This window comes from Ammodytes marinus (assembly GCF_949987685.1).
Source record: "Ammodytes marinus genome assembly, chromosome: 15".
Lineage (NCBI taxonomy): Eukaryota > Metazoa > Chordata > Actinopteri > Uranoscopiformes > Ammodytidae > Ammodytes > Ammodytes marinus.
In genome coordinates, this window is record NC_137219.1 from 20,147,289 (window position 1) to 20,291,467 (window position 144,179).

Here is a 144,179-nt window from a genome sequence, read left to right on the forward strand (position 1 = left end):
TGTTGGTTATAGTATTATATTCAATGTACTGTATGAGAACATTATTTCATATAAACACGTCCACGGTTTCATATATCACTTTTATATTCACATGCCCACTTCATCACTATATCACCGTCATATTGACACCCCACTATATAAGTACATCACTTTCGTTTATCATAAATCCACTGTGTCATAGAAAAGAAACATTTATTTTTTAGCTGATATGTGGGCATTTTTGTTGTTGACTCTCATATGTTGTTGATCTGGGCCGTTTTCAAATCATTTTCATGTTGACCCGTCGAGGGCCACTCGTTTCTGTGGCCTCTGCTGCTGCCCCGTTGGACTTGCGAGGGACATACTCAATGTCAAAGTTGCTCTTGTGGCGTCCTTTCCCCCTGCTCCAGATAAACAGCAGCAGGAAGCAGAAGATTACCACACCTAGAAAGGACAGGCAGCCCATGGCTGTGGATATAATGATAGTCTTAAGGTCTATAGGGGTAGTCATGTTGTACAGTACTGTTCCATTCCTCCATGTGCTATTAGAGTCTGACAGATAGTTGGAGCTCCTGTTGCTATAGTGAGATCTGTCCCCAGTGGCCATGCTCTTCACAGCTAAAGAGGCTGAAAGGCTAGCGTTGCCAGCAGGGTTACTGGCGATGCACCAATACACCCCACTGTCGTGCAGCTCCGCCATCTTGATATCCAGGGTCCCATCTGACTGGACCTCCACCCTACCACTGCTCTTGGTTGTCACGTAGCGTCTGTGAGGTGTAATCCAGACCACTGAGGGCCGCGGTGCTCCCTCTGCCACACAGGTCAAGCGGGCGGGCTGACCCTCATCAGCCATCAGAAGCTGTGTCGTGTTGGGTCCAATCCTTGGTTTGGTGCAGGTCATGTAGGTGGAGGCCAGAGGCTCCTTGAGGTCGCGGAGAGTTTTACCCAAGAGTCGGTCAGGGGCGCTGCACTCGGGCTGGATATCCAGGATCTGCAGAGAGGGCGGCTTCTGGCTATTGAGCAGCCAAAGCAATCGGCAGTCGCACACTAATGGGTTCCCACCCAGACAGAGCCTCTGGAGACCATCCGGCGAGGCAAACACTCCCCTCTCCAGGGAGTCAAGGCGGTTCTGTGACACATCCAGTAGTTGCAAGGATTTGAGGCCTGCGAATGCAAGAGGCTCGATGGAGAGCAGATGAGCCCCTTGGAGGCGCAACTCCACTAGGTGCGGGAGAGGGCCCAGCTCTCCTCGATGGATGTGCTTGATGTGGCAGTAGGACAAATTGAGATGTGTGAGGTAGGGCAGGTTGCGCAGGGCCGCGCCGGGGAAGGCAGACAGGTTAGTGTTGGTTATGAACAATGTTGTGAGGTTGAGGCCGTGCAGAGAGAGGGGAGGCAGTGTGTCCAGCCAGGGCCAGTAATCAATCTCCAGTCGGTGGAGACGCGACAACCTCTTAAAGGAGAAAGGCTTGAGAAAGCCAATGCTCAGGTAGCGCATGCGCAGTTCCAGCAGGCTGTGCAGATGTCCCAGAGCGTCAGTGGGGACCACGGTCAGATTGGATCGTTCCAGGGACAGACTTTGGAGTCCTAGTAATCCCGTAAAGGCCCGCTGAGAGACGAAAACCAGTTCGTTGTCACCCACCTCCAAGGACGTCAACCTGCGCAGATCTTGGAAGGCATGGTCCAGGAGAACCACCAGGCGGTTGTGGCTGAGGTCAAGGCGGGTGAGGTTGGTCAGGCCCGACAGCACGCCGGCGGGAACCAACTGAAGCAAGTTACTGCGAAAGTTGAGCGAGCGGAGGGCGAGCTGAGAGCGGAAGGAGCCAGGCTCCAGCACGGTGATGAGGTTGTCGCTGAGGTCCAGGTCCTCCAGCTGCAGGAAGGAGGAGAAGTTGTCCGGCGTGATGAGGCGGAGCTTGTTCTTGCTGAGGTCCAGTACGCGCGTCTCAATGGGAATGCCTTCAGGGATGGTGGGCAGGCGCTTGCGGTGGCAGCTGACCGACTTGCTGTAGGCGTTGCACTCGCATCGGGCAGGGCAGCTCAGAGCCGGGCTGGCCAGGAGAAGCAGCAGCAAGGCCCCGCCCAGAAAGAGGTGGCAGTGGTGCTGGGCTGGGTTTCGCATGTCTCTTTTACCCACGTTGCCCTCTGTCATGGCACGGCAGCTTCTCGTCCATACAGAGCACCATCACGAACAAGCCCTGCAAGACACGATACAAGGACAGAGAAATGGGTTACTTTATAGTCCACACTCTACTCACACTGTCTCACACCCATTTTACATTTTCATCCTTTTACACTTTATGTCTCATCTGCCAAGTCTTTTCTCCCCTAATGAACTGTCTCTTTTCCTGGCAAGGTGGATATAATGGAATTAAACTCACAGTAGGGCAAGAGAAATATCACCTGCGGAAGAAAATGTGAATGTTCATCACTGTGTTAGCACAAAAGGTTGCAGGCTAACTGGGGGCTGTTTCATGAGGATGGAAGAGGTTTTTTTCTGCTCGATGGCGAGAAATTACCCTCATTAGAGTGCAGTGAGGCTAAATGCTCATGTGGATTGGTTTGTCCTGCTTGTGTGCGACTATGCATATTGCATGGCCTGTACAATATATGCATGTCTGTGTCCGAGGTAAGGGGGGGGGGGGATGGTTGCAGTGAATGCCTTATATGTGGCGAGTGTTCAAAGGAAAATACAAGCTAAATAGGCAATGAAGTAGCAGCATGGCTTTGCTTCTATACGGGAATCCACAGGGTTTACAGCAGGGTTCGCCCAGCACACATGTAACCCCGGTGGGATGAATGCAAACAAATGACACGTGACAGCATATTAAGTCATCAACATACTGACTCATCTCACTGGCTCATTGTTGCAGTTTACACGTCACACACTGAGTTTCTATATTTTTCATGTTAGATGTTGTGTTTAGACAGTTGGCATTATTATACAGAGGAGGAATTCATTTTGTATTTAGTTATCATACAAAAAAATACAAGCAATCAGCACGAGAGCTGTGAAAAACACCAGATGCATACATTTACATAATCGCCACAACAGTTTCCCTTTGCTTCATTGCCCTGTTAGTGTCTTTTTACTGCTTGTTACCACAAATCAATGTTTCATTATGCTTTTTATATATTTAACACTGTGCTGCATTAATGTTTTTTTCCTGAGATGACCAGGCTTTTCCGATACAATCAGCGTTGCTTTATCTCATGATTTGACGTTTAGTGTTTACACATCACTTGAAGTCCATACAGCACGGCAGGGTTCCATTGCTGAAAGTCTTAGCTGCTTGTCTCACAGAGTAAAACACAGTCAGAGCTCAAGATGATAGAAAGCTTACTGGTATGGCAGCATTGTGCTTTGCTCTTAACAATACCTGGAATGATGATAACTTTGAGGCAGACATTTGTGAGTCTTGTGTAACTGGTAATTTTCACTTTGTAAAAATGCTCAAATTCCCAGCCAATTGGTTTTAAGTTGATGGAAGATATATGGCAAGGTAATGAGGGGAAGGAGTTCAACAGTAAAACATAATGTTTTTTACCAAGAGCCATGCCTCTGCACAGCCTGGGAAGACAACGGCCTCGATAGAAAAAAGAAAAGAAAAACACTTTCCAGCCGCCACAGGTTGTTGCATTGACAGATGGCCAAGTAGACAGAGAAACGGTTCTTAATTGTCTCATTACCACTAGTATCTAAATTCTGCTCATGGCTATCTTTGCCAATTAGGCGTGCAACACCTAAGATGCATCTGTGAGCGGTGGACATTTGAATGCACTCTCATATACATAGGTAAAAAAAAAACGCAGGAAGAATTGTGCACCCTTTAGAATGCTCTCGACTGCTTTGCAGAGCTCTTGTCAATCACCGCAAAAGCACACTCCTTCTCAAGCAGATGATGAGCACACAGACACATTCTACCTCACTTTGATCGCCAAGTGAGTGACATTCGGAAAATAGCAGAGATGAGGCGCGAGGAGCCGAAGAGCACACACACACACACGCGCACACACACAAACACACACACACACACACACACACACTCTCTCTCTCTTTCTCTCTCAAACGGCACTCACCCCTCCGCCCGGCTCAGCAGCTGCACAGATCGCATCTCCATATCGCTCCTCCTTCCCTTTCCTATCTATCGCTGTTTTATCTCCCCATCCTCCTGTTCACACCTTTTCCAACCTAACCCCTTCTATCTCTCTCCCAGGTCCTCTCCGGTCTGGCAAAAAAAAAGCCCCCAGTCCGCTCATCAGTCCCCGCAGGGCAGGCTGGGTTGTTCTATCGATCGCGCGCAGAAACATCAGATGCCAGGAATGTAGCCTTTAACAAAGAGCAAGCCGTTGCCACAGCAACTACAAACCCTGACTCCCCATCCTCTCTGTGGAGTCTGCCAATCAAATTAATGAAAAAAAGGGGGAAGAGAGGGTAGATAGAGTAAGGAGGGTGACATTATTTCATATCCTTTTTAGAACGCACATATTGAATACATTCCTTGGGAAAATAGCGGCTTCATTGCTACAGCGGAGCCTATAGTTTTAAGATGTTTGCAATCTGTCATTCCGGCCGCCTTTGCTATTTGTCGACCTGTCTTGTTGCTCATCCATCTGGTGCTCTGGTAACTATCTCCATGTCTCTCTACCTTATTATCCGTCCACCAAGCCCCGCTCTCTCTGTCTCTGTGTATTTATCAGTCTGCCTCTGCCCATCAGCCTGTGTTCACTCTCTGCCTCTCAATTTAATAATTACAGTCCAGTTGTCTGTTGCTGCAGCAAGGAGCAGGTCCGGTGATCTGTTGAGTGTCTAGTTGTGCGTCAGGCAGCCCGCACAGGGTCTTAAGCGCGTTAAGAGAGTTGGTGCAAGCACACGCCGAAAAAACAACAGCCTTTTAAGTTATATAAGTGCAGTACTACATACATACCAGATAAAGGATGTGATAAAATGGCTATTGTTATGCTGGGCTTCTAATGTGTATTATGTACCTTAATCTTGCCCCTGTAAAGCACTTTGAATGGCCTTGTGTCTGAATTGTGCTATATAAATGAACTTGCCTAGCCTTGCCTTGGGCCTAAGATCTCAGATGTGGACCTGTCTTAAAGGCGGAGTCAGTGATTCAGGAGGATGGTTGTTGTCAAGATCACTTTTTGGTCAAAATAAGCAAATGTATCCTCACAATCCACTACCTGTCCGTAGGCGTGTGCGCGGAAAAAGTGGATTGTGAGGAGATATTCACTGATTTTGACAAAAAAAAGTTATTTTCATAACAAACATTCTCTAGAATTGCCGACTTCACCTTTCAGACAAACCGGTTCTCTGACAGAAAAGCTAACCTGTTCTGTAAACGTATTCAATTTGAAAGCGAATGAATTCTTGCTTTTTTACAGCAGTAATCCTCCAAAGAAATCCAACACTTTTACAGTTAATATCACAAATCAAAATCTGCCCACATCCAGTTTTCACAGCTCATGCATCGATAAGATAAAGCTGATTCCCTAAAGACTGTTAAGCATGTCTTTGGATTAAGATACTATTTCAGCACTCGCACAAGTGTATAACCTTGAAATATAACAGAGCTTTGATGACACTGAAGACAACTCGTCTGTCCACATCTGGCATCCCTGTCCTCAAAGTGCTTTTCTGTTCTCAAGTAGCCTATTTGCCTTGAAGACACAATTCTCCCACCACAGTATGACTGAATGGAAAGTTTAATCAACGTTGACAGTAGGCCTATGTAATATAATGCAATATGGATATCTATATGGCAGAATGTGTTTTTCCCCCCCAGTATTACATAAGGAAAACTAGTTTATGGAGAAAAAAATATCCAAGAAAAAGTATTGGCCTCTGCATATTATAGCCTAGTGTATTTCCCATTGTATTGCGTGGCACTTGTTCAGAATTAGCCATGGATGTAGTAGTAGCCTGAAGCTTTTCAGACTTATCTGTCTCCATGGCAGACGTTGGAAGCAGTGAAAGGCAGATGGGGATGAAAAATCTCTCCCACGATGTCAAGGAGTAAGAACAGGATGAGTAAGAACAGGGAAATATATAATATAACTTATGAACTATTAAATGAATGTTGTGAAAGGTCTTGCCACCTCACTACAAACAGTGTAGCGTCTTCCAGCATATAGTTTTGGTTTCACGGCTACAAACTTTACAGTTTTGGTTATAGTATAGCTATAATTATTTATGTTAGGGATAACATTTTTTTACAGAATGCACACACTTGAAATGCCTAGCCTGCTATTGTCTGACCCAGACTGACCAAGTTGGCTCACACACAGTACTACAGTGGCCATCCTTATTCCCTAGAAGCACAGCCATATATATATATATATTTTTAGAAATGCTTGGTGTCGACTGTGTCATGGGCAAGTATAGAAAGTGTGCAAGATCCAACTGAATTCTGGGTAGATGGTAATGGTGATGGCGTGGGGGTCATTGAGAAGGGCAGCCTACAGGGTTGGGCATTTTGGGATTTGCTTCTGAATTGGATTAGAGTCAGTGAAACCGCAGAAAATCTGACAAGCCGAAAACGGAGCTGTAGGGTTGATGCATGAGTCACTGAGAGAGAGTGAGAGCGAAGGAGAGACACGTTGGGGGGCGGGGGGGGGGGGGGGGGATGAGTGGGGGGGGGGGGTGGAGGGGGGAAGAGAGAGAAAATAAAGAGAGCCCAGTGTTGGATAAAGCAGGAACACATGGGGGAAGTGAGGAAAAGCCACGCACACCAGATTAGATGAAGGCCCCTTGTTTGCTCGCCTCCAATGGGATTTCCAGCGCAATGCTAACCGAGTAAAGCCAGAGAAAGTGATTAAAGCGCCTCCGTAATACTACAGCAATGCTCGGTTGGTGTGCCATGTTGATTTGAATCCGGAGGCCTATCCGTCAAGAAGGAGCATCATTAAATCCCTGTTCATTATCACACCACTTTCCAAATCTCTGGCCTTTGACAGGGCGCGGAGCAAATCCATTTTAGACTTGAGGAGGACTTAATTGGACTGTACCGATGAATATTTTAAAACGGCTCTAAAGTACAGTATCGATCGGCACAAAATTATCTATGAATTAATAATGAATGTCATTGACAGAGTGTGTGGGCCTGACATTTTTCTTTTTGCCTTTGGGTGTCCATTAAAATCAATGCGTATAGTTGTGTCTTTGTAAAGGGAAGCGCCCTGTGCAACAATGCAACTTTTATGTTAATAGCGAATGGTTTCCCCAAATGTGTTTTTTTTTGTGGTTTCACTGCGTAATAATCTCAACAATAAATTGCATCTTTTCCTCCTCCTACAGCCTTGCAAAAAACTAAAAATGATGCTAATGAACTCATTTACATGGAAATAAGCCATTTTTATATTCCTTCCTACATACATCTTATTCAGTTTACTCCCACCGCAACCTCCGCAAGGAAGTTGAATCCACATATTTACACTTATTTGCTCATATAACAAAAAAAAGAAAGAAGAAGAAGAAGCTCGGGAGATCAATTGAGGGGTGGCCCTCATTTGCAATGGCGTCGAGTATATATGGATATATGGATTGTATAAATATAAAAAAATATATATATATATAAAAAATTATTATAAAGTTATTGAGCTGTGGAAAAGGGGTAGGATCAAATAAGTTTATACTTCTTCCTACTCCTTTTCAGGCATATCAATTCAATATGTTATTTGTTTATTTTTTGTTTATTTTTATTTGTGAAATCATTTGAACATATTTTTTTATTGTATTTTCATGGTTTTAGTTTTTCTTTTTTGATATGTCTGAAATAAAATTGAATCAATCAATCAATCAATCAATCAAAGCTTGTATTTGCTGAGTTCTAATTTGTCACTTTGGATCACTGTAGTGGTAGAAAGAGCCGACTGTATTCATTCCTCCTATGCAATATTAAACATACTGTAGTTACCAGACTGTTCTGCTTTGCTCATTTCCAGTTAAATAATAGTGACATGGATAATGGAATTAGTTCACATGAGAGATTTCACATGTTGGCAATTATTGCCGCAGTGTGAGCACATGGCATAAACATACAACAGCATGATAATTGACCTATAAGGACGCACCGTTAAGCACATCATCCTTTTTGTGCGTCTTGGTTGTTGACGCACAAACAAATGTGCGTGCGGTTCAAAGAGGGGACCTCGTCGTGAAATAACTACACACAAGGGACACGCATGGTATTTGCCAAGGTGTTTGATGATTGATTGCCCTTTTTCAAGTCAGTACCATTAGGATGTATACAGAGAGAGAGAGACACACACACATACACACGCACGCACGCACGCACATACACACACACACCCACACACACACACACACACACACACGCAGAGGAGCAACAGGATGTTTAAGCTTTAAGACAGCTGAGATGTAGGATTGTGTAAAAGCAACCACAAAAAGCCTCCCTATAATGTGTTGTTCTTTCAGTGTTGCCCCCTCGCTCAGTTTAATGATAATTCGCTGTGCATGCACCGCAAATACTAACAAGCCAAATGCCTTTTCTATTCTGGGGAATTGTGGCACTTTGCACACACAAGCACACACACACAACACACACACACACACACACACACACACACACACACACACACACACACACACACACACACACACACACACACACACACACACACACAGACCCACTGACTGACCACCCTGCAGAGTGCAAAATGTCAGCCGAGTCTTCAGGAGGCTGTTGGGATTTGGGAGGTTGAACCGTGGCTCTTCTTCGGTTAATTAGTGCCTGTGCATTGCAAACTCTGCCAATTAAACAGCTCCTTTCTGCACCACTGGCCATGTTCCCTTCTGAAGCGCTGCCTTGTTGAGCCATCAACAGCATATCCCTGTCTGCCTTCTGCCACCATGCGGCTCATAGCCAACGTCTGCTATGCTGTGGGCTCTTGCTGCTTTAGCCCTGCATTTGCTGGAATTATAAAAAAAGTCCAGTTAATTCTTATGCAGTGTTTGATCATGCTGTCAGACAGACAGACAGACAGAGGGAAGTCACAGCGCCTTTTTAACTACACAGCCTTCCGGAACGGAAACCAAATAGCACACAGACACTGTGTAACAGAGCCCGCACACCCTCCTGCTGTGCACATGAATAATTTGAACATTAAGTTTTGTCGGCGGGCGAATGACGTCACGACAGCGTGTGGCATTTTTTTGCCTGTTTGTCACACTAAAACTGTAACGTTCAAATGGAAGACCCCTTTCAGATAGTGCTCCTGGTTACAAGGATATGACGGGGGAATTGGACATGTCTGACTGAATGAGGCCCCTGAGTCACCATTAAATAAAGGTCACGACGGCCATCTTACTAGATACTAAAACATTTCTGTGTCACTTTCCACATGACACCTTCATGTCTGAAATAAATGTCAACAGATTAACTTAAAGGTTGCATACAGACAGACAGAGAGGGAGGAATGAAATGTACTTCATATAATAATAATAATAATCAATTAATATAACAATTAAAACAGCAATGACATTTTTGCTTACATTTTCAGCTTACATACGGCTTCAGATAGCTAATACAACTCCCAGCTTAAAGATGCACTAATTTTGTTAATGTTAACAATGGATCAAATGACTTGTATAATATGAAAAGTGTTCCTCATTGTGACAAACCCCTTGGAGAATGATCATCTTACTCCAATCAGCTCTACTGAGCATTTTAGTCTCTTTGTTCATTGTTTGGCCGTTATATGGCCCTCTAATTTAACAATGTGATTAAGTTTCACCACTCTCAGGAGTGCAATATAGGCAAAATAAAGCTCTTCAAAATCTAGCTAGGGATCATAGTGGAGCATTTTGTAGAGAAGGAGCCAGATATTTCCCTAAGGAGTTGGTGGTGGAGACCAAAAACAGAGCAAAAACAAAAGGGATGTGGATATTGGATCTATTTATATGTCCGGTATAGATGCAGTCAAGACTCCATTATTGACGAGGTGATAATATGTCAATGTTGTGTTGACAGCTTGTCGAAAGTGGATGAAAAATAAATTATTCATTAAAGCAGGTAACGTCTGGTCATTTCATGCTCACAATGGTCATTAACTTAAGCTTCAACAGCAAAATATGTTTTAAAAGGCTTTTAACTGATGCAGCCTTTGAGAGTAAGAAGAAAACACCCACTGGAAAAACCAAATGTCGCACTAGCTTCCCTAACGAGTAAAGCCTTGATGAACTTTTAAGCAATTGGACACCTATGTCTGGATCACAAAAAAGCAATTACGTGATAATTTCTGCTTCTTTTTTTTCTCTTTCTTATCTTAAAAATGTTATTTACCAAAGGACCTAAAAAGTCCATAAAGATTGTTCCTCATTAATTAGTTAAAGTAAGTAGTTTAGTCGCCAGTCTGTGCACTGCTTGCCAAACGATTCCCCCCTTTTAAAACATTAACGTGCACATACACAATTCTTTATCTAATGGCACTGAAAAATCGTGTCTCAGTATCCCTACTAAATTGTACATGATCCTCTGTGATGCTTTATATTCTAACTCGGCACAGTTGTCATTGAAGGACATGCCACGAAGTAATCGTATAGCGTGCAACGATTTCTTAAAGAGAGATGCCATCGCTTCATTTCGATGGCTGCTTAGGTTTCATGCACAATAGGAATAATCATATTTTCCACGCTGTGTCTAATGACATTGCACATTCTCCACCAATCTTGGCGAGTGTGCTGGAGAATAGCAGCATTGTTCCTCACCCTGTGTCTCTTGTTGTTGCATGTAAATCACAGTGTTACTTGAAGGACACTCTCCATATTAGGTTCCTGTCTAATTTTAGTCTCGGGAGGTAGAACTCATCCATTTTTCATGGTATATGCATACCAACCACTGACTCATAGCCCCCCCCTCCCCCCGTCCCCCATTCACTCAAATAAGATTTGTCTTAGCATATTACACCACATTTTCCACGAACTTGATCATTTTACTGCAATAACATTATCTTTTCGGCAAACAAGTTCCTCGTAAAGTGTTTCAAAGCAATATTATAATTTAGTTCAGCAGTTTTTTTTTTAGGGAGTACCGACTCAAGGCTTACTGCGGCTGTTGGGGTAGGGGGTGAGGATTATCTTCTATTAAGCTTGTGTGAAATCCTTAAAAACATATTAAAAAACTGAAATAACCCTCATACAAGGCTTTACTTGACCACAGAAAATCCACATAAATGTAAAAAATTATTTTGTGGAACTCCCGGCGGGGTCCACCTTAAAATACTTTGTCCCTTTCAAACTCAGACTGACGCACATAACCACAACGACAAGGAGGCGTGGCCACTTCAGAAGGTCAAGTGTTAACTTACAGCTACTTCCTTATCATTGAAATAAAAAATGGGAAACAAAGGAGTATACGCTGATGTCCAACAGCCTCTTGTTGTCATGATTTTTATTTATGCCACAAAACTCAGGGGAGGCATTTGTACTGTCCTAGAAGGGGCCTGTTGCAATTATATGGTGCCTGTATCGACCCTCAAATATTGATTGAAGTCTGTCCGTGATTTTAAGATGCAACAGACGCCCCTCTGGATTTCAGAGGAAATGAGAACGATTGGAAAGTAGGCTACTTTCATTCGAAAACAGCAAGGGAACTCATCAATAATGCATTTGTATTTACCTTAAGGAAAACATGATTGACAAGGTATACATCCTATATATGTGTTAAAAAACATCATAAGATCTGAAGTTCTAAAAAGAGTCATTTAACATAGACCAGATGGCTTCAATTATTGAGAGATAAAAGCAACACGTCTTGCTCACTCTATTCAGGTGTCTGCACAATGCCAGTTTTTAACAACCAAAACACTAATTACTTTTCACAGTAATTGAAGGACTATTAAACAGTATTTACTTTCTCACTGACCAGTGAAATGAGAACATCAATACTACTCTCGTCTGTCAGATTGAAATAAGGCTGGAGAGCCAGGAGATGGTTAGCTTATCTTAGTTTAGCTTTGCTTGGCTCAATCAAAAAGTAAAACAAGCTGCTTAGTAGCATCTCTAAAGGCTTGCCCTTCATTTTTAACATGTTATATCTCAATTGTTTGAATTAATTATTAATTATGCAAGGTTATGTGTTGGTGATTGAGGAAGCCATCGCCTAGAGGTTGCCCTGGCAATTAGCTGAGACTCAAGGAAGTCACTGCTTCTGGACATGAAAGCAGTCCTGCACACAATCCCCCATAACACCATAAACATAGAATACTTACACTGCAGTTTTTCTGCAAATTATACAAACAACATATAACGTGTTCATTAGCAAGCTTTAAAAGTGCCCGTGGGTGAATTTTGTTTCTCAATTTTCAGCGTTTATCTCATAAGCCAAGTTAACTGGTTGATGGTTGTAGGCAGCTTAATATGTAACATACTAGACACAAGAGCTGTATCCATATTTACATCTGACTCTTGGCAACAAAGCCAATACGCTTATATCCCAAAAAATTTAACTACTCCTTTAATTTTTGATCTGCCCGCTCTACAATCAAAGATAGGCCTATTTTTAAAATATTCTTTTTCATATCTCTAGGGTTAATTCCCTCCCTGCTGCAGGCCTATATCATTCAGTCAGAAAAGATGACTCATCTCTGTGAATGAGGCCCACAGTTACCAATACTGTAGTTGCATCAAAGCGCTTATAATTAATTAGATGACTAACCAATCCTGCATTTGCAGATTCAGTGATCCTGCATGGGGACATTCACTTAATGCTCACTACCTCTGGGGCACAGCATAACCAATGGCCACTGAGAGAAAAAAACACTATTATTAGATTTAGGTGGTCAACATACAGCGACATATGTTAATGCACTGTTGTAGGTTAAACATTTAAAAAATATATATTGTTTTTTTTCTTGTAAATGTATGATGACTATAATCTTAGAGAATATACACATTTTTGTTCTCATAAAATTATATGTCTTGCAAATTTACCATTTATAGTTCCAAGTTTTTTACTTGTAAATATATATAACTTTAATCTCAGAGGTCTTTCATGGAATATTGCCTCCCTAGCCTGGCTCCAATATTTGTATTTAATATTTTTTTATACACCACTAATAGCCCTATATTGGGTCGTAGAAAATAGCTCCATAATTAACACTTGCTTTAAAATGCAATCATTTCCCATTAGCTGCCAACGGATTTGTAATTATAATATGCACTCATTCCCATTTTCTGTCTCTTGGAACTTGGCTCCTCTCATTCCGCCAAAAGTTTCCTCCACTTGCAAACTCTGTCAGCATGGGACTTGATATTTTTTTTCTCTGTATTCACGCAGCACATTTCTGGAAGTCAATTTAGCCTGCTAGCAATTATTAATAACAAGAATTTGACGAAAGGCCTGAATCTTAAGTGGATCTTTGGAGCAGATACTTTCTCCTTGGAACTCATGTGGACGTTTGTTGCCAAAGCCTCTCCACCACACATTCACCCTGTCCCCCGAATCAGTTTGAATTTAGGCAAATAAACTGCAGCGGCTTCATTTGCATTCAAGCCTTCGTGACATTGCATTTTCAAATAAAATGTGCTGAATATTTTGTGCGTGAAAAATGTATTTATTTTACAAGGATATGCTTTAAATCGAAGTTAAGCTAATCACATATCAATGTTATTTGAATGGAATGTTTACTCCGACCAGATATAATATTTAAAACAACTGAGTCGGTTTCTCCACGGAAAAATTTCAATTGAACAGGTTTAAACCCACAGAAGCCCGTGTTCCCCAAGTCATGCTTTCTATTTACCTCAGGACGGTTTTCTTTTGGCTTAGAATCAAGATATATTCACCACGCAAAGTACGCAAAGAGCGGCGGTAAATATTGGCTGTGCTAATGTCAATGTGTGTTGGAAGCATGACTCACTCCACGACCCTCCTATCCTTTTTTTCCGCAAGAGCCTTTTAGTTACATAGCGTCATCTCATTTTTTTTTTTTACATCAGACCCTTGGCGAAGGGGATTAGGCGGTCCTCACTGGCACCGAATAACACGGGAGGATTAGCACTTTCGCCTGTCACCAAAGGCATTCTGACGGCTTATAGCAATGCCCACTGTCACTCCAGTGAAATTCACTCAAAAAGTCAAGTCAAGTCGGTGTTTGATGGCCAAGGTGACATTGGAGTGAAATGGAAAGAGGCATTTTTTTTCTTAGTCGAGGGCTTTGTGACAGAGTGTGGTTATGGTCAGTGTTGGCATGACGGACATTTAGTTATAGGAGTTGTTCATCTAGGCCACAGTCAGTCCCCCCAGGCACGCGTATACAATGAATACGCTTCAGATCAAAAGTCACTTTTGTCAGCTGCACAAGATGTATTAATACAATTGCATCACAGTAAATATAACGGTATCTACGAGAGGATGACTGACTGAGAAAAACTGGCCCAGTGCCCTCAGGGGTCCAAAACAACACACAGCGTTCATCATGTTTCAATTGGTTGTAAGCACGGGAAAATGTCAGCTAATTGAAGGGATTGATGGTAGCTTGACAAAAAGTCCTTAGCCCTGGGGGTCCCTAATAGGTTAATACCACCACAGCCCCTCTATGACCATGACACATTTCACTGCAAAAGCTTAAAAGCCCTGTTCTCTAGCCAGTAAACAAAAAGACAAATTGGTTTTGGCATTCGAATATTTCTTGCAAGATGACAGGAGGCTTCTGTTAGCACGACATCTTAGAAAAGTACCCGTTTTTAATCACGCCCTCATGGAGTGGCAAAGTGTGAGGAGCCGCTATGATTCTGGAAGTGTTTTTCCCTCGTTTTATTTGCTGTTTCTGGGCAAGTTCTTTTGAGGATATGCTGGTGCTAAAACGGGGCAGATTGATAGGTGCTATTTCTCCGGAAAATCATTCAGAGAAAATTGCTATTAGCAACCGCAATCGATCTTTGTGGATCCGGCGCAAATACTTCATATTGAAGAACTAGATATTTTTCTAATGCAGTTGGAATGATGATTCAACCAGGAGAATTTGGTGTCACATACATCACATACACTCAAATTATATTTGCAGTGGGAAAACTTGACTTCCCTCACTAAAATTGCCATGACACTATCTCTGCCCACATCTTTTCAGTGGCGGACCCTTTCTAGCATCTGACAAAATACGACAATCATGCCCATAGCAAATAGTCAGGTGTGTAGAAGTGACAGAGTAAGCAGGGTTCTGTCACTTTTTGTGTGAACAAACAAGCGCAAAACTACGAAAACCTTTGAGGAAAGACTGTCTGAAAGAGTGCGTCCCTATACCCCGTATATTTGACCAATAACTTCATCTTGCCTCTCTCTCTAGCTTTTCATCCCACCTTCGAGTGAGACTTTCCAGAGTCAATATAAACAGTTTTTTTGCCTTTAGACCCATTTGAAAGATGAATCATGAGAATTAGTTTGTTTCAGAGATACCACATGTAGAGTGACAGTTGTGAGGGCAAATTTATTTGTAACCATCGTATTGATCTGTTTTTCTTATATGTATATCACATCAGTTTAACACATGTGGATTTCCTCTAAGAAATGTGCTGACAACAGTTGCTTAAACTAATTTAAGGTTTATTGTCGCTGACCACAATAAACCACAATGACCACAATAAACCCCTGAGACCTTTTTGACCATCTGTTAGTTGACATCTGTTAGTTGACACCCCCGTTGTTGAAGGGGGCCTTTAAAATCCCTGTCTGACCAAAAGATAGTGTCAGTCTCGTCGGGGGCTGACCATGCAGGTTGGAAACTTTACTCTGTAACTCTGTTTGTTTTATCTACTTTTATTAAATTGTTTATATTGAGAAGTTTCAGTTCATTTATTCCCACAAGGTTTAACTGATTTAAAAACTTCCATGACAACAGTCTCTGCTGCGAGCAGTCCGCCAATAAAATAACAGAAGAAGAGATATCAAATAACAGACATTATGTATTATATACAGTATATTGTTTGGCCAGCTCAATTGTCAAAAATCAAAATTCCACAAAGAAAAAATGTGACGTCTCAAACTGAAAAAACTAATTTACTCCATTAATAATCATAGTAAACAGAAAATAACGAGGCAAATCCTTGCACATAGGAAGTTGGAACCAATTTTGTTCGATAAATGAGTTCTGTCAATCAACTAATGGAAAAATAATAAAATAGTTTGAGGACTTTTTTTCACATGCAAACTCATTTCTCATTCAGAAATCATTTCCACCAGCGTCGTTGCAGTTTGTAATTGCCAACAGTGAAGATCAATAATGACTTAACTCCCCTAATGCAGTGTATCTCTTATTTAGGCACAAAGCTGCTGCTGCTGCTGCAATCAAAGCACTGGCTGCAGTATACTGTGTGTTGGTTTCTAAGTACAGTAGTACAAAAGAGACTGAGACAGAGATTTTCTTTGCCCAAAATGCGGAACCACAACGTCAAATTAGTGTGTTTTATTTGTGTATGTATGTGTGTGTGTGTTTGCCTGTGTGTGTGTGTGTGTGTGTGTGTGTGTGTGTGTGTGTGTGCGCCTGTGTGTGTGGGAGTGGTTGTGGTTGTGTGAGTGTGAGCCATAGATAGTAAGGTGTGAGCTTACTAGATGCTTTTCACACCTGTCGCATAATTGGCTGCAAACAGTGGGCCGGACACTGGCAAAAGTGAAGCCCTTTGGGAACCAAGCTGGTTTGGACCAGTTAAATGTTTCGCTAAATGAATGCACTGAGATCTCAGGCTATAGCTCATATTCACGTGTGCATGAATGTGAATATTAATATGCACATTTTCATATCCGCTTGAAAGCCTTGGAACTAAGTGGGAAAAAAAAGAGCGTAAAAAATGTCTACCGCTGCACAATAACTATGGGGTTCACACTGTCTTTGCTGGAAGGAAGTGTGGTTTGGATATTTCATGTATAAACAGTGTTTGGCTTGTGTAGTCATCTAAACCACAGCTATCCCAAAAAAGCAAACCTCCCGGGGTAAAGCTATAGTTGAAAGACTATCCAGCTGAGAAAGTGGCACAGGAAATCATTTAGCCTTCTTGGCAAAGCGAAAAGCTGTGCCTTTTTATCCTCCTGCAGACTCTGTATGCGATATAGCTAAGCTTGTAGCGACATTATGATTCCTGCAAATAGTGCCATTCAAGAAAAAAAACAAGCATATGTCAGGAAATCAATTGAGGGAGGATGAGGACAAAGGGATCTGTAGCTGTGCCCCCAGTGTCTTAGACAGGATGGAGAACTACTGGTGGCACGCATCCATTAGCGCCTCATCTATTTCCTATCAATGAAACACACACAGGGGCAGAGTAAATAGTGGCAGCTGCTGCCACGACCACAGCCATTTCTAAGCAATGGATGTTACCCTTTTTCCCTGGTATTGTAGACCTCAACACATTTGTTATGCCGTTTTTTATTTATTTATTCAGGTTCGATTCAGCAAACACTTTATAGGTGTTCTTGGGCAAGAGGGAAGATGTGCACTGTGCAGAGGAATACTAGGTGTGCCTTTTCTCTTTTTTTCCCTCACATTTGTTCTCGTATGTTGGAAAATTGGGTCATGGACTCCTGTCCCATTCCTCTCCCTTTAGATGCTTTAGACTCTGAGGCTTGCCTTAATAGAATGCACTTTACCTTTGTACGCCTATGCAACGGCAACTTTATTGCGTTGATTAATATTTACCCCACAGACATAGAAAATACAGCTATGTCAGGTTAAGAATCAGATTTAAATACATTTATATACCAAAGATGAGGATCCTTATGCCAAACCAACTGTATATGTTCTTGTGTTTTTGTGCAGCACAATGGACATTGATTGTCCAAATTATTATATTGGTTTGTGGCAAAAGCACATGACCAGGATTTTTAGAGAAAAAATCAATCAATCAATGGAAGCAACTCTTTTGTAAATAACATGTGCAGATATTGGCTTATGGGGAGATGAGTGGCTTTGCAAAAAACAATTATCCAAACATGGCAAAGCTCAGTGATTGAGGTCTGGTCCATGTGGAAATGCTGAGTGCACTTAAAGCCGATGTCTTGGCAACCTGAGTGCACCCCGCGACTTCCCTTCTCCCTAAATGATCCATTAAAAAACGGCTAAACAGCCGGAAACATCCAGACCACTTAGTCGCTCGCAGAAATAGTCTTCTTACTTTTCAGAAAAGCGATCAGCAACAAATAGCCTAATTCATTTCACTTCAGGCTTTCGTAGCTCAACAAGGCATGTCCTGTTTCAGTGTGAGGCAATAGGTTTGTATGCAAATGTCTCCTGCTTTTTTGCATTGGAAAAAGCCTCAAGAGACCACAATGCACAGCAGCCACCAAGATATTCTTTAACACAGGTCACTGATGCAGGAGACATGCCACTGTGCGAACTATACAAGTCAGCGTAAAGAAAAATCCAATGAAAAAGTCAATTAGAAACTCTGTGCCGGCATTGAAAATCTTTAATGCGCTTAACAACTGAGTAATGACAATATAGGCCTGCTGTGCAGCACTGCAAAGGTCTCTTTGAGGCTGGATAGTAGAAGCAAAGTCTCTGGTGAAAACTGAAAATGTAAGTAAAGGAACAGATTTTGACTCAAGTTAGAAAAAAATCATTGAAACAAGTAATCATTTTTCCTCTTATGAACCCCTTGGTGAGTTGGTGAGTTAACTACGTCCCCAAACAGAAGAGATAAGGGGTTGTTCCACACACCATCCAGAACAATCCTCTCACTTTAGGAAGTGGATGGTATCAGATTTTAGTCATTGTAACTTTTTGGGGGATTAATACTTTCTGTAATACACTGAATTTACCAATACAATGTATCGCATTTTAAAGCCACGTTCCTTAACATTTTCATAATATCAAAGACAATTTTTTTGCCATTAATGGCTGGGATTTATTCTGCTTAAGCCACTAAATGTAGTAACACCCATTAGTTATCTTCATATAGTACTTTGCTGGAGATGGATGCACACCTGGCATGTCAATTGTAAACATGTCACCAAATGATGTATACAACCTGTAAGAGCAGAGCTGTTGGCCATATTAGGAGGACAGATATTTGAGTTATTACATGTAATGGCTGCAGCATTTTTTTTTTACAACAAGACATTGACATTTACGTCATGGCAGACGAGCAATAATATTTAAGTTATTAAGTGTTAAAACTCCTGTAGGTTTCAGGCTATATTTAGGGCTGAAACTAAGAATCTTCATGGATTTCTGACTCGCTCCAGTTGAGAGCGAGAATTGTGTTTTGACCTGACACTCAAAATAACTGTGACATTTACACCTTTGCACAAGGCACTTTGTCTTAATTAAAATTAAGACAATGAGGTAAAATGTATTATTATACCTGTTTGACATAAGCAACACCTTGCTTAGACGAACACATGCTATTCAAAGTCTGTGTCTATTTCCAAGTACAAGCTGTCTAATGCTGTCAGAGTGTGATGTTGGTCCACTATACAGTAGGCACAGTCTCCCTACTACAGTGGATCCATTTCAAACACTGCTATGCTAATTAATCCCCCCAAAGCAGCTGACAAACTCATAAGAAGGGACTGACTGACCAGCTGGCTGCATATTTTGGCGAGATTAGGGAACTGCAACACGTTTGGGATGTTCCCTCGTCAAATTGTCGCCGTCACGACAGCGGGTGTTGCGTTTGCTTCCCCTCTGCAAAAGTGTGACATTCCGGTTGCTCTAAAACTTTGTGCTCCCTGGGTCGTTAGTTTCCTGCTGCAGACACTTTGATTTCCTTTCAGTGTGTGTGCCAGCTGGTTTCGCAAAGAATCCCAAAGCAGCAAATGCACTTGTTTTGGCAAGGTAGCATGGACGTCAAATTACCCCAAATTCGCATTGAGTCTGCAGGCTCAGCCATATGTTTATGTGCAAACTTATCTTTCTTTTTCTAAACGTCAATATGGGGGTTGTGAAATCCAATTTGCAGCGCTCGGATTCTTGCTGTTTACCCCGTTATTCAGTTGTTGAATGTCTTTAACAGGTTTCAAATGTCATAAATATTTATTCGTATTGTCAATGCAATTCCTATTTTTTACCACTTAAATCAGCATCATTCTGGGTCTGAAAAGAAAATGTTTGGAATGAGTGAACTGACAAAACCAACTTTCACTATTTTGTATTTGGGTATTAGGTATTTTGCAGTACAAATATCCTTGACGTCCAGTGGTTTCATTGTCACCTTGCTCTAGCGTGTGTTAATTCACCATGACACCACTGGGTGGGTGTGCACAAAGGTGCAACAGGCTTAAAACTCTCAGAGAAATGCAGCCAAAGACTTTGCTCTATAATTGGTCCGTCCATCCAAATTTTGCTGCTGAAAAAACATTCTTAGTCACGCATGCTTCTCATTCATTTCTCTCTCACAGATCAGTCTGGCATTTATCCAATCTCCATGGGTAGGAGCCTGGCCCTGTCCGTAAGTGGAAGGCAGCCCCCGATTGGTTCATGTAGTCGTCACTCTACCCTCCAGTCAGACCGGACCCTCCCCACTTTCACTTGCAATTAGTAGAAGGCAGCCACCTGATGGGTTCTTGTAGCTCTTGACATCTACATGAACGAATAAGCTTGTGCGATACGGCTGGTCTCACGAGGCTAGATTGACGACCACATGAACCAATCATGAGCTGCATTCCATTAAATGGGACGAACGTTGGGTCAGAACGAGGGTCCTGATTGGCCCTCGTGTGAGATCGGTCTGGTCTCGCCAGGCAACACAAACATGGCGACGGTTGGTTTCCAGTCTTACTTGCTGAGATCTTTAAGGATGTCTGCTGCTGAGACTGCAGCTGCCACTGCAATACAATGGCGGTAGAAAATGACTTCCACTTTGTCATCTTCCTCCCTGCCTGTCTCGTCTTAGCTTTAACTAAGTCTATTGCGCAGTTTGATAGCGTGGAACATTATTGATGAAGAGTCATTTGTTTCCTGTCTCCGGCATCTTTTGATGTATTCAGGCAAACAATCAACACATCAGCGTTAACTTGACTGCAGCACACACACACACACACACCACTCTCTGCAGGGAACTGTGAGAAAGAAATATCACAGGTCACGCTAACTGAGAGACACACACGCGATGCATAACAGTCCTCTGGAGTGTGACACAATAGGGGGAACGCCTCAGACTATCTTCCTGCCTAATTGTGTAACATTTCCCAAGTTTAATTAACTCTCGGGTCACTCACTCATTAGCAGAGAGAATCAAAACAATGCCAGATGCTTGGCAAGACAATTTGTTGCCAGTTTCCTGCCAGGAGACCCCCTTCCAACAGTGAGGATATAGTACAGTCAGTACAAAAGGTCATGTTTTGAGCAGCGTAAAAACAAGTCCAAGAAGAATGTTGTATATCATTCAGAACATCCACTTGGGAACCTCTATCTATGCACATAACATGAATTATGCCACATACAAGACTCAATAGACCAAGTAGAATGTAAAAAATAAAAATAAACAAGTACTTAAACACATTTATATTCCAAGGAAGAGTGTGAGGGCCACGGGAGAGAAAAAAATGAGGAGGATGTTTTTTTGTTTTTTTCATGAGCCTAATTTTTACCTAAACAAGACATCCTCTAAGTGAAACTTATCATATATGGCTGTCTAGACTGCTGCGCTCATGAGATATTGATACCGGCAGTTGGAATCTGCAAACCTCTTTCCAGCTTTGAACTGCATTTCGCCTTTACTCTTGACATTGTCTACAAGCACATGAGGAAAAAAACAACCTTCCTCCTCTCTTTATTTTGGCACTAATACTCCTCCGTATATCCCACCACCTTGCTCAGTGTGGCATCAGCGCAGTATGACGCAGCTCCTGCAGGGCATGTGGCGCTGATGCTGTGCTGTCATCCTAAAATAAAGCCAGTGAAGCCTTCAACCAGCCAACATGGCCCCCCACGGCAAGGAGTGTGCTCTCAGACGAAAAGGGAATGAGCCAGATCACTGCTGCCGCTGTCCACACAACAGCGGGCTACAGCTGAGAGGCCACAGGGCTGCACAACTGGAAAACACGCAAAGGCACTGTGGGCTTAATGGCCTTTTGTGTTCTTTGAAGTGGTTTTCTAATGATGAGGGAGGTAGAGGAGGGGTGAGTGCACTAAGAACTACAGCTCACTGGGCCAATCGGATTGACATGGTGCTTACTTACAGGGTAGCAGTGTGTTCCCTACCTTGACAAACAAACTGTTTGTGTGACCGCGCTTGCTGTTTTTTTTTTTTTTTTTTAAATCAGTGCTTTTACTGAGCACTCCAGCAAAGCTATCCAGGCCCGCCCACACAAATGACAGGGCCCCCTAACGAGTACCACTCAATTGGCCCCTCTTCACTCATGCTTTACTTACATATCTGTTGTTGTGTATTTGATGTATTTGCGTTGAATATTGTTTATGTATTGTTGTTTTTCCTTTGAATTTGTTTGAACTCGACGTCATTGAAAATGAGGGTCACCCCTCAATTGGTCTCTCGAGGATAAATAAAAGTTAAATGAAATGAAATGAAATATCAATGATGTCATTCCTACATAAGCTTGTGTGGCTGACATTTTGACGTTGCAGGCAAAAGCTACGAGGGGGAAATAACGGCTCTTACTATTTTTAGGTTTACAAGATGAAATAGGATATATTCTGCTCAATTAACAATAGATAAATAAAATATTGGATACGCTATATTGAATATCTTGGTTCGAAATAAAGTTTAACTTAGTTAGGTCCTTGGCCTCCAAAGAACATAGCCCCCCCCCCCCCTCTATTTGCTGGGCCCTAGAAAGCTTTCCCACTTTCTCCCCCCTTATGGAGAGCGCTGAAGCCATCCTAAATCCTGTCACGGAGGTGAATTAAGCCGTATGGACCATCCCATATTGGAACACTAGTTGTTGCAATATATGCAACTGTGGGCGGCTTCGTTCCCTCCATCTTACATAACAGGCAATCAGCAGTCGATTTTATTACTGCCTATATGATGACAGGAAATTATTATGATTTGTGTTTGTCCATCGCCCGGTGCCATTCGTCACACTCTGGCTGGGCAACGAAACCTAACATAACACCTAGCACAGTATCCATTTATACTGAAGTGTTATTTGGCTAGTCATACACATTGTTGCATTGTAATAACCACTTTGCCCATGTTTCCTTATCTTTACTTAACAGGGCAGAATGAATGCTTAGGTATACAGTGAGCGGGGGTTTTAATTTATTTATGATGCAAACACATCAGGATCCCAGACATGAAAGGGAAAACAAGCAATACATATGCGCCCTGTGGTTATTGCACTTGAGAGAGCTTGGAAGTCTCGGAAAATCTAACCTGTCTCCAGATTATGCTTTAAAAAAAAATCAAAACACCCCCTTGCCGAACGCCAAATTCACTTTCATTTAAGGTGTCAGGTTTGCTTTATCTTGCGCCGAGCCGTCTGCGCTCTGTAAGTGACGTTCCAAAATGCTTTTCCTGCAGACTTTTGCCATCGTTTCCCCCACTCCGTTATCCAATTCACCTTTTACTTGTTCATTTCTTTGTTTTGGTTTCGTAAACCCCCTCTGGGCTTTCACTTCTATCACCTGTGAAATGGGTAATCTATTTCCCTCTTATTTGTTTCCATCATCTTTACTCTATATGTGACTAAAGTAAATTTGCAGTAGCAGAGATGGAAGGAGGGAGGCGGTGAAAGAGAGGTCGGGGGGGGGGGGGGGGGGGGGGGGGGTAATGATAGAATATGGGGCAGATGCAGGTTACGGGCACCGCTGTTGAAATAAATACCAAAATGGAAAAAAGATGAGGTTGAGGGGCGGGGTGGGCCGGCAGGTGCTCTGACATTCTGATATAAAATCCTGCTCTTTGCTTATGTCACATTTAATTCCCTTCCCTGTCCTGTCTGATAGCCGACCCCAATAGTCCCTCTGCTGCAGAAGCAGAAGCAAATGTCGGTTTTTTTGGGTTAGTTAGGCATATTCCAAAGTATGGCCTTTTGGCACATAATATATCTCTTAACCAGGGTCCTTTCGATGTTAAGAACTTACAGTCAACCATTGTTTGAGCTTAAAGCTAGAGTGTACATTTTTTTCATATAAATATATGTTGGTTACATTCAAGCCATCGCAGAAACGAGTTGACACAAAATCGATTAAGCCTATCGGCTCCACAAAGCTCTGACAAATCCCAAGAGCCCACGGAATGTTTCAGTTGTTGATTCTACTGCTAAGAAAAAACCTGGACCAATGCTATCTCAAAGAGGAAAAACTCCAAAAAGAGTGCTGAAAATGTTTTTTTTTCTTTCTTTCATTTCATTATGTAGAACCTTAGTAGTAATGTTAAATTGTATTTAAAGTAAGCACTTTGTTCGTAACATTAATTGCAGCTCGCAAGCAGCATGAGGTTATTAACCACCTGGGAGAAGGATATAGCATGCTAACACATCTCGTTAGCTAGCAAGCACACGTATTTAAAGCTCTAAAAAATGTATACAGTGGGGAGGGAAAATCTCCCTTTAAGCTACACCACTATGATAATGAATGTAAAAAAAGAAAACAATAGTACATAGGGCTCCTTTTTTACAGACTGAGCTCTTAAATAATCTACAAATTGCCTTCTGAGCAAAAACTCCACCAACCTTCCTCTGTGTAAGCTAAGTGGTAATGCCAGGGGAAGGGAAGCCCACGCTAACCTGACAGCGCCATTGTGCTGAAAGCCTTTTTCCCCCCCGTTTGGCTGGCGTCTCTGAATAAGTCCTCCAGAGACCATGCCTGTTGCTTCGTTTTTTCTCATATCTCAATGGGAAGTATAGCCTACTGTATCTGTCATTATGTGCTCTTGACAGCTAAGCGTCTGTATATATATATATAAATAAATACATAGCAGCTGGAGTGACTGGCACTTCTAAACATTATGACTTTTAGCACCTCAAGCTGTTTTTTTTTTCTGTCAGTCGATAGTGGGAGCAACACGATGCTGTTCCCTCCACTCTGCAAGAGAAAATGTACATGCACAGGGCCCACGTCCACTTACAAGAAGGCAACAACTAACACTATAAGTTATTAATGCAATGTGTAGCTTAGCCGCAGCAGGTCAAGGCTGTACACGTCAGTAAGCACACTGTGCTCTTAAAGGCAACACATAAGGCATTTTAACGGGGAGACATTGACAATGACTAAGGCAGTAACAACAACACAAGTGGTGGGGCTCTACCATCCATTAGTTAGATGGCACCCCACCTGTAGCTACGCCAACCAAGTGCAGCTGTATTCCTGCAGGTGTGTGAGTGTGTGTGTGTGTGCTGCAACGTAATGTGTGTGTGTGTGTGCTAACACTGCTCTCATAAAGTGGGTTATTACACCAATGTAGGATAGTATATTGATTTTGTTGACGTATGGCCCCTCAGCTACCACAGCTTCACTGTTGTCTTCAATAATAGATATATGAAGCAGTTTGAGTGATCACCTTTACTTTCAAATGAATCAATAATGCTAGTTGTCTGTGGGAGGAGAACCCTTAACCTGAATCGATTTTAATGGAACATTTAAAGCATGCATATTACATCACCATGAAACTGGTACGATTGTTACGATTATTATGATGATCTTTATGAATTTTTATTATGATGGTGGGTGAGTGTATTATTACGATGGTGGGTGAGTGTATTATTACGCCTATACGGTTATGTCTATGATCAAAGCCTTAAGCGCCCTTGTAGAGCTTGTTTTCCGCACTGCCAAAAATGATTTGTCTTTGTCAGAAAAACGTCCTCCCTCACACTACCTGCTTTGTTTTTTTCTGAAATCCAACATCTGGAGAAATTAATAGCTGCTGACAGCTTTGATGCGATTTTTGGCACCTCCGAGCCCATGTGGGTTGAGAGAGCCTTGTGGTGTTTTTTTTTTTCACTTGTGAGAAAAAAAAGTGAGAGAGGAGAAGGTGCAACATACCTGAGTGGGGAAAGAAAATAGGCTCTTTGAATGTGGGAGCATGATCCTGAATTTCCCATGCACGACTGTTACATTTTTATCATGCACAGGAGACAGGGAAGGAACCTTGAGTTTGTTCGAAACTGACGCCTACAGAAAAACTTGAATCTGCAATGCTAATCGCGCTCCGGCAAAGGGCCCCGACAGACTAGCCATGTCTGCCATGTCAAGCTAAAGGAAAAAAAACATTTCTCCAGTAACAACCTAGCACTCCAATCATCGCTGCATCGCTAATGTGTTTGTGCGCGGGCTACATCTGTCCTGTTGCTTCTGCATCCTCCCCAGTCTGCATTCAGTATACCAGAGTCGGCACGCATAGCCTATACCTACCCGCTATGTGCTATCGTTTTTCTCCCATGACGATGATTCTATTTTTTTGCTGCTCAGTGATGCTGGCTGTGTGCACTGTTTGGATGCTTTTATCTTAATTGTATCCTATGTTGTACAATAGTTAAGTTAAATTAAATGGAAAAAAGTCATAGATGATAATTTTTTATAACAATGTTTTATATGGAGAGTTCTCTGTGAGCTTTTTGGCCCTTTCGTCAGAGAACCTGCTATCGGAAATTCCGAGTTTATTTGTGACTATTTTGAGAGCTACTCAGAAAGCTGATGCAGGTAAAAAAAAAAGAAGCAGTCTAGTAGTGGATAAACCCCTGAGATTTAAATCACCACATCTAGGCTTTTGTTACTTTAGAGAACTTTTCATCTCATCTCCATTTGTTACAAGCGCTCCTTCCCTTTGCTTCATAAACTATGAGCTACTTTAAAGTCCTGCTCCACACGCCAACTCAAGCATCTTAAGAGCTGAGATCTACAGGTCCTTGTCTGGGTAGCATTCGTCATTGAATCTTTTCGTGGGAAATTCTTAGAAGATGCCATATTTCTCTATTTTGGAGGTTGAATCCAAATGTCTACACTGACAAGCTCTGTAAATACCACTGTTTGGGGCGCTGTGGCATGTTGTCACTGAAAACATCCTTTTCAATGACATTGAAGCTTTTCTCTCTAAATGCCTACTGCCATGCACTTGGCATTGTGTGTTCTGCTCTAGATGACTTGCAGTTTATTTTTGGAAGACTGCTTCGAGGAAAAAAACAGTTGGAAAAAAAGAAAGAAAAACAGCCCAACGTTGAGCCTTACGTCACTGCTGTTTTTTTGTGTGTGTGTTTTTTTTTTACGACTGTCCACTCACATCAAAGGAGAGGACTGGTGCCCACAATGGACTCCGCACATCCTTTTTCTGCATCGAAACTCAATGACCTCGAGCCCCAGTTACGGAACACATACAGAAAACTGCAGGGAAGAGCCTGGACTGTTAAGGAATCTGTACACTGCAAGGCACAAGAAATGCTTTACAAATGTTTCTTGGTAATAAGCTTCATTGTCCACTGAATTAGTTTTCTCTTTATATTACTGCAGAAACTTTTTCCAAAAACAGATGTCTGTTGCAGACAATGTGTTTTGCTATCTTCCGAGCAAACGTTTTTATTGAAATGTAATGTATCGACATTTTCTGGTACAATCAGTAAAATTCTCTATTCCAGACTCGAACTCTAAGTTACAACAAAAGAAAGCATTGACTAATAATCAACTTGGAAATAAAACTTTGACAACATGCTCAAAGAAAAAACCTGAAAGTTACATTGCCTTGGAGGTAATCCGTTATAGTTGATGTTTGTCACTTAGTTTATTAAAAAGGTAACACAATTAATAGTGTGATGCACGTTGTCCCTAATGCTGAATTACAGTATGGCATGTTCAGGTGCTGCTGGGAAGATCCAACACTTGGGAGACGAGAGGCGGCTGCCTAATAGCATTTTACTCATTAGTTCTGCTGTGGAAATTGAAAATCGGATGATGATTATTAAAGTAATTAAAGATGAGTGAGTGTGTGTGTGTGTGTGTGTGTGTGTGTGTGTGTGTGTGTGTGTGTGTGTGTGTGAATGTGTAGTCCTTGAATGGTGCAGCCAGCTGTGTACATTGTTTTTTCTTAATAGATGGATGCAGAACAGTGACTTTAATGGATGCACTGTTAGCCTAAGAATGCAGCCAGCTCCAATTTGTCTAGATAAAAATATTTTTTTTACTCCCTTAAACTAATCTGTGTAACTTTTATTTTGAGCCAGCACATTGAACCAGGCAGTGGATGATTGACAGCTGATCATGGACTATTACTAAAGTGTTTTTGCAGTAGCAGCAGCAGCACTTAAACACAGCGGACTGCTGCTGACTGGGCCTCAGCAATAGGGCACTGCTACACACCTCATGTTTTTCTCAGCCTTCTAAACTTCCACTGGCCTGGTTATTGTTTCTATTCAATTTAATGGGGGAAAATTCTGTTTTCTTTTGACATCTTTTGAAAAGAAAAATTATAAGCAGCCTAAATTTAACCAATTCATAACGTGCTTAACATTTGCACAGGAAGCAAAAAAGAGTATACAGTACTTCATATTTGATAAAACCCGAGTCCTTCTTAACCTGGGAAATGCCAGAGTTGGTAATGGATACTAATTTCCGCCATTATTTCCAACTTGTGCGAAGTACCTGCCTGAATAGCCTGAATAATGATTAAAATATATATTTTTAAAAGAAAAATCTTTAGGCCACACTTGTTGCTGCAACCTGTTGCATGTGTCCCTTTACACTAACTAAATATCAAAGACCTATTTTTACGTAATCCATTCAATGACTACATTTTTCCCCCTTCGGCTTAAGTTGGATATTTTTAATATTAGAAAGCATTTCTATGCTCTTTAGAATTTGCTCTGGGTGTGTCGTGCGCATGTGACCATAGTGAGTGAGCTGCATTGTGGCTGTTCTGTTCCCACTGAAGAAGCTAATAGCCAGGGAGCACGGAAGGAAGCACTAACAACGCCCATAAAGGAAATTAGCAGAAACACACACCCCCACACCCCCACACACACACACACGCACACACAGATGAACAACTAGCAGATAATACACCAAACACTGGTGCACTCTCCCTCACAATCATTTGCACTGTGAAAACCATTGTCATCTGTAGGAGTGGTGAAAGCAGGTGAGGGGTTTTGCAATTGACCAGTGAGGCTATGGAGGTCAGGATATTGGTCTACAGCTACTACTACTACTACAACCGTCCAAAGACACGTCAAGCGAGCACAGTAAAAATGTCTTCAAAACAGTTCAAAGGCGTCACCACTTCCATTTCCACTTGATAACCACCGTGGAAGCTTCCCTCCCATATGACACACACACAGGCGTGACAAGCCCTGCTGCCAGTCCCTATACCGAACACGCACAAGGAAAGGTGGCCTGAGGAGAGAAGAGAGGAGAGGAGAAAGAAACAATAGGAGAGAGAGTGAGAGAGATCCCACCTTCCCTCCATTATCTCCATTTCCCATCCCCCTCTCCCCCTTAACGAGGGATACTTTTCCCTCCTCGCCTCTCATCTCTCTCTCTCTCTCCTCCTCCTCCTCCCCTCCTCACCGTCTCCGGGGACCAAACACACCCCTGACAGGTTGCCATGGAAACGCCTCTCACACACGCTCCCTCTCTAACTCACGCTCTCCCTCTCTCGCTCTAACTCTCTCGCTCTCTTTCTCTCTCCCTCTATCTTGCAGCATCGTGTAACGCCTGTATCCTCTCTCTACCTCCATTAGCATCCCTGTTGCTCAGAGGCAGACAGCAATAGGTGGCAGTTGTTGGAATAAAAAAAAAAAAAGAAAAAAAAAGAAAGAATGCCGTCCATGTGATGGAATTTCATTGGTCAGATAAAAAAATAAAACCGACAAGAGAGCCGGAAAATTTGGCCATGGTGATAAATTATATTATAATTTATAAAAATGTTCCTTCTTCTTTCCTTTCTTTTATGCGTTTCTTGCCAATTTCCCCCCTACTGAACTTTGCTGTCTCCATTAGGAAAAGATAAGGACGAGCTGATTGCATTTGCTACACAATTACCGCGGCCATCATGCCACACTCAATTAATGCCCGCGGAAGTCAGACAAGAGACAGTGTAGGCCTTTAGCTGAGTGAGTCCCTTTTGACTGGAGCGTAACTCATTTATAATTCAGTCATATTTCTCATACTTAAAGCTCAGGACACAAGTGGGTAAAGCGGAGGGGATTTTTTATTCTTATCTTTTTTTTTTTCACTCTTCCCTTTTGCAAGCATTCATCCGCATGAAAGGAGATAGCTAAAACTATATCTCAACCCCCGCAGGCTTTTAGGGACCCGGGATGTCCACTTTGGGAGAAGGGGGGTACACACACACACACACACACACACACATACACACACACATACACACACCAGGACTGTGTTCCTTTTCTACAGGAACACAAAAGCACCAGGCACCAACTTCACACACACACACACACACACACACACACACACACACACACACACACACACACACACACACACACACACACACACACACACAGTACATGTCATGTGTGTAGCTCCCCCCCGCTGTGCAGCTCGGGGAGGGTTTTTATCCACCTTGTGAAGTGTGATGGTGGCACCCGTGTCATCCAGTGCACAGAGGCAATCTCTTTGCTGCGCCTATCTTCAATAGAAGTATAATGGAAGTATGGGAAAAAAGGAAAACAAAAGCTAAAAATACAGTGACATCCACAAGCGTCACCAAGCCATTCACCTGGGCAAGAGGGGCGGGGTGAATTTAATACATACAACATTCAAAGATAAAAACATTTTAACATTGCTTAATTGATTCTCCCTTTGATCTCTCTCTCTCTCTCTCTCTCTCTCAGACACACACACACACACACACACACACACACAAAGCTGGGTGGGTGGGTGTGGGTGGGTACTGGGTAGGTGGGTGAAACAAGTGTCGTCATCCACCCAAACTCACAAAGACAGTGAATGCAGCACATTGTCATTCCCTCAACACCTCCTCATCATCAAGCTGATGCGTGCGTCCAGCTCCATTCACAGGTGTACGCAGACAGACGTCATGTGGGGACTTCGTTTACTCATTTAAATATAATTTACTGAATTAACTTGCACGCTCACGAGCCTATATCCTACTGCCCACACAGATAAGGGGATGGGGGGCTACGCCTATATGCTCTGCTGATGAAACCAGGTGTCAATATCACTTTCCCAATAATTAACAAGTCAGTTTAATAGAGTCGTGCTTGGAGAGATTGTTTCCCCCCATAATTCTTTATAGCAACATATTGGAGCCACTGAAGCTATAGGCTGTAGCATTAAAGTTGTTCAAATGCTAAGGAAATAGTGTCACGAGGCTTACCTTTTTTTTTTTACCTGCTCCTCCACATGTCAAAATCCAGCTTCACGTGAGTGGGTTAGGGGAGTCCGCGGCGCACTCTCTTCACTGACTCACACAGGCTGTAGAATAGATTGCAATCCCCCCTCTCCGCTGAGTTTGGTCTCCTTATGTCAAACAAAACTACAGTCGTCAAAAGAAAATCCGAGAAAGAAAAAAAATATGTTAATGAAAAGTGGTCTTGGAATATGTTTTGTCTCCGATAACCAGGCAGCAGCTCATCCTTCTTGACGGCGGCTCCGGGTTCTGAAGGCAGCGGGTGACGGCGGGTAGAGAGAGGTAGAGAGAGAGATGGAGAGGAGTGAGAGAGAGAGAGAGAGAGAGCGTGAGAGAGAGAATGGAAAGAGAGAGAGAGAGAGATGCGTCAAGCAAGCAGCTGCGACGCTGAGTTGGTTTTTCCTTCAGAGTAAAAGTCTGAAAAAATATATAGAATAAGAATAATAATCTATCTATCTATCTATCTATCTATCTATCTATCTATCTATCTATCTATCTATCTATCTATCTATCTATCTATCTATCTATCTATCTATCTATCTATCTATCTATCTATCTATCTATCTATCTATCTATCTATCTATCTATCTATCTATCTATCTATCTATCTATCTATCTATCTATCTATCTATCTTTGTTTTGCATTGTATTTGTTGGGCAAATGACAAATAGGTAGGCCTAACGAAACTTGATCTTGAACTTTTTAACCAGCCTTAACATAAACCTCAGCCCTTACCCAACCTTAAACCAAGGAACCAAACTCAAATTGAATGATTCATGAGGACTAGCATGTTGTCCTCAAAAGGAGGTGAATCCACACAATGTTAATGTTAACTGATGTATGTCCTCATAGTGATATATCAACCAACACATGCACACATACAGATGCACGCGCACAAATAGCGTGCACACACACACACACACACACACACACACACAGAAAGACAGACAGACAGACAGACAGACAGACACACAGACTCACACACACACACACACACACACGCACACACACAGAAAGAAAGATAGACCGACAGAAAGACAGACAGACACACACACACACACACACACACACACACACACACACACACACACACACACACACACACACACACACACACACACACACACACACAAAAGCCTACAGAACATTGGTTATCCAGTGACATTTAATTGTGATTGCAATTCAGGCTGAGTTCATGCTGCTGTCATTTAGAGGACGGTTTAATGAGTAAACTGTAGAAATGACTTCATGTATAAATGACACTTAGCAAATGCGTCTCTCGAAGTATTTATCTTTTGCTCAGCAGTTTCTTCTCAGTAGGATTTCCCTTTCTTTTTTTGTTAAATTTCAAGCTCTGTCAGTTAGTGAATGGAACTGGGCACAGTGTGAGCTGAGAGGATGCTGAGGGAATGAAATGTAGACAAGAAGGAGGGAGGGAAAAGGCCAGGCAGTGAAGTGCAGTTTTGTATCGAGACGTGCCTAAAGCAATAAAGAGCAGTGCAATAAGAGCAGTGCAATGTACATATGTAACAGTAAGGCGTGTACGACAATTGAACCCAAACTCCAAGCAGAAGTTTTTTTTTTATGTGTTTCTGATTAAAGAATGGGAAGCAGGTGAGGCTATGGGCAGGGAATGGTAACTTATGGAAGTGTATGGAGATGGGGAAAAGGAGGGAAAGTTCAAGGGCCTCTGGTGGACAGAACAGACATGACAGAGAAATGAGACTGAAAAATGTTGCTTGTGATGGACACGCAGAGAGAGAGAGAAAGAAACCATGACAATGTAGACTTAACAGTAAGGTTTGGATACAAATGTACTAATATAAACGCAGTTTGATCATAGGCAACAGTTAGAAAAGGAAAAAATTTAAAGTGTTAGTGCAATAATGACAATAGTGAGACATGCTGGATGTTTGATAAAGTATGGACAGCTGTATGGATACGTAGGGGAGAACGGGGTAAGTAGGCACACTTTTTACTCTAGTGAGAATTGCTCATCACCTAAACATCTTTCAATAGTCATTCCTACATTAAATTGAAGCTTAAGGTGTTGGCTTGAAATGTGTACCCCTCACTTTTTCTATCTTATTGTAATAAAGAAGAAATTAATCGTCAAAGACACCCTTACACATTGTGACAACCAACCCCATCAAGGGGTCGGTTGTCACACACTATGGGGTTGTTTTTCACAATGTTATCTTAATGGGAATAATCTTAAAAAGAAGACGAGAAAGCAGAACAAAATTTGAACGTGTAATTGCATTGTCAAGTTGACAAATAGGCCTACATAACTTACTGTAGCCTTGGCAGCTGGTCTAGTTTGGGATGCACTGGGTTGTTTTGATTTTGTTGCCCTTTTTTCTTTTGCATGCTAGCTGCCTGTAGAAATGCAGCTTGACAATTTCTTTCGTTATTGTGTTCCTTTTCTGGCTGCAGCCTTTGGATAACATGTGACAACCAATCCCCCAAAAAATGTGACGACAAACCCCAACTTGAATTTCTTGCTAGCATCAAGGCCAACAACCATCTGACAACTAATTAGCTTGCCAACCACAATCTAAACTATAGTTTACCCTTCACACTTTTTATGGGTAACAAGTGTTTTGTTATAAACCCATTGTGTAAAAGCCTAGAAGAAAAATACTGAGGAGCTAAATATTTTCAATTTGACATGAAAAACACAAACAGTCCTCTCACCTCAAATTCAGCAGTCTAACTCCAAGGAAGACTATGTAGGTGACCTCTGACCCCAATTGTGGATATTTACATACCAAAATTTCACAGACAGCGCCTTCTGGTTCCGAGATATAACGATTGTGACAACCAACCCGTGTGACAATTTACCCCGTTCTCCCCTATGGGATCGTGAAAGCATAGAGCTGAGTGTGTACAGAATCGGCTAATAACAGTTGCATGTATGTAAACCCACATCATTTGCATGTTGTATATGAGATATATATTGTCAAATAGCTTTAAAGTTAACATAAAAAAAAATAAGAAAAGTGCTGCTGAACATAACATAAATTGCTGAGATTTGAAAGTGACCATAAAAGTTCATTTAAGGAACAAAACAATATGTAGACCTAAGGAGACACAGGGTCGGTTTAAGGAGTCCTTAATGGTAATCAATAGTAGTTAAGTTATTGAGCTGGGACATAATAGTAATGTGCTTTCATTGAGTCCTCATGGTAACCTAATCAGGCTCAGGTCCAAACTATATTTAGTCTGATCGGGTTAAGTTTGTGTTTCATTCTATTGATGTGTGTCTTTATTTATTTATTATTTTTTCTGGGCTTTTTAAGGACATGTTACTTATCGGCGGGGTGGAAGTGGGTAGGGCGGCCGTCCACTGGATTGCAGGGTCGGAGGTTCGATCCCCTGCCTACCTGCCACATGTCAAAGTGTCCCTGGGCAAGACACTGAACCCCACATTGCTCCCGATGGTTCAGAGAGCGCCTTGCATGGAAGCTACTGCCATCGGTGTATGTGTGTGTGTGTGTGTGTGTGTGAATGTGGTAAGAAATGTAAAGCGCTTTGGGGCTGAGAAAATCGTCTAAAAAGCACTATATAAGTCAAGTCCATTTACCATTTACTTAAATAATTTTCTCCTTTTAGTTTTTTTGTCCACTTATCCTATATCAAGTTATATCTCATTCGTTCAGTTTCAAATATGTCAGTCTCGATCCAAGACATTGGTCATACATAACAAAAGTTACACCTCCAAACCTATTGTATTGGGAGAACAAAGAAGAAGGCATGACAACCACAAGGATCACTCATTGTTGTATGTATGTGTGTGTGTGTGTGTGTGTGGAATCAGATCAAAATGTCACATTAGCACAACCATGCGCTGATCAATTCCTCCAATCAATTCCTGCTGAAACAGATGCGTCATTATGTCAGAGGGTTGGCCAAAGCCGACTTCAAGATAATCTTATCGGGGGGCGGGGGGGAGGGGGGGGGGTTTGTCAAGATAACAGGTCGATATCTGACTCACGTGTCACACACAAAACCCATGATCAGATCTTTCCTTCTGGAGGCAGGATTTGATTTTCATGAGTCAATGTATAGAGCGCAGCAAACCTGTCACCTTAAACCGTCTTTTACTGTTGTCCAGGTAAAATGTGTTCAATACAACAACAAAAATATAACAGCTGTATAAGACAAATTCTTTTTCCACAGGCTACAAGTCTGAAAGGATTTTGTAAGAAGCACCTGCATGCTGTTCATGTTTTATTTTGAAATGTTGCATAGGAAATTCTATTTTCTTATTCTAACTGGCTTGCCGCTGGGCTGGGGTGGGAACCCAGTATTTCAACTAAAATCAGTCAGCTCCTAGTCCTACCAGTGAGAAGCAGCTCACAGCATGGGGCAAATAGAGGAGCACCTTTGGGATCCGTTTGGTTCCCTATACCTCCACTTCCACCCTTTTTTCTTATTATTTCTTCAGGCTTCGTCACTCGGCTTGCTCTGTGTGACTTTTAATCCGAGAAATGCTTTCATCCGTTCTTGCCCTTTATCCTGGTTACTCGTACGCACCACATTTCCCTCTTATCTTCCCCTTATTTTAATCTTCTGTGACACACTCCCCCCTGTCACTAAGTCACGGGGGACACCCCGGCTCACGTGTGGCATAAAGGAGATGTGAAATGTGTGTGGGAGGTGTTTTCTTACCCTTCTATCCTCATGAAGATTAAACACAAAGTCTCCACAAGAAAAAAACTGCCAGAACACACAGTAACACCAGGGGGCTTAAAACTTGATGGATGGATGGATGGATGGATGGATGGATGGATGGATGGATGGATGGATGGATGGATGGATGGATGGATGGATGGATGGATGGATGGATGGATGGATGGATGGATGGATGGATGGATGGATGGATGGATGGATGGATGGATGGATGGATGGATGGATGGATGGATAGATAGATAGATAGATAGATAGATAGATAGATAGATAGATAGATAGATAGATAGATAGATAGATAGATAGATAGATAGATAGATAGATAGATAGATAGATAGATAGATAGATAGATAGATAGATAGATAGATAGATAGATAGATAGATAGATAGATAGATAGATAGATAGAGTTTTTTTTCTAGAAATGTTGAACTACTCCTTTAACATTATTGGTCTCTTCACAGCATGTGTGTTAACATTCTGGGAAATATGGAGAAGTAACTAAGTGGGGTATAAAATAAAGTTTAACGCAAAACTGAGTTCACGAAAAACTTAAATAGCTAAATACAGTGAATAAATAATGTTTAAGTGTATAATCTAGTTGATTGAGGATAATGTGTAGCTAGTGGTAGGTCCTCACTAGTACAGAAATAAAAGCGCGCGTGTGTGTGTGTGTGTGTCTGTAAATGACTGTGGGGAGATGATAGCAGGAATATTGATTCCAAAGCCTTCATTAGCATGTAGGCTAGCATGTACCTTTGGGGGCTAACGTCTCAGCGGGGTTCTGGCTAGACAAGCCAACACTTTGCTGCTTCTCCCTGTTGGTGGTGAGAGACCGGTTTGCCACTCCCCTCTCCTGAGCCGCCCGACACTTTGGACTGAGAGAGAGAGAAGGGGGGAGACCAAAAATAGAAGCAAGGAGAGACAAGAACCAGAGACCAAAGAGGAACGAACACAGGCACAGTTCCTGGCATCTATGACAACCGCGCTGACGAAAGAAGTAGGCCTATAAAAGAAAAAGCCTTAAAATGTCTCAGGCAGTTTTTTTATTTTATATTGCTCCATAATTCATTACTCTGCCATAACTCATGATGTTAACATCAAAAACATTTTCCTCTCACCCCCGGTTTTTAATGCATTGCTCTCACTTCAGCTTTTTCTGTTTTCTACGGCAACTTTAATTACATTACCCTCTTACTTAGCGGGCTCTATAAAAACACTTAGTTTGATTAATTGAACGATAGGCCTACTAAAAAAAACACCCTGATTTGAAAAAAAGGAGAAAACAAAGCAATCACATCAAATGAGACGAATTAATCCCCCACATTAGCTTTTTTTTTCTCTCTGTCAAGACTTTGATTTAAATCCCTGGAAGCTCATTTAAGATCTGCGAGTTGAATCCGAGGAGACTGCAAACACTTAGTTTCACATAGAAACAATCAATCATGCAATGCAGATCCCCCTGACTTTCATTCCAGTGCCACCAGGAGGAGGAGGAAGACATTTTCTGATTTAGAGTGAAATATCTTGATCTATTGAACGAATGGATTGATTCGTTTTTGGCTATAGTGCTGCATTTATATTGCTGTTTTATCCAAAGCACTGTATGATTTGCTTCTTATTCTGCCCTGCCACTCACACACTGATGGCAGCAGGCTACCATGTAAGGTGCTAGCCTTAGTGACCCTGTGTGTCTCTCAGTGCGCTTCAAGGACACTTTGACATGTGGGGACCAAGCCTCCAATGTGTTTTTTAAATTTCAAATAAATTGTTCACAGAATAGCCAAATAAAAATAAATGCTACATGCCTTAAGTGGCTAACTCGCTAGCTTGAAATGTTTTGTATGTGAAACTCAAGCTTTTCTACATTGCCCATCTAAATCAGAAAAAAAACCTTTCTGTTTCTATTTCAACTTAAAACTAAATATTTTGTGGTCATGTGTATAAAAAGAAAAAGTGAATAATATTTGAAAAGGTTGGTTCCTTTGGTAAGAGTTAGCATTAATTAGTTCCCCTACCAGGTGGCAGTAAAAGCGAATTAAAGCTGCGATGAAAACAAGCAAGGGCGCAGAGATAAATATAAAATGCTACGTGAATACTGTAAATAACCAATTATTATTTTCATTTCACAAACCTACTTCGCTAATTGCAAGGCAGTTCATAGTTTTAAGTTATTCCACTCGTGTTTCCACAATCACAGACTGTAATGTAGAGAGTATTTTTTCCTCTACTGATAGCAAATAATGACGGAGGCAAGGCTATAAATAAATATAAGCGGCCTACATTTTGACATTTTGAATGGAAAAGCAGAGAATACTTTTTTCATAGTAGTAATACCCTGAGTGATTAAAACATCGGGGACATGACATTTCAATTTTAATTTTTATTCAATCTAACTCGAAAGGTCAGATGTGGAGACGCTAAACTTAATTTGGAGACTGACAGCCCCTTTCATAACAGATTTGGATGGGAGTAATTGTGCCTGGGGAAGTAAGAGTCACTTCTGCACTAATCTAATTTGTCCTGAATTAATACCCGTTGTAATGAGTATCCGTTTGCTTCACCCTACTATTTTCAGCAGACAGTTATGAGGGAAGGACACAAACAAACACCCAAACCCAAAGCCAAGAAATGGGTGCAAGTAAAAAGACCAATGTGCACTTTGTCATATTTCATTTTTACCTGTGAGTGTTTGTGTGTCAAAATTGGGGTGCTCACCTTGATTTTTATTGCTGTCCTCCCTAGATGAGCATCTCCCCTGTAGGTTTTGGTTTGCTTTTTTCATCTCCTGCAGATAGAAAAAAAAAACACAAAACAAAAATAAATAAATAAAGATTGAATGGTAATTTTTTTTAAATAAATAATAAATGTCATGCAATTTCTTCAATGAGGACTTACTGTGTAGCTTTACTAGCTTAAAAGCAGATATAATTACTAACCTAATGTGAAAGATCAAAGGGGCAGTGACATGTTGCAGGTCAGTCCTGACTCAATTCCGCTGTCTCAGAGCCCTATGGCGGTGACAGGCATCTGGCTTGCATCATACACGTCGCCTATATTTTGCAGAGAGGCAGAAACAACAGGGACAGGAGGCACACTGTTTAGTCTCACATCCAAAGTGGCAAAGAAAACCGTCACGCCATCTTGACTTTATCACCCTAAAGAAGTGAAACCTGGGCCAACGGTAAGTGTACAAATATATACTACTTCAAAATAGTTTTAGAGAATTTTGTGGAGCTGCCTGTGTCAACCCATTTGGCGATGGCTTGGCTGTAACCAAAATTCATTTATATGAAAAAGTGACACACTATAGCTTTAATAGGATGCTGCAGTGGACAGACCTTAGGGAATTCCTTCCTTCTCTTGGGGATGTATCTTATGGAACCTGTCAAAGTGCATCACTAATTGTATGCATTGAGGCAAACAGAAGTGGGAAGGTTATTTAGAAACAGCCATTTTCCACACTCAACCAAGGTGGTGGAATTTTCCTGGTTGAATGCCGGCCACCTAGCTATCTCGTGAACTGTAGTGTGGTTGCATATGCATCCAGTGTTTACTTGACTTTAAACAAACAGCAACACATCTAGCTGATGAGCTCTGCCAACAGTGGCTGCAGTAGTCCAGTCGAGGTTGACTCATGTTATGTACGGCTACTCCAAAACAGTCAGAACCCTGCTTAAAGGTCATGCTCCGAAGCAAAATGCACAACACAGATAGGCTATGTTTGGTTTGGTCTGGCTGGTAAAAAGTCAAATATTGTTTGACATTTAGTAATAGCTGAATACGTACGCCACATAGGAAATGCCCGGAATCTTATTAAAGGAATATTTTGAAATGTTGGGAAATACACATATTTGATTTCTTGCTGAGTATTAGATGAGAACATGTACGCCTACTGTAATGTGTGTACACCCAATATGAAGCTATAGCCATCCGGTTTTCATTGTGTCATGGCATATAGGCTAGAGACTGGGGAACAGCTGGCTGGGCTCTGTGAAAATGTTAAAAATAAATCTGTTTTCAGAAACTCAAAAGCTACCTACCTTTTGTGTTTAATCTGTAGAGAAAACAACCCACAGAGATTACAGTGTCTAGTACAGTGACTTCCTTCAGTCTTTGCATCACTGTGATGTTGCCAGGCAACCAATGGAGACTCCAGGTACTCCCTTGTATTATTAACACAGAGCCATGAAGACCGTTTCCAGTCTTTATGCCATGTGCTGTGTTTTTTTATTTTCTTTATTAGCGGCATTAAAGCTTAATTATCATTGTGTCGTGGCTTTCTCCCTCACTATATGCACAGTTCAAAGCCTATAGGGGAAGGAGATGCTGGAGGTATGTTGGAAGGTGTATAGAGGATAGAGTGTCTGGTTAGCATAGGAGGCAGGTGTACCAACCACTTTATCACAGGTCAAGCGCCATGGGACTTGACAGCATCGCTACTTGCAGCAACAACAAGTGAAACATATATTGCCTTTTTTTATTATTTTTTTTACAGTGTTTTTGGGAGGCAAATTGGTCAGGAGAGAGCAGCAAAATCAGGTGAGCGGCTGTAATAACAAGCGGCTGGGTGTTCAACACGAATAATAAGATGATTTTAACCACCAAAACCCAGTAAATGAGAAGAAGGAAGCAGTGATGAGCGGATGAGTATTCAGACCACAGACCCATAAAAAAACGTTTAATGGAGGGACATCGCCGAGGACAGACTGAGCCGAGTGCTAATCAAATATCCATCACATTGGGATAATTCCACGATAGCCGGCCAATGTATAAGCTTTTCGAATGTTTTGTCTGCTCGGTAGAAATGTGTTTACAGACAAAAATACACTTAAATGAACATGAAACATAAAACAACCCCTATTTAGCAATCCCTGCTTTATTGCAACACTATCCCGGCGGTGTTTATGATTTACTTGAACTGTTCATTACCCCGAGTTATATGCTCCAAAAAGTATTGTATCATTTCTGTGGTAGTCTGGTATTTCAGGCAAAATCCTGTACTGAATATACGCCTCGGAGGCACAATTACACTGAAAAAAATAAAAAACAAAGGCAGTTTATTGTGCACATTAAATACAAACACATCCCAATCCTTTATACAGTCTCGCACAAATCTGCTCTTGTTTGGGAATTACTGAGAGTTAAGAAAGCGTGGAAAAGTGACGAGTGGCTCCGAGGTGGGCGTTGAATAGTCAGTGAACGCAAGCCAAGAGCACAAAGGCATGCGACTTTACTGCAGAGTACTTGAGCGGTATTAGAAAGGGGGTTTTGTCATCACAGACACGCACGTAGCTGTCACTTACTGGGAAAATAATAGGTTTTATACAAGAGAAAGAAAAGCAATATATATAATAATATAGGTCTGCCAAAAAAGGTATAATTTATTTGATCTGTTACAAAAAAAAAAGAGGCAAATAAGGCGTCTGTATAACACTTCACTTGTGTTAAGGTTAGGATTTCCCTCTGGGAATACCGCTAATGAATATGTTCTCTGTGCACTCATGCACTCTTAAAGGCACTCAATGGCGTTCTTGTACTGAAAAGGAAAAACATGTATAGGCTATAAAGGAATCCAAGGAAATCCATACTTTTAACCCAATAGCAGCAATAATGTTGCTGGGTAGTAATGGCCTTAAGGTTACACAATATATTTTACACCATTTCAGTACATGCATGCATAGTAGTCTTAGTGCCATCACCATATTTTTTTTTACTAACTTCGTCACTATCTTCTCATTTCCTGTCTTATACCCCAACCGTATAAAGGAAAAAGATCACTCTTTGAACTGAATCTCAAAGGCTTTTCCTCTGTAAATCTAAGTCTACTGGGATGAAAGCTGTGTCCCAATTTCTTAATAAAATCTAAGTTGGTGAAGTATCGCACCATATGCTTTTTGTCAGTGCATACTGTTTTGTGTCAGTGCGTGTGTGTGTGTGTGTGTGTGTGTGTGTGTGTTTGTGTGAAAAGGGGTGTTTTTGAACGTACTTTCTGTTTTCTTGGATATTTCTGAAGCTGACACACCACCACGCACCACCTCCTGCAATTAGAGGTGTTTTCCATTGTGAGCCCTAACAAGTGAAGTCAGAACTGGATTATAACTAGTTTGTACTAGGCTATGGAATTGATACACGGCTATTGTTTATAATAGTGCTCTACGCAAATAATTTGACTTGAAATGTACAGTGAGGGGAATTAGACACAATGAGCTATACAGAGGGATGGAAACTTTCATTTCCGCCAATGACATCCAGGTCATTTCACTAATCAGTTCACTTTTGTGTCACTAATTAGTAAAGGTCAAATGCTTACCAATGTCCTCCCATGTCCGCACTGTGATTTTCCACAAGAGGCAAAGCCAGGGCGCATTATTCACACACGTGGGATCCTTCAGGAGTCAAGCACACAGAGGGAGAGCTAGACGAGGACAATGCGCACTCAAGGGAGAGACAGGAAGAGAGGCTGACTGTCCCAGAGCGCAAAACATCCACATTCAAAACATCTGGAGTGAGGCGCCGACAGCTACTGGAGAGAGAGAGAGAGAGAGAGAGAGAGGGGTCCCAGGATGACTCATGGTTACGCACAGAGAAGACTGAGTGAAAAGAGAAGATTCAGAGTTATTAAAAAACTACAAGTCCCCGTCAGTACAGTCAATGTAGGTGTCAACTTTAAATAGTTCATTTTAGAACTTGTAAATGTCCTCGGTTTATCTTGTTCTATCAAAAACTGTCAAAGGATATATATATATATATTTCTCTTTAAAATTCCCAAAATATCGATCTCGATATCAACATTGGCCTGATTCAAATCACTTGGGTTGGCTTTGAAGCAGTAACTGGATCTCCTATGGTAGCCTTACCTTTGATTTTTATGTCTCAGCGCCAGAGGCATTATGTGTTTTAGGATGTCCGTCCATCTGTCCGGGCAAATCTTGTGAAAGTGATTTCTCATGAACGCTTTTATGGTTCATTCTGACTCAAGGGTATATTGATTTGATTTCGGAGGTCATAGGTCAATGGTTAAAGTCACTGTGACCTTATGCCTCATCAGAGCCGGCCAAGCCTTCATGGGGCCCTAAGCAAAATATGATTAGGGGGCCCCTCTCCAATGTTAGCGCTGCTGAAACTATAGATCTTTGTTAAATATCATTCACACACCCAGTGTTTTCCGCTAGTGCCTCCACTGTGCAGCTGTGCGAAAATATTAGACAGCTGAGATTCAGACCTTCCTAGGGGGGTCCGGGGGTATGCCCCCCCCCTCGCCCCCGGGAGATTTTTTTAACCTTTTTAAAGTGAAATGCATGAATCTGGTGCACTTTGAGAGGAAAATTAAGAGGCTAAATCTGAGAAATTGTGTGAACAAATAATTTGGAGACACTGATGAATTAGAAGCTATTGAAGGACACATGGATTTTCCATAAAAATATTAATATAAAATAAAATATTATGGAGGGTCCTCTGGGTTGGGCTTGGAGCTCTTTTTCTTTTACGGGACATATTTCTCTGTAATATAATGAATGCATTTAAATTGCAGTGAGAGGAACGAAGCAGAAGAACTCTGTTGTCCAGCTACTGTATCTTTTTTTCCACAGACAAGGCTGAAATAGGCTATAGACTATACACAGTGCATGCTGAGGGCAGCCCCATTTCCAATTGTTTTTAAATAAACTCAATACACACTGTGCATGGATGTGAACGTGACATGATCAGATAATTTCGGATTACCTCCCAGATTAACTGATTACATTTTTAGGCTATTAATTATCTAGACCAAAACATTGTATTCCTTTTTTGTATGATAACTTACATTTGCATAATATAATGTTAATATCAAACACACAAACTAAAAAAAAAACGTTTTTTTTTTTTTTTTTGAGGGTCCCCCCTGGCGGTCGGGGGCCCTAAGCGACCGCTTAGTTCGCTTATGCCTCGGGCCGGCTCTGTGCCTCATACATGCAATATATCACAAACGCTTTGAGAGAAATTCGTCAAATTTGGCGTAAACTCACACTTTAACTCCAGGATAAACTGATCACATTTTGGAGGTCAAAGGATAATTCAACCTTACATAGTAACTGCAAGTAACAGCATGAAAAGTCACCCAATACGCTTAATGTACACTCCTTTTTGTGCGAACCCTGCCAATTGTGACCTCAGCCCCCTATTGAAAGTTTGATGAACGCACAGCAGCTCAAGCTGTTCAGGAATCCTTTTGATTGAATATCTTCAAGCTGTTTTTAGAAGTGCTCAAGCTCATTGACTGACCCACTTGTGTAAGCAGGCAATGTTTTTTTTTTCACTTTCTTTTCAAAGCATTGGTTTTCCATTGAGTGGTTTTCAAGGCCCCGCTGCTTTTTTTATACTCTATAGCCAAATCATGGGGGATTAACCTGAAACAACCTGTGATGCCAGATAAGTGAAATAGACTACAATTAACCACCTGGTAAGACGGCAGCACCGCAGGTCCACAGCACAGCGCTGAGAATCACTGTGTTAAAGAAACAGAAAGGCAATCATGTTAATTACCACCAATCACTGCGAAATGTCACATTTTGAACACACTGGTTTGAAGCAGTGATTAAATGAGCAAAAGTCAGATTCCAAATGTCACAAAATGACCATACAGCAAACTACACGGGAGGGAAATAACATATTACTTAAGGGAACAGTTTGACATTTGTTTTGAGGAAATAGGCCTACACTTAATCCCAGATCAACATATCTTCCTACTCTAAATATGAAGCTACGGCTTGGTGTCCGCCAGCTAAACTTTGTACAAAGACTAGCTGTGCGGTCCATTACAACGATTAATATGCAGTTTTTACACTTCGGTTTTTGTATGAAATAAACTAACGAGATAAAGCCAACACTGTTTTATTTAACAAGCTCTAGAATTGATGGTATGGCACATCATTTAAAAGTGTTGTGTGTGTCAATAAGCTAACGTCGCCTGGCTTTAGCTTAGCGTCACGTTTAGCAAGCAGACATAAAAGCGGTATCAATCTTCTCATCTAACTGCAAGAAAAAGAAAAGAAAAGAAACAAAAAAAAAATAAGTCAAACTATTCCTCAGCAAGGTGCTAAAAATTCAGGCTGTCAGCATTCCATATCTTTTTCAACTGTTGAAAGTGAGTACTAAAGCTGGTCGTGAAGTTAGAAGAGTTTCTCGAGGGATCAGAAAGCTCCCTCAGACCCCCTTTAGGATCACACAGACAGACAGGTGCAAGTGAAGAGAAATAACTAGGTGCTCCAAGATGGTGCCTTAATGGTGATCGATGGAATGTTCAAAATCAATCCTACACACCGGCAACATAGCAGGCTACAGAGGCTCTAACAGGTGTGTGGATCAATACAGAGAACCCAACTAGCCTATGTAGCCTATATACAGTGACTGCTTTACACTGCATGATTGCTCTGATAGTGTCTCAAGGGATTCTTCTATATACATGTTAATTGTATGTGTCCGGGACTTAACATGTAATCCGGGAATTTCCTTCACAAGTAGGCTAACTGCCTGTCTGATTACCCCGCCTTATTCATTTAATAGGTTAACAAATCCCCCCCAATGGATCCTTATTCTATCGGGAGAGTAATGAGTGCCCGGATAGCCCCTGGGGAAATTGATCAGCCATATATATTCGCAATGGTAAGCCGATAAAGCATTCGACTGCACAAACGACCGTGGCTCCTTATATTAGGCCCTTCAGCTGTAAGGGAATTACACAATGTAATGTGCCTAATTATAGCTACAGGGAAACATACACGACCACACACAGTTCTTTGCCTTCAAATGTGTAATAATCTCATTCCAAGTATAGACTACAATGTTTCAAGACATTACAATTCACCCTCGACACTGGCAGACATAGCAACGCACAAAGCAGTTCCCCTTTTTGATGTTTCATGCTTTTGTTGATTTTCTAAAATTCCCTAGTCATCTCCTCTTGCGCACACACACACACACACACACACACACACACACACACACACACACACACACACACACACACACACAAACACACACCACATTCTGGTACTTCTATCTGTGTGAGGACACTCGTTGGCATAATCATGCGTTCGTTAGCCCTTTACGCTAACCTAAACCATTACAACTGAATGCCTAACCCTGACCCTACACTCACCATAACCTCAACTGAATTCTAACCTGAACCTTAAAATCTAGTCCTAAGTCTTCAAGCAGCCCTTTGAAGAAGTGAGGGCCAGGCAGAATGTCCTCACTTTGAAAAAGGTCCCCGATCCCATGATGAAAAGCTAAAATTGGTACTCACAAAGATGCTTTTACAAGTACACACACACACATGCACACACACAAACACAAACAGAGAATATACACGCTTAGATTTTGCCTGCTGCCTAAGTTAATTTATTTTCCTTTGAATTGTGAGCCGCCACCATCAAAGCCCCAGATAGAAAGTAGCCAGACAGACAGACAGACAGACAAGACTTCAGTGTAATTCAGCCAACACCGAGCCGAGCGAATCACTGCTTTTAAGATGAACGCCTACAGGATAACAACTGTAAACAGATCCACCCCATTACTGCCTTTATACTGGCCTTTCAAACACCAGTTTAAAGTTAAATGGGTCTGCAGCTCCCTCCAGTGTAAAAAGTGATGGGCAACAATGAAAAGATTAGCTATTAAAACCTGCCCTAAAGGCCCTGTGCGGCCCTATAAAACTGGAGTCGGCTGGATAAATATTCCACTGTAATAATATTTTATGTTTCGGTGCATTGGGCTCTTCTGCTTGATATAGTAGATTACTCTGTCCCTAAAGAACTCTATTCTAAATTTGTATTGTTTGTTTAGTTTTTTTCCCCCTTTGCCGATTCATATCCTTTTGATTTGACCCATCGTCTCAAATAGGACTGTTTGGGGGTTTTGTTAAGTGCCTCTGATTTGAAAACAAGGAGGCCCTGGGGCAACTCCTGGGCGGACCAGAGAGACCTGTGAAACTTTGCCCGATTCAATTTACCACATTGATCGCATTCATTGCTGCCAAGGTTGGTCTGTCTGTAACCCCCATTTAATAAAGTAACTGAGTCGGTGGCCTTGTGTTCACCTCTCTGAAAGGACTGGGACATTTGTTTTTTTAATACTAGCCAATTGACAAGAGAACGATTCAAAGAATTAGCATCTGTGTTGGTGGACAGTTTTTCTTTTTATAAATGCAAGTTGTGGACAAACGTGCATATATATCTTTAATGAGTTTTGTAAAATAGATTTCATTACATGCCATAACTGTTGTAGTTAGTACACCTCTCAGTATGGCATACTACAGTCCTACATCATAGTGTGAGGGCAAATGTATTTGTAACCATCGTATTGATCTGTTTTTCTTATATGTATATCACATCAGTTTAACACATGTGCATTTCCTCTAAGAAATGTGCTGACAACAGTTGCTTAAACTAATTTAAGGTTTATTGTTGCTGACCACAATAAACCACAATGACCACAATAAACCCCTGAGACCTGTTTGACCATCTGTTAGTTGACATCTGTTAGTTGACACCCCCGTTGTTGAAGGGGGCCTTTAAAATCCCTGTCTGACCAAAAGATAGGGTCAGTCTCGTCGGGGGCTGACCATGCAGGTTGGAAACTTTACTCTGTAGTTTTATCTACTTTTATTAAATTGTTTATATTGAGAAGTTTCAGTTCATTTATTCCCACAAGGTTTAACTGATTAAAAACTTCCACGACACATAGCAAACCATAGCCTCCAAAATGGCAATACAATTGACTCAACACATCTTCTATAAGTTTCAACAAAACGATAGGCTTAATAACCTTCATGAAGGCTGAGTATATAGCAGGGCTGCTGTAATAGACCTTGAGCTAGACGTACCTAATAAACTTGCAACAAAGTGTACAATATGTGCACTTTTAATGACGCTTACTCATGAGATGATTATCTGATATCCTTGACGCATTCTAACTTTTAACTCAATCACAATTGACCAGACTAAATCAGATGAGTTATTAGATATTTCTCAGTTTTTTATATTCATACTGACACTCCAAATAACATGTGAAGTAACATTAGAATAACTGAGAGCATTGTTATGGTTATGGATTTTAATTAAAAAATATTAACCAATCGTCTCATGAATGTGTTAATGACAATTGTTATGAAAAGCAGTGTTATGTTCATGTACAGAGGATTAGGGTGAGTTTTTTTACTATTTTTTTTCTCTGAATTCCTGTTGATAAGTTATGTATCACATGTATTAATTAAATTATTAAGGCAGTCAACTCTTGCGCATGGAGGGGAATGCAGCTTTAACGTAGTATTAGATGTACAACGCCTGTTTTGTACATCGGCATTGTATATTATTAATTTTTTTCTTTATACCTCTGATCATAATGCTCTATGTTGCGATGTGGATGTTCACCACATCATTTAAAGGTGCTCTGAGGGACTTTCAGTTAGTGTTAATTCTAGCACCCCCTTTGGACAAAAGCGGTAGTGTTTTACTACACCAGCTGTTGAGTGTATCCATGACAAAGACATTAAGAAAAGCTATATAGAAATATAATTATTTGCACTGATCGTCTCGTTTGCTGTTACATGTCATTTAAGATCATCAGAGGAACATTTGGACTGTTTCAGAACTATTTAAAAAAATTCTCGTAGCACCTGGTATGTCTTGAATTGTCCTTCACTCCTACTGGACCCATCTCAAGACCTCCGTTTAAGCCTCTGTTGAGATTAGATTTGCTTATATTGTGAGGTACTTCTTGAAATCTTCTCTAGGAATGTGCTATACATATGTTTATTATTTCAGTGTGTGCCTGTCAAGAGTCTTACATGATATATCAGTTGGCCTTTAAAGGTTACCATCACAACCACACCATATACCTTCAACAAGGATCTTAATGAAGCTCCTACAGTCTCTTAACGCTTCGTCAGATCAAGAGGGATCTACTTGTGGATGCTTCGCCTGCTGGCTTAAAGAATGCCGATCCTTGAGTACAGTGATGACATTTGTCATGTTGAAGTGACATTTTTAAAGGTGGCAATGGACTCAGATGGAGAGCCATGTTGCCCAAAGTAACCTTTTCTTTCAAAGTTCTTTTTACATTGACATTTTGAGGGATCTCGGGATGATGGGGTGATGTGAATGGGTTTGAATTTGGGCTTGGGGCCATTGGTGAATCGAAAGCTATATGGGAGCTGCGGGGGGGATTTACCTGTTCCCCTGTGATCGTGTCTCCTGTAGAATACTCATTTCTATCATGTGGTACTAAACTATGAGATGGTATTTTATAAATGCCCTGAGCAGCAATGAAGAAATATCCTTACGATACAGCACCGCTGCAAGTCAAAATGCAAATCATTTATAACAAGGAATGTTGTAATTACAGGTTGCGAAAAAGTATTACCCAATTTAACAACTAATAATTGCAAAACCAATGTTTTAATTATATTAACACTCAAAATGAATATGAGTCATGAAATACTTTAAAAAGGCTGATTACGTGCAACAGTTCAAGGCAAAAAAAAGAAGCATAAAAACAAAGTCTAACAATCTAATAATATGCAGGCAAATTAATAATAAATTAAAATGTCATTAAGGATTACAGCAATCCAACTATGCTGTAAAAAATGGGAGAGAAATATATATTTTTCTTGCATTTCAGGATTCCCTGAATTAAAAAAAAAAGAAAAGAAAAAAATCAACACATTTTTTAGTAGAGTATGCAGCACTCTAAATCTCATCCACTGTTAATACCTCTTATTGTTAGTGTTTAGGAAAATTCACATTCATTCATCTGCTTTCCATGGGTAATTTTCTTTTCTTCCTATGGTTCAAGTCCCGCGTAGGTTATGGAAACATTTGGCATGTAGTCTTGGTAGATTGTTTTTTTTGTCATCTAGATTGCATTCCGCACAGTCTTTGCAGCAAAGTAAACATATGCACCAACAACAAATAAGACAAGGACATTTAAAAGAGGCACTTTAGGGGCATTTTCTCAAACAACAAATTTGTTCTTGGTGGTTGAACCGCTTTTGGTTGCGGTGTCTGAGTGGGATTGGTAGCCGATAGTCATCTTCATGGGAATGCCCAAGCGCTCCTTGTAAACTCTCCTGTTGGCAAGAAGATGACATCATAAGGGGAGGCAGGGAATGTCATCACTTCACTTGTATGTATGAATGGAAACCTGTTAAACAATGTGAATATGAATAAACCCGTAAATACTGAAGACCCGCCTCACCCTATGTGTGTCACGGCTTCCCGGTTATCAAAGTCTGCTGTCCAAACGGCTATTTTGTCTCCCTTTGTGCGGATGTTGACCACGGCTCCACAGACGTCATCACTGTGGTCGTCAAAGGCCTCTCCCACTAAGCACAGGAGCTGCAGGAGGGACAAAAATAAGCTGTTAGAAATGTAGAAGTTCAGCCATAATATTTGAATATTTTTTGTTTATTCCTATAAAATATATTGTAAGGACCAATGATCCAAACTCATCATCAGCATAGTATGTAATTCCCAACAGAACCTTTCTGCACTCTGATGATGATGACCAAAGCATCATTTCAACACACAATTGAATAATTAACTTCAACTGAACTAAATACTAATTCAGTGAATGGAAGAAGAAAACCCTTAGCAAACTATAAACTGGGTTCCTTCTAGCACTGAGGTATTAATATAGGTGGCCTAAAGAAGTATAAATGTCACTGAGAATACTGTTTTTTTATTGCTACGAAAAAGCTTCTAGCTACTACTTGCAGATACATTTGAATTTTAACATTTTTTCCTGAGGTAACCTATTGTGCAAAATGCTTTTTCATGTTTATTCAACATAAATATGGAACCCTCTATCTTTTTCTGTGTTAAAAAACCCCCAGTAATATGTATCTTTCCTTATGACATCATAAGGGGAAAAGCAACGACCTCTCAACCCCCCCCATTACCAATCTAACTAAGCACTACCTCAGCAACCTGTGGATAAGCCCATTCCCAGATATCTCTGAATCTAACCTGCTGTTTTAGCTGAAACGGAGCATTTCAGACAGAATGTGAAAAGAGGAGATTTAGCAATGGCTGAGAGAGAAGAAAAATTAAAGTTTTTTTTTTTTGGACATTACAAAGAAAACAGTTCATAGTAGAAACCAAAATTACAATTTTGGCCATAAAAGTTAGAATAATGTGTGGCCTTTAACGTTATTTATGAGCAGATCTGTGAAACAAATGTCCAAATTCAGGCAGATATCCATGCAGGTCCTGGAACGGGGTTAAGTATCACACTCCAGTGTCTCAGCTCAAAAGCTGTCTTTTGAAAATGTCCTCAATCAAAAACTGTGTCTTACAGCTTATCACATGGTACAATAAATAGTGAAAATGTCATGGACGAGCATTTCAATGAGTGAGAGGGTGACAAAGACCAGTGGTATTGACAGGTGCTGTTTGCTCAGTGACAGATCACAGCTGACTAGATGACTGTATCACTGTCAGTGAGCTTTAAAATAGCAAGAGAGCTCACCACAACGCTGTGTGGACTGCAGACTTAGCAGCAAGCTAGCCAATTTAAAGCTGCTCTCATTTGAAACTCAGCATACAGTCAAGGCAATAGTATCTTTCTTAAGATATAGAAAATGTTGTTGCGCTAAAGGACGATGGTCTGACCTGCGGCTCACATTAGTTTTAAAAGGTATGAGTGGATATAATCATTGTGTAAGTAATGTATTAATAGTGTTCTAAAACAAATCACGGCTGAGATCTACTACTTTGGTGGAGCAAGTGATTCTGGAGAATGACTGTTGTTAAAATCACTTTCTCATCACAATCCTCTACTTGACTGTACTGTGTGCACACACTGAAACAAATCCAGTGTTGTTAATACACAACCTAGACTCTGTAAATGGGCATTTTGCTAGCTACGAAGGACCCTTTGTTTACATACCCTTTGTCTACATACCCGTATAGAGCCTAGGCTGTGTATACACCAGATTTCTTTGAATGCACGTCCCACACACACAGTACAGACAGGTAGCGGAACTGGTGGAGATAATTACTGATTTTGACAAAGTGATTTTGACAACCAACTTTCCCCAGAATCGCTGACTCCATCTTTAATATTGTCAGTCATTTTATTTACAACACTGAAGAGGACTCAAAGGACAGTCAAACCTACAGTTTCCAGCCAGAAGCGGTCCAGGTCTTGTCTCCTTTGCTGCTTGTTGAGTGTGATGAGCCAGCGGCCGCCGCGCTTGTTCCTCTCGTCCTCCCACATGGGTTCAATGCCATCCTGCAGCAATGGTTCACATTGTCAGTGCACGTCCCAAAACCACTCAAATGGTTTAATCTGAATACTACACTCAGTATGTGTTCATTATGTTAACATCTTTTTCTCAAGTAGCTTTTCTCTCATTTGACACTAGCTCTGTCTCAACATTATGATTAACATTGAAGCATTTTTTTTCAAAATTTAAATTGCATTAGAAAGTGCTGACAAATTCACTCCCCCCAGCTATGAATACAAGTGCACTCGTTAAGTCTTCTCAACATGTGATCAAGCAAATTATATCAAGACACTGATCAAAGACTGCAGTCGTATTAGCATACAGGCCCTTTTTACAGCCGTAATCACGCCTATATCATGCACTATACAGTTTCTGCCATTTAACTTCCTAAACGTTCACACAAGCTCATTTTACCATCATCACATCTGGTAACATGAGTTCTGAGTAACTAGAGACAGATTTAGTGAGAGACAAAGTCCTGCCCACTCCTGCCTTTGTTCGTCTAGCCTCCAGTAATGATACTGTTGTTTTTTTGAGTGGAACGCTTTGTGTCAACAATTCAATTAGGTACAGTTCTGTTTGCGGGAGCTTAACTTGATTCATTGTCAGACAAATCCAGTAATTTGGCTTAATTGGTAAGATAGTAATGAAACGCTCAACACATCATTGAAACAAAATGTTGAGACACAGTTTTTCAAATAACTGCCAAAAGATGATACACTTGTGTTTCAAGTGTGAATATATGATATGGCCTGCCATGTTGCCCTCAGGCAAATTATAATGAGTCATCATCCAAACATGATGTTCAGCTTTGAAAGAAATATGTTTTATAGCCTTTCACACGGTCTTTCCAGTTTCATTGAGTCAATATAAAAGAGAGAAAACTATTTGTTGTTGAACACAGAACGGAGCAACTCTGGACAGTGGTGTGTCAAATATAAAGTACTTACCTCAGCACCAGAGGGGAGATAAGCATTTAAAAAATATTTTTCAACTAAACTGGAATCTGTATGTGTACTTAAGACTGTTCACATTGACATAAATGGAGAATAAATCAGGCATACCTTAAACAGGGAGTAATCACAACCTGACATGAGGTTGCTTGACAACTGGATATGGTTGTAGAGACTGAAATGAAATGAGGAGAGCGCAGCATTAACAACACATACTGGTCTACCATTATTTCTATTTCACAGTATACAGACATTCAGGCACGGCATGAAAGTACAGGAATATAGATTTAGTGCTCCTTACGCCCAGAAATCTTCAACTGTGTCAAATTTAGAGATGAGTCGCAGGTTGGCCTGCCATGTTTTGCTCTTGTCGTTCTTGAAGAACCACAGAGACCATCTGTTGAGGGGGGGAACAAACAGGAAAAAAGAATTTACATTAATGTAGCAAGATCCTAATCAAAACAAGAGGTAAACAAAGGCAACCTAAAGCCTTTGAGCTTTCCGAGCAAATGAGCAACGTACGGATGCACCTGGACCCTGCCGGCAAAAACTGTTCAGTTAATCAAGCCTACACACTCTCTCCCGGCCCAATTAATTTTGACACCGTGTCATACTTGTTCGACGTGGAAGCCTCTCGTGGTTCAGCAACTGCCTTAAGCTCTTTAGTTTGAGGAATAATGAAGAAAACTGTGGCTGTTTACACTATTATGAAGCCATTAAAGCAGCTAGTTGGGATGAAAGCCCGGACCAAAAAGAAAAATTACAGAAAAGGTGGCATAAGTCAACTGGTAGCAGCTTTATTACCTTCAATTGCATTGTCTATTTATAACAGAATGTCTGATAAGCAAATATGACAATCCAATAGTAGGTACTGGTAGGCTGTAGTTTATGGGACCTTTTGGTATACCTTGTTTAACTTGTGCTGTATAATATTTGAATGTTTAAATATAATCTGAGGCATCTGATATTGTCCAGTCCCTTACATGGATCTCTATTAGGGTTGTTTCTTTGCATTCCAATGCTTGCTGTTATAAGGCACATGCACCCACTGACCCTGGGAAGAAATAGGTGGGTGTATTTATCATAATGTAATCGAGCAATCAATTACATGTTCATATCATGTTACTGGTACATTTCCAAAGAGTCATGATGTTAAACAATTTTTTTTCTTCAGTAACTTCTGAGTCCATCTGGTAAATGAATATAATTTAATAGCGAGAAAAGAGTATTTGGGGTTTTTATTCAGATTTTTGTTATATACTTTGTGCTGCATACAGACGGTTTGGTAAATTGCTTCCTCCTGGTGAACACAGCATTCATTGTTTTTTTGCTCAATGGTCTATTCTTGTATCCCTTTCACTTGTGTGAGGTCCATTCAGTTGTGTGGAAGAAGGGTCATTCAGTTGTTGAACTGCTGCTAGAGATCAAAACACTGGGCAACACACAAGTCACAAATCATTTGACATTAAATTCAAATGTCAGATAAAATATGTGTATTATTCTAATGTTCGCTGGCTGTCTTGAATACTTTTGAACTTTGCAGCCCCCTAACCTGTTCTGGAGGGGGTGTTTCATGTAGGCCTCAGGGCTCACAAGCTCCTGTCCAGCCTCCTCAACTCCATCTTCATCAAGGTGGGGTGGACTTGGGGTTGGGTTGAGTTCCTTAAAGAGCAGAGCAAATAAAGAGTCATATTTTCTGGTCTGGGACTAATTTGATAAATAACAGTAACACAACATGTCTAATCTCTTTAATAGCAACTTCACAGTGGTTGATTACATAAGTGAATCCTTCTACCATGCCAACTGCATGGTAGTTACAACTAAATACATTATTTTTTTTAAAGTGTGTGTTTTTTTAATTTTTAGAAAAAGGCCTAATACCGACAAGAACAACGACAGTGTTGTTTTTAATTTCAAAGAAATTAGTCATCTCCGAAAACACTCCGTTCCGTGACGTCAGCGTTTTTCGGTGAAACCCGATATGAACATCTGTTACACATTTCACTGTTCTGTGAAGCTAGAGTTTGCCTTAATCAATCTTCTGATAACTCATTAGTCAAGAATAGTGACAAGCCACTTTGCCCGACTGTAGTAATTCACATAATGTTTGCTGGTGAACGGAAAGAACAGCGTAGCATTTTTCCATTCATACGACTTTACCCTATCTGACAGTTGAATCATTCCCATTTTTGGTCATTTTAACCAAAACTTTGACTCAATCTTGTTTTTTGGAAAGCACTTTATGCAGCAAATCATGTTTATCAGGGAAACTTACAACTTTTAAAGTGGACTTCGCCGGTTTCGCGTTAACTTCTGTAGTGAAGAAGCTTTCGTTGTAACGCAAAGGTCAGCAGGGAGCACTGTCAACCAATTTGACAGTTTTCAAATGTCAGCTATACAACTGCTATTCGTATTTGGTGTACTACTCAGCATGCCGAATATACTGAAAGTTTATAGTAATAACTTAACCTAAGCAATGACAAACTAACACATTTTCTAATGAGACCTAGCGTGGTTGTCACCGTAAAGGTGAACGGCACGTCGGTTAGCTCTAACGTCAGCCTTAAAGCGAGGAGGTCTCCACTCACAGGCTTTCCCCATTTTTATGCCTGGGTCGTGGCACAGAAGACAAACTTGAAACTAGTCAAAACAGCACGTGTAATTCTAACGACGGTTAATTACACTTTACTGACTGGTGTTTAAAGTTTTACATTAACTTTTAGTGCGATATCACCCAGTATTTAGAGCCAGAAACCCCCTTTCCAAAAAAATTAAAATGTTTTGATATGTTCTTTAGAGAAAGTGCTCACCGGTTCGGCGGTCGCCATCTTACAAATCTCCTGTTAGAAAAGTTTCTGCTGATTGGACCCGAGCTCCGAAACGTGACGGTCCCCTCACACGCGCATGCGCTGTGTGCCGACGCTGGATGGCTGCCTGCTTCTCCTCTGCGGCTCCACCCACCCCGGCTCCCGCAGACGAAGGCATGGCGAGCACCGACGAGGCTAGAAGGGAGTGTGAGACAGAGGGCTGCAGCAAGGACGCCAAACTCCAATGTCCCACATGTATCAAGCTTGCTATTCAAGGCTCCTATTTCTGTTCGCAGGTACGGCTTTTTTTCTTGGCTTGCCCGGCTAAAACGCCCGCTTTAGCAACACTCCCAAGGCCCTGTGTCTTCTCACGAGGCTGCTAACTGTCAAGCTAGGTAGACATGTGTAGGTGCTTGGTAAACCGCTAATAACGCATTTGCTTTAGGATAACAAATACCTTGTAGCTGTGTAATGGCACACTGGTCAGTGAGGGTGAATAATGCAGTCAGTGATGGTACCTGCCTGGTGCTATCTGAGTAACGGTAGGCCGAGGTAAAAACGCTTAGCCAGTTAACTGTTGGCAGGTTAGCTAAAGTGAATGATTCAACGTCCCCGATCACAGTGTAAAGTATGTTGGTGCTGTTGACGACAGCGTACAACTGTATATGCAATGTTGTAGAAATCAGTTGTTCTAGTTTTGTAACAGAATTGAAGTGACAGGAATTAAGTTGTGAAGGGCTGCTGCAGAGTGTGAGTCGCGTGCTACATCATTTTGATGCCACGATGTTTGACTCTCATCCTGGTACTTTTCCCAATAGGACCAACCTAGCCCACTCCCAAATCTGTCAGTTTAAAGATGCAATATTTCTTGATTCGCCTTTGGCTGAATGTTAATGCTTACCTATACCCGTTAGCTACTCCCCACAATGCAGATGTTCACCTGAGCAGGATAGTTCACCTAAAATACATGTAGTAAGAACTATAGTACGTGTGTGAGAGTTGATGTAATACTGATACAGTTGTGAATGCAGCTATAGGACTTTCTTGTTGCAGACACTGCATTGGGTAAAGATCGTTGCCAATAAAGCATTAATCATTCATCTATAGCCATTTCACTCTCCCTCTCCGCAGGAAGGCTCTGTTTTGACTTGCATTGGATCAAGTCAAAACAGACTGGCCGATCAACCAGGTTTCAGCTCATTCAAAAAGCTTTATAAATAGTCTCTAAATGTTCTTGTGGTGCAGTGGTATTTGACCCTGGAGGCCTCAGCTGTGATTGCAGATATGGCCATGCAGCCTTACCCCCTGCACTCTACATCATCAGCTGTTAACTGGCCAGTTAACACACAAACACCATTGAATTTGAGACAAATAGTAGTATTATGGTGTCAAGGATACAGAAACATATGTGGGAAGGCCTAAGACGCACTGCTACAATACTGTTGCATTGATTCCTGTAGTTGGGTTTGAATGGGTTCTGCATCAGCACAAAGTCAATGATCATGCATTTGACTCATTGTCATTCACTAACTAACTAAATTTCCTTTTTAAGCGCAATTTGCACTGTCATGTGATTTAAAAAAAATACACACATCTGTCCCTGGGTTATTGTACATACGTCCGCAAATCTAAAGTTTGTTTCTGTGTTTTCATTTTTCAGGAATGTTTCAAAGGGAGCTGGGTGTCTCACAAGCTGCTGCATAAAAAAACAAGTATGTGTCTCTCTGATCACTTGTCACTTCTGCACTGACTGTTAATCAGACAAGCTCTGTAAAGGCATTCACAGTTAAATCAATAAGTGGCAACAAGGAAACCTACTGGTGTTCATTTAGAGCTTGCCACAACAAGTCTAGGGCAGACGATGCCCCTCGGCTGTGAGCTTTATAACACAGTGGTGCCAGATGCTTCACAGGCCTTGTGTTTGTGTTTTCTCAGAGGACGACAAGAACCAGAATGAATCTAATAACTGTGTGGAGAAGGACATCAACACGGACCCATGGCCGGGCTACCGCTACACGGGGAAACTACGCCCTTATTACCCACTGGTACGCTCCTACTGGTCCAAAAGAAACCCTTATCATTTCGAGTGCAGACATGCATAATCGGTGACAGCCTTTTTTTGGTCCCCATTGGTGCTAAACTAATTATCACCTTTTTTTCCTCCACATTTTTCTAATTGTTAACCATTAACAGCTCTAACTATGGCAACAACTACAAGACAAGTTCACATATGCATCATCTTTTTTTGATTGATTTACAGTTGTTTTTTTAATGTTATCGTGGCACAAAGGGCAGTTTTTAAAATGGAACCTTGCCCCTTTGTGACAGGATTCTGAAACCTGTTGGCTGGAAGGATTGAATTAAAATGTACTCTAAAGCCGTTCGGGCCTTGAACAATCAGTCAGTGCCCCACACAGCACCATATACTTTAAGCTGAAAACAGGGTCATACGCTGATACCCACAGAGTAACACGTCTTTTAAAAACTGTTCACTTCTCTTCAAGTGTTTTCTCATCCATGTGCTGATGTATGTGAATTCCACAATGTGACGTGTGTGTTCTCTTCTTGGCCCCCTGGTGCAGACTCCCATGAGGCTTGTGCCCGGTGACATCCAAAGACCTGACTATTCTGACCACCCTAGAGGTAACCATGCTTCTTTCTAAAGGAAATACATTTTCATTGATTAGTTTGTCTCACACAGTCCACTTGAGAAGCTTTGATATCTTCTTTGAAACTCATTCCTTATGGCATGGTAAAATGCATTAACACTGACATTTCTTATTTTATGATTATGATTATTATTTTTGAAATATATATAGAAACACTCCAAATGAGTGTTTAAAAACACCAACATGAATAGTTTTTTTAATTTGTCACAAAGTATATTAACAAAATACACGCACACCTTTTTCTTATAATGCTAATTTTCGAGTCAATACATCAAGATCAACCACTCATGGTTGAGTACTGCCTTTTTAGTTTCTTCAACATAATGCTATTAACTAATGTTAATGTAAAAAAAAAAAATTTTTGGATTTGTGAATAGATTCAAAATGGTAGAAAACAAGAATAGTGCCTCTTGTTTCAATTGGATTGTTTTTGTCCACCCACCCCTTTAACTTCTAAAAGCAGGTGTTTACCCAGTATATCTAAGAGGGTCATCGTGATATTGATGGGGCTTTTATGCAATCATATTTCCTGCCCGCTGGCAGAGTTCCCAATGACACTCATTCAGAACTTTAACATAACAGTTAGCGACTGACGGCATAGATGTGATAACATTGAGTTGGTTGCAAGCTGTCGAAAGCCTGTCTCAACAGTCTTTACAAAGCCGCCATCCATGCATGTGTTTTAAATAACCTTCTGCATGAATAGACAGATAAGCTCATGTGTCTTGTGCTGTTGGCTAAAGGACTACACAAACGGGATAGTCTGAGCGTCTGCATGTCTGCAGGCCATGCCCAAGGCAGAGAACTCCGTCAAGAACAAGACCAGAAATTGTTTTGCTGGTTTTCTAACAATTGAAACTGAAAAATGTCATATTTCTCATTCTAAAAAGAAACCTAGTTTTAAAAAAAAACACACAATCATGAAGAAATGCGGTGTTGCCACTAGCTGTCTGCTATGAGTTCAACCATCTAAACCTTTTATTATGGGGGTTGAACAAGTGGCAGAAAGCTGTATACACCTGCAGAGACAGAGGTGTATTCTCTGTAGGATTGGTAATAGCAGTATCCATCACCGGAGTCAATTTAATTCTCCATTACTATGAGAAATATTGCTCGATGGGGCGCAGTTTAAAAAAAGTATATCTGAGGAAATGTTTGCATGGACATTATAATTGAATGTCCGTTCATCCAAAGAACAATGAGAGCCATCCATTTTTCATTAGTTATTTTCACATGTAAGCACCTGTTAAACAGCCTAGAATCTCTCAAACCTTAGTTTAAAAGGACGTGCAGGTCTGTCAGGTCTGCCGCTGTGTTTATGTCCTCTTAGCTTCATTCTGGTTAATTACCTGACACCTATAATTGTGGCCTGCCTTATTTATGTCCATTTCTCGGGGCTAGTCATTCATTGTGTGCAGCCATGGCAACCTCTATATCCTTGTCATGGGGCTGCATAGATCCCTGCTCAGGTAGTCATGGTTACCGTCTCCTTTCATCCTCCTGTGATGCCGTGTCAGGGACAGGAGCACATCTGTGTTAGGCTGATGTGTCTGTAACGTAGCACGGCTATTGAACTGAAATCAAACCCAGAGCTCTTTTTTTTATTAAATAAAAACTTAAATGCCGATCATTACCACTAGTAATTGGACCTTAACATTATGAATAATCACCATAATTATCAGTGTATGTACGCCCATATGATTTCAACATAGCCTGCTTCTTTTCTGTGCATCTGTATAAAAGCGTGAATATACCTCCAATTGATCGTTGTCTTCACACTGTTGTCTCTTTGAGGTCAAAAGGGGGACGCATATGACTTGTGGCACGCAATCCTATAGAGTTGGTGTTGCTAAGCAACTGTTCATCCAGCATTCATTTTGTTGAGTTTATAAATAATTGATGAGGGAACTGTTGATGAGTCCAGTGCTTTGACCAACATGTATTTAAATTGTCCTCCCTAAGTGATTCTAAGTCCAAGAGTATTGTATATCTGGTCATTTAAAATCTATAGTGGAACTGCATGGAGTGTAATATGTTGCCAGGCTGAGTGCTCTGACAGCTGCTCCTCTGTTCTCCTCCATATAACCATAGCAATCCCGCTCTGCTCCCCTGAGCCCACAGTGTCATTAGAGTTTGCCTCTGCTCGGCTGCTGAGGCCACTAGCCTATCATGTGCAGGGGGAGCTAGTTGGGAGGCACAAAGCACTGATGCAAGATGCTGTTGTGTCTGTTAAGAAATGTGGCTTTTCAGTTATAACGAAATACCTTCTGCAATATATATTTAATGTAACGCGACAAAGCTTTTACGTTACATTATGCAAGCGAGCGATATCAACAAAACCAGATTCTGTCTCGGTATGAATATTTAAATTGAGTAACTTGGCTCAACCCAGTCTTAGACTCCAGGCATGGCTCCCGCCGAGTGTAGACTTGGCTTGTGTTGAAGACAGTGCACTCTGGCTGCATATGTGCAGTTGTTCTTTACAAAACGCTTCTGATGATTCATCACATCCGCCTCTCATCACTTGTACTTGTGTTCTGGATTTGAATTAAGTTGTGTACTCTGCTGAAGCTGCCATGCGTCAGAAATAATAAAAAAATAGATGTTAATCAGAAGTTGGATAGCAATAGCTGTTGTGTGTGTGTATATAAGGACTACGCATTCTGAAGGACTACGTTTCCTCCACACAGGGATATCTGAGTCAGAGCAGTCTCTGAAGGGGACGTCGCAGATCAAGATCCTCCCTTCTGAGGACATCGAAGGCATGAGAGTAGTGAGCAAGGTAAACGCCATTAACTGCCATTGTTGCTCTTTTTTTATTTATTTAAAAAAATGCATTTTGGTTTTGACACTTGTTATTTTTTTCAGCTGGCACGGGAAGTCCTGGACATTGCAGCCTTGATGGTGAAACCGGGTATTACAACAGAAGAAATTGACCACGCTGTGCATCTGGTATATACACACACACACACACACACACACACACACACACACACACACACACATACACACCATTCCAAAGCCTGGTATTCTGTGTTCTCTCTTTGACCAAAGTAGCCTTCACACAAACACACAATAAGATTCCATGTACTGATTACTTTTTCTATAAATGTTTTGTACAGTAGCTGTCCTATTGAAATATATAAGGCTTCATATGCCATCCCTGTTTGTCCTTATTGCTTAAAAGTGTTTTTTTTTATTAGCCACGTGGGCTACATCTCTAAAGATGGCACAAAAAACTGGATGAATTTCCACCATCCTGAGCTGTACTTTGTGTTGTATGCCAGTTATAAAAAGCTAGTATGCTAAAATCACATCTTAAGACCATCAGCGTTGCTCATACCAGCCAGACATTGCATGCCTTCCCTCTTCACTGTTCTCTCTCTATAACTAACTGTGCTTTGTGTGTTCAGGCTTGTATAGCGAGGAACTGCTACCCCTCCCCTCTCAACTACTACAACTTCCCCAAATCCTCCTGCACGTCTGTCAATGAAGTCATCTGCCATGGCATCCCAGACAGAAGACTACTACAAGACGGGGATATCCTCAACGGTATGCTCATGGCACTACACATGGCGATATGATTTTTTGTTGTGTATAATTGACTGAAAATTAAATAGCTTCAGAGTTACATTACCAAATTTTTTTTGTATAACAAACCTAACGTTGACTTCTGCTTGGAACCGCACTTTTGAAAAAAGTTTAAGTTTGCTGTGGTGATGTTTTATTGAAGAGAGCGGTTGGGGGGGGGGGAAATGACAAATGGTTGTACCAGCATCCTGAAATGTTGTCAGCGGGAGTTTGGCCAATTTTAGCCTCTTTATGAATACTTGTGCTTAGGCAAACGTCTTCCGTCCGCCACTCCCCTCAGAGCGTCTGATGGAGGACTTGCCAACAAATCATCTCTCGCTGCGTGGTCCGACAAGACAAATTGTGTCATTAACCTTTACCGGAGGGGATTGGCTAGCCCGCATTCCACATTCTCTATATTTCTCCTTAAATGGGCAAACGTCCCAGTTAGCCCACTAGCAATTCAATTTCCATCAGAAACTTCTAAAAAAAGGGGGCAATTTATTTTACCTTTCAAGTGGGTCGATGTTTTATAAGAATCAATATTCCCCGATGCAAGCCATTTATGTCTGGCACTATTCCTAACAGTACTTTTCTTTGGTTCAATGTAATAGTAATCTAGTTTGTTACACAGTGGCTCTGACATGTCTTCTTTGTCTTTCTCTCTCTCACACAGTGGACATCACCGTCTACCACAACGGTTTCCATGGTGACCTCAATGAAACCTTCTATGTCGGAGAGGTGGATGAAGAAGCAAAGAAACTGGTTCTGACCACATATGAATGCCTTATGCAAGCCATCGACTCTGGTAGGAATGTCAACTGGATTTTCCTTTTTAATGACGATTACAGTTGTGTGAACAGAATAATTTGCTACCGGACAGATAGATGGTAGGAACTCCACCTTCACTGCACGTTGTCTAGTCTTATGACCAGTCATGTACTATATGGCTGTCGGGCTAAGGGGTTAGATCAGATATCGGTAAGAATATACAAGTAAGAAGAAATTGCTCTACAGAAACGATCAAAAATAAGAAGAATATTTACATAGTTTACAGTTTAGTTACATAGTTGGTCCAGCAGAGAGCGCTATCATTCGATAACGAGCTGAGCTTGAAAGTTCTTTCTTGACCTTGGGAACTACTTCTCTGTTTCAGACCAGTTTCCAAAGTCAGAAACACTCAGTCTCATCTTTTAAGCCAAAATGGGAAAAACATTTGAAAAAACAATTACAGTTCGAATTGAAGTTTTATTTATGTCATCTGAGAGCAATTTCATTTTGACTGTTAAATATCCCCATCAGTACATTGATTTCAGTAGAGGAAAATTATTGAAGTCATCAAAAATGTTTCTTGAAGGTGCCGTCATCAGATCTCAAATATTTACATCTACATTGGAATTCCCATATTACCCTTAGCTTATTTCTTTCTATTTCTTTTTTACAGTGAAGCCTGGCGTTCGCTACAGAGAATTAGGGAACATCATCCAGAAGCACGCGCAGGCCAACGGCTTCTCTGTAGTGCGGAGCTACTGCGGCCACGGCATCCACAGACTGTTCCACACCGCTCCCAATGTGCCACATTACGCCAGTGAGTAGTCAGTCTCATGATCCACCGGGCCACCTGAACTTTCCCTCGTGTTCAACCCACAACTAAGTCATTTAACACTTTCATTTCGTTTCCCAGAAAATAAAGCAGTCGGTGTTATGAAGCCTGGCCACGTGTTCACCATTGAGCCCATGATATGTGAAGGTGAGTGGAACTGCCTTTTTTTGTATGAATAATGTGAACAAACAAAAATGATCATTGTAGAGATGATGATAGTTTGAATTAATTATGATTAGAACATAATTGCCTTAATTAAACAAGTACCATTGTTTAAAACAAATACTGTCAAACAAGAATATTGTTTTAAATATGCTGTTTTTCACAAAGTGTTTCAGCGTAGTCACAATGGATATTTCACAGAATCCATGGGGCGTTTAAACTTTTTAACTGGCCTTAGAAGTAGGAGAAGAAACACTTAATTATTCAGTTAATCCGACCCCACTGGGTATTGCAAGGACTTCTTAGGACAACAACACAAATGGAACCTTTTTTTGAAGTATTGTGGCTAACTTTTTAGCTCGAAGTTACACTTAAGTATGAGGATTTGAGGCTGTAAGAGCCCATAATATAGTAAAACAAAATGCAATCGAACCCATTATGTAATAACTTGTCGATAATGTAACAAAACTGCTGAGCATATTAGCCTTCTGCCCATAATGTAACAACTTATTACATTTTGGTTAACAAATTCAATTATGAGGTTAGCAAAATTCACTCCATAATGTAATAAGTGAACCAAAATGATACAGTCGACCCAGTCACGCTTTAAAACGGGTATTTACAATCTTAAAGGAACAGTTCAACATTTTTAATTTTTAGCTTTTTGCCTAGCTCTCCGGCTCAAGAAAAAAGCTACAGGAACTGGAACTCTAAGTGGGCGGGCATTTTTTATGAAGAACCGGTCGCTCAAACACTGGAAGTGAAGGGGAGCTCCTGTGTGCTTGTTGGGACTGATTATTTACCACGTTATGTTGCTCTATACTTTTTACTGGCCGTATATTTATACCGTCACGGGCAGTTCTTGGTTTCCTACCACTATGTACTTGATTCTAAAACGACGTGAAGTGTAAATAGCACACATACTAACAGGAACGGCTTCTGTTGCCCCTTTTTTCGAGCCGGAGAATGAGGCACAAAGCAAAACAATTCAAATTTGTTTTACTATTCCTTTTAAAAACCACTTCATAGCTCACAGTTATCCATCGAGTCAGACTTGACGTATTTGTCTCCACAGCTCTTGTTTAATTGATGGTAAGCCAAAGTCGCGTGTGTGTCTCTTGTGTGTGTCTTGTCCTCAGGTGGCTGGCAGGACGAGACGTGGCCCGACGGCTGGACGGCGGTGACCAGAGACGGGAAGCGCTCGGCCCAGTTCGAACACACTCTGCTGGTGACGGAGACCGGCTGTGAGATCATGACCCGCCGCCCCGAGGACAACGGACGCGCTCATTTCCTCAGCCAATAGGACGGGACCCTGAACGCACCACGGACTGGACTTTTCCAGACACAAGACACCCAGCACCTCTGGGTCACACACACACACACAAACAAACACACAAACACAATATTTCTCTCACACACACACACACACACACACACACACACACACACACACACACACAGTCTCTCTCACATGACACTCACTCATACACACACACACACACACGCACACGCACACACACACACACACTTGCATATCTCAAAACAAGAGGCACCACTCCTAGAGCTCAGTTTAACTGTGGCTCTCATTGTTCTTTGAATTAAATATCGGTTCCTCAAACTAAATGGAAGTACTTGAATGTGTCTTATATCAAACGTGGATCGCTTTATTAGTGAAAACTGTATCCTGTGAAGGAAATACGAAAAGTATTTATTAGGTATTTGCTTAGTGGTCGGAGCTTGACATCAGGCCCGTTGTTGACCGGCTGGTTAGTTGTTGTCTGTGCCGTGTGGAGCTCAGGATGAATTCCAACAAGTATGATGTGCTTTGCTGCTTTTCTCTCTGCCTCTGCTAACTTAATCACACCTCATCACAATTGGATGGAACAAGAATCAGCAATACTTGAGTCAGACGGACAGGGGTTCCTGGAAACTGGGTCAACAAGTCTCACACAACCTCAACTTGCAACCCCGAACCTATTTTAAATGTAGAAAAAATAAAATAACTTATCTTTTGGCATCCATGTTTGAAATCTTCAGAGTTATATCAGTTGACGTGATATTTTAGATAATTCACTTAGATTAGAGATAATATGTGAAGATGAATTCCACTCCCATGTCTCTTCAGTATTTAGCTATTACCAAGAGACGGTTAGCTTAGCTTAGAATAAAAATTGAAGGCAGGGGGAAATGGCTAGCCTGGCTATGTCCAAAGTTTATAAACTTCTGCTGCTGGCCCCCCTACAAGTGTTTTTAAGAGAATTTGTGATCATTCAAGGTGTTTAAAGGTTGATTTTTATTACCAAGCTACTTTCCTGTTTCCAGTTTAAGCTAGGCTAAACAAAGCTAACTAATTCCAGATAGATATGAAAGTTGTTTTGTCCGATTCTCACAAAGAAAGCAAATTAAGCATATTTCCCAAAATGTTTTGGTATTGAAAGTAAAAAAATAATCTACCCATCAGTATTCATTATCATTATTGCTTCATTCCAGCCTGTTTGCTACTCGCATGCCATGTAAACTACGGACGTCTTATTTATATGGTGACGTGCCCAGTAGAAGCACTCAAACCTAACTATTCTTACTCTTGAGTGTGGCTATTATTAGCCCCCAGACAGTTTTTCCAGTAGAGGATTACGTCAGCCGTGGTCGCAAGGAGAATTGTGACGCAAAACTACAAGAGCATCCACACAAGTATCCTGGATGAGAATGACGTTGTTGAAGACACAGCATTTTGTAGTGCTTCACTTGTTAATTCAGCTTTTAAGGAATACCGTCTCTAAGGTGTCTCATGTTTTCCAATAGCCCTGGTGTAGCAAATTGAGCCTTAATATGTGAAACTAGCTATCAAAAAGTTGCCGGGTTTACCAAGGCACGTTGACTGATGTTTCCCCCTCATCTCGACAGTCACCATGTACCTTGATGTGTCGGGGAAGAGTTCTCGTGGTGTGAGCAGCATTCGTTATTTCTACATTTTCAGAGGACTAATGTGATCACAGTTTCTCTGCCATCTTTGTATTTTCTTCTAATGGAGTAATAAATGACTCTTGTGTAGCTCTGCGTGGGTGACTTTGTCCTTGAATAGCATGGTGATTTCAATCCAAAAAGTGTTATAAAAATTCACCATTAATTCACATGCATTTGTGGAAATGACTCATCTGGGTAGCTGTCAGCTTAAATAACCCTTTTAAAACTCAGTGGAGTACTATGATAGTGTGAAATGCATTTGAGGTTTGACTTTGGACATTATTAATTTCCTTCAAGCGATAGTAGTGTGACTGTTACTTGTGTCATCAATGCTCTCTGTGCTTCTATAGTAATATGTTAATTAAAAGGCCCTTAAACATGATTTAAAAATCTGCTAATACAAAATAATAATACATCAGATTTATATAGCGCTTTTCCAAATGCTCAAAGACGCTTCATGTCAATAGTTCAAACCATTGGACAAAGTAAATTATAAATTAGGGCCTCCACAGTACATCAATGGACCGAAAAACACATGAGTGGACCTTGCAAAACAGTTGAACTCACTTTGCTTAATTCTTAAACTTTATACACAAAATGCTGTGTCCGAACAAAGTGCAAAACACCAAATGGCATCACGGGCCTTGGTTCAAAGCCCATTGCTAAACAAACAGATCAGGCAAAATGAATGCAACATTTCTTCTCATTTAAACATTACCCTTGTGAAAGTAAGGCATTCATCTCTACTACAGTACATTATGATTGAAATGGATGTCATTGAGGAAAAATCAAGTGGTAAATATGATAGCATAAGAAATGAGAACAGCCTGCCTTGCTCATGGCGAAAGATCTTGTTTGCTCAAACGTAAACCAAACAGTAATATGGGGTTGGGCGTCGGTAATTACAGAATGGAAGTGCATTCACAAAAATTATTTAGCCTTGTATGCAAGTAGGACTTACTGTAGGTTACTTCAAAGAGTATTCTCTATAGTCTCATCTATATTTACATTAATACAGCATATTCAATGAGTAAATCGTCATTATCTCAAGTACCAGCTTCTGCGTACGTTTCACATTTTTATCTCACTGCTGCTTGTATGAGGAAATGCTCATATATTCTTTCTATGAGAATTAGATTGGAATAATGATCACATTTCTATGACAAACGTGTAATGTTATGATGCTCAGATAAACTTACCGCTTGGTGACCATGTGTAAGTTTGATATGAATGCTAATGCAATTGTAAAAGACCATAACACTATTAATCCCTGCTGCATTCCATTGTGTTCTACCAAATCCATGAACCTTGCTATTGTGTATGCTGTTCCACTGCTCATGCCCCCCCTTTATTTGGACACTAAATGGAATGCAGCCATCATTAAAAAAAATGCCTTTCCTTTTGAACATCACAAATAGTTTGTGGTGATTAAACCCAATCAAGCTGAAAAGCCCACTAGTCCTTTGAGTCATCCCAAGTCGATATCATGTGTCCTCATCGTCCTTGCACGAGAATCCTTCATTGCTCTTGCCTCGCGGACAGAAGACCACAGAAATACTCAGGAGGGAAAAAAAAACGTTTGAGCACGTACTGAGTTGTTGGGTAAACATGGGTGTAGACATGTTTTGCCTCACTAAGAATGGCATGGCTGAGCACAAGGTATTTACGGCAAAGAGTCGTGAAATGGTCAGCCTTGTACTGAAATCCTTCGGGGACATAATCAGAGGGTAATCGAGCATGGTTTACTTTATCGGCAGCGTCTTCAACACACCAGAACCACTCAAAACTCCTCATCGATTAACAACTCTCAGACTCTATTGCCATCCGTTTTTTTGTGGTTGTACTCCCTTATTTATTCAGTTGAGATCATAGAATATTTCTGAATAATTCTGTTTTAGTTTGCCTGTATGTTCCTTCAGGCGGGTTAGGGGTGCTGATCAAAGAGTCATCTGACTGTGCATTGTTCAAATAAACACAAGACTCGAACAGGGATTTGAAATGTTATTTACTGAACTGATCGTGGTGAACTCGGGAGTGGGATCATGGCTTTCTGCACTCCTCCGCGTCTACAACTGAAGGACGACACGAATGCTGAAAGATAAAAAAAAAAAGGGTTTAGAATGTGGATATCAGATTTAAAATACATTATTGATTGAACTGGTTCTCGTATTTATAAAAAAAATGTAAAAAAGAGAAGGCCTCTTGGGGTGCAAATAAGTAATAAATCCTGTCTCAACAGAGGGTAGTACTGACGCATCAAGTCCCCTGATAGAGAAAATAAAAAAACAAAAAAAACAGAGACGCCTGAGAGTATACTGAGCACATTAACATGATACATTTTGAGGCTTACCATTTCCCAGCATGCATGAGATCAAAACCTTCGCTGATCTTCTCAAAGGGCAGAGTGTGAGTCACAAACTCATCTACTTTGAGCTTTTTGCTCATGTACTCTTCCACCAGTCGGGGAACGCTTTCGACACTCTTGTAGCCTGGGAAAAAGTGGAAATAATTGAAGAACAATTGAAGTAGTATTGTGTGATTCATCCAACTGTGGCAAACAAAAAAAAGTTTTAATGCTTTTATTTTGTCTATACATACACAAAGTTACTGTCAGGAAAAAAAGTGATTCAATGTTGTGTACGTGAGCATAAATCAATATCTGTTCATATTACAATAGAGCCTCGTTTTTAAAAAGGATTACACATGTCAAAAGCAAACGATATATCCAGTCTGTAGAAGTTACATAACTGTATGCACAGGGAGTGCTTGTGTAACAAGTTTGGCCTCACTCCAGACTGACAAAACATTTATTCTAGAGAAATGAAGGATTTGCTTGCTCTGTGCAGGGTGTGTGCTCCCTTTGTATGAGAGCAGGGTTTTTGCAGTGCAGACAGTTTTATCCATATAAATAAAATCTATCTTGACATCCAATGTCCTCACATTGTTGGAACCAGCCACAGTGGCAATGCTTAGAAACATCTTTATCTTAACTAAACTGTTCGGAGCCTCCTCAAATTAGCACATGTATATATCACATCAACTTGCTCGTTACCTCCAAAAGCAGTGCCTTTCCAGGTGCGTCCAGTTACCAGCTGGAAGGGGCGGGTGGAGATCTCTTGACCGGCCGCTGCCACCCCGATGATGACGCTGGTGCCCCAGCCTTTGTGGCAGGCCTCCAGGGCTGCCCTCTGTCGCCAAAACACCATATAAGTACAGCATTAACACTCACATTCGTTTATCATCTGCAGATCAGTCTGGCCTTTCTCATATCTCTCAATCTGGCCCTGCTCCCTTGCTTGGTTCTTGTGGCTAGTGAGATACGGCTAGTCTCACGAAGCTAGATTGACGACTGCACGAACCAATCAGAAGATGCCTTCCACTGTAAGGGACGAACCTTAGGTCTGAATGCGCCTGATTGATTTTTTTTTTTACCAGACTCCTCCACACAGGGATTGGAGAAAGGCCAGACTGATCTGCGGAAGAGAGGCTGGCTAAGGATCTTTAGTGGCAGGGTTGTAATGTGTAAAAAAGCACACAGAGATAAATAACTTAGTCTGGGAGCTGGTCAATAATAAGGGATTATCATTTTTCCCACTCACCATGATTCCCACATTGCCAACACATTCGAAGGAGTAGTCCACACCTCCGTCCGTCATCTCCACCAGGACCTCTTGGATTGGCTTGCTGTGGTCCTTCGGGTTTACCATGTCCGTGGCACCGAACTCTCCAGCCGTTTTGAACTTGTCGGGGTTGAGATCGATTGCGATGATCCGGGCCGCACCGGCTTTTTTACAGCCCATGATGGCTGCCAGGCCCAGCGCCCCCAAGCCAAACACTGCACAGGTAGAGCCCGCCTCCACCTGTAGGGAGAGGCCAGTTTGGGTCAGCACTTTACTGCCACTGATAGTGCAGCATTTTGCAAGTGCTTGCATCGTCAAAGTTGTGTTTTTCACTGGCATAAGGGAAGTGCTGCAAGTACATGCTGGCTCAAAATCAATAACTTGCTATTTTAAACAATGTGAAGCTCTACTGTAGCACAGCGTTGCTTTGAGCAAAGTGCTAACGTCAGCAATCTAACATGCACACCATAAAACGTGGGGACAATTTATTCTTTCATATGGGCAGAGTTCGACATCTTCACTTTTCACTGAATTGTAATTACACAGTGAAAGTCATTTGGCTTGCCTAAATGTCGGAACCATTAATGTCTGCTCGAAATGTCTCTGGCAATACATAAAATACACACAGACTACCTTACAGTCAAAGAGCTTACAGGCCAACATGCTGGGGCCTGAACCCTATGTAGCTGTATGTTTTTTTTTCGCCCACAGATCCAGTGTCTACAAGTAGGACAATGGAAAAATAAGGAATATGATAAGCTGGCTGTCATGGTGTGAGGAGAGGAGGCTGACTTACCTTGGCAGTGTTCAGAGCAGCTCCATAGCCGGTGGTGATGCCACAGCCAAGCAGACACACCTTGTCCAGAGGGGCCCTATGGTCCACTTTGGCCAGGGAGATCTCAGCCACCACAGTGTACTCAGTGAAGGTGCTGCAGCCCATGAAGTGGAAGAGGCTCTTCCCTTTGCAGGTGAAACGGCTTGTCCCGTCCGGCATCAAACCTCTGCCCTGAGTGAGTCTGGAGAACAAGACACAAGCACAGATCTAACATCAACTTGACAAGCAGGATTTTGATGTTATCAGCTTGGTGAAGTCAGCGATTCTGGAGAACGCTGTCAAAATCAGTGAAAATCTCCCCACGATCTGTACCGTGTGTGCGCTGAATAAATCTGGTGTTAATACACAGCCTAGGCTCTGTAAACTGGCATGTGAAAGCTACAGGGGGCACGTTTTGTTGACATACTATTTTTACATACCCATTTACAGAGCTTAGGCTGTGTATAACCTACAGAATTGTATGGACAGGTAGCAGATCGTGAGGAGATAATCACTGATTTTGACAGAAAGTGAATTGACAACAAGCGTTTCTTCAGAATCGCTGACTCCAACCTTTTAATCAGTGAAGTTGACGCGTGCACTTTAAACCCCCGGGTGACTTTTTTACCTTATCTTCTGACACAGGTTGGTCTTGGGACTCTTACAGAACTTGCACTCTCCACACTGGGGCACGTACAATGGGATGACGGTATCCCCTGAAACATAGTGAGTATATGTCGCCCTTTGAGCATTTGCACTACAGCTATACATGAAGTGACCCTATTCTGTCTAAAGAAGATAAGTGGGAGAGAGAACCTGGTTGAAACTTGGTGACTCCCTCTCCAACGCTCTCCACGATGCCGGCTCCCTCGTGGCCCAGCACTACAGGGAAAACGCCCTCAGGGTCCGAGCCACTGAGCGTGTAGGAGTCAGTGTGACAGATGCCTGTAGCCACAACCTGAAATAAAGCAATGAGATCGGATCTCCATGCTCAATACATTTAAGGCAAAACACTGCACGTTGGCTATAGGGTCCAACTTTTTACTTATAGATACCAACATGAACTTTTTGGCTAGTATGAAAGGAGACATGTTATGGACGCAAAAACAATGTTTTTCTTGCAGTGCCAGGCTTTACAACTAATTCTTATCTGGAAATGATTATCTGCCTCATTGTGGGTTCATCAATCAACTCATAAATCAAATGTCATGGGTCATTTTTCAAATCATCTACTAAATATGAAAGCATCACTGACTTCTTAGAGGTTATACCGCCGATGTAAAGATAGTTTCAAAGTAAAGAGCAGACCTTTATTAAAATGTGAGTGCATGTGTCAGTAGCAAACACAGTATAGCCCTGATTCATTACCTTGAGACGAACCTCTCCGGCTTGAGGAGGTGCCACCTCCACCTCCTCCATCACCAGGGGTTTCCCAGCCTCCCATGCTACGGCAGCTTTGCACCGGATCACCTACAAACACACATCGTTCACAAGCTTCAGCTGCTGGCCCCCTTGTGTATGACTCATGACAACATGGGTCTGAACATTTAACCCATTCAGAGCTATAGAGTGTCCCTTGTTAAAAGAATGGAGTAAAACATATTGCAACTTTCTTCTTTTACTGTGGACTTTATGTAAAATAAAATAAAAACAAGATCATGGTCAGTTTACCATCAGCTGTTCTAATCAGTCTACAGGCTGAATATAATAGAAACAGGAAAACTGCCTTCAAGACAAACTTTGACCTTTTCACTTGCTTGTGCAGACCGTGTTGCAAAAACAGGAAGTCTTGACTGGAACACTGGCAAATACTTACCACGCGCACATAACTTTTTACTTTTTTTAGATTTTTATAGATTTCGAAAACAGCCTGGTTGTTTCTATTTTTTACATTTGGGGGGAAATTCTGACTACTAGACATTCCAACCCGCCTTTGACATTATACCTGTGGTCCTTTAAACAGACCCTCTCCTCTACCAAAACACCTAGCAGGGGAAAAACATTCACACAAGTTCAATATCCTGTTGTAATTTGTGCATGCGAGGGGAAGTCTGTGTGCTTACCCTCCCTGCAGTAGCCATGCTGAATCACGAATGGACTCTCCCACAAAGGTTAGGTAACAGTTAAGGATGTTTATCATTGTTTGGTCCAATCGCAAAGAAAGGGCTGTCCTTGTGAGGGCTTTGGGCTGTGGCCAAACACTTTGGGATGGTTCTCTCTCCCTCTGCAATACTCATTTCCCCCGCAGCTAATGTTTAACAGAGGTGCAGATAAGCACAGGGGGATAAAACACGAAGTGGATACTGCATATACAGTAAGACTCTGAACACAGTCAGTTCATATCGCATTCAAGGGGGCACCATTTGTCTTACAGCTTGAGTGAAGAATTTGGTAAAAAAGAAAATAGTTTGGGATTTTCCACTGATTTTATATTTGCTGTATACATTTGAATTGTTTTTCAATCATATTATTAGTTATAACCACTACAGGGAAAAATACACATTATTTCATTAAATAAATGTCTCAAATGTTATGATTCAAGATGGTGATGCATTGTGATGATGAGCACGGTATGTAGTGTTACAAATTCATAATTGTCAAATAGAAATCATAGCCAATCAATCACTTATGCTCCTCTCTTTGTCTCAAAATGTTGCATGCTTCTACACCAAAGACAGGTAATGTCTAATTGTTTAATCTAACACAATAAATCTAGTGTGTGTAAGAACCATTTAAAACCAGGGTCAGTCTCAGGTTCCATTGAAAACAGAGAGCAATCACACACTGTTAATTTCTTCTGCTTTCAATCACAAAGCGGCTGCTACGAAAATGTAGTCATATAGTTTCTTCTCACTTTTGATTGAATGGGCCTCTTGTCTTCTGCAATATCCTATCCTTAATTATACATTATTCAAACAACAGGCAGAAGATGGTTTATTTGTCATATGCACAACAATAACAGCACTACTCAGGGCCCTTTCTACACTCATATTTACAACCTTGTCTATCAAGTTAAGAAAACATTGGTATAATTAGGCGGGCTGGAGTAAATGTTTGAACGACACCTAGTTTAATAGAGCATATTATGCGTGAATGCAGTGCCTATTAAATACATAATTAAACCAGATCACAAACAAACAGGGCACATAAGCCATTTGTTTAAACTATTTTTTTATGCAGCTCTGTAAACACTTGGACATGTTTTTGCTCATTAATGTGTGAATACTGCAAATACTTCTTACCACAATTATCACCACAATCTGCACCATAAACTGTTCATAACTTGATAGATTTTATGTACAGGGAAATCACTGAATTTGGGTTTGATTTAAAGCACCATGGTGTTATTCTGGAGAAACACTCAGGACCGCCCGGATGCTGTAAAATAAAAAAACAGAAAAGATATTAGAGGTCTTGGACCTATTCATTTATCTGCGTTGCTGTCGACTCATGAATTGTGGAGAAAGTATAGGAGTGTTAACCTACCATTCACCACGCTTCATCAGTTCAATGGCATCATTGATTTGGTCCAATGTCATGTTGTGAGTGATAAACTCATCCACCTTCAACTTCTTGTCCATGTAGGCTTTAACCAACTTTGGCACGTCGTCCCTGCCCTTATAACCTAAGCAAAAACATATCCACAAAATCTCAGAATAAGAGTATAGACATTCACCCAGAATACAACTAGCTATACCCGAAAGCCATATAGTTAACAGAGATTCATTAGTCAGTGGTGATGCTCATATTTGTCTCACCTCCAAACATGGAGCCTGTCCATGTGCGTCCAGCAATGAGGTCAACTGGTTGGGCGGAAAACTCTTGGAGCGCTGTCCAGCCAACAATCACACTGACACCCCAACCTACCACACAAGACTGCAAGGCACTGCGCTAGATGGAGAAACAGATCAAAGTCAGTGGGCTTGTAACCAGTAGGGTGGAGGTCCAAATAGCCGTACTATTTGACATTTGAATCATCTGTTTTTTGAGGGGATCCATCATAAAGCACATACAGTAATACAATTCAACAGACATGATCACATACAACAAATACACATGAAGGTTCTTGTTTACCGACCCAGTAAATTTGACAACAAGCATTCTCCAGAATCGGAGGACGTTATGATTCAAATCAGCAACATGACGTTTTAAGGGTAACCAGTAAATCATTCTTCCAGAGGCGTAATTAATTAATTGTTCTTATGTTGTGATATTCATAGACAAGGTATTGAGGCGTATAGTCGTGGTGGGTAAGGGTTGCAGTTCGGTGGGCTAAGGAGCTCATCTCTGCTTTTTGCAGATGATGTGGTCCTCATGGCGCCATTGGTCACTAACTTTAGAATGGTTTAATTGGTTAGAATGAAAGATTATTGTTTTAATAGTTAGGTAACACCTCTCCATTATCTTCCTAAACCAGATGAAATCAAATCTCCCTACCATGACATCCACCTTCCCGGTACATTCCAAGGAGTAGTCCACTCCTCCGTTGGTCATCTCAGCTATAACTTGGTTGATGGGTTTACTGTGATCTTTTGGGTTCACAAAGTCAGTCGCACCAAACACCTTGGCCTTCTCAAACTTGTCTGGATTAATGTCGACAGCGATAATCTTCTTGGCTCCTGCAGCCTGGCAGCCCATGACTGCAGCCAAACCCACACATCCCAGGCCAAACACAGCACACGTGGAGCCTGGTTCCACCTAAAGCAAAATAGACTCTAGTCAACATCACACTTTAGGTTGGACCCCTCAATGATCCATACAGAAATGATCAATGATTTTGTGTCCCATAATACAATTTGCCAAATGTACTTGTCACAAAATTTCTCCGTCAGTTGTTTCAATTGAATAGTATTGATGTAAGCTAAATATCTACAACAGACATACACACCTTAGCGTTATTCACTGCTGCTCCATATCCTGTACAGATCCCACAGCCAATGAGACAGACTTTGTCCAGAGGGGCGGCAGGGTCAATCTTAGCCACAGCCATCTGGTTAACCACAGTGTACTCAGAGAAGGTACTGTTTCCCACAAACTGCAGCACCTTCTTCCCTTTACATGTAAACCTGGACTCTAGCGGTGCCATCATGCCTGGACGAGTTTCGGCCCTGAAGAAGATAATTTATTGACTTAAAAAAATGTAATTTAAAAATTTGATGGCTGATATTGTCATGGTCTGCCTGTGTCTTGTCTTGTTTTGGTGGTTTCCCTGTGTTTCCTGTTTTAGTTTGGTATGTCTGTCTTGTTTCTCCCCATGTCCTGTCAAGTTTCCCTCCTGTGTGATTACTGGCCCCGCCCTAATGTGTTCCACCTGTTCCTTGTTGCCTACCCTGTCTTTTGTGTGTATATAAGTGCTTGTGTTTCATTGTTCCTTGTCTTTGCATTATGGTTGTTGGTGAGTCTTGTCCTCTATGTTACCAGTGTTCGCATTTTTTTTTGTTGCCTTTTTTTGAGTTGTTGCATTTTTGGAGAATAAATTATCCTTTACTTTAACCGTCAGCATTTGGGTCCTACTTGCCGGCCTGCCCACCAGCTACCTTAACAGATATTGTCCTAATAGAGGGTTCTTTTGAATACTTCCAAGTCAATTTTAATTGAAAAACAAAGAAAGATCTTAACTATCTGTCCCTTACTATCTATCTATCATCAGAAAGCTCCTAAAGTTGCTAATTTGATAGAGACATTGTTGAAAAGCCAACTGATAGCTCACCATCCGTTCTCACACTGATTGGTCTTTGGGCTCTTACAGAAGCGACATTCTCTACACTGGTTGTAGTTCACAGGAATCACTTTGTCTCCTGAAAGACACAAACAATGTTGTCATGTATGTTACAGCCAATGCATTTTGGCCAACTTTATATTCATTTTGTAATAACAGGATACAATGGTTGTAATAAAGGAATAATGCGGATTCCGTCCTGGCTGTGGAACGGACCAGCTTTTCATTCTCGCAAGGATCCTAGAGGGAGCTTGGGAGTATGCTCATCTAGTCTACATGTGGTTTGTGGATCTGGAGAAGGCGTATGACCGAGTTCCCCGAGAGATACTGTGGGGGGTGCTGCAGGAGTATGGGGTGAGGGGGTCCCTTCTCAGGGCCATCCAATCTCTGTACGTCAAAGCGAGAGCTGTGTCCGGGTTCTCGGTAGTAAGTTGGACTCGTTTTCGGTGGGAGTTGGCCTCTGCCAGGGCTGCGCTTTATCACCAATCCTGTTTGTGATATTCATGGACAGGATATCAAGGCGTAGTCGTGGTGGGGAGGGGTTGCAGTTCGGTGGGCTGTGGATCTCATCTCTGCTGTTTGCGGATGATGTGGTTCTGATGGCATCATCGCACTGTGACCTTCAGCTCTCACTGGATCGGAGTGTGAAGCGGTTGGGATGAGGATCAGCACCTCTAAATCTGAGGCCATGGTGCTCAGCAGGAAACCGATGGATTGTCTACTCCAGGTAAGGAATGAGTCCTTACCACAGGTGAAGGAGTTCAATTACCCCGGGGTCCTGTTTGCGAGTGAGGGAACAATGGAACGTGAGATTGGCCGGAGAATCGGAGCAGCAGGGGCGGTTTTGCACACGCTTTACCGCACTGTTGTGGCGAATCTTCGTCGGTCGATCTTCGTTCCTTTTATCTTATTTTATTATTTTTATTTTATTTAACCTTTATTTCACCAGGAAGGTCCCATTGAGTTACAGTAACTCTTCTCACAGGGAGTCCTGGCCAAGACAAGCAGCAGAAAAGAAGTTGCAGAATTTGCACAAGGCCACACACACACACAAACAAAGTACACCACAATTGACACTATAATGCTAAAATTACACTTCATAACAGGCTATATAAAAACAAGCTAATACATACAGCTAAAAAAAACTAATTAAAAATAAATAAAAGGCATCAGGTTAAAAACAGTTGCAGTGTTCTTTTAGAGCTGATTGTAACATGTGTTTAAAGGTACTGAGTGGTGGGAGTGATTCCAGCTTTAGAGTGGCTTGAAGTTCATTCCAGACCTTTGGTACATATGATGAGAAAGCTGTTGTACCCAGTTGTGTTCTTGTTAGTGGTGTGGTTAATAACATATATTCTGATGACCTTGTTTTGTAAACACTGTTATGGAAGGAAAGCAAATTTGAAATGTAAAGGGGTAGTTTACCCATTAGTGCTTTCGCAATAAAAATCAGTGCATGTAGTTTCCTTCTAAGGGAGAGGGAGGGCCATTGTACAGCCTCATACAGAATGCAGTGGTGAGTTCTAGCTGGGGCACCTGTGATGAAGCGCAGGGCTGAATGGTAAATTACATCTAGTTTGTTTAATAGCGATGAGGAAGAATGCATATAAATGAGGTCACCATAGTCTAATACTGATACGAAAGTGCTCTGCACTAACCTTTTCCTTGCTAAATGAGGAAAACACTTTTTCATGCGAAAAAAGAAACCTAATTTAGGTCTAAGTTTTTTTTAAAAGGCTCACAATATGGACCCCGAGAGACAGCTTATCATCAAGCCAGATACCCAAGTATTTATAAGACGATACTCTCTCTATTATCGCACCATCCTGAGTTGTTAAAGTGATGTTTATTGGAGAGTGTGAACGAGTAAAAATCATTGACTTAGTTTTTGTAGCATTTAGTACCAAATTTAAGCTTACCTGAGATTTTTGTACTACACTAAAAGCAGACTGTAAATATGTAATTGCTTCACTGACTGATGTGGCAGATGTATACATAATGGTATCATCTGCGTAAAGATGAATCTTTGTTTGCTTTAAGTCCCTACCTAAATTGTTTATATAAATGGAAAATAAAATGGGGCCCAAAACTGACCCTTGTGGGACACCCATTTTTACTTCCAGCAAAGATGAGGTACAGTTATCCAATGCCACACACTGAGTTCTACTACTGGTAATTAGTGAACCAGCTTAATACAGTGGTACTAAAGCCTATACTTTGCAATCTCTGCAGGAGAAGGTGATGGTCCACAGTGTCAAATGTTCCTACCCTCACCTATGGTCATGAGGGCTGGGTAATGACCGAAAGAACGAGATTGTGGGTACAAGCGGCCGAAATGGGCTTTCTCAGGAGGGTGGCTCCCTTAGAGATAAGGTGAGAAGCTCAGTCATTCGTGAGGAACTTGGGGCAGAACCGCTACTCCTTTGCATCGAAAGGAGCCAGTTGAGGTGGTTAGGGCATCTGGTAAGGATGCCCCCCGGGGCGCTTCCCTAGGGAGGTGTTTCAGGAGCTTCCAGCTGGAAGAAGGCCTCGGTGAAGACCCAGGACTAGGCGGAGAGATTATATCTCTATGACTTCGGAGAAGCGGTTGAAGATGAAGATAAAGGTAATAAGTGAATACCTTCAAAATGAGACAAAACTAGATAATGACCATATCATAATGCTGTTCCAAACATGCCTTTTTGTTCCAAGATCATTCTCTACAAAGGATATGTTAATTGCTGTGACTTCTTACCAGAGGTGGGTCGTAACGCGCTACATTTACTCCGTTACAAATACTTGAGTAACTTTTTGAATACATTGTAATTTTAGGAGTAGTTTTATTGCAACATACTTTTACTTTTACTTGAGTAAATATTTGAAGAAAGAACGGTACTTTTACGCCGTTCCATTTGGCTACGTGACGGTCGTTACCTTATTTTTTTATCTATTTTATTTATTACATGCGAGAGCTATTTCTCTCATGATTTCTCTCCCCGGGGACGTCTTCAGCCAACATCTCTATCACGTGACTATTTCAACCAATAAAAACCACATTACAAAAGCTTGCCAATCAAATGCAGCCACTTCAGTCACATGACAAGTGTTGTCATGTTGTCATAGGGCTCAACCATGGGCTTAACAATGTCCGCGGACTTTTTTAAAGGCTGCGGTTCCGCACCGATGTTGTGTCCGTGGCTGTGCCATGTAGGTTAAACGCATATTTTACCGACTATCTGGGTGAGTCGAGAAAATGGAAGAAACCGCTGATTCCGAGGAGCAATAGCCACACCCCTGGCCTCAAATACAAACTCACACACTCGCAAGCTCTCAATCACACTAACTCACAAAATAACAATCACACACTCACAATGACACAGACTCCCACACACTCGCAATTACAGAGAAACTGTTCTTCTTTGACACATGTCCTGTTCTCCCTGTAGCCTACTCACTTCGCATGCCCCAGTCTGGCTGTGTGAGAGTCTGAGAGTGGTCTCTTTGTTCAGCCACTCTGTAGTTTCATACGTTAAGTGAGTGTGCCAGCAGGTTTTGATGTGTAACGAAGTTTAATTTTGTGTTTTATATTTTTGGGGCTAAACACAACCTAGATAATTTTCTCAGGGCCAGTGACATATTGTAGGAATTTGTTTTAAAATGTGTATATGCAAAACAATTGCAACAGTGTTATAAGTGTATTGGTTTTAATTAATATAATTTTGGACAAGCCTAATTTATTATCATTTTATTTGAAGGGTGATGTATTTAATTTGGCAGATAGTTAATTTATTATTGTTTGAGTTCAAGGGTTATTCATTTGATTTTTAAATACCTTATTTATTGTTTTATTTAAAATTATGTTATTTAACATATCTTTATTTGAACATTGCTGTTTTATATTATGTGCATGTCTATTCTGTACCGTTTGTGTTGCTCTGTATATTTCAAAAATAAATCCGGAGTAATTCAGTAGGCCTACTTGTACTCTTGAGTACTTGAGTAGTCTTTTCACTGCATACTTTTTTACTCTTACTCGAGTAATAATTTTTTTGATTACTTTTACTTCTACTTGAGTAATTATAATCTTAAAGTAACTTACTTTTACTTGAGTACATTCTTTGGCTACTCTGCCCACCTCTGCTTCTTACCTGGAAACACTGCTGGTAGTTTCTGTGTCATAACCATGAATCAGTGCTGCGAAATGCGAAATTGTCTGTTTCTATTTCATTGTAATATTATGTTAAACCAAACAGCCAGAGGCGCAGGGATTACCTGGAAACACTGATGGTAGTTTTTATGAAAGGCACTTGCCACTCACAAGTTTTTCTGTGTTAATTGTCTCTGAGAAGGGACAGGTGTGTGAGGTCTATATCTAGCCCTTGGCTTCCAGTGTTCAGAGCTGACTCATCATCAGAGGCAGTGAGAGCATCAACTCTCGCATGTATCTGTATATAAACACTTGTCGGTGTGATTTACGCACAGTTCATTTATGTTTTCTTTGGGAACTATTCTGCCAGGGATGTTGGCTTGTATGGTCTGGTTTTTCAGTTTTCACCTGGCTTTCGCACCAGCCACTTAGTAGGCTCCACTCTGTATTTCCCCCAGCTGCTCGGCAGTGTTGTTTTTAGTTTCGCTTTGGACCCCATCAATTTCCCCCCTTTACTGCGGCAGAGGGCTTTCATTTTGAGGCCTTTTATTCTTCTGTTTTTCTCCCATCCCTTACAATTGTTCTGCGACTTCTGTGGTAACCTTTTATGGGCTTAACCTCAAGACTTTTCCGGTCCGCAATTGTGTCCCCCTTCCTGTTAATATAACAAGCTCATATTCCAAACCATAAGAAACTGACCTGGCTGAATTTCGGTGACTCCAGACCCGACACTCTCTACGATCCCGGCTGCCTCATGGCCAAGAACAGTTGGGAAGCCGTCTGGATGCATACTCTCCAAAAGGTGGTACAAGTCCGTGTGACACACTGCAGTCGCCACAATCTGTAACATGACAGTTAAAAAAACCTGAACACAATGCAAAGACGAGTGAGTGTGTCAGTCTTAACACTTTTACATGTACTGCCACTTTAACTTAGAGTTAAAATCAAACCGCACTAAATGGATCTTATGAGCTGCACTAAGCAGGATGTTTATATCTAAACTACCTCTGTGACAGCCACTGTTTGACATAGTGAGGCTGCTGCAAAGATAAAGTGAAAGAAACAATTCAAGTCACATTTCTCACCTTGATGCGGACCTCGTTGGCCTGGGGTGGGGCTACCTCGATCTCCTCAATCACCAGAGGCTTGTTGGGCTCCCAGGCCACTGCTGCCTTGCACTTGATGACCTAGATGACAGTGACACTACTTGAAGTTACCCAGCTTGAGGTAGGCCAGACACTATTGGGGATGACTGATGTTAAGCCATACAGTTTTCCCAGAAAGAGCAACAGTGCAGACTTCTGGTAAACTGGAGAACACAGGTAAAGCAACAGTAAACTGTAAAAGGCAACATGCTATATTAACAAGACCCAGGATAAGGTGTTGTAATCCTTTGTGCTAATAATCAATGTCAAAACAACTGCTATCATATCAAGCAAACTGATAGCTTTAAGATTGTCCCTACATTTTTTTATTATTACATATTAACATCACGTGGTTTCTTCATTAAAACCACTTGTTGGGACCAGATGTTGTTACAATGTGAAAGCAAACATCACATTAAAAGCCACACAGGTTGTTTGACAAACATGAGCTGGATTAGCACAGTATACAATGTTCTAATCAATACAATCATGGTTCGCAAGTTAATTATTAATTTACCATGTAGAAAGCACCCTCATATATAGTGTGTGAGCTTGACATAGGAAATATTCATGCACAAATACAAAAAGAACAATCACATAAAGCGGCCTTACTTACCTTACCAGCAGTAGCCATTTTGGTTGCAACGATAAGGGTAAAGAGATATGAGCAGGACAGGAATCAAGAGAGGACTGCAGCTGCGGTGCAAGAGTGCAGAGCATAGCAAGATAGCCAAGATCTCAGGTTCTCTGTGTTGTGTCAGTATACTGTAAAACTGTTTCGAAGGCTTTCAGAGGGGCAGGCACTCTCTGTTATCAGAACATTGTTCCAACACGTGAGAGGACAACAGAGAAAGAGTCTGAGTTGAAAAAAAACAAGCGACAACCACAACTAAATCTCAAAATACTTTTTTTATTAAACCAACGTTAATACACAGCCTAGGCTCTGTAAACTTGTTTGTAAAGAAAGGGTATGTTAACAAAGGGAGCCCACCGTAGCTAACCACATGCCTCTTTACACAGCCTAGATAGATTTTTTTACAATGTACACAGTACGGACAGGTAGCAGATCTTGAGAAGATATTCATTTATTTTGACCTTCCTGACCCTTGGACTTCCGCCTGTTTTTTAATGGTCAGTAGGCTATATAATGTGAACTGTCTCGTAAATGAGTTGTGTGCAAACCTGGTTTTGTACCTCTACATAACAAAATGTCTCCTTTACGTATCTTTTGGCCACAAGTAGTTGCAACACTTATGCCTTTTTTTTTAAAGATGCAGTTACTGATTTTTGGCCACTTAGGGGCAGAGTAAAAACTCATTCCTTAGTTGCTACATGCTTCACAGTGAAGATGCAGGCCAGAAAACCAAACATTTAGCTAAAAGAAGCTAAAATGCTCCATAAACCTGAGCGAAACTACAAAACTGGATCATAATTCCTTGTGGTTCATCATGACAAGAAATCTTTTGTGGAATAAAAGTAACCATTTCATTGAAAAAATAAAAAGCTACTGTATCGCTAGTCAGCCAGGCAAGCTCAAACAAGTCGAATTTCTAACACTTTTACTTGTTTATTTGTTAAAATTCAAGTTGTTATGACTTATTGAGTATTAGCTACTATAGCTTTTAGATTATACTGTGCTTTCACATATTTGAGATTTGAAATTTCAAACTAAATGTGTCCTTGTCAAAAAAAAGGCCTCTCTAAGGGTAAATCTGTTTATAATCCCATCCCTTCACATCTGATATTTGTCCTCAGGGCAGAGGGCAGCAATGATACATCAAGTCCCCTGTCCAAAAAAACCCAGACGGTCACCAAATTCTTCAAAATGTATCTTAAATCGAGATTTACTATTCTCCAGCATGCATGCGATTAAAACCACTGCTGATCTTCTCAAAGGGTCTGAGTCACATGTTAGAGGAATACTGTCAGCAATGACAATGACAATGAGCTCATACATTTAATCGAGAGAAGAAATAATGTAGGCCTACATATTATTTGTTGGCTTTACAAAAATATGATTGCCGTCTCTTTATAAAGATAGAATTGTCAGGTATGATGACACAAACTCTGCCATGGGTAGGGCAGTACCCACAATGCATCTGTCACACCTCACGAAATTGCAACAAAAAAAATAATACTATAAAAAGTTAAACAGGTTTTCATGAACATTTCTTAACAAATGGATTTCTGACACCTATTATCCCATATGCCAACAGCTTCCACCCAGATAATGACGCGGGTGCCCTATAATTTATAGCTGGCCTGCAGGGCTTATTGCAGGCCAAACACTGCACAGGTGGACCTGGCCTCTGCCTAACCCCATTTCAACATCTAGAAGGGAAAAAAATTGAGGCCAGATTGTCATGACATCTCCACCTTTCATTATATCCACGTCTACAGCCAGGAGGCTAAACGTTGGGCTGTGCACAGCACAACAAGATGGATATCTGATTCCCCCTAAATTCTGGCATTTCCACAAGTTTTTACATGTGCAAACTGGAAATATACAAATATGTTATACTGTATGTATGTTAACGGTTGAATGGAAACAAACTTAATATTTATTTTGCTACAAACTAAACAAAGTTGGAAAATTAGGCTCGCTTAGTTATGAATATACAATTGTGAAGATAAGAATACATTTTAGATTTTCTATACAAGTAAAAATATATAGCTAATAATAACGGATGTAAAGGTCAAAGTGTGTCTCTCTCTAAAAGGTTGTAGTGGGTGTTTCCTCTGTATATGTATGGCCTCGTTCGGCATCGAGCTATGCATGTGCACGAGGAATGTGCCCATAGTAGGTTGGAATGAGTATTTGTTTCTTTAATGAATATCTAATTTACTACAATGTTGATGTGATGATGATGTGGTTTCATCTCATTTAAGCTAGTGTGCCTCTTGTTTAAATCCAATATCCTATCCTTGATTACACATTCTTCCAGGCAGAGGCACGACTCAGAGCTCATCCAAGCAGAATAATTACAACCCTGGCTGCCAAGTTGAGCAGAAATTGATATGATTAGGCTGGCTTGAGTAAATCTATTTCACTGACACTTAGAAAATAGTTTTAATAGAGCATTCAAAGACATGCCAGTCATGCTGAGAGTCTGTCAGACTAAAATGCAGTGCCTATGACAGACATAACAATACATCCAGAAGAGAAATGCCACTTGTAAGGACCATTTATTTTGCTTCATAAACACTTGGACATCTCAGAACACTGCAGCTGGTTCTCGTCACCATCTACTCATAATTCACTGAATAGTGTTGTACAGTATAATGTGCATAATCCGAAACATCTCTCTATTTTGTCAACTGTTGCTAGTATGGATATTGAGTACAACAAAACTGCAGGTCCCTTTAATGATCTTGGCTTCATTGAAAGCAACACAATGGTGTTATTGTGGAGAAACACTCAGGACTGTCCGGATGCTGTGGAGGAAAACAAAACAGAAATGAGAGGACTTGCACTTATGAATCATTCATCTGTGCAGCAAGTTAGTTGAATCATAGAATATGAGTGTAAACCTACCATTGGCCATGCTTCATCAGCTCAATGGCATCATTGACCTGGGCCAAGGTCATCTTGTGAGTGATGAACTCATCCAGCTTCACCTTCTTGTCCAGGTAGGCTTTAACCATCTGTGGCACTCCATCCTTACTCTTAAATCCTGTCAACACAAAGAGCACATGCAGAATCCTAGAACATAGAGTTTACTCTTAATACTTGTTGAATGATTGCAGCGATCTAGCCAACCGCCTTTTCGCGAAGGCACAGGTATACTTGTAAGATGATTAAAGGTCTATGTGACGTATTTACCTCTAAGGTAACAGGCCATAACAAACATGTGAGAAATGCATTTGGTTGCCAGTTGGCACAAATAGAATGCAGGCCTAACCAAATGTTAATGAGCCAGTTCCAACACATAGTTAACTAATATGCTAATAAAGCCTAATTGCAAATAAAACGACCAGTGACTAGCACAATTAACATAGTGTCTTTACTTGGACAAGATTGTCATATGTGACCTAAAAGCATCTCACCTCCGAACAGGGAGCCTTTCCATGTTTTTCCACTGATGAGCTGAATGGGTCGGGCAGAAAAATCGACATCTGTCCAGCCAACAATCACACTGACACCCCAACCTTTCCTACAAGCCTCCAACGCACTGCGCTAGATGGGGGTGGGGGGGAGGAACAAGTCAGTGGGCTAGTAAGATCCCAGGTGAAGCAGTGAAAATGTGTGCTTTAAATGTACAGTATGTCGTATCAGAGCTGATCTTATTTAAGCTAGAGAAGCTAGTTACTGAAGATGGCAACATCCACCACTGCCTCAAGTCTTTCCACAATATCAAGGGATGAGTTGAAGATGTATGTAGTTATTTATTCTACAGTAGGGGAGAACGGGGTAAGTAGGCACACTTTTTACTCTAGTGAGAATTGCTTATCACATAAACATCTTTCAATAGTCATCCCTACATTAAATTGAAGCTTAAGGTGTTGGCTTGAAATGTGTTCCCCCTGTCTTTTTATATCTTATTGTAATAAAGAAGAAATTAATCAAAGACACCCTTACACATTGTGACAACCAACCCCATCAAGGGGTCGGTTGTCAAACACTATGGGGTTGTTTGTCACAATGTTATCTTAATGGGAATAATCTTAAAAAGAAGGCAAGCAAGTAGAACTAAATTTGAAAGTTTAATTGCATTGTCAAGTTGACAAATAGGCCTACATAACTTACTGTAGCCTTGGCAGCTGGTCTAGTTTGGGATGCACTAGGTTGTTTTGATTTTGTTGCCCTTTTTTCTTTTTCATGCTAGCTGCCTTTTCCTGCTATATTCTTTCCTTCTCTGGGGTGTCAGTGAGGATACAGCTTGACAATTTATTTCGTTATTGGGTTCCTTTTCCAGCTGCAGCCTTGAGATAACATGTGACAACCAACCCCCCAAAAAATGTGACGACCAACCCCAACTTGAATTTCTTGCTAGCATCAAGGCCAACAACCATCTGACAACTAATTAGCTTGCTAACCACAATCTAAACTATAGTTTACCCTTCACACTTTGTATGGGTAACAAGTGTTTTGTTATAAACCCATTGTGTAAAAGCCTAGAAGAAAAATACTGAGGAGCTAAGTATTTTCAATTTGACATGAAAAACACAAACAGTCGTCTCACCTCAAATTCAGCAGTCTAACTCCAAGGAAGACTATGTAGGTGACCTCTGATCCCAATTCTGGATATTTACATACCAAAATTTCACAGACAGCACCTTCTGGTTCCGAGATATAACGATTGTGACAACCAACCCGTGTGACAAATTACCCTGTTCTCCCCTACTTATTTGTTTTCCAGCAGGTGCATTCTAAACATTCTATACACTGTACCTTTTAATAGTTTTATAAAAGTTATTTTGGGGAAATAATCTTCAACACAATCATCCTCCTTGAGCCAATTTCTATCAAATCTCCCTACCATGACATCCACCTTCCCGGTACATTCCAAGGAGAAGTCCACTCCTCCGTTGGACATCTCAGCTATAACTTGGTTGATGGGTTTACTATGATCTTTGGAGTTCACGAAGTCGGTCGCACCAAACACCTTGGCCTTCTCAAACTTGTCTGGATTAATGTCAACAGCGATAATCTTCTTGGCTCCTGCAGCCTGGCAGCCCATGACTGCAGCCAAACCCACAGCTCCCAGGCCAAACACAGCACACGTGGAGCCTGGTTCAACCTAAAGTAAAACAGGGTGTTTACAACATGGCAATTTGGGTTGGACCTCCTAATGATTCATACAATGAAGATCAATGGTTCTGTGTCTGATAAGAAAAGTGTCAGATGTACAGTCATACACACCTTAGCGGTGTTCACTGCTGCTCCATATCCCGTACAGACCCCACAGCCGAGGAGGCAGACTTTTTCCAGAGGGGCGGCAGGGTCGATCTTAGCCACAGCCATCTGGTTAACCACAGTGTACTCGGAGAAGGTACTGGTTCCCATAAACTGCAGCACCTTCTTTCCCTTACATGTAAACCTGGAGTCTAGTGGTGCCATCTCACCAAGACGATCACTTGCCCTGAAGACAATCATTTAAATAACGGAAAAATTCTGAAACACAGTTTTATTGCTGCTTTTCAGTTTGTGAGAAAAAGAGTGTTTTTTCATCTCACCATCCCTTCTCACACTGGTTGGTCTTTGGGCTTTTGCAGTATTGACAGTCATTGCACTGGGAGATGAACAGAGGGATCACCTTGTCGCCTAAAATGCCAAACGAATGTTGCCATGTCAAATGCATTGTAGACCAACTAACAAAACAACATATCCAATGGCCCATCTTCGTGCTGAAATGCACAAATATGCCTTGGTCTACCCATTGCTTGCAAGTCTAAAGGGATATAAAAGTGTGCTGTTGACGTTGTTAGCTTCAACTGACCTGGTTGAAATTCAGTGACTCCAGGTCCAACGCTCTCCACAATGCCAGCTCCCTCATGGCCAAGGACTGCAGGGAAGCCGTCTTCATGCATACCCTCAAACAGATGGTACAGGTCTGTGTGGCACACCCCAGTTGCCACAATCTACACCGAAGACAGCAACCATACCATCAAAACACTGATGTTAGTTTCTTTTGAACAGTTGGGTATTGTGCGTAGCGATCGACAGTTCCCTGAACCCTTTTGCAGAATAGAAATGGTCAAATCACAGCACAGCAACTGTAACAGCTGCCAGTATGCCGGACGAAGGGGTCATTCCAATTTCAGGGCTCCATGTTACCAGATTAACAGTATATGGCACCAAATGTTGCATTAAATTAAATATACTTCAGTGGAACAGAAAATGGAATACAGTTTTGTGGATAAAATAGAATACAGTAGTGAAGTAATCAACACTGAACTAATATTCATGTAACATTCATGACGTGGTAACGTTACTTGAGTGATTCATATCTATAGCACTCGGTTGAGTTATGTTATGCCGAAAAGCCAGAAAGCCTAGTTTCTTAACCCAACATAAAATCCCATTGAGCCCTGGGAACATTGATACGCCCCCCACAACAATGGTGACACTTTGGATCTATGTTGGTCCACAAACTCTTCAGAATATGGGATTATGCACTAAAGTGTGTAAATTAGTCATTAAGTACTTGTCTTGAAAGAGGACCACTCTTACCTTGATGCGGACCTCGTTGGCCTGGGGTGGGGCTACCTCAATCTCCTCAATCACCAGAGGCTTGTTGGGCTCCCAGGCCACTGCTGCCTTGCACTTGATGATCTGTTACACCATGTCGTGGAAGTTTTTAATCAGTTAAACCTTGTGGGAATAAATGAACTGAAACTTCTCAATATAAACTGTTTAATAAAAGTAGATAAAACAACAGAGTTACAGAGTAAAGTTCCAACCTGCATGGTCAGCCCCCGACGGGACTGACCCTAACTTTTGGTCAGACAGGGATTTTAAAGGCCCCCTTCAACAACGGGGGTGTCAACTAACAGATGTCAACTAACAGATGGTCAAACAGGTCTCAGGGGTTTATTGTGGTCATTGTGGTTTATTGTGGTCAGCGACAATAAACCTTAAATTAGTTTAAGCAACTGTTGTCAGCACATTTCTTAGAGGAAATGCACATGTGTTAAACTGATGTGATATACATATAGAAAAACAGATCAATACGATAGTTACAAATAAATTTGCCCTCACACACCACATACACTTTTACATTTAATCTCATGTCCACACACCATTGCCCCAGGCCCACCTTTGTGATCTGAATTTAATGTTTATGCACATGTTTTATTTAAGTGTTTGAGATATTTCTGTTTTGGGACATTGGTCCGTGAGAATCTTCATTTCATTCTGATTTACCTCAGTATGTGGAAATGATAACTAGAAAACTTGGCACTACCAAAGTTAAACTTTACCAGGATGGTAATTTATTGAACACCTTTAAGCACCCACTCCAGTAGCATGTGCAGTTTCAAGTGCATTTATTCAAACAATCAACAAGCTGAAATGTTTAAAAGTATGGCTTTCATTTACTGCAAACTATTATGCTGTGATTTCATAGCCAACATTCATCTAGTAGTCAAATTGACTCCAATGCCACCATGCCAATGGTCTTCATAGCAAACATTAAACAAATGGGTTTCACATATTCATTGCAAATATTACTACATGTAACCAATGGAGTACAAATGTTTCAATGTCTCTGATACAGTTTGCTTATTTACCCCAATACTTGAAATGCTATGTATTCTTGGGCGTTTCCATTTTACAAATATTTATTCATGCTCAACCCCTCATGCTTGCCAATATCCAATTGTGCAACACTGTCTTGATAGGTTCAGATTGTGTGCAAAGTCAAAATAGGACAATCAATGTTATACTGAGGCAAAAGGGCTGGAAAAAATAGTTATTTTATTGTTTTAATATGCTGTGAATAAAAATCCTTTTGTTGTGTAGAATAATATTTCTAGGTTGGTTTGAGTGTTAAAAAAACTTGCATGGGCAATGAGTTATATTTTAAACCCTATGCATGGGAAAACTGAAGCACTTATTAACGTCAAATATCACCTTGGTCTACTACACTTCAAAACATCAGTTCTACATTTGAGTTATCCCATATTGAATTATATACCTACCTTCCCAGCGGTGGCCATTTTTGCAGCAAAGATGATTGATGAAAAAAGGAAGGTTGAGTTGAGTTGAGTAAGAAGAGCTACCAGACTGTAGAGCGAGGAGGAAAGAGCTTGGACTTGAGGGTTTAAATACTGTTGCAAGAGGAGGAAATTATCCAAACATTAAAATGGGCAGGGACTTCTATTTTTTCAACTACGCCCACTTAGTACCGGGGCCAAAGTTCAAAGCTAGCATATCAGTCCTGTAGTATTTCCTTTACTCGGTTATGCAGACACTGGTGCTGGATACTGACAGAGTTAAGGCTAATGTTGTCATGATCCTGCCTGGGCCTTAAGCCCTTGTGTTGTTTTTTTCCCCTTTACCCTTGTCTGTGTCTGGTGCAATCACAGCTGCCATCAATCACCAATCAACTGCTCTTCATATACCCGGACCTACATTTGAACAAACATTCGGGTGGAGGAAAATAAACAGGGGCATTCTATAATTTGTAGTGATTCAGCTGCAGCTTTGAATTCAATAAAAGAAGGAAAATCTAAGTCCAGACCAGACTTAAGTGTGAGAATACAACAGTCTCTATTTAGAAGTTACAAGGCAGGGAGAGAGGTGGGGTTTCTCTGGGTACCAGCACATGTGGGTGTGAAAGGGAATGAGGAGGCGGATGAGGAGGCAAAGAAGGCGGTGAAGGAGGAAACAGTACACATTCATTTGCAACATGGGATACCGGAGTACATGGAAAAAATAAACAGGGCTCTAAAAGAAAGGTGGCAAAAAGCTTGGGAGAAGGAAAAGAAAGGTAGGGTGTACTTTGCAGTGCAGGAAAATGTAAACAGAGGTAGGTGCACTTTTAGGTGTGTTAGAAAGGATGCAGTAGTTATCACAAGACTGAGGCTTGGGCACTGTGGGTTGAGAAGTGGGCTGGCTCTGATAGGCAAACACCCAGATGGCAAGTGTGAGTGTGGAGACAGAGAGACTGTGAAGCATGTACTCCTCCAGTGTAAGCTCTATTACAGTCAAAGGAGGAATCTTTTCCGGAAACTTGGATCAGCTGGGGAATTAGTTTTCAATATGCACAACCTTCTGAATCTGGAGTCATGGAATAAAACAAAGGACTTGTTGGATTATCTTCACAACACTGGACTATATTCAAGGATTTAGAGTAACATAACAAACAGTGGGGGGGCAGCAATACGCCATAGCTGTGTCAAGTCTGCCTAAAATCAAAGAAGAAGAAGAAGACGTTACAGGACACTGCTTGCCCGCACCACAAGACTGCAAAACAGTTTCTACCACAGAGCTGTGACATTAGTAAACTCCACTCCCACTCTACTGTCACACTGACACTCCCCATCTCATCTCATACACACTGACACTCCCCATCTCATCTCATACACACACGATTGCACTATTGCACTTGGACTCTTTAAAACATTTTATTTATATATATATTCTATTTATAAAACATTTTATTTATATATATATATTCTATTTATATATATATACTGCATATACTGTGGATAATGTCGTGTCGTGTTTTGTTTTAAATATATATATATATATATATATATATATATTTTTTTTTTTTTTTTTAATATTTTTTATATATTTTGTACTGTGCAACTGGAGGACTGCTCCAAACAGAATTTCGTTGTCCTGTACAATGACAATAAAGATTCTATTCTATTCTAACAAACATTCAGTCAGGATTTTAATTTTTAAATATTAATGATGTTATAGCCGACCATATGTTAATTACATTTACGCTTAAATAATCAACGAACAGTAATAGTAATACATTTATAACATGTGATCTAATTGTTCTCATGTCAGGCCCTGGAGTAGGGACAGTTGGAAGGGAGGGAAATAGCACAAAACTTCTTGTAAGTTTTATAGATGTTTTCCCAGAAAACGAGGCCAGAGAAGGGACGGATGTATCTATCTTAAACAAAGGCCTACTGTATTTTCCTGACTCAGCTGACCAAACCATAGATACAAGTTACATTCAAGGCCAGGAGCATAATTCTACTTTTCGGCATAGTTCAGTTCAAGAGCGAAGAAGAAGAGGATTGGACGAGAAGATAGAAGACAACAAGATAGACCAATCAATAGACTTTGTCAAGATATGTTAAAAAGCCTTGCTGTCGAAAAAGCTCATTACTTTTGTGTCTGTCTCTGACTCCTGCATACGCTGTCCTGTGATCTCACTTCATTAAACAACACCTGAGAACTCTGAAACTTTTTTCCAGTCATCTTTTATTTTTTACCTTCCATACATCCGAACAAAAGAACACGAGATATTATAGTTTTAATAATTGCTATGATATAGGCTGTGATGACACTTTAGCCAGAAAAGTTGATGACGAAGAGATGACGTACAATTGTATATAGGCCTGCTGTACTTATTATAGTTCAGTATTCTTTAGTAACAGCCTAGAACTAGTAATCCAAAATGGACCACCATTTGGTAACCCCAATGTGTGAACCCAAATGAGGACGCTGCAAAATCAGCTATTGTTTTCCGATGACCGTAGTGAAAATAATAAAATAGGCCACCCCCTCTTTTAGGAAACAATATAATTTCTTTACCATAAAATCAGACAGGGGCTAAGCTCAGTTGTTCTATGTATTTCATTACATTTCATGTACTGTACATCTTGTTTAACTGCAATGTCCCATCCCTTATTGTTTATTTTTTAAGTGGCAGAAGTGCTATTCGGCACAGTATAATGCTTGCCAAGTAGGCAAACCTGACAGACCATGCTGTAGACACATACATGTGGTGCTTATAAGTTATGACAGGCAATACACAATAAAACCAGAACACAAACAAAAAAAGCCTTAAATGCGATTTGTTTAGACCATGTATTATGCTACATAAACACAATACAGCAGATGGTTCACAATGATGATCACAATCTACACATGTTCACTGAATAGTGTTGATCGTTCACGCATGTACTGTATAATGTGCATAATCTGATCAATCTTTTCATTCTGTCCATTGTATTGTGTGAATAAAAAATAGCTGCAGGTCGCGAAATGATCTTGAAGTAATAGTGTTATTGTGGGAAAACACTCAGGACCGTCCGGATGCTGTGGAATAAATATAATAGCATCATGAGCAGATCTGTACATATTAGATAATCCATGTTGCTGCTGAGTCATGAATTGTGGAGAAAGTATAGGAGTGTTAACCTACCATTCACCACGCTTCATCAGTTCAATGGCATCATTGATTTGGTCAAATGTCATATTGTGAGTGATGAACTCATCCACCTTCAACTTCTTGTCCAGGTAGGCTTTAACCAACTTTGGCACGTCGTCCCTGCCTTTATAGCCTATAAGCAAAAACATGTTCACAACATCTCAGAATAAAAGCATAGACTCTCACTCAGAATACAGGTAGATAGGTGATTGATTATCATAACCCGACAGCCATATATTTAACAGAGATGTATTAGTCAGTAGTGATGGTCAAATTTGTCTCACCTCCAAACAGGGAGCCCTTCAATGTGCGTCCAGCAATGAGCTGAACGGGTCTGACAGATACGTCATGGAGGTCTGTCCAGCCAACAATCACGCCGACACCCCAACCTTTCACACAAGACTCCAAGGCACTGCGCTAGATGGAGAAACAGATCAAAGTCAGTTGGCTCTTAATCAAAAGGATGGAGGTCAGGACATGGAATACTTGATCATGACAACCAGCAATTCTTCAATAAATATTGTTTGAAAATAGCTATGGAGCTCAGTTGATCCCCCTTACAAAGACTCCCAACATTCCAGAAAATTTTTTTCTTCTTGGGATAGAATCTTCAATATAATCATTCTCATGGGGCCAAGTTATATCAAATGTGCAAAGCACTATTCTAATCTTCATACCATGACTCCCACATTCCCGACACATTCCAAGGCGAAGTCCACTCCTCCGTTGGTCATCTCAGACAGCACTTCACTGATGGGTTTACTGTGATCTTTGGGGTTCACAAAGTCAGTTGCACCAAACACCTTGGCCTTCTCAAACTTCTCTGGATTAATGTCAACAGCGATGATCTTCTTGGCTCCTGCAGCCTGGCAGCCCATGACTGCAGCCAAACCCACACATCCCAGGCCAAACACAGCACAGGTGGAGCCTGGTTCAACCTAAAGTAAAACAGACTCTGGTCAACATGGCATTTTAGGTTGGACTTCTTAATGCTGCATACAGTAATGATGAATGGCTTTGTGTCCCATAATTTGGTGTGCCTGCAGTCCAAATAAATAGTTTGAGTATATTTTGGTAATGCTTCTGGTCACACTCCTCTCCCAAATTCAATACAGAGGAGTGAAGGCGAGAGCTATGAGTTTTTCCCTTCATCTTTTAATGTTACAATTCCCCTGTAAATTCATGAAAACCTTCATAGCTTTGCTGGTAAAGTGTGTATATGATCTTTGTCAGAACATAAGTCATATGGTAGTGAAAGTGAATGAGTGAAAAAATATAGTCTCTTTATCTTCTTCCGTTACTATCACCTTGTTTAAGGGCAAAACATCTACAAAAGTCATACACGCCTTAGCGGTGTTCAACGCTGCTCCATATCCCGTGCAGATCCCACAGCCGAGAAGACAGACTTTGTCCAGAGGGGCGGCAGGATCGATCTTAGCCACAGCTATCTGGTTAACCACAGTGTACTCAGAGAAGGTACCGATTCCCCCAAACTGCAGCACCTTCTTCCCCTTACAGGTAAACCTGGATTCTCCTTGATCTATCTGACTGTATTAAAAATAATAATAATAATAATGATTTAAAAAAAATCTGAAAATACATTTGATTTATCCTCTTGTCCTTAAAATGAAAGACTAACATCAATCTTCACTATCTGTCCTATGGTATCTACAGACAGCGACTAAAGTTGTCACATTGGTTAGAGATTATGTTGAATAAAATGTCTCTCTCAAATGGGCCGCCAATTCATTCCAAGAGCAATTTCAATGAAAACGTATTAATGATGAGAAATTAGAATCGATGGCAGGAGATGAATGCTTAGAGCTCACCTCTCACACTCATTGGTCTTCGGGCTCTTGCAGAAACGACATTCTCTACACTGGGGGCTGAAAAAAGGAATCACTTTGTCTCCTGAAAGACAAAAAAACGTTGCCAGGTACTGATGTAATTTTAGGAAAAACTTCCACACACTCCTTCTCCGATGTTTCATCGTTGGGATTATTCAAACTGCACGGATGTAATCACTATAGTGTGCGCCTCCAATTTAATGTATAAGTTTAGTTTATTGTTCTAACGCCTTTTCAAGGTCAAGATGATAATGAATTTAAATAGTGCCCTCTGCAGGTTCATAAAGCAACCTACTTTAAATGGTCTGTTGCACTAGACCAGGGGTATTCAACTAAAATTCAAATAGGTCCAGTTAGAGAAAATGTCCTCAAGCAAAGGTCCGGAACATCATAATGTCTAACTTGCGTTATGATTCAGAGTGATATATAGTGAAGTAGCCTAGTAGTTGTATCAACGTCTGCATGTAATTAACAACTGACTGTCAGATCAATATAGAAAGAACAATTCAAAAACATTTCAACAATATTTATTCTCACTTTTAAATAATTATAGATATATAATGCTGAAGATATATGTATTATTTAAGTGACTCAACTGAAACTAATCTCTTCATAGAGAAGGGCTGCATTTAAAAATAAAATGGTGAAAATAAATATAATAATAATCTTAAAATAAAGATAAAATATATAATTCATTTTTGAAAAATTAAATAATTTTGAGAAATATTTTCAATGTATAATTTCTAAACTTCACTATACCTACTATGTTTGTTTAACATAGTAATCTCCCACTTTGTCTAATACTGGATTTTTATTTTGCAATTTTGAAAAGCTCTGAAAAAGTGACATGTCAGAAACTAAACCCCTGTAGGGGGGTCTGGGGGTTTCCCCCCCAGTAATTTTTTTTTGTGTTTTTAGAATGTAATCGGAGCATTCTGGTGCATTCTGGGGGAAATAATAAAAGAAAAGGTCAACATTTAATATAGTTAAGATGAATAGAAAAATTAACAAAACAACATAACTTGCTAGCAGCCAGATAACTGGACTGAGGGACGGATGACCACTAGCTTTCGCTAATGTTAGTGGGGGCTACTGCCAAATATCTTGCTAAAAAATTAACCTGTATTTATAAATTCTGCCATTACTAAGAATATGTAAAACTTAAAATGTAGATAATTGAAACTACATACAAAACATTTTTAAAAATAATGTTTTTCCTGTTGCTGTTGTGGGCAGTAGATGCAGTGCTGCTGGCGATTGGTGATTATGTCAATCTTATGTCTGTGTCATTCACACATACATCAGGGTAATAGAGAGTCCACATGATTGCACCTTGATTGGTTTTCACCAGTCTTACAAAAGGGGAAAAAACCATAGATAGTAAATAATAGGAAAAAACTCAGCTGTTGATCGCTCGTTAACTCGCTCGCGACACACAGAGCCGGTGAGCGAGCGGGCGAGCGAGAGAGAAAGCTGTCTCTCACTCTCCTCCCGCTGTCTTTCTCACTCTAATCTGATTTATTTCGCTGAAATTCTCGTAATTCTTGCACTTCTCTCTGTCATCTCTCGCATGATAGCTCACTGTCTCTTTGTCTGTGAGCCAGCCTGAGCCGGGAATGCACAGATTCGATTGGCTGCCTGAGTAGCAGGAGGCGGGATGGCTTAACTCGAAAGCATTTCCTGATTCGCCAAACCAGTACCGTAAAGTCTAGAAAAGCTGCGCCGGTCAAAATAGAAGCGCCCCGTCAAAATTTTAAATACTTAAATAATTGATTGACTACAGGTCCGGGTCCGTATAGGACGGCGTCTGGGTCCGGACCCGGACCGCGGTCCGCCTGTTAGTGACCCCCGCACTAGACTGTACATTTGAGAACAAACAAGTCATTACAGCTAAAAATGTATAAATGTTTTCCCACTTTTTTTTTAACTACTTTACACATAGCCAGGAACTTTTTCTTCACTCAAAGCTAAGCTTAATCAGCCCAGCTATATAAAAACACCAAGTTATGTTTCATATCAATCATCTCACCTCTCTTACTCTCAGAAAGTAAGCAAATAAGCTTGCATTCCAACGTTTTGTATCAGAAATTAGAAACTGACCTGGCTGAATTTCAGTGACTCCAGGCCCGACACTCTCTACTATCCCTGCTGCCTCGTGGCCTAGAACAGTTGGGAAGCCTCCCTCATCATTGCTCTCCAAAAGGTGGTACAAGTCCGTGTGACACACTGCAGTCGCCACAATCTTTAACAAAGACAGTTAGAAAACAATGAAAACCCAAAGACGATTAAGGGGTCCGTCCGAGTGTCAGCAGTTCTAGAAACACTTTCACATGGTATTGAGACACCTCTATGACTATGTGTGTACGTGTGCATGTGTATGTCTGTGGACCTCTCTCACCTTGATGCGGATCTCGTTGGCCTGAGGTGGGGCTACCTCAATTTCCTCAATCACCAAAGGCTTGTTGGGCTCCCAGGCCACTGCTGCCCCTTGCACTTGATGACCTGTGAAATAATATATGAATTATTTAGGTTCCAAAAGGTAATCAAATGTCTGTGATGACATAAAGGTATCTTACAATGATCCTGTATGTAGTCCTCAAAAGTCCAATACTGTTAAGACTGCATAATAAGCACACGTCATCATTGCTTCATGCAACAAGGGTTAACCGTGAGATATCTCCATTGTACATTGAAAACCTTTTCGTTTCATGACAGGCTTACTAGTTTGACTTTTTGCCCATGAAACTAGATACAAGGTATGTAACCGCTCCTGTTCCGAGGATAAAGGAGAGGGGGGCTGCTAATTCAAGGTGGAAACACACCAAAGTATGGTTCTTCGCAATAAAAGCCGGATTAAGCCATAATAATACGTGTGCATCTCCTGGTGCAAACTGAAGCAGATGTAAGTGCCAAGTACTGCCAACATAATAGTTGTAAAAAGGGAGAGCACTTTTAGATTTACCTGATCTAAAAGCTCAAAGGTGAGTGTGACAGCACATTCAAAACAGTTGAGGAAGCCCATGATGGAGCAAGCTGCTTGGATAGTCACAGATGAGCACCCTTGATAAAACAGCTGACAAGGATATGTTGGCCTACAGCCCTACACTCAAAGCCTATGTTACACTGCAAAAAATGCTGCCAAGTAAAACTTTAACAGTGGGGGAGGCTTTCCTCTTATCCAACAAGTATTGCAGAAAGCTAGCCACACTGGGAGGGAATGTAATATCTCCCCTTGGGCCATTATGGAGTAAATCAATTGTTCACACTGCATAGGCCTACAGTTGTTTGCCTTGACGGTTTTGGGGTAATTTGTGTACTCCACTGTGGAACAGCCAGGAATCTTTGGCTTCCCACTTTTTTTTTCGCTCACAAAAACATGTGTGCAAACATCCTGTTGCGCAATACTGTCTGGATAGTTTCAAGCTGTGTGTCAAGTCAAAATAGTACATGCAGTATTAAACTGAGGCAAAAGTAACAGAAAAAGAAGAGTATTATTTAATTGTATTATTATACATTGGATATACACATTTTTTTTGCTTTGTCTTCTCCCATAGCCAATGATATACCTACCTTACCAGCTGTTGCCATTTTTGCAGCAAAGATGAGATGTGCGTCAATAGAGGAAGGGTGAGTTGAGTAAGGAGAGCTGCTGGACTGGAGAGTGAGGGAGAAAGAACTTGCACTCAAGGTTTACATACTGCTGCAAGAGGAGGCAGTTACAGTACGTTTACATTCAGATGGGCAGGGACTTCAGAATTTTAGTGTATGTCTTCTTTTTAAATGAAAAGTCATCGTATTTCAATATATTATCAAAAATGGATTAGAATAATTTGTCTTTCAAATGGAACATCTTTTGAAAGCAGTGTATAACTGCTTGAATGACTTTATATGTGTTTTTTAGGAAGCTGCTACCTATAGACCTTTAATATATTACTTCTGAAATAAATTGGACATACAGTATATTTCACCTGCCTCCATCCGAGTTCGTAGAGATAATCTTCGTCAAATAAACCTTGGGAGGATTGTTAGTTTCATTTTCAGCAAAAGAAGATGGATGGGCGTCAAGCTTTCTTCATCAAATAATTGTTCTCTCATTGTGGATCCAGCACCTTCCTCATACATCTAATAACCTGTCACACCATGTGGGAGGGTTAAATGTCCACTTGGTTCCAAGCTGGTGAAACAAATGCAGAAACTTTGAGCTGCAATAGCTTACTCATTCATCCAATGTTTATTTAAGCTCAAAGGATCATTGTGACCAAGCTCTCATTTACAATGACGTTGAGAGAATACATGTTACACAATTTAAAACAAAAGTTCCACAACAAGTATAATACAAACAATATGACCAATTAAAACATGAACATACTAAAAGGACAGTTTAAATGAAAAATAAATGATAAAATCTATTTTAAAAGTCGCAGACTGTTGCAGAGTTATTGATAATAAGCGATTTAAACTGACCAAAGGATACCAGTTTAATGACTTTCAGGGTGGATTGTTAGATGTTCCATGTATTGGGGCCAGATAGGCTAAAAGCAGACTTTCCAAGTTATTAACTTTTGTTACTTGAAGTTGTAGCCTATTGGGGGAGTATTGTGAGAAAGATGGGACCAGTTCAGACAGGAGATACAAGAAAAGTGTTATTGTGGAGAAACACTCAGGACCGTCCGGATGCTGTGGAGGAAATATAAAAGAGTAATGAGCAGACCTGTACTTATTCATTTATCTGTGTTGCTGTTGACTCGTGAATTGTGGAGAAAGTATAGAGTGTAAACCTACCATTCACCACGCTTCATCAGTTCAATGGCATCATTGATTTGGTCCAAACTCATGTGGTGAGTGATGAACTCATCCACCTTCAACTTCTTGTCCATATAGGCTTTAACCATCTTTGGCACGTCGTCCCTGCCCTTAAAACCTAAACCACAAAATATCCACAAAATCTCGGAATTAGAGCAACTAGCTACAGGATTGATAGTTATAACCCCACAGCCATTAGGTTAAAACAGATTCATTAGTCAGTGGTGATGGTGATATGGTATCACACCTCCAAACAGGGAGCCCTTCAATGTGCGTCCAGCAATGAGCTGAAGGGGTCTGACAGATAAGTCATAGAGGTCTGTCCAGCCAACAAGGATGCCGACACCCCAACCTTTCACACAAGACTCCAAGGCACTGCGCTAGATAAACAGACAAACAGAACAAAGTCAGTGGGCTTGTAACCAAAAGGCTGCAGGTTCATACTAGCTGAGGACATGCAAAGACTTAAAAGGTGGAGTCAGCAATTCTGCAGCAACTCTTGTTGTCAAAATCACTTTGTCAAAATCTGTGAATATCTCCTTACGATACGCTACCTGTACATATGTGCGTGCTGAAAGAAATCAGGTGTTAATATACAGCTTTGGCTTTGTAAACTGGTGTGTGAACAGAGGGTATTTAAAGAAAGGAGGGCAGGTTTTAATCAAAGAAACCAACTATTCTTTAATCACCATTGCTTGAAAATTGCTAGTGAGCTCAGTTGATCCCCTTTATCCCCCCAGTCCTGAAACACTTTTCTTTTGTAAAGAATCTTCAATACAATCATTCTCCTTGAGCCAAGTTATATCAAATGTGCAAAGCACCATTCTTATCTTTTTACCATGACTTCCACATTCCCAACGCATTCCATGGCGAAGTCCACTCCTCCGTTGGTCATCTCAGACAGCACTTCACTGATGGGTTTGCTGTGATCTTTGGGGTTCACAAAGTCAGTTGCTCCAAACACCTTGGCCTTCTCAAACTTCTCTGGATTAATGTCAACAGCGATGATCTTCTTGGCTCCTGCAGCCTGGCAGCCCATGACTGCAGCCAAACCCACACATCCCAGGCCAAACACAGCACACGTGGAGCCTGGTTCCACCTAAAGTAAAACAGACTCTGGTCAACATGGCACTTCAGGTTAGACTTCTTAATATTGCATACAGTAATGATGACCATTGTGGTCGGCCATGCTTTTTTTTCTTCCTTAATTTGCATATCCTGAAAAACAGTCAAGTGACTTCTCCTTTATGGATTTCCTTCCTATCATCACCTAATTGTGTACAGGGCCTTAGGGGGCCGACATACACATGTGTATATAGTTTTAGCGAGACAGCTCAAGAAACATGTCCGCCATTGACCAAAACGTCTTGTGAGAGCGGCGGAGATTCTGTCTGTTGGGTTTGATTGTTGGGTAAGTAAGTATGTAAAAGTGGTAGTGTGTACATTGTTTAAATTCTAACTCGATACAGATGAGTGGAGGCTAGAGTTGCGTATTTGTCTCTTCCTCTTCTACCGTTACTATAATCTTGTTTAAAAGCACAAGATCTACATAAGTCATACACACCTTAGCAGTATTAACCACTGCTCCGTATCCCGTAGAGACCCCACAGCTAATGAGACAGACTTTGTCCAGAGGGGCGGCAGGGTCAATCTTAGCCACAGCCATCTGGTTAACCACAGTGTACTCAGAGAAGGTACTGGTCCCTGAAAACTGCAGCACCTTCTTCCCTTTACATGTAAACCTGGAGTCTAGTGGTGCCATCTGACTGTAAAAAAAACAAAACAACTTTTGATGTAAAAAAAACAAAAACCTGAAACTACATTTAATTGCTGCTGTTGTCCATATAAATGGTTATCTGAATCATTGCAATAAGCTTAAAATGAAACATAAGTCAGGATTTTCTTTAACTGTCTGTACCACAACATCGGCAGACAGCAACTGTTGCCTAACTGAGATAGACATGTTGAATGCAATGTTGTCAAATGGGTCACCAATTATTTCTCAGGGCAATTAAATGAAAAGTTGAGAATGATAAGAAATGGTTAATTGATGATTGGCAAGAGAAGAATGCTTATTGAACTGACCATTCTCTCACACACTGGTTGGTCTTTGGGCTCTTACAGAAGCGACATTCTCTACACTGGGGTATGAACAGAGGAATCACTTTGTCTCCTGAAAGACAAAAACAATTTTGCCATTATATATATGACGGTCAAATTCATTTTAGGAAATACTAACACACGCTCCTTCTCAGATGCTTTATGAGCAAATAAACTCGTGTTCCAAAATGTTGTACTTTTATACACTGACCTGGCTGAATTTCAGTGACTCCAGGTCCGACACTCTCTACGATCCCTGCTGCCTCGTGGCCGAGGACTGTTGGGAAGCCTCTCTCATCATTACTCTCTAAAAGGAAGTACAGGTCTGTGTGACACACCGCAGTCGCCACAATCTGTAACAAAGACAGTTAGCAAACAATGAAAACCCAGAAACATTTAAGGGTACAGTCTGACTGTCAGCAGTAATGGTAATACCTTCACATTGTATTATACTTTTTTTGTAACACAACATGGATCATCAGGAGCTGCACGATGCAGGATTGTTATGTAACAACACACCTCTATGACTCAATGTGCTGCGGAGAAGAGTGAATGAAACAAATGCAGTAACCGACCGTGTGTGTGCATATCTACGTCTTTAAAGAGGATCCCTCTCACCTTGATGCGGACCTCGTTGGCCTGGGGTGGGGCTACCTCAATCTCCTCCATCACCAAAGGCTTGTTGGGCTCCCAGGCCACTGCTGCCTTGCACTTGATGATCTGTGATGCAACATGAGATCTCACATTACTGGGTGATGATACCACAATCAGTTTCCTAAAACGCATTAAGCACCCTCTCAAGTTTCCATCCCATTAACCTGGCAGTTGGGTGGGAAGTTGAACATATTTCCTCTCTTTTCACCATGTGCTGTTATTGTGCTGGGATATAAAAGTAAACACACATTTAGTCAAATTGACTCATATGTCTACATGCATACGATCACCATAGTAAACATTACTGATGTCACGTGCGTAAGGTTTTTGGAAGTTGTTCTCACACTCTGCTCCTTTTTTTTTAAGACATTTTTTTGGCATTTTTATGCTTTATTGACAGTGTAAAGACAGAGTTGAAATGGGGCAGAGAGGGGAGTGACATGCAGAGAACGACCGCGGGCTGGAATCGAACCTGGGTCCGCTGCTGGCCGAGGCCCATGGGGGGGACGCCCTACCAACTGAGCTAAGGGCGCACCCATGCTCTGCTACTTTAAGTGGTTGATTTGCCTTAAAGCCATTTGCATTCCACTGTGGAACTGCCAGGAATGACTTTGTCTCACAAACCCCTCACCTGTGCCAATAACCAGCTGCTCCGGTTTCAAACTGTTTTTCAAGTCAAACAAGGACATGCAGTATTTTAGGGAGGACACAAGCAGGAAGATATTGTTATTTTCTTTTACTGTTATACATTGTGCAGTATACACATTTTATTGTAAGAAATATAATGATAATAACATGATAAGTGAAAAAACATGCATGTGCAAAGAGAATTATATTTAAAATCCTGTGCATGAAAAAGCTGAAACACTTATTAATGTCATGCATCATATTGATGTATTTTATCACATTTCTACACTTCATTAACATCAGAACAAGATGAACATTTGTTAAAACTATGATAGCTACAATCTAAAGTATTCAAGTAAAAAATAGAACTAGGAGAGTTATCACCAGGTGCTCATAGTTACTAATTAGTAGACTCCAGTTGGGTGCAAGCTGCTCTTGAAGTTGGAAAGTTAAGGAAAAAAAGGAATAGTGCTCACTCCAGGCACACTCACACAGCACCAATAATAATTAAAAAAGCCTTAAATGGTTAGGGTATATCAAGTTTTAGAATACACAAAAGTCGACCACTTTTGACCCACACTAGAGTCTTCGTCTAGGTTGATAGATAAAATATAGTACTGCAGGGATGCATTGTTTTATGAAGTTTCCTTTTTTTACTAACAGCTGTACTTGACACAGTATACTATCCTCTGCAAAGTATTTCAAAGCATAACAGCAGTACATTTGGATTATCCCATATTGAATTACGGTCTATACATACCTTACCAGCTGTGGCCATTTCTGCAGCAAAGAAGAAATGTGTGTCAAAAAAAATTAAGGGTGATTTGACTGAGAGGAGCTGCAGGACTGGAGAGAGATGATGAAATAAAGTTGACTCAAGGTTTTTATACTGACTAGTGCAGTGCCCGTAGGAAGCAGGTCTGCTGTGTGTGTCACTCATTTCATGCTTTGGTCGCAGCAGCCAATCAAATCAGAGGGAGGCGGGGTTTAGCCGGAGACTACTTCATGCCCGTCGTTACTGTGGCCTTCAGTGTGCGCATTCGCCGCCAGCATGATATAAATATGATAACTTCTACATATTTGGTCCAAAACTTCATAATCAATCAAGGATGCACACCTTCGTGCCGTGTGCAAGCCATATCCGGAAGCTCAGGCTGATCTGACTCAAACTCAGAGAGATATGCGAGTCACAGACAGACACACAGACAGACGTTTCTTGGTTTATAGATAGAAGATAGATAGATAGATGCATAAGGAGGCAGTCATGTTCACATTAAGTTGGGCAGGGTCTTTTACTGGTTTTAAACTTTTAGTCTACGCCCACTTACTTTTAGGGAACCGCCCAAACCCTACCTTGTGAGGGCAAAGTTTAAAGCTCTCAAAAAAAACAATCAATGTGACAAAACACCCAAAACAGACGTGTAAGTAATATATGTAAATCTTTTCACTACATGTGTTGATCTGTGATAACCACAAATGAGCTGCCAGGAATTGATGCCTCTCAGATCAAACAACTGGTCAAAGGTAAACCTTTTTCTTTCTGGAGGCCGGAGTATGTTGCTGGAATATAGGCTGGAACATGTGCCTTATTGTCTCGTTATTGAGCCAGCACAGTTCAATCAATGCTGTTCACAATCCTTTTCAAGGTTATTTGATTCAGGTTGGAGTACATGGTTGGAGACGATATGTCCAAGGAAAGTCACTTGCATGGAAATGAATCATGTTAATTTAATTTCATGTTTGATCATGCTGAATCTCATACAATGTAACATCAGTATGAAAAACGTGTTCTCAAGTTCTATTTCGTTCCTACTGACCGCCAGAGGCGGTGCTTACAGCACTGGATGTTCCATCGCGCGCATGCGCAGGTCGAGATCTTTATACCAACAAAGTCACCTGTGACACCTGGGTGACTCCGGGAATGTATATATTCCGGAAGTCACCAGAGGTTCTGTTCCTTCTATATTCTCGCGGACTAGCAGGTCGCACACATTGTTGTGTGCTAATATACCATTAGCTTGTCGCAAGTAGCTCGTACCTAAGGGTTGGTGCTTCGATTTGACTTCGACCACCAAGGGCTGCGACTTGCAATTCGTTCGACTTGGCTGCGGCCGGTAGGGGTGAGTAAAGTGTGAAGGCTACGCGTAGCCCGAGGCTACCGCGGAAGCTAATATCACCTTTCCACCTTGCTTTGATTAGATCAGGCGGCGGCTGGGTTCACAGTCGCCGTGTTATTCTTTCGTTCGCACCGTTGCTTGTGTGTTTCGCTAGCCCGGTTGCTAATTGTATGCTCGAATGTATTGTCTTTCTAGCATTGTGCACTGTTGATCGGGTGCTACGTTCGCCCCGACCGGTTGCCTACTCTGATTTAATCGACAGCGAGCGGCTTGGGGTACCAAGCCGCCGCCACAGTACTTTGTAGCATTGTCGCACTGTTGCTCGGCTGCTGAGTAGCCTAGAGCGGCTGCATAGGCTACTTAATTTGCTCGTCAGGTGCGGCTTCGGGTCAGAAGCCTCTTTCACTGTTGTTCGCACCGTTGCTTGTGTGTTTTTCGCTAAGCCGGTTGCTAATTGTATGCTCGAATGTATTGTCTTTCTAGCATTGTTGCACTGTTGATCGGGTGCTACGTTCGCCCCGACCGGTTGCTTACTTTGATTTAATCGACAGCGAGCGGCTTGGGGGTACCAAGCCGCCGCCACAGTACTTTGTAGCATTGTGAGTAGCCTAGAGCGGTTGCATAGGCTACTTAATTTGCTCGTACTAGTGGGTGAGCCGTGCCACACACTAGTATGGCTCGCCGGTGGACGAATTAGTTTCCTAAATCGCCTTCACCGTGTTATTTTAGCCGTGTCACACTGTTGCTCGTGTGTAGGCTGCTGTAGTGTGTCGCCAGTTGGCAGCTTAGTTTCACGGCACGGGTGTCGTGTCTGTGCCGCTGTGTTATTATAGCCGTGTTGCACGGTAGCTCACGCCTTAGCCTGACTGCATAGGCTACTTAATTTGCTCACCAGTGAACGTCGTTGCCGTCACCAAGAGCCGCTGACACTGCCAGGGGACTGCAGATGGAGAATAGCATTTTGGCTAATTCTAGCATTTTTTAACTCATGTATGATCATGTGGTTTATTGATTTGCACTGTCCCCTTCTTAAGTAAACTGAATTCAATTGAACTGTGTTATTTAGGGGGTCGTGGGTGCGCTCTCGTAAAGCTCGATTGCCTAGCCTACTGTAATTATGCTCGCCAGTGGGCAGCATAGTTTTGCACAACAGGTCGCATTGTTGCTTGGGTGCTCTCGCCTAAAGCTCGATTGCCTAGCCTACTGTAATTATGCTCGCCAGTGGGCAGCATAGCTTTACACAACAGGTCGCATTGTTGCTTGGGTGCTCTCGCCTAAAGCTCGATTGCCTAAAGCCTACTGTAATTATGCTCGCCAGTGGGCAGCATAGTTTTACACAACAGGTCGCATTGTTGCTTGGGTGCTCTCGCCTAAAGCTCGATTGCCTAAAGTCTACTGTAATTGTGCTCGCCAGTGGGCAGCATAGTTTTACACCGCCACCGTTTTATTCTAGCGGTGTCGCACCGTGGCTCGGTTGCTCTCGCCTGAAGCCCGGTTGCATACATTAGTTGCTAGCCAGTGAGCGTCTTATGTTTCCAAGGGCCGCCTTCACTGTGTTATTGTAGCTGTCACACAGTTGTCGTGTCTGCGCAGGCTACTGTAATTGCTCGCCAGTGGGCGCTATAGTTTTGCACCGCCGCTGTATTATTCTGGCGGTGTCGCGCCGCGGCTCGGTTGTTCTCGCCGCGGCTCGGTTGTTCTCGCCTGGAGCCCGGTTGCATACCTTAGTCAGATGCATATTTAGTTGGCGCGACAGTGGGCAGCTTACGCCTTCATGACCTCCATACAGTGGGGAATGGCCTTGACAAGTGCCCTGCAGGTCTCAGGGTTGAGTACCTGAGGGAAGCGCTGTCAGATAGCCCATGCATGAACTGTAGTTTCATGTCTCAGGCACTTAGGTTGCTAGGTAGAGGCTCTTCTACTAGCCTCCAACCAGCGGCAGGCCCTCAATCCTCCGTTCCTGTGTGCCTCCCTCTGAGCCTTATTCCGCTCAGCTCCGTAGATGCTGGCCAGATTTAAGGGCTCTCTCCCATCACACTGTGACAGCAGAGCTCTGGCAGCCATGCACAATGCTGATAGTTAGGGCTCGGACTGGTTAGCTCCGATTGAGCCTGCTAGCATCCCTGGTTGTCTCCCCAGACGAGGCTCTGAGAGCCGATGTGCGCTGCCCTCGGCCCCAGTGCCGGATTTCAGGCGATCTCCTTATTAGGAGTTACGACATTGCTGCCTGTGTGGGCCATCTGGGAATTTGCTTTCTCACACAGTCCTGGCTCGGTCGCTAACCATACAGGGGTCAGGTGCTGGTCACTCAGCATGGACCCTCAGTGATGCTTCACTGCAGACTTTGCATTATGACTTAGGGAGCTAGGCAGGTTGATGTCAACTGTGACGTCGTCCCAGTCGGAGGTGTGTCGACTGACCCTCCATTCTCTTTCAGTGATCCCAGGCCAGACGTTCGGCCAGCTGCTCTTCAGGCCCGGTGCGAAGTGTCCAGGTTGACCAGGCTAGACAGTAATTGCACGCTGCGACGTGCACCTCTGCCTGATTCCAGGCCGGGAACCTCTGTGGTACCCCGTGCCAATAGCTTCAACCACGTTTAGGTGGACAATCAAGGGGCCAGTGCTTCTCAGCACATTCTGCACAGTGCCGTACACTGCGCTACAGCTGCATTTCAGGCGCCAGGAGGTCGGCGTCCAGCCTCCGCCCTCCCCCAGAGTCCTTGGGGGTGCTACTCGATGCTCGGTAGGTTCTACTCAACCGAAGTTCAGGTACCAGGAGGTGGGGCGGGGTCGCCCCGTTCTGGACTAAGACGGCGGAATCAGTGCCTCACGATTCTTCCTTTCCCCATGCTGCGTGTTGCAGGGGTACTCCAGTCTATCGCTCAGGCGGACTGGGTTGTGTCATAGCCCTGAAAGATGCTACTTCAAGTCCCTACTGCCCAATGTCACAGGTGGTCCTCCCCTTTGCATTTCTGGGCAGGGTGTACCAGTTCAGGGTTCCTCCGTTTGGGCCGTCCCTGGCTCTGCGGATATTAGACAGTGTGGCAGCATCCCTGCCACCAGTACAGCTCAGCTGGTGCTCGAGTCGGCGGCCATGCGAGCCTGCCTTTCTCCATAGCGCGTAGCTACCGTTCAGCAGCTACTACAGCACTCCATGCAATGGAGGCTGCTGGAGTACAGCCTCTTCCTTCGACTGATAAGTAGGCTGACCTCAGCATAATCTAATTATCATTATCCAAGCTGTCCAAGTTCCAGGTGTCCGGAACACAGCGATAGAAAAGGGCCACCCCCGGGGGAGACTCCATCCGGGGGTGGTGGGCATGATTGGGACAAGTATGGCAGGGCAGTGGCATATCTCTTTGCTTCCGAAGAGATGACCCACTGTCCCCCTGGGTTCTCCTAGATGGAGAGGACCAGTCCCCTAAGGCAGGATGCTCTGGCTAGTGCTTGGCCAGTCATCCTGCTTTGTGCATTTCCTTCGCACCGTTGCTTGTGTGTTTTTCACTAAGCCCGGTTGCTAATTGTATGCTCGAATGTATTGTCTTCCTAGCATTGTTGCACTGTGATCGGGTGCTAAGTTCGCCTAGACCGGTTGCTTACTTTGATTTAATCGACAGCGAGTGGCTTGGGGTGAGCCAAGCCACCGCCACAGTATTTGTAGTATTGTCGCCTAGAGCGGTTGCATAGGCTACTAATTTGCTCGTCAAGTGGGCGGCTTCGGGTCAGAAGTCGCTTTCACTGTGTATTGAGCTGTGTCCCACCAGCGTGGGCTCTCACCTAAGCCTTGCGTGCATAGCTTACTTATTGCTTGCCAGTGGATGAGCCGTGCCACACACTATGTGTGTAGCTTTTGTTACTGACAACACTGGATGGGGTCCAGCATTGCAGTTACAGCCTACGTTTGGTGGCTCCACATTGGCCAGGAAGGCCATGGATCCCAGCGTTACTAAACTCCTCAAGGAGAGCCTTGGTGCCTTCCAGGGAGACAGGACCTTCTGTCTCAGGTAGGCGGACACATGTGGCACCCGAACTCGGGGCGCCTGCAGCTGTGCGTGGGGCTCCTGGTAGCCAGGACCCACTGTTGACGTATTGCGACCAGTCAGAGGTCCATACCGTTTTAACTTCAGGGGCACTCGCCACTACATGGCGCTATGCAGACAGGTGGAAGTTGTTTTCACAGTGGTGCATGGCACATGGCGAAGTCCCATGGACTTGTCAGTGGTAGTGATACTACACTTTCTGCAGTCTGTGTTGGGCAGCAGGACAGCTGCTTCCACCCTGTGCGTCTATGTGGCTGCGATATCGGCCGCACATGCAGGGGTGGACAACCAGACGGTAGGGTCCCACTACCTAGTCAGGCCAGAGGCTTCATTCAGCCACCATGACCCCTGAGGGCACCATCATGGGACTTACAAGTAGTCCTGAGGGCCTTAGGTCTACCCCCATTTGGGCCGCTGAGTCAGGCAGACCTGACGCGGCTGTCTATGAAGACGGCATTCCTCCTTGCCATTGCGACTGCAATCGGTCGGTGAACTCCATGCCTCGGCAGTGAGCCAGGCGTGCTTGCTCTGGCATGCAGAAGGGTCAGGAGTGGTGCTCTCGCCAATCCATCCTTCCTATCCAAACGATTGTCTCCCCACCATGTAAACCAATCGATCGAGTTGGCTGCTTTCAATCCCCTGGGCTCACCAGGGGGTGCAGAAAGAACGTCAGACCCACTGTGCCCGGTGCGGGCGCTTAGGGCATAGGTTGTGGCAACAACCAGCTTGCGTAAGACAAATACCTCTTTGTCTGCTATGGGAGCTGCGGGAAGGGGGCTGCCCTGTCCAAACAGAGACACTCCCACTGACTTGTGGAGGTGGTCTTGAATGCATATAGAGCACAGGGGCTCCCCATGCCTTGGCCGTTGAGTGCCACTCTACCAGGAGTATGGCTACATCAGGGGCTGCCTTGAAGGGGATTTCACGGCAGGACATTTGCGCCACGGCTACATGGTCTTCATCATGTACGTTGCGCGGCTCTGCAGAGTAAATGTTGCTGCACCTCATCCGGTGGGATGACAGCTGTCTTGTTGATGGCTGCAAGCCCTTAATTGATGAGTACTCTTCGTGACCTTTTTGGTATAAGTCATCCAGTGCTGTAAGCACCGCCTCTGGCGGTCAGTAGGAACAAAATAGAACGATAGTTACGTATGTAACTACGGTTCTATGAGTTCCGGATGACCGCCAGAGTTCTCTGTCACTCAGACTTCTCAGACACCGCGAGAAGATCCAGTTGGAACAGAACCTCTGGTGACTTCCGGAATATATACATTCCCGGAGTCACCCAGGTGTCACAGGTGACTTTGTTGGTATAAAGATCTCGACCTGCGCATGCGCGCGATGGAACATCCAGTGCTGTAAGCACCGCCTCTGGCGGTCATCCGGAACTCATAGAACCGTAGTTACATACGTAACTATCGTTCTGTCTCCTCACATACATGTGAATAAAAGTCTGCAAACTTTCCCTCGGAAAGGCTATAAAGAATTTCTCCTTTCCTGGGTATTCGTCTGGAGACAGATGGGTATTTGCATTTCCACATAGACAAATGTATACTTAATCTATTCATACAAGAAGTACGATATAGCTAGTGTCATGAGGCTATATTGACAACTACTTGAACCAATCAGAAGCTGCTTGTGATGGAAAAATTATTTTCAGTGGGTTTTTTCCAGTCTACTTTAAGAATGTTTAATGACACATTGTCTTTTTAAGTAATTGATAAGAGAAAACAGTGGAGTCCTGAACCCTGAACGGTGACTGTTTTCCTTATATTGATCTGTCATGTGTTTCCTCTGTTTAATGTCCTGTTTTGTGAAGGGGTCTTTATTCTAGTTTCCTGAGAGAATCAACTTATTGAGTAAACCCCTGTGTAGATATTCTGGCTGGTAACAGAATGTTGTCAGTCTCTTGAACCAACTTTAGGTGAAGGAGTTGACCCTGCTCGGCCGAACAGTATATTTTTGACTCTGTTTGTTTTATCCTTTTTTATTAAAATACTTTAAACTAAGTTGAGTTTTGGTTCTTTTTCTTTCAAGTTGTGGATATATCAAATTTCCATAACAATGCTATTATTTAAGCAGTCAGGAGATGGACGCCTGTCTGGGGCTGCATTATTATTTCACGCCTGAAGGCGACTTATACATATTATCCATGAAACGCAGCAGCTAGATACCCCATGTGCCATACTTTCACTTGATGCCGAAAAGGCTTTTGACAGGCTCGAGTGGCAGTACCTGTGGGCGGTTCTTGAGAGGTTTAAACTGGGGAAAGACTTCATTAATATGATCCGCGTCTTATATACAAACCCCACAGCCATGGTATCTACTAACGGCATTCACTCCTGCCCTTTTCCCCTGCTGTCATTCTTTGAAGAATTTAAAGCCTTGTCTGGTTACAAGATCAACTGGACGAAGTCGGCATTGATGTTGTTGAATGAGGCTGCCAAAAATGTGTCATTATTGCATGATATCCCTATTAAAACAGAGATTACGTATCTAGGTGTCCAGATTAAAACGTACTTCATAATATAGTAAAAGCTAACTATGATAAAATCTTCAAAGAAGTACAGCGTGACATAGCTATATGGACAAAACTACCGGCATCTTTGCAGACTAGAATTGCTTCCATTAAAATGAATATATCGCCCCGTCTCAACTTTATGAGCATGATGATCCCACTTCCCCCTCCACAGGGTTATTGGAAAAACGTTGATAAATTATTGCGTTCATCAATATGGAATGGTAAACATCCAAAAATTTGATTTTCTACCCTGCAATGACCAAAACAGGATGGTGGATTGGCATTACCGAACCTTCTGCTATATCATAACTCTTTTCAACTACGCTCTCTCAGAACATGGTTTGATCGTTCTGCCCCAGTTGCCTGGAAGGCCATTGAAGATGTACTGGTATTCCCATATAAACTTGAAAGCGTATTATTCTCTGGTATTACTGACAATCAATGTATGCTGCGTTTTGGGCCTGTTATCTCAAATACAATCAGAAACTTCAGGTTGGTTGAAAAATGTCTGGGTGGTAATTGGAAATGGCACCAAAGCACCCCCTTGTGGAAGAACAGAAACATTATGTCGGGGGGCGGGGGGTTGGGAGGGGGGGGGGGGGGAAACCATTTGAGTCGACAGCATGGTCTTCAAGGGGAATAAATAGCCTTGGGGATATTTTCAGCCCAAGAGGAGTTATGAGTTTTCAAGAACTATGCTCTCACTTCGATGTGTCAAAGACAGACCTTTTCTTGTATCTTCAATTACGGTCGGCATTACGTGCCTATGGAGTCCCATGTAACAACAAACCACAAATACACCCGATTGTGCACTGGGTCACCGCACTTCCCGCCAGAGGACTTGTGTCTACCATATACTCACAGCTGGGAAAGCAAACACAGAAAGAGCTGCCTTTGATCAAGGCCAGGACTAAAGACCTCGCTAGCAGGAATGAAGTCATAAACTGGGAAACTGTGTGGGAGAACATTTTTCAGGCATCCAAGAATCCCAATCATCAGTTGATTCACTTCAAAATGTGTCAGAGAGCCTATCATACACCACTTGTGCGGTTTCATATGAAACAGATAGGTAGCCCAAACTGTGACTTGTGTAACCTCAATGTATCTGGAACTTTTAAACACATGATGTGGGATTGCCCCGAGGTATACGATTTTTGGAGGAAAGTGGCTTTAACTTTGTCTGATATAATTGGCAAACCTATACCCCTAGAACCAATTGCTCTTTTACTCAATGATGACTCACAAATTGAACTGAGTCAGAAACAAAGAAAGCTATGGCTTGCTGGATTAACAGCTGCCAAAAAACTTATAGTGCAGCGTTGGCTACCACCTCACAGACTGCACACCAAAAAATGGCTACAGTATTTCCAGGATGTGGTCATGCTAGAACTGTCCACAGCCCGGGTAAACAAAGCTAAGGCCACTACGTTGGAAATGTGGAAGGAGGCTGCCTCTGTTATAACAGACCTACTTAAAAAAGGTCTGTCGTCCAAATCATTCAGATCACTAGATGCGATTAGTGATTTGTGATAGGCCGGCTGTCGATGGCCATTTCCAACACTGCTAACCTCTTCCCAGGGCTCCATAGCTTTGGCTACATTTACTCCTATAAGCAGTTCAAAGTCTGCTTCAATCTAAAGGGAGATGGACGTCTTTAGGGTAAGACCACCTTTAAAGATCCTTTTCTTGTGGTATGTTTTTTATTACTTACAGGAATTGACATTTGTGTGTAAGCATCTGGAAGATCAATAAACTCTTCACCTGTCAAACCGTTGAGCAAGTCAGATCCAAGGTAATTATCAACAGATATGTCTTCATGCATTGTTCTCAGCGGTGCAGTATAGTATAGTGCAGTATCCTTCTAAAAAAATTAGCATATTGTGATAAAGTTCAATATTTTCTGTAATGTACTGATAAACATTAGACTTTCATATATTTTAGATTCATTACACACAACTGAAGTAGTTCAAGCCTTTTATTGTTTTAATATTGATGATTTTGGCAAAAAAGTAAAGAAAAACCAAAAATCCCTATCTCAAAAAATTTGCATATTTCATCCGACCAATAAAAGAAAAGTGTTTTTAATACAAAAAAGTCAACCTTCAAATAATTATGTTCAGTTATGCACTCAATACTTGGTCGGGAATCCTTTCGCAGAAATGACTGCTTCAATGCGGCGTGGCATGGAGGCAATCAGCCTGTGGCACTGCTGAGGTGTTATGGAGGCCCAGGATGCTTCGATAGCGGCCTTAAGCTCATCCACAGTGTTGGGTCTGGTGTCTCTCAACTTCCTCTTCACAATATCCCACAGATTCTCTATGGGGTTCAGGTCAGGAGAGTTGGCAGGCCAATTGAGCACAGTAATACCATGGTCAGTAAACCATTTACCAGTGGTTTTGGCACTATGAGCAGGTGCCAGGTCTTGTTGAAAAATGAAATCTTCATCTCCATAAAGCTTTTCAGCAGATGTAAGCATGAAGTGCTCCAACATCTCCTGATAGCTAGCTGCATTGACCCTGCCTTTGATAAAACACAGTGGACCAACACCAGCAGCTGACATGGCACCCCAGACCATCACTGACTGTGGGTACTTGACACTGGACTTCAGGCATTTTGGCATTTCCTTCTCCCCAGTCTTCCTCCAGACTCTGGCACCTTGATTTCCGAATGACATGCAAAATTTGCTTTCATCCGAAAAAAGTACTTTGGACCACTGAGCAACAGTCCAGTGCTGCTTCTCTGTAGCCCAGGTCAGGCGCTTCTGCCGCTGTTTCTGGTTCAAAAGTGGCTTGACCTGGGGAATGCGGCATCTGTAGCCCATTTCCTGCACACGCCTGTGCACGGTGGCTCTGGATGTTTCTACTCCAGACTCAGTCCACTGCTTCCGCAGGTCCCCCAAGGTCTGGAATCGGCCCTTCACCACAATCCTCCTCAGGGTCCGGTCACCTCTTCTGGTTGTGCAGCGTTTTCTGCCACACTTTTTCCTTCCCACAGACTTCCCACTGAGGTGCCTTGATACAGCACTCTGGGAACAGCCTATTCGCTCAGAAATGTCTTTCTGTGTCTTACCCTCTTGCTTGAGGGTGTCAATGATGGCCTTCTGGACAGCAGTCAGGTCGGCAGTCTTATACATGATTGCGGTTTTGAGTAATGAACCAGGCTGGGAGTTTTTAAAAGCCTCAGGAATCTTTTGCAGGTGTTTAGAGTTAATTAGTTGATTCAGATGATTAGGTTAAGAGCTCGTTTAGAGTACCTTTTCATGATATGCAAATTTTTTGAGATAGGAATTTGGGGTTTTCATGAGCTGTATGCCAAAATCATCAGTATTAAAACAACAAAAGACCTGAAATATTTCAGTTGGTGTGCAATGAATCTAAAATATATGAAAGTTCAATTATTATCATTACATTATGGAAAATAATCAACTTTATCACAATATGCTAATTTTTTGAGAAGGACCTGTATATCCGTCTGCCTTCCACTAAGCTTCAACCTGCCCCACCTCTGTGCAGAATGGGGCAGAGTTTAGTGGGTCCAAAAATGCACAAGCTCATAATCCCCGTTTCTGCACAAACAAATGCACTCAGAACAGTTTGGCTTTCAAAATCAGGCGTTTCATCTGCATTTGTGCCCTGTTTTAATGTATAGAGAAGTAGGATGTGTTAAAGAACACACTTGCTGGCTGACGTTTTCTTTGCAGGTCATTTTACTGTCCTTCAGACAGCTGAAACAAAGCCCTTCGCTTCACAGTGTAAGGGTTGCGCTAATGGCCATCCTAAATAAATCAAATCTGGTTTCATATGAAGACTACTTTTCACCAGCTCTTTAGGCCGGTTACTGGTGAACTGTTCCAAGAAGTAAAGACGGTCCTTAAAGTATTCAGCTCAGTATTCTACTCCACGCTCAAAGGCTCTTATGAAAAGATTGTAAAAGGATCACCACTGAAAGTAGGATATCTGATGGAGGCAAAGTCATCTCTCTTTGTTGCTTTACCATCAACTCAGTAATGTTATTCTGACATGACATACAAGTGTTTACAATAGAACCAAAAAACAAAAAGGAGGAAGCCACAAATGTCATTTATTTGGACCATTCATTTTGCTCTATGAACACTTGGACATGTTTTTGCTTATATGAACAGTGCAGATGGTTTTACTCAGAATTTGCACAGGATTCACAGAATTGTTTAGGCATGAATAATGTACGTACTTTTTTTTAAATCTCTATAGTATGTCCATTGTATTCTGTCCATGAATATTGGATGCAAAATAGTCACAAAATGATTTTGGTGTCATTGAAAACAACACAATAGTGTTATTGTGGAGAAACACTCAGGACCGTCCGGATGCTGTGGAGGAAATATAAAAGAGTAATGAGCAGACCTGTACTTATTCATTTATCTGTGTTGCTGTTGACTCGTGAATTGTGGAGAAAGTATAGAGTGTAAACCTACCATTCACCACGCTTCATCAGTTCAATGGCATCATTGATTTGGTCCAAACTCATGTTGTGAGTGATGAACTCATCCAGCTTCAACTTCTTGTCCATGTAGGCTTTAACCATCTGTGGCACTTCCTCTCTGCCCTTAAAACCTAAACCACAAAAATCCACACAATCTCAGATTAAGAGCATAGACTCTCACCCGGAATACAGGTCATTGATTATCATAACCCGACAGCCAGATAGTTAACAGAGATGGTTTAGTCAGTGGTGACGGTCAAATTTGTCTCACCTCCAAATGCAGAGCCCTTTAATGTGCGTCCAGCAATGAGCTGAAGGGGTCTGACAGATACGTCATGGAGGTTTGTCCAGCCAACAATCACGCCGACACCCCAACCTTTCACACAAGACTCCAAGGCACTGCGCTAGATGGGGAAACAGATCAGAGTCAGTGGGCCTGTAACCAAAAGGATGGAGGTCCAAATCTCTGGACTAGCTGAGTACACTCAGGCATGGTGACTTAATAACAGTTAGTGCTTCTTCAGTAACCAGCCTATTGCTTGGAAATAGCTAGTGAGTTCAGTTTAACCCCCTTACCATGACTTCCACATTCCCGACACATTCCAAGGCGAAGTCCACTCCTCCGTTGGTCATCTCAGACAGCACTTCACTGATGGGTTTACTGTGATCTTTGGGGTTCACAAAGTCAGTTGCACCAAACACCTTGGCCTTCTCAAACTTGTCTGGATTAATGTCAACAGCGATGATCTTCTTGGCTCCTGCAGCCTGGCAGCCCATGACTGCAGCCAAACCCACACATCCCAGGCCAAACACAGCACACGTGGAGCCTGGTTCAACCTAGAGTAAAACAGTAGTCAACATGGCACTTTATGTTAGACTCCATAAAGTTAAAATTGCTTAACAAAAGTTAAAGTTGCTGCATTAAGTCATGATCAATGGAAATGTTGTGTCCCCTAATTCAGGGTGCTTGCAGTGCAAAGCTATTAAGAAACACTACTTATTGTGGCTCTGCTTTGTGGGATATACAGTATGTTGACCCTGACCCAAAGATTGACTGAATAGATTTTGAAGTTCAAAGGTCAATGTCACTGTGACCTCATTCCTCATGAACACAATATCTCATGAACGCTTTGAAGGATTTTCATAAAATTTGGCACAAACTCAGACTTTGATTAGAGGATAAACTGATAACACTTTGAAGGTCAGAGGCCACTTTGAAATGCTTCTCTATGGAATACTGTTAATATTTTTTCTGAAATTTGTTTATCAATCTGGGCCAGAAATGTATAGGTAATATATGTAAATCACAAAATGTCTTACCCCATTATTTCAACTAACACTTCCGATATAACAGACATACACACCTTAGCGGTATTCACTGCTGCTCCGTATCCCGTACAGACCCCACAGCCGAGGAGGCAGACTTTGTCCAGAGGGGCAGCAGGGTCAATCTTAGCCACAGCCATCTGGTTAACCACAGTGTACTCGGAGAAGGTACTGGTCCCTGTAAACTGCAGCACCTTCTTCCCCTTACAGGTAAACCTGGAGTCTAGTGGTGCCATCTCACTACAACGATCACTAGCCCTAAAGAAACAAAGATGTAAAAAAAACCTGAAACAAAATTTGTCTTAACGGAGTGTTGCCTGAACTCTTGCAACAAGATTAAAATGAGAAAACAAAGATCTTAACTATATGTCCTACAGTATCATCAGTAAGTTGCCATACTGATAGAGACATGTTGAATAAATGCTGTTGAAATAGCTGACAACTGATTGGAAGAGCAATGAACATTTGAGAATGATGAGAAAGTGGAATTGATGGCAGGAGATGAATGCTTAATGAGCTCACCATCCATGATCACACTGGTTGGTCTTTGGGTTCTTACAGAAACGACATTCTCCACACTGGGAAATGAAGAGAGGAATCACTTTGTCTCCTGTAAGACAAAAATAATGTTGCAATGTGTCAGTTAAATGAATTTCGGACACATTTTTATAATGTCATTTTCTTTAACGGTAGAGGCCTCAGGCTCAGTTTTACTTACGTCGTGCACTTCAAATAAAAATAGTAATTTTAAAAATGTTCAGTTAATCTAATGAATGTTGAAGTAAGTTTTAGAGGTTTGAAATGGCTTAAAAGGGACACTTAATTCATTAGAGTAAATCTTGACCCAACTCTAAAGTCTGTTGCGATGATTGAAAAAGTAATTACAGTTCAAATAGTCATACTAGCACATTTTGAAGAATGTTTGAATTCCAAATAAGAAGTGATAGCCCTTTCGGTCACTGTATATCTGAACTTTAGACAGAGCCTGGCGCTGTTTCCAGTCTTAATGCTAAGCTAAGCTAAATATGCCACAGCTCTTCAAATATCCCCAATACATACTGTATGTCATATCAATCTGTCACTCATGTAAAATAAATAAAAGCAATTTATATTCCCAAATGCTGTACTGTTTTAAACTGACCTGGCTGAAATTCTGTGACGCCAGGCCCGACACTCTCTACTATCCCTGCTGCCTCGTGGCCGAGGACTGTTGGGAAGCCTCCCTCATTCATGTTCTCCAAAAGGTGGTACAGGTCCGAGTGACACACCGCAGTCGCCACAATCTGTAGCAAAGACAGTAAGATATCAATGAAAAACCCAGAGACGATTAAATGTACAGTGTAAGCGGATCAGAGTTACAGTAGCACTTACATTGCATTGAGACATGTATCAAGTGTTATCAAATTGGACTGCATGGATCTTAAGAGCTGCACTAACACGTGTGTGTGTGTGTGTGTTTGTGGAGAACTCTCTTACCTTGATGCGGACCTCGTTGGCCTGGGGTGGGGCTACCTCAATCTCCTCAATCACCAAAGGCTTGTTGGGCTCCCAGGCCACTGCTGCCTTGCACTTGATGATCTGTGATGCAACATGAGATCTCACATTACTGGGTGATACCACAATCAAACTTAATACAACTGGCAGTTTCCTGAAACGCATTAAGCACCCTCTCAAGTTTCCATCCCATTAACCTGGCAGTTGGGTGGGAAGTTGAACATATTATTGTGCAGGGATTTCAAAGTAAACACACCTTTAGTCAAATTGACTCATATGTCTACATGCATACGATCACCATAGTAAACATTACTGACGTGTTTCACATATTCATTGTACAGATTTAGTGTCATTGCGTAAGGTTTTTTGGAAGTTGTTCTCACACTCTGCTCTGCTACTTTTTTTTTTTAAATATATTTTTTGGCATTTTTATGCTTTATTGACAGTGTAGAGACAGAGTTGAAATGGGGCAGAGAGGGGAGTGACATGCAGAGAACGACCGCGGGCTGGAATCGAACCCGGGTCCGCTGCTGGCCGAGGCCCATGGGGGGGGGGGGACGCCCTACCAACTGAGCTAAGGGCGCCCCCATGCTCTGCTACTTTAAGTGGTTGATTTGCCTTGAAGCCATTTGCACTCCACTGTGGAACTGCCAGGAATGACTTTGTCTCACAAACCCCTCATGTGTGCCAATAACCAGCTGCTCGGGTTTCAAACTGTTTTTCAAGTCAAACAAGGACATGCAGTATTTTAGGGAGGACACAAGCAGGAAGATATTGTTATTTTCTTTTACCGTTATACATTGTGCAGTATACACATTTTATTGTAAGAAATGTAATAATAATAATAATTTTAAGTTCATGTAGCCTATGTTTTTAAGTGAAAAAAACATGCATGTGCAAAGAGAATTATATTTTAAATCCTGTGCATGAAAAAGCTGAAACACTTATTAATGTCATGCATCATCGTGATGTATTTAATCACATTTCTACACTCCATTAACATCAGAACAAGATGAACATTTGTTAAAACTATGATAGCTACAAGTATTCAAGTAAAAAATAGAACTAGGAGAGTTATCACCAGGTGCTCATAGTTACTAATTAGTAGACTCCAGTTGGGTGCAAACTGCTCTTGAAGTTGTAAAGTTAAGGAAAAAAAGGAATAGTGTTTACTCCAGGCACACTCACACAGCACCAATAATAATTAAAAAAGCCTTCAATGGTTAGGGTATATCAAGTTTTAGAATACACAAAAGTCGACCACTTTGACCCACACTAGAGTCTTCGTCTAGGTTGATAGATAAAATATAGTACTGCAGGGATGCATTGTTTTATGAAGTTTCCTTTTTTTACTAACAGCTGTACTTGACACGGTATACTATCCTCTGCAAAGTATTTCAAAGCATAACAGCAGTACATTTGGATTATCCCATATTGAATTACGGTCTATACATACCTTACCAGCTGTGGCCATTTCTGCAGCAAAGAAGAAATGTGCGTCAAAAAAAATTAAGGGTGATTAGACTGAGAGGAGCTGCAGGACTGGAGAGAGATGATGAAATAAAGTTGACTCAAGGTTTTTATACTGATGCATAAGGAGGCAGTCATGTTCACATTAAGTTGGGCAGGGTCTTTTACTGGTTTTAAACTTTTAGTCTACGCCCACTTACTTTTAGGGAACCGCCCAAACCCTACCTTGTGAGGGCACAGTTTAAAGCTCTCCAAAAAAAACAATCAATGTGACAAAACACCCAAAACAGACGTGTAAGTAATATATGTAACTCTTTTCACTACATGTGTTGATCTGTGATAACCACAAATGAGCTGCCAGGAATTGATGCCTCTCAGATCAAACAACTGGTCAAAGGTAAACCTTTTTCTTTCTGGAGGCCGGAGTATGTTGCTGGAATATAGGCTGGAACATGTGCCTTATTGTCTCGTTATTGAGCCAGCACAGTTCAATCAATGCTGTTCACAATCCTTTTCAAGGTTATTTGATTCAGGTTGGAGTACATGGTTGGAGACGATATGTCCAAGGAAAGTCACTTGCATGGAAATGAATCATGTTAATTTAATTTCATGTTTGATCATGCTGAATCTCATACAATGTAACATCAGTATGAGTATGTGTTCTCAAGTTCTGTCTCCTCACATACATGTGAATAAAAGTCTGCAAACTTTCCTTCGGAAAGGCTATAAAGAATGTCTCCTTTCCTGGGTATTCGTCTGGAGACAGATGGGTATTTGCATTTCCACATAGACAAATGTATACTTAATCTATTCATACAAGAAGTACGATATAGCTAGTGTCATGAGGCTATATTGACAACTACTTGAACCAATCAGAAGCTGCTTGTGATGGAACAATTATTTTCAGTGGGTTTTTTCCAGTCTACTTTAAGAATGTTTAATGACACATTGTCTTTTTAAGTAATTGATAAGAGAAAACAGTGGAGTCCCGAACCCTGAACGGTGACTGTTTTCCTTATATTGATCTGTCATGTGTTTCCTCTGTTTAATGTCCTGTTTTGTGAAGGGGTCTTTATTCTAGTTTCCTGAGAGAATCAACTTATTGAGTAAACCCCTGTGTAGATATTCTGGCTGGTAACAGAATGTTGTCAGTCTCTTGAACCAACTTTAGGTGAAGGAGTTGACCCTGCTCGGCCGAACAGTATATTTTTGACTCTGTTTGTTTTATCCTTTTTTATTAAAATACTTTAAACTAAGTTGAGTTTTGGTTCTTTTTCTTTCAAGTTGTGGATATATCAAATTTCCATAACAATGCTATTATTTAAGCAGTCAGGAGATGGACGCCTGTCTGGGGCTGCATTATTATTTCACGCCTGAAGGCGACTTATACATATTATCCATGAAACGCAGCAGCTAGATACCCCATGTGCCATACTTTCACTTGATGCCGAAAAGGCTTTTGACAGGCTCGAGTGGCAGTACCTGTGGGCGGTTCTTGAGAGGTTTAAACTGGGGAAAGACTTCATTAATATGATCCGCGTCTTATATACAAACCCCACAGCCATGGTATCTACTAACGGCATTCACTCCTGCCCTTTTCCCCTGCTGTCATTCTCTGAAGAATTTAAAGCCTTGTCTGGTTACAAGATCAACTGGACGAAGTCGGCATTGATGTTGTTGAATGAGGCTGCCAAAAATGTGTCATTATTGCATGATATCCCTATTAAAACAGAGATTACGTATCTAGGTGTCCAGATTAAAACGTACTTCATAATATAGTAAAAGCTAACTATGATAAAATCTTCAAAGAAGTACAGCGTGACATAGCTATATGGACAAAACTACCGGCATCTTTGCAGACTAGAATTGCTTCCATTAAAATGAATATATCGCCCCGTCTCAACTTTATGAGCATGATGATCCCACTTCCCCCTCCACAGGGTTATTGGAAAAACGTTGATAAATTATTGCGTTCATCAATATGGAATGGTAAACATCCAAAAATTTGATTTTCTACCCTGCAACGACCAAAACAAGATGGTGGATTGGCATTACCGAACCTTCTGCTACATCATAACTCTTTTCAACTACGCTCTCTCAGAACATGGTTTGATCGTTCTGCCCCAGTTGCCTGGAAGGCCATTGAAGATGTACTGGTATTCCCATATAAACTTGAAAGCGTATTATTCTCTGGTATTACTGACAATCAATGTATGCTGCGTTTTGGGCTTGTTATCTCAAATACAATCAGAAACTTCAGGTTGGTTGAAACATGTCTGGGTGGTAATTGGAAATGGCACCAAAGCACCCCCTTGTGGAAGAACAGAAACATTATGTCGGGGGGGTAAACCATTTGAGTCGACAGCATGGTCTTCAAGGGGAATAAATAGCATTGGGGATATTTTCAGCCCAAGAGGACTTATGAGTTTTCAAGAACAATGCTCTCACGTCGATGTGTCAAAGACAGACTTTTTCTTGTATCTTTAATGTTATTCTGACATGACATACAAGTGTTTACAATAGAACCAAAAAACAAAAAGGAGGAAGCCACAAATGTCATTTATTTGGACCATTCATTTTGCTCTATGAACACTTGGACATGTTTTTGCTTATATGAACAGTGCAGATGGTTTTACTCAGAATTTGCACAGAATTCACAGAAATGTTTAGGCATGAATAATGTACGTACTTTTTTTTTTAATCTCTATAGTATGTCCATTGTATTCTGTCCATGAATATTGGATGCAAAATAGTCACAAAATGATTTTGGTGTCATTGAAAACAACACAATAGTGTTATTGTGGAGAAACACTCAGGACTGTCCGGATGCTGTGGAGGAAATATAAAAGAGTAATGAGCAGACCTGTACTTATTCATTTATCTGTGTTGCTGTTGACTCGTGAATTGTGGAGAAAGCATAGGAGTGTAAACCTACCATTCACCACGCTTCATCAGTTCAATGGCATCATTGATTTGGTCCAAACTCATGTTGTGAGTGATAAACTCATCCAGCTTCAACATCGTGTCCATGTAGGCTTTAACCATCTGTGGCACTTCGTCCCTGCCCTTAAAACCTAAACCACAAAATATCCATGAAATCTCAGATTAAGAGCATAGACTCTCACCCCGAATACAGGTCATTGATTATCATAACCCGACAGCCATATAGTTAACAGAGATGGTTTAGTCAGTGGTGACGGTCAAATTTGTCTCACCTCCAAATGCAGAGCCCTTTAATGTGCGTCCAGCAATGAGCTGAAGGGGTCTGACAGACACGTCATGGAGGTTTGTCCAGCCAACAATCACGCCGACACCCCAACCTTTCACACAAGACTCCAAGGCACTGCGCTAGATGGGGAAACAGATCAAAGTCAGTGGGCCTGTAACCAGGGCCGGCGGTAGCCAGGGGCCAGGGTGTGGGCTGTGCCCACCCAATCAATTTTTAATTTTTTTTTTTATTATTAGGTGGAAGTCCAGACCCACTATCGCACGGACCTGTTCATTCGCTCTCCAAGAAAATGTCAAATAAAATTCAGACAATTAATTAATACTAAAGAATATAGGGGAGAGTGGCCTAAGTTGTGCCACTTTTTACTCAAAGTGATTTTAAAGTGAGGCCTTGACAGTAAAATCTCCAATTCAAATATGTACATATATTTCAGGATGTTGTGCATCCGTGGCAATACAAACTTTGGATCTGGAATAAACTGTTTAAGTTTTTGTTTTGTTTTATATCTTTCGGAAAAAAAGTTGTAAAGTGGCACAACTTGCCCCCGGTGTGGTGTACGTTGTGCCACAAGAGAGAATACCATGGGGTAAATTGTGCCATTGATATATATCTCATAAACTGTAATCCAAGACAAATCCATAAGACAATTACTTATTTAAGGTTTATTTAAAGTAAATATTTTACAAAGATTGATGGTCAATCTTCTTAAACAAGGCCTAGCAGATCTAGGTGGTTTTACCTACAAAGCTCATAATGACAAAGTCACCATCATCATCTTTCTGGCCATCTGAACTCTTGTCAGTGGTGTCGTTAAGTGGAATGGAGATGTCAGTCTCTTCTGAGCTACTGTAGACGATCACTTTCTTTTTGGTGACCAACGTATACAGCCATGCCACTTGATCAACTCTCAGAAATTTACTTTGCACTGTTGCTCCGTGCTTGTGGAACCAACTGCCACCTGACAAATGTGATTCCCACTCCATTTCTGCCTTTAAATCAAGGCTCAAAACCCATATGTACACCCTGGCTTTTCCTCCCCATTAACTATCTTACCTCTGCACTACTATCTTTGTTTTTATGTGGATGTATGGGCTTTATGTCTTTTATTTTTGTTATTGTTATTTTACCTTCATTGTTTACCTCCTGAATGCATTATGTACAGCACTTTGGACAGTGCAAACTGTCATAAATGTGCTTTTATAAATACATTTCACTTACTTACTTACTTACTTTCTTACTTACTTACTTACTTATAACTCACCTAGGCCTTTTGGCACAAATCACCCCAACCCCAGAATTTTGGATACTAAGCATGATGCAGCAGTTTAGGGCTGACATCGTGCTAACTGTATAGACTCAAAGTGTAGCATACTAAAGCACTAAAACATGTGTCAAATGTTTTCAAACTTGTCTATAATTGTTCAGACACAAAAATCAAAAAACCTTGATCATGGAAATTTTACTTTGAAAGGCAAAACACAGTTTTTTTTAGCTTAAATGTGCTTATATCTTATTGCTTGTGTCTCCCTTCTTTACAGGATGAGTCAAATGGATGGCTCTTCTTAAATATGTGGTCACATTTCCAATTTCTTCCACGGTTTTCTAGAAACAAGGGGTGGCACAACTTCCCCACCGGCAAAACTTAGGCCACTCTCCCCTACCATTACCATGCATTGCTTCTAATTGTATTATTGGGTGGGCAGGAAAGCCTGCCTCCAAGTTACCCACCCGCTTATAGTGGTCACTGGTCAGCAGAGCCGGCCCGAGGCATAAGCAAAATGAGCGGTTGCTTGGGGTCCCGACTGCCAGGCCCCCTCCCCCCAATATTATTTGTTTTATTTTATTTTTTAGTTTGTGTGTTTGATATCAACATCATATTATGTAAATGTAAATTATCATACAATAAAAGGAATACAATCTATTGGTAGATAGTTAAAAGCTTAATAATTGAATCAGTTCATCTTGGAGGTAATCCGAGGTTAACTGATCACGTCACGTTCAAGTCCATGGCATGCACAGTGTGTATTGAGTTTATTTAAAAATATTTGAAAATGGGGCTGCCCTCAGTTGCACATGCACTGTGTATAGTCTATAGCCTATTTCAGCCTTGTCTGTGGAAAAAAGATAACTGGACAACAGAGTTCTTCTGCTTTGTTCCTCTCACTGCATTTAAATGAATTCATTATATTACAGAAAAATATGTCCCGTAAAAGAAAAAGAGCACCAAGCCCATCCCAGAGGACCCTGCATAATATTTTATTTCAAATTTATATTTCTATGTAAAATCCATGTGTCTTTCTTCAATAGCTTCTAATTCATCCGACCCAGTGTCTCCAAATTATTTGTTCACAAAAAATTCCTCAGATTTAGCCTCTTAATTTTCCTCTGAAAGTGCACCAGATTCATGCATTTCACTTTAAAAAGGTAAAAAAAAAAATCTCCCAGGGGGGCATACCCCCGGACCCCCCTAGCAGGGTCGTGACCTCGGCTGGCTACTATTTTCACCCAGCTGGACATCTGAGGCAATAGTGGAAAGACTATATAACTATATAGTGTGTATAGTATATAGCTCTGGACTACCACCATCCAGGTTGCCCAGTCCCAGCTTTCTCTTCAATCAGCTCAGGCTGCCTACAGTTAATACTGCGATTTAAAAAAAAAGATAAGATTATGTTGTATATAATGTATATTATATGGTATTCATAAACATTTGGGAAAAAAAACATGCAAGAATCAAGTCTCCCACACAGCAACACTCAAAGTTTCTTTGCATATTGTGTTCTACACAATTCACAGTAAATGTGCCAAAAAGCAGACGCAGAGTTCTTACAAGGGCGTTCTGCGCGCACTCTGATCTTCGGTGTGCCCACCTAAAATTTCTACAGGCCCACCCTAATCTAACTGTCTAGAACCGGGCCTACCTGTAACCAAAAGGATGGAGGTCCAAATCTCTGGACTAGCTGAGTACACTCAGGCATGGTGACTTAATAACAGTTAGTGCTTCTTCAGTAACTAGCCTATTGCTTGGAAATAGCTAGTGAGTTCAGGTTAACCCCCTTACCATGACTTCCACATTCCCGACACATTCTATGGCGAAGTCCACTCCTCCGTTGGTCATCTCAGACAGCACTTCACTGATGGGTTTGCTGTGATCTTTGGGGTTCACAAAGTCAGTTGCTCCAAACACCTTGGCCTTCTCAAACTTGTCTGGATTAATGTCAACAGCGATGATCTTCTTGGCTCCTGCAGCCTTGCAGCCCATGACTGCAGCCAAGCCCACACATCCCAGGCCAAACACAGCACATGTGGAGCCTGGTTCAACCTAAAGTAAAACAGTAGTCAACATGGCACTTAAAGCGGCAACGAGTAACTTTTAAATATCTTTTAAACAGCCTCATGTTTCCTCTCATAATCATAAATTACCTTTAACAGCAAACGAGACCATCAGTGCAAAGAAAGACGTTTTTATGTAGTTTTTATTACTGCATTTGATCTGGTCGTACACCCAGTCCGATTTTCGGTTCACGCGTGCATGCTCTATGGTCACATATCCGTATTGGTCACAGATTTCAGTGTGGCGCAGTTACGCGATTTGAGAAGCCTATCCCTCCAGGTGAGGGAAGGGGAGCGGGAGCCATGTTTGAGACAGTTGTTTGTCGTCATAATGACTGATAACGGGGCTGAACCATAAAAGAAAAAAAAGAAAATGCAATGAAGAAAAGCGAAAAGGGAGAGTGATAGTCGGGCGGGAGGGCGTTGCCAAGCAACATATACACAATTTCACGCAGCGAACGTAGACTGCAGTGTTTACTCCTAAATGAACGAGCGGTAGCCTACTAAAACAAAGTTTACTTTGCCTCACCAGCATCATCAGATGACCATTATTCATCTGAAATAGTCATTATTTACAACATAAACACATTACCTCATCGTGATCCATTCTAACTAACTGCCATCTCTCGTTCATTCGCTTTGTGTGGGGACACGGACTCGTTCAGCTCCGTGAGAGGTGACAATGCATCAACTCATTGCAATCAGGTGTGTTTAGCACTTACTGGCATTAGTTGATGCTGTGTCACCCATAGACTCACGGAGCCGAAAAGAGTCCGGTGCCCTCACACTTTGCTTTCAACACACGGACACGCACCATATTGCTTCCTGATTATTTGAATCTGAACGCCCTGCACGAGCTAGAAAACAGCTTCACGACAGCTGGCGTCGTAATAATACTACCGCTTTTGTTCAAAGGTGTCGCCAACGTGCCGACTTACTCGTAGTGGCTTTAAAGGTCACATATTATGCTAAATGCACTTTTTAAATGTGTTCTAACATATCCATGGGTCCACGGTGTGCCTAGAGACTGCCAAAATATAAAAAAAAATAACAATCTCTCCTTTTCTCACTCTCCCCCTTTCTGAAACCCCCACCCCTCCCCCCCAATATACTCCAGTCAGAATTCTCGCCGACTATTACGTCACAGTCGGCACAGCCACATCCCCATATTTTCTTTATATGTCCATGCTTCCCCCCCACATTAGTAACCAGAAACTTCCACCGTGCAGTGTTCTATGATAACTCTCCTCCCCCCCATTTCTTATTGGTCCACGGCCCCGAGATCCTCTGGAAAATGTTCCGAGCGACAGCCATGTTGTTTTCCCCGCTAAGCGACGAGATGCCCATAGTACAGCAAACCATGCAGAGTGTTGCATAAACCAACACAGAAGCATTCTACTCATAATCCACTAATTTATCTTAATCACAGCAGTCTTAATAATGCCGCGTTTATAACGAGACAAAGCTTAGGGAGCTACTTGTGTAGTAATTCCATCGGTGAAACTAAAAGGAATCTCCTCAATGGTTGTTTGCCTGTTATTTACCTAGTGTAGCAAGTAGCTTCGGGAGTAGCACCCAACGTTTGCTTCTATTACACTAACTTAGCTTTCCCATTGCAGTTTAATAATGCCTCGTTTTTAACACCACAAAGCGTGGGAAGTTATTCCTGTAGAAACCAAATGTGAGGCTACTGTTTTCACTGGTTTTAAATCATCTGAGTGTTACTTTTAGCCATTAGCGCACATGTAGCTTCGGATGTAGCACCCAACATTTGCTTATATTACACTAACTTAGCTTTCCCATTGGAGTTTAAATGTGCCTCGTTTTTAACACCACAAAGGGTGGGAAGTTATTCCTGTAGAAACCAAATGTGAGGCTACTGTTTTCACTGGTTTTACATCGTCTGAGTGTTACTTTTAGCCGTTAGCGCACATGTAGCTTCGGATGTAGCACCCAACATTTGCTTCTATTACACTAACTTAGCTTTCCCATTGGAGTTTAAATGTGCCTCGTTTTTAACACCACAAAGGGTGGGAAGTTATTCCTGTAGAAACCAAATGTGAGGCTACTGTTTTCACTGGTTTTACATCGTCTGAGTGTTACTTTTAGCCGTTAGCGCACATGTAGCTTCGGATGTAGCACCCAACGTTTGCTTCTATTGCACTAACTTAGCTTTCCCATTGTAGTTTAATAATGCCTCGTTTTTAACACCACAAAGGGTGGGAAGTTATTCCTGTAGAAACCAAATGTGAGGCTACTGTTTTCACTGGTTTTAATCATGTCAGGTCATGTCAAACTGTTATGTCAAAGTATGGCTTCGCTCCGGGTAAACACAGTGTTCGCAGTCACGCAGTGTCTCTCTAGTATCACGTAAGCAAGGCAGAGACGGTGGGAGGGCCCGGCAGAGAGGTGGGAGGGGGCCAGCCAGATCGCAGGCTGCAGACACCAATATAGGTCATCCGGAGACCAGACGAACATCAGGGTATAGAGGCTTGCTACAATAAATGATCTGAACGGGTTTTTCAGCAAACATTTAAAAAAATAAGTATTAGGGACTACTTAGACCATATAAAATTGACAGCAAAGTGCATAATATGTGAGCTTTAATGTTAGACTCCTTAATGCTGCATTAAGTCCTGATCAATGGAAAGATTGTGTCCCCTAATTCAGGGTGCTTGCATTGCAAAGTTATTCAGATAAAAACACCTATTATGGCTCCGCGCCGTCGATAGCCAAAGCACGAAGGCATTATGTTTCCGTTTGGGCCATCATTGTCAGCGCAATATCTCAAGAATACTTTGAGGGATATATGTTGACTCTGACTCAAATATTGACTGAATAGATTTTGGAGGTCAACGTCACTGTGACCTCATTCCTCATGAACGCAATATCTCATTAACGCTTTGATGGATTTTCATAAAGATTATCACAAACTCAGACTTTGATTAGAGGATACACTGATTACACTTTGAAGGTCAAAGGCCACTTTGAAAGAAGTTTCATATGGAGTACTTAGGACTACAGACTTCATGTCAATGTCCATGTGTGTGTGTTTGTGCGCGTGAACATTGTTGGCCTCTGTACCGGCAAAACAAAGATGAAGTGCGTATTTTAACCACAAAACAGCTTAAGCATCAGCTTACCACTGGTAATATGAGTATTGGGATATGCACAAAGCTGAAAGCACTGTTAATATTTTTTCTGAAATTCGTTTATCAATCTGGGCCAGAAATGTATAGGTAATATATGTAATCACAAAATGTCTTATCCCATTGTTTCAACTAACGCTTCCGATGTATGCTATAAATCTACAACAGACATACACACCTTAGCGGTATTCACTGCTGCTCCGTATCCCGTACAGACCCCACAGCCGAGGAGACAGACTTTGTCCAGAGGGGCGGCATGGTCAATCTTAGCCACAGCCATGTGGTTAACCACAGTGTACTCCGAGAAGGTACTGGTCCCTGCAAACTGCAGCACCTTCTTCCCCTTACAGGTAAACCTGGAGTCTAGTGGTGCCATCTCAGGACGCCAATAACTAGCCCTGAAGAACAAAAATGTAAAAAACCTGAAACAAACTGTGTCTTAATAACGGAGTGTTGCCTGAACTCTTGCAACAAGATTGATATGAGAAAACAAAGATCTTAATTATATGTCCTACAGCAGGGTTTTTCAAAGTGTGAGAGAGTGAGCCCCCCCCCACCCCCCCCAGAGAACAAATTTCAGCGGAGCCCCCCCCCCAAAAAAAAAATTCTAAATCCCTGTGTGTTTTGAAAGATGTTTTCATTATTTTAATCTAAATTTTTTTTGGCGTTTTTAAACACATGTTTTAATACATTTTAGCATCTTAATCCAGTGTTTTAATCCTGCTTCCTTTAAGCATGGATAGTAGTGACTGAGTGTGCAGCGGAGTGAGAAAGATAGGCAGACAGACTTGCCCAAATTATTGACTAGTTAAATGTCATTCACACACCCAGTGTTTTTTCGCTAGTGCCTCCAATGTCCTGATGGAGGAAAAAAGTAGCCAGTGGAGAACCAGACTCTCCTAGGGTGTCTGGGGGTATTTTTCACCTTTTTAAAGTGAAATGCATGAATCTGGTAGCCTGGCATTCCCAGACATGCAAATTAAATTTGCTGCGCCTGTTGGTCTGGACACTCTCCGTTGAAGCTTTTTCAAGAAGACCAGAAATCCGGGCTCACGTTTCAATTGGTTCTATCTAATATGGGCGCGCCAGAGCCCTTATGGTGCTCTGGGGAGGACGTAACCGGATGACGACAGTGACGTGCATGCAACGTCGAAGCCGTGATACTAAACATCAAAGATGGCTGCGGATATGTTGTGTGAGTTTGAGACTGCTTTGGCCTCGACCCTTTACGATTTGGAAGACGGCACTCAAATCTTTCATTAGCAAGTAAGTGGAATGTTCTGTTTTGCCGACCGACAACAGCAAACGTTTAATTCAACAGTTTAACAGCTGTTCGCTAAACGAACGGGGCTTACGTCACCTTGTGCATCGCTCTGATTGGTTGTAGTGCTATCCAACTGCGTGCAGTGGCATTTGAAATGCACGAGTAGGAGCCGCCCCTTGAGTTGGAAATTACTATTGATCGTTCAAGATATCAGGGTCTGGATTTCCAGGCTATGAATCTGGTGCACTTTGAGAGGAAAATTAAGAGGCTAAACATGAGGAATTTTGTGTGAACAAATAATTTGGAGACACTGGGTCTGATGAATTAGAAGCTATTGAAGAAAGACACATAGGATTTTCCATGAAGACATTAATTTAAAATATAAAAATGTATGCAGGGTCCTCTGGGTTGGGCTTGGTGCTCTTTTTCTTTAACGAGACCTATTTCTCTGTAATATAATGAATGCATTTAAATGCAGTGAGAGGAACGAAGCAGAAGAACTCTTGTCCAGCTATGCCGTGATCTTAATATAAAAAACACAAACTCAAAAAAAAAAATCACATATTCATCCGCGCCCCCCCTTGCCATAACCCCGCGCCCCACAGTTTTAAAACCACTGTCCTACAGTCATCAGACATAAACTAATTTGTCATACAAATAGAGACATGTTGAATAAATACAATGCTGTACAAATAGCTGACAACTGATTGAAAGAGCAATGAACATTTGAGAATGATGAGAAAGTGGAATTGATGGCAGGAGATGAATGCTTATTGAGCTCACCATCCATGATCACACTGGTTGGTCTTTGGGTTCTTACAGAAGCGACATTCTCCACACTGGGAAATGAAGAGAGGAATCACTTTGTCTCCTGTAAGACAAAAATAATGTTGCCATGTGTCAGTTAAATGAATTTCGGACACATTTTCATAATGTCATTTTCTTTAAAGGTAAAGGCCTCAGGCTCAGTTTTACTTACGTTGTGCACTTCAAATAAAAAGCAAAATTGAAATTTTTTCGAATTTTTCAGTTAAAGCCACTACGAGTAACATGGCACGTTGGCGTCCCCTTTGGACAAAAGCGGTAGTATTTTTACGACGCCAGCTGTTGTGAAGCTGTTTTCTAGCTCGTGCCGGGCGTGCGAGATTCAAATGATCAGGAAGCAATATAGTGCATGTCCGTGTGTTGAAAGTGTGAGGGCACCGGACTCTTTTCGGCTCCGTGAGAGTGGTTAGTGACACAGCATCAACTAATGCCAGTCAGTGCTACACACACCTGATTGCAATGAGTTGATGCAGTGTCACCTCTCACGGAGCTGAAAGACTACGTGTCCTCACAGAAAGCGAATGAACAAGAGACGGCAGTTATTATGGATCACGATGAGGTAATGTGTTTATGTTGTTGTAAATAATGACTATTTCAGATGAATAATGGTCATCTGATGATGCTGGTGAGGCAAAGTAAACTTTGTTTTAGTAGGCTAGCGCTCATTCATTTAGGAGTCTAGTTCGCTCCCGTGAAATTGAGTATACGTTGCTTGGCAACGCCCTCCCGTCCGCCTATCTCTCCCTTTTAGCTTTTCTTCATTGCATTTTCTTTTTTTTCTTTGATGGTTCAGCCCCGTTATCAGTCATTATGACGACAGACAACTGTCTCAAACAAGGCTCCCGCTCCCCTTCCCTCACCTGGAGGGATAGGCTTCTCAAATTGAGTTGTTGTGCCACACTGAAATCTGCGACCAACACGGATATGTGACCATAGAGCCTGCACGAGTGAACCGAAAATCGGACTGGGTGTGCGACCAGACCAAATGCAGTAAAAAAACTATATAAAAACGTCTTTCTTTGCACTGATGGTCTCGTTTGCTGTTAAAGGTAATTTATGATTATGTGAGGAAACATGAGGCTGTTTAAAAGATATTTAAATGTTACTAGGAGCTGCTTTAATCTAATGAATGTTAAAGTAAATTTTAAAGGTTCGAAATGGCTTAAAAGGGACACTTAATTCATTAGAGTAAATCTTGACCCAACTCTAAAGTCTGTTGCGATGATTGAAAAAGTAATTACAGTTCAAATAATCATACTAGCACATTTTAAAGAATGTTTGAATTCCAAATAAGAAGTGATAGCCCTTTCGATCACTGTATATCTGAACTTTAGACAGAGCCAGGCGCTGTTTCCAGTCTTAATGCTAAGCTAAGCTAAATATGCCACAGCTCTTCACATATCCCCAATACATAGGTCATATCCATCTGTCACTCATGTAAAATAAATAAAAGCAATTTATATTCCCAAATGCTGTACTGTTTTAAACTGACCTGGCTGAATTTCAGTGACTCCAGGCCCGACACTCTCTACTATCCCTGCTGCCTCGTGGCCGAGGACTGCTGGGAAGCGTCTCTCATCATTACTCTCTAAAAGGTGGTACAAGTCTGTGTGACACACTGCAGTCGCCACAATCTGTAACAAAGACAGTAAGAAATCGATGAAAAACAAAGAGATGATTAAATGTACAGTGTAAGCGGGTCAGAGTTACAGTAGCACTTACATTGCATTATCAAGTGTTATAAAATTAGACTGCATGGATCTTGACCCTCCTGTTATGTTCATTTGTCAGCAACAGCAATGGTGTTCCGGGTCAATTTGACCCGGTGCATGTTTAAATCTCCAAAAGATGTCCTAAACCAAAAAAAAATCCTAACAAGCTGTGTGAACATGTCATTACCAACTCCATTACTAACTATTCTATCAATATTTAGTGCAATGTGGTGTTCCTTACCTCTAGCAGGTAATGGTTCAATAAGGATAATTCACTCGTTTTTCATTTAAAAAATACATGTTCAAACTTTTTTTGTAATGTTTCACCACTTTATTACTTTTGAAACAGTGGAGAAAATGTGAAAAGTCCCCAGAGACATTGTGGCTTGAAATATAGCCCTGCCTGTCTCTGCATCCCACAGACTGGCTGTCGGTTCATCCTTCGACCCCAGCCAGGATGAGGAGCCTCAAATACGCATCTAAATGTGTTTTGTCCAGCTCCTTCCACTTTTCCCCAAAAACACACCTCCCTTCTAGATTAGTCATTTCCAGAATGATTTTCTGTATTGAATCTGGCCTGACCAGCTCAAAAGCTGACTTGATGTCAGTCACACGAGTCACTGCCATCCTAGTGGGCCCTGGCACTGTCTTTAAGGTGAAACTCGAAAAATTAGAATATCGTGCAAAAATTCATTTATTTCAGTAATTTGACTCAAAAGGTGAAAGTAATATATTATATAGACCCATTACATGAAAGGTGAGATATTCAAAGCCTTTATTTGTTATAATTTAGATTATTATGGTTTACACAGAAAGAAATAATCTTACATTTCTGACACCCTTTTACCTCCAGTTTTACTGCCGGGTCAAATTGACCCGAACAGTATCTATGTGATATAAACATGCAGGGGGTAGTTGGAAATGTGTGAGATGAAATATTTTCATATTAAATGTTGATTACACTAATTAAGGCAAGCATACTGAGAAAATACTTTTAACTATTTTTCCTAGATCTTCAAACTTTGAAACGGGTCAATTTGACCCGGAACATAACAGGAGGGTTAAGAGCTGCACTAACTTGTGTGTGTGTGTGTGTGTGTGTGTGTGTGTGTGTGCGTGTGGGGACCTCTCTTACCTTGATGCGGACCTCGTTGGCCTGGGGTGGGGCTACCTCAATCTCCTCAATCACCAAAGGCTTGTTGGGCTCCCAGGCCACTGCTGCCTTGCACTTGATGATCTGTGATGCAACATGAGATCTCACATTACTGGGTGATGATACCACAATCAAACATACTAAAACTGTCAGTTTACTGAAACACATTAAGCACCCTCTCAAGTTTCCATCCCATTAACCTGGCAGTTGGGTGGGAAGTTGAACATATTTCCTCTCTTTTCACCATGGCTATGTGCTGTTATTGTGCTGGGATATAAAAGTAAACACGCATTTAGTCAAATTGACTCATATGTCTACATGCATACGATCACCATAGTAAACATTACTGACGTGTTTCACATATTCATTGTACAGATTTATTGTCATTGCGTAAGGTTTTTGGAAGTTGTTCTCACACTCCTCTCTGCTACTTTAAGTGGTTGATTTGCCTTGAAGCCATTTGCACTCCACTGTGGAACTGCCTGGAATTATACTGTCTCACAAACCCCTCATGTGTGCCAATAACCAGCTGCTCTGGTTTCAAACTGTTTTTCAAGTGCAGTATATTTTCTGCGGTCCATTCACAAATGGTGTTAGTTTGAAGAATAGAGATGGGTCTGCTGAGACAGGGATGAGTTGAGGTGGTTAAAGTATTTTATTAGGATAAAATAACATCGCCTGTGTCAGACCAAGCTGGCCATGCCCGGTTAGCCAATTCCATTATCCCAACCTCCCCGCCTGTCCGTGTGTGCTCCTTTTTGAACCCCAAAATGTGATCTCCTGGTTGGTCAGTTTCCCTCGCTAAGATCTGCCCTCAACCCTCTGAGGTCTAGGGGTATTTTCTCCGATTTTACATACTTCCATAAATACCTATTTCAAATGTGCAAGAAGATAAATTATACCAAAGTGTTTTATATGGAAATGTTCAGAACACATTAGGCCTTTGTTTTCTGAGGTCTACTTATGTCCTAGACCATTGTGTATATAAATAATTGGCTTAAATGCTGAAAAATGAATTGTGATTTTGGAAAAACCTGGAAATTTGTGTGAAAGAAGAACCTTCAGTCATCCTGTTGAGTTGTTTTGGCTCTTGAAATTGCTTCTCCTAAGCCTTTGCTTCGAAAATGCAGTGGAAATTTTCCAAAACACAGTAGGGGAGTGCACAAAACATGACTAATATAACATTTGGTCCAGACGCTTTTTGGTAGAAATGTTGTCTCTACTTTCAAAAAACATTAGGAAATTAGACTGAATGAAGGCTTTGCACCACATATAATGATTCATGGGATGTATACTAATACAAGAGGAAGCATCACAAAACATTTTTCAAACAAACCATTAACTAAACTAGTGCAGTGCCCGTAGGAAGCAGGTCTGCTGTGTGTGTCCGGCTCGTCACTCATTTCAAGCTTTGGTCGCAGCAGCCAATCAAATCAGAGGGAGGCGGGGTTTAGCCAGAGACTACTTCATGCCGCTTCATGCCCGTCGTTACTGTGGCCTTCAGTGTGCGCATGTTTTCGGCGCGAGCATGATATAAATATGATAACTTCTACATATTTGGTCATAACTTCATAATCAATCAAGGATGCACACCTTCGTGCCGTGCGCAAGCCATATCCGGAAGTTCAGGCCGATCTGACTTACTGTCAGAGAGATATGCGAGTCACAGACAGACACACAGACAGACAGACGTTTCTTGCTTTATAGATGGATATAAAAACAATAATAACAAACTACTTTCACACTATATATACTCTATGCACTATTTATAAGCTAAGTGGTAGCTGGGGAGCTTCTGGGTCTTGCTTCTCACAGTGTTTTCTAAGCCTGTAAGGGACTGACAGTATCACAAGAACATTCCCCGGAAACAGGAGGACCTCTAGTTTGAGATGATGTTTTCATTTTATTTTTCAGCCATATGTTCAGGGAGATATTAAAAAGATATGCGCACACGCGCATATCTTCATTAAGATCAGACTGATTAACCTCAGAGGGTTAATCAGTCTGATTGGTGAATTCGAACTATCTGGACACTGCCTACTTTCTTACAGCATCATCTTCTGACCTGCAAGGCATGTCGCCACGATGTCTGCTTGTGTGCTTTAGAACAATCCTTTTGGCCAGTGGCCAATAAATTAGCTGTTAGACCTTCACCCTTTGCCCAGAGGTATGTAAATACAAACCAGACTGTCCTAAATTGCCCTCACAAAAAGAGTCATCCCGGAGCCTCCTATTGTGTGCATACTGAATAATCTACAGAAATCTTCACTACAGGCTTCCTCCACTAAGCAATCCACATTCCTCTCCTTGCTCCCTTTCTAAGCAGAATGAGACACTTTTAAACAGTATATTGTCCTCCTGAAACAGTATAAACTTAATATAAAATGTTTAGTAACATAATACACTATACAAGTCAAATAAGGACATGCAGTATTATACAGAGGACAAAAGCAGGAAGATAGTGTTATTTTCTTTTACATTTTTTTGTAGACCTAAATATTGATTTTAGGCTCATGTAGCCTATTTTTTAAGTGAAAAAAACATGCATGTCCAAAGAGAATTATATTTAAAATCCTGTGCATGAAAAAGCTGAAACACTTTTTAATGTCATGCATCATCTTGATGTATTTTATCACATTTCTACACTTCATTAACATCAGAACAAGATTAGCATTTGTTAAAACTACTAGTGCAGTGCCCGTAAGAAGCAGGTAAACAAAGAAACATATTAAACAGTACATTTGGCTGCTATCATTGATGGCTAATTTTACACTGTTAAAGGTTATTATCAGTAAGTTACTTTGTAGAAGTTGGCTATAGAGTAGGGCAACATTCCTTAGTGTATTGTGTAAAGATAACCACAAACTAATTCCATGTGTTTTGTTAAGTGAAATGAAACACAAAATGTGTTAATTAATTAAGTGTTGAAGCGTAAAGAAGAATCGAGATGTAGGCTACATACCTATACAATCTGATATTATGGTACCCTGCAAACTGCCATCCATACTGCACAATGCACTCAAACTTACAATCAGTTGCCTATAGTAAATGGCTGCACTGTGTATAAAAGGAGTCTATGCTGCACGCAATGACAACATTGTCAACCCCATTACCATTACTGTTAGGTATTTGAAAGCTAAGACAGAGTTTGGATAACTGTCAATTAACGTTACCGTGTCAGTAGCAGTCAGCTGTGTGTGTGTGTGTGTGAGGGGGGGGGGGGGGGTGAAGTGCAGTCTTTACCACTAAAACGGACAGGTGGAGCAGGTGAGGAGTTGTTGGAAGTAAGGCTGTGTCGGTCTGCTGTGTGTGTGTGTGTGTCCCGCTCATCAGAGGGAGGCGGGGTTTAGTCGGCTCCGTGCGCACATAAGCTACTATTCGCCAGCATGATATAAATATGATAACTTCTACAACTTCAAAATGAAGGATGAAGGATGCACACCTTCGTTCTGTGCGCAAGCAATATCCAGAAGCTCATGCCGATCTGACTAAAACTCAGAAAGATATGCGAGCCACAGACACACGTTTCGTTTCTTGCTTTATAGATAGAAGATAGATGATAGCTACAATCTAAAGTATTCAAGTAAAAAAATAGAACTAGGAGAGTTTTCACCAGGTGCTCTTAGTTACTAATTAGTAGACTCCAGTTGGGTGCAAGCTGCTCTTGAAGTTGTAAAGTTAAGGAAAAAAAGGAATAGTGTTTACTCCAGGCACACTCACACAGCACCAAGGATAATTAAAAAAGCCTTCAATGGTTAGGGTATATCAAGTTTTACAATACACAAAAGTCGACCACTTTTGACCCACACTAGAGTCTTCGTCTAGGTTGATAGATAAAATATAGTACTGCAGGGATGCATTTTTTATGAAGTTTCCTTTTTTTTTTACTAACAGCTGTACTTGACACGGTATACTATCCTCTGCAAAGTATTTCAAAGCATAACAGCAGTACATTTGGATTATCCCATATTGAATTACTGTCTATACATACCTTACCAGCTGTGGCCATTTCTGCAGCAAAGAAGAAATGTGTGTCAAAAAAAATGAAGGGTGATTTGACTGAGAGGAGCTGCAGGACTGGAGAGAGACGATGAAATAAAGTTGACTCAAGGTTTTTATACTGATGCATAAGGAGGCAGTCATGTTCACATTAAGTTGGGCAGGGTCTTTTACTGGTTTTAAACTTTTAGTCCACGCCCACTTACGTTAAGGGAACCGCCCAAACCCTACCTTGTGAGGGCACAGTTTAAAGCTCTCCAAAAAAAACAATCAATGTGACAATCCAAACCCCCACGCTTCATTTTGCAGAGTGTACGTCTATTTCTGCCCAGGGGAAGTTGTACAATGGGAAAGCTAGGAAAGCTAGGCTAGGCTAAGCTAGGCTGCGACCGGATCGCCACCGCTATTATTATCCTAAGTCTGAGCGTATATCCACACTTTATTTCTGTCTACAGTAACGTGACTTCACACACTGTGTGTGTGTGTGTCTGATTGGCAGATTGCTGCCCTTACAAAGAGACTCGCTCACAGCCAACCTGTCACACAAACACACACAGACACAGAGGTGAAGCAGTGAGCAGCGGAGTGATTTTTGTTAGTTTGGTTAACAGTCCCAGAGATGTTGGACTCAGCGCGTCGCGAGATCAATCGGCACATCGTGGGGACAGTAAAATACGGCCCTATTACTGCAAGCTCCAGCACTTCTGCTCTCAATTCACCGGCCAGTGTTGTTGTTGTAAAGCAGCTGACCGGCGCGGCGCTAAATGTTTACGTCACACCTGACGCTGTTTACAAGCACCTCTTTCATTCCGGAACGCTGTGTAAAAGGGGCTACTGATGCGCCAGCAGGCCGGCATTGCTTGGTTCTGTGTAAATAATACAGAAGCAAGCAAAGCCGGCATATTGGAGTGATGTTGTTCCGTCAATATGCCCCAATCTCTGTGTAAAAGGGGCTTGCGATGAGCACAAAATGAGCTGCCGGACAGGAATTGATGCCTCACAGATCAAACATATGTCCAAGGAAAGTCACTTGCATGGAAATGAATCATGTTAATTTATTTTCATGTTTGATCATGCTGAATCTCATACAATGTAACATCAGTATGAGTATGTGTTCTCAAGTTCTGTCTCCTCACATACATGTGAATAAAAGTCTGCAAACTTTCCCTCGGAAAGGCTATAAAGAATGTCTCCTTTCCTGGGTATTCATCTGGAGACAGATGGGTATTTGCATTTCCACATAGACAAATGTATACTTAATCTATTCATACAAGAAGTACGATATAGCTAGTGTCATGAGGCTATATTGACAACTACTTGAACCAATCAGAAGCTGCTTGTGATGGAAAAATTATTTTCAGTGGTTTTTTTCCAGTCTACTTTAAGAATGTTTACTCTCTTGTGACACATTGTCTTTTTAAGTAATTGATAAGAGAAAACAGTGGAGTCCTGAACCCTGAACGGTGACTGTTTTCCTTATATTGATCTGTCATGTGTTTCCTCTGTTTAATGTCCTGTTTTGTGAAGGGGTCTTTATTCTAGTTTCCTGAGAGAATCAACTTATTGAGTAAACCCCTGTATAGATATTCTGGCTGGCAACAGAATGTGGTCAGTCTCTTGAACCAACTTTAGGTGAAGGAGTTGACCCTGCTCGGCCGAACACTATATTTTTGACTCTGTTTGTTTTATCCTTTTTTATTAAAATACTTAAAACTAAGTTGAGTTTTGGTTCTTTTTCTTTCAAGTTGTGGATATATCAAATTTCCATAACAATGCTATTATTTAAGCAGTCAGGAGATGGACGCCTGTCTATTTTCATGTTTGATCATGCTGAATCTCATACAATGTAACATCAGTATGAAAAATGTGTTCTCAAGTTCTGTCTCCTCACATACATGTGAATAAAAGTCTGCAAACTTTCCCTCGGAAAGGCTATGAAGAATTTCTCCTTTCCTGGGTATTCGTCTGGAGACAGATGGGTATTTGCATTTCCACATAGACAAATGTATTCTTAATCTATTCATACAAGAAGTACGATATAGCTAGTGTCATGAGGCTATATTGACAATTAATTGAACCAATCAGAAGCTGCTTGTGATGGAACAATTATTTTCAGTGGTTTTTTTCCAGTCTACTTTAAGAATGTTTACTGTCTTGTGACACATTGTCTTTTTAAGTAATTGATAAGAGAAAACAGTGGAGTCCTGAACCCTGAACGGTGACTGTTTTCCTTATATTGATCTGTCATGTGTTTCCTCTGTTTAATGTCCTGTTTTGTGAAGGGGTCTTTATTCTACTTTCCTGAGAGAATCAACTTATTGAGTAAATCCCTGTATAGATATTCTGGCTGGCAACATAATGTTGTCAGTCTCTTGAACCAACTTTAGGTGAAGGAGTTGACCCTGCTCGGCCGAACAGTATATTTTTGACTCTGTTTGTTTTATCCTTTTTTATTAAAATACTTAAAACTCAGTTGAGTTTTGGTTCTTTTTCTTACAAGTTGTGGATATATCAAATTTCCATAACAATGCTATTATTTAAGCAGTCAGGAGATGGACGCCTGTCTGGGGCTGCATTATTATTTCACGCCTGAAGGCCCGCTAACTGTGAAGCCTGAATATGTAGACAACAAGTGTCATCACATACTGTATCACTGCATGGTATGCCAACTCCACAGAAAAAGACAAAAAGTCCCTCAGTATCTTTAAGACCCACTGCCTCCGCCGAGTGAACAACATTTTGAAGGATGAAACACACCCCTCACATTCACTCTTTTCCCTCACCCATCTAGTAGGCATTTACAGAACTGTACAGCCATGCCCCACCACTTTCGTCAAGACCTGGTCCATTCGAATTGGCTGAAAACAGTTAACATTACCATATCCTAATATCTACGTTCATTTGACGATAAACGTGTGGCGTCCCTCAGTCTATGTTCATGGCCTTGTTCAATCTATATAAACCAGTTAAGGCTCCCTCTTCCCTATAGTTGACCCTAAAACACGCACACAGAACTGACATGTTTACATCCTGCATGTAAATAGCATTATATAGTCATGAGCATCCTTTCTGAATATCAGGGCTTAAAATGTCTTTCTGTGCCAGATACCTCAGGAGATTTGAGCAAGAGGAGCACGCCAACTAGCTGAGTGGCTATAGTCTCGTCTCAGCCGACTGAGTAACTTGAAGTGACTGAGTGCATACAGATCTTTTGAGAGCTGCGTGTCGGCATTCATAATACCGGTAGATGGGTCTGAGAGAGGTTCTCATGCATGTTTGGTAGAAAACCATGGCTGAAATTGGATCACCTTGTGTGGGGCAGAAGGAGCGGCATACCGTGTGCTTGCATGTGAAGAGGCAGGTGGGGGAAGGAGTTCCAAAGCCTAATGTGCACGTTCCAATGGACATGCACGGCTAATGCATCCTCTAAACTAGTAGCCTATTTTGAATTCTGGCCATTCAGACACACTGGCTATAACTGACGCCTTCCATAAAAATCAGAGGTTGCAACATTGGTTCACTGTGGACTATACTTTATGTGTATGGTGTGTGTACTTGGTTATGAAATGTCGTAGGCTACAATAATTTAGATTCTCTTTTAAGGTGCAGTAGAGCACACCTACATAGGAGTGTCAGGGGGACATGAGGGCAATGCTATAAATGTTGAGAGTGAGTGTGTGTGTGTGTGTGTGTACATTGATTTCTCTGGTATTTCTAACAGCTGGATCCAGTTAGCTCTCCCAGCCAGAGCTTCCTCAGGCCTCACAGTGGGGGACACATTGTGTGTGTGGGTGTGTGTGTGTGTGTGTGTGTGTGTGTGTGTGTGTGTGTTTATGTTTTGTAAAGCAGTTAGGTGACTTTTATATAGGCTACAG

At 41.5% G+C, this 144,179-nt stretch overlaps 8 protein-coding genes and 1 pseudogene across 11 annotated transcripts; 1 reads left to right on the plus strand and 8 right to left on the minus strand.

The window, feature by feature from the left end:
• Positions 1-259: 259 nt before the first annotated feature.
• Positions 260-31,321, minus strand: lingo2b (leucine rich repeat and Ig domain containing 2b; the record flags this gene model as incomplete). Its single annotated transcript, XM_080042370.1, has 2 exons — positions 31,193-31,321; positions 260-2,177 (listed from the first exon to the last, which is right to left on the minus strand). Exon 2 carries the CDS (start codon positions 2,129-2,131, stop codon positions 260-262), a length of 1,872 nt encoding a protein of 623 aa, XP_079898496.1. The 5' UTR covers positions 2,132-2,177; positions 31,193-31,321.
• An 18,021-nt stretch (positions 31,322-49,342) lies between these two features.
• eif4eb (eukaryotic translation initiation factor 4eb) lies at positions 49,343-56,032 on the minus strand. Its single transcript, XM_080042900.1, has 7 exons — positions 55,950-56,032; positions 54,692-54,801; positions 53,441-53,536; positions 53,251-53,314; positions 52,078-52,191; positions 50,155-50,294; positions 49,343-50,026 (listed from the first exon to the last, which is right to left on the minus strand). The coding sequence occupies exons 1-7, from the start codon at positions 55,965-55,967 to the stop codon at positions 49,912-49,914; spliced, it is 657 nt and encodes a 218-aa protein (XP_079899026.1). The 5' UTR covers positions 55,968-56,032; the 3' UTR covers positions 49,343-49,911.
• Positions 56,033-56,113: 81 nt separating this feature from the next.
• Positions 56,114-67,001, plus strand: metap1 (methionyl aminopeptidase 1). The gene is made up of 11 exons (XM_080043091.1): positions 56,114-56,242; positions 57,607-57,658; positions 57,882-57,991; positions 58,529-58,589; positions 61,306-61,397; positions 61,484-61,567; positions 62,029-62,167; positions 62,862-62,993; positions 63,630-63,773; positions 63,870-63,935; positions 65,090-67,001. The coding sequence occupies exons 1-11, from the start codon at positions 56,123-56,125 to the stop codon at positions 65,251-65,253; spliced, it is 1,164 nt and encodes a 387-aa protein (XP_079899217.1). The 5' UTR covers positions 56,114-56,122; the 3' UTR covers positions 65,254-67,001.
• A 1,897-nt stretch (positions 67,002-68,898) lies between these two features.
• Positions 68,899-91,067, minus strand: LOC307261835 (alcohol dehydrogenase class-3 chain L). Of its 3 annotated transcripts, none has more exons than XM_080042486.1 (9): positions 90,982-91,014; positions 72,717-72,818; positions 72,165-72,306; positions 71,977-72,064; positions 71,331-71,550; positions 70,514-70,774; positions 69,967-70,102; positions 69,265-69,403; positions 68,899-69,005 (listed from the first exon to the last, which is right to left on the minus strand). In XM_080042486.1, the coding sequence occupies exons 1-9, from the start codon at positions 90,997-90,999 to the stop codon at positions 68,981-68,983; spliced, it is 1,131 nt and encodes a 376-aa protein (XP_079898612.1). In that variant the 5' UTR covers positions 91,000-91,014; the 3' UTR covers positions 68,899-68,980. The 3 variants fall into 3 exon arrangements, with proteins under 3 accessions (XP_079898612.1, XP_079898611.1, XP_079898610.1); XM_080042485.1 differs by lacking the exon at positions 90,982-91,014 and adding an exon at positions 73,412-73,459; XM_080042484.1 differs by lacking the exons at positions 68,899-69,005; positions 69,265-69,403; positions 69,967-70,102; ... (3 more) ...; positions 72,165-72,306; positions 72,717-72,818 and adding exons at positions 85,517-85,773; positions 85,874-86,012; positions 86,386-86,515; ... (3 more) ...; positions 88,779-88,920; positions 89,513-89,614 and having other exon boundaries at positions 90,982-91,067.
• LOC307261574 (alcohol dehydrogenase 1-like) lies at positions 74,693-82,993 on the minus strand (the record flags this gene model as incomplete). The annotated part of the gene is made up of 9 exons (XM_080042156.1): positions 82,955-82,993; positions 82,279-82,380; positions 81,893-82,034; positions 77,059-77,146; positions 76,237-76,456; positions 75,786-76,046; positions 75,107-75,239; positions 74,835-74,973; positions 74,693-74,726 (listed from the first exon to the last, which is right to left on the minus strand). The coding sequence occupies exons 1-9, from the start codon at positions 82,970-82,972 to the stop codon at positions 74,693-74,695; spliced, it is 1,137 nt and encodes a 378-aa protein (XP_079898282.1). The 5' UTR covers positions 82,973-82,993.
• Positions 91,068-93,311: 2,244 nt separating the features above from the next.
• On the minus strand, positions 93,312-99,616 carry LOC307261839 (alcohol dehydrogenase 1-like; annotated as a pseudogene). Its single transcript, XR_013845614.1, has 9 exons — positions 99,599-99,616; positions 98,427-98,530; positions 98,129-98,270; positions 96,011-96,092; positions 95,528-95,729; positions 94,859-95,119; positions 94,466-94,598; positions 94,176-94,314; positions 93,312-94,069 (listed from the first exon to the last, which is right to left on the minus strand). The product of XR_013845614.1 is annotated as an alcohol dehydrogenase 1-like (transcript).
• A 688-nt stretch (positions 99,617-100,304) lies between these two features.
• On the minus strand, positions 100,305-105,117 carry LOC307261837 (alcohol dehydrogenase 1-like). The gene is made up of 9 exons (XM_080042488.1): positions 104,973-105,117; positions 103,550-103,651; positions 103,143-103,284; positions 102,917-103,004; positions 102,396-102,597; positions 101,670-101,930; positions 101,079-101,211; positions 100,811-100,949; positions 100,305-100,705 (listed from the first exon to the last, which is right to left on the minus strand). Exons 1-9 carry the CDS (start codon positions 104,988-104,990, stop codon positions 100,672-100,674), a joined length of 1,119 nt encoding a protein of 372 aa, XP_079898614.1. The 5' UTR covers positions 104,991-105,117; the 3' UTR covers positions 100,305-100,671.
• Positions 105,118-116,956: 11,839 nt separating this feature from the next.
• Positions 116,957-121,760, minus strand: LOC307261834 (alcohol dehydrogenase 1-like). The gene is made up of 9 exons (XM_080042483.1): positions 121,627-121,760; positions 120,153-120,254; positions 119,818-119,959; positions 119,199-119,286; positions 118,715-118,934; positions 117,927-118,187; positions 117,622-117,754; positions 117,343-117,481; positions 116,957-117,237 (listed from the first exon to the last, which is right to left on the minus strand). The coding sequence occupies exons 1-9, from the start codon at positions 121,642-121,644 to the stop codon at positions 117,204-117,206; spliced, it is 1,137 nt and encodes a 378-aa protein (XP_079898609.1). The 5' UTR covers positions 121,645-121,760; the 3' UTR covers positions 116,957-117,203.
• A 2,452-nt stretch (positions 121,761-124,212) lies between these two features.
• On the minus strand, positions 124,213-140,314 carry LOC307261838 (alcohol dehydrogenase 1-like; the record flags this gene model as incomplete). The annotated part of the gene is made up of 9 exons (XM_080042489.1): positions 124,213-124,469; positions 124,576-124,714; positions 124,856-124,988; positions 127,931-128,191; positions 131,530-131,749; positions 133,399-133,486; positions 134,933-135,074; positions 136,288-136,389; positions 140,297-140,314. The coding sequence occupies 9 exons, from the start codon at positions 140,312-140,314 to the stop codon at positions 124,436-124,438; spliced, it is 1,137 nt and encodes a 378-aa protein (XP_079898615.1). The 3' UTR covers positions 124,213-124,435.
• Positions 140,315-144,179: the final 3,865 nt, after the last annotated feature.

Bases quoted from the DNA above. Each gene is read 5' to 3' on its own strand.
- LOC307261834 (XM_080042483.1), bottom strand. The intron at 119,960-120,152 runs GTAAGAGAGTTC...TCTTTGCTACAG, and splicing joins CCAACGAGGTCCGCATCAAG to ATTGTGGCGACTGCGGTGTG. The intron at 117,482-117,621 runs GTGAGACAAATT...TTTGTGGTTTAG, and splicing joins AAAGGGCTCTGCATTTGGAG to GTTTTAAGGGCAGAGAGGAA.
- metap1 (XM_080043091.1), top strand. From the start codon at position 56,123: ATGGCGAGCACCGACGAGGCTAGAAGGGAGTGTGAGACAGAGGGCTGC. The intron at 57,992-58,528 runs GTACGCTCCTAC...CCCCTGGTGCAG, and splicing joins TACGCCCTTATTACCCACTG to ACTCCCATGAGGCTTGTGCC. The intron at 63,774-63,869 runs GTGAGTAGTCAG...TTCGTTTCCCAG, and splicing joins CAATGTGCCACATTACGCCA to AAAATAAAGCAGTCGGTGTT.
- LOC307261837 (XM_080042488.1), bottom strand. The intron at 103,005-103,142 runs GTCAGTGTATAA...TTTGTCTTTCAG, and splicing joins AGTCACTGAAATTCAGCCAG to GAGACAAAGTGATTCCTCTG. The intron at 100,950-101,078 runs GTGTGATACCAT...TTTGTGGTTTAG, and splicing joins GAAGGGCTCCCTGTTTGGAG to GTTTTAAGGGCAGGGACGAC.
- LOC307261835 (XM_080042484.1), bottom strand. The intron at 86,516-87,818 runs GTAGGGAGATTT...ACCCCCATCTAG, and splicing joins CCGGGAAGGTGGATGTCATG to CGCAGTGCGTTGGAGGCTTG. The intron at 85,774-85,873 runs GTAGGTTTACAC...TTTCCTCCACAG, and splicing joins CTGATGAAGCATGGCCAATG to CATCCGGACAGTCCTGAGTG.
- eif4eb (XM_080042900.1), bottom strand. The intron at 53,537-54,691 runs GTTAGGGGGCTG...CCCCCTCAACAG, and splicing joins AAACACCCCCTCCAGAACAG to ATGGTCTCTGTGGTTCTTCA. The intron at 50,295-52,077 runs GTAGGTTTGACT...TCCCTCCTGCAG, and splicing joins ACCGCTTCTGGCTGGAAACT to CTCCTGTGCTTAGTGGGAGA.